The sequence below is a fragment of the Candoia aspera genome, chromosome 4 (genome assembly GCF_035149785.1).
Source record: "Candoia aspera isolate rCanAsp1 chromosome 4, rCanAsp1.hap2, whole genome shotgun sequence".
Taxonomy (NCBI): domain Eukaryota; kingdom Metazoa; phylum Chordata; class Lepidosauria; order Squamata; family Boidae; genus Candoia; species Candoia aspera.
This window is the reverse complement of record NC_086156.1, coordinates 99083118-99227296: the sequence shown is the minus strand read 5'-3', so window position 1 is coordinate 99227296 and position 144179 is coordinate 99083118. Positions and strand designations below refer to the sequence as shown.

Here is a 144179-nt window from a genome sequence, read left to right as displayed (position 1 = left end):
TTGTGGGGTCAAACAGGGGCTTATCAAGGTGTGATGTAGGGACCTGTGAAGTGAGGAAAGGGATGAGAGGAAGTTTGGAGGAATAGCTAAAACAGGGTTAATACTTTGCATTTATTATAGAAGGGGAAAACATCATAATATTTCCACTCCCTAGAGAAAGTTCATCGTTTTCTTCTTTCACTGCCCCAGGTTCTACATCAGCTTTCCATGTCATGTCTGGTCTTCCAAATTCTCAGGATCTTCCTTGATTGATTGATTAATTGATTGAGTCTTCCTCCCACTTGATTGATTGATGCCCTGCCCTCCTGTCTTTTTTCTTGAGGGCTCAGGATTGTGTCTATGGGAATCCCATGCCATTATACCCTAACAGCAACAACCCTTTGAGCTAGCTGGGCTGAAAGAATAATCCAGTGAGCTCCATGATCTAAGGGGGACTTAACCTGGATTTTCCCCATACCTGTCCAATACCTGAATTGCTACATCTGCACCAGCTCTTACTCTGATCGAGGCTGTTTCCCTTCTTGCCTCCCTCTGCTGGGTAGAAACCATGATGCAGTTCACTTGGGTTCCCTTGGAGGAAAGCAGGTCCAAGCAGCTTGTTTTGAGGAAAATGTCTGGATTTTGCAACTTGAATGTTGTGGTAGATGCTGTTTATGGAGCAGATTCTTCTAATTCCTGACAGAGCAGCCCAGACCCTTTCAGAGCAGGTCTGAGCCTGCTTTGGAGGCGGCTCCCAGAATGGGCTTGGCCTGCCAACTTCAACAGGCCAGGCAGAATGGGGTGGGGGGAAATTTTGATTCCGTCCTGCCTGGCATTTGGGGTCCATGGGGTGGTGGTCAATCCCATGAGCTTGAAATAGCTCAGTGAGGTGGCAGGAATCCTTAAGATAAGCAGTGGCATGTGCTGAAGATGGAACGCAAGTCCTGGTTTGACAGGGGTGTTCAGGACAGGGTTGGGAGCTAGTGAGAGGATGACTCAGTCCTGGCGAGAAATATCAGTCCTGTTGCCAAATCCCATATATTGCCACATCCACACACACACACCCCTTCAGGGATCTTCCCTTTGCTATATATTTCCCAACCACTAGCAATCTCCATTAGGGAAGCAGCCATAGAAGGGAATAGGGTAGGGCTGAAGGAAAACCCCAAACTTTGTTATGTGATTCCCCAGCTGTCTAAGCAGTCATGTGGCTCTCCAGAGAAAGTGGAGTCTTGGGCTTCCTTTTCACTGAGTAGGCAAACCAGGTTGTACCACTGTGGACAGCAGGTAAGAGGCCCACAGGAAGATTGGCAACTGGTTGAACAGCCACACCCAACAGATGTTTGTAAATAGTTCTCAATCTTCCTGGAGAATAGTATCACATGGGGTTCGATAGAGCTCCATCTCTGCTCCTCTGCTCTTCAACATTTTTATAAATATCTAGAGGGTGGAATAGATGGAAGCAACGCTTATCAAATTTTCAGATTATTGCCTAAGACTTTAAAGAACAAAATAATTGAACTTGAACATCTTTTTGACCTTGAACATTGTGTCAAATCCAGCAGGATGATGATCAGTGGTGACAAGTGTTAAATCTTCCATCTGAATTGGAAAAACAAAACAAACAAACATAGATACCAGATTAGGGAGACCTGTTTTGGCAGAAGTAAATGTGAGAAGGATCTATCAATGCTAGTGGACCATCAGCTGAATAGGAGCAAGCAGTGAGATGCAGCAGTTAAAAAAGCCAATGCAGACTTTTGTAATGCCAGTGCCTTCACCCAAGCATTGCGTCCAGATAACAGGAAGTAATTGCCCCATTGTACTCTGTGCTGATTAGATTTCATCTGGAGTTGTGGTGGGTTCAGGGCATGGCATTTTAAGAGATACGGAGAAGCTGAAGCAGGTTCAGCGAACTATAACCAGGGTTAAGGGGTCTGGAAATCAAGCCCCATGAGGAACAATGAAGGTACCTGGTCATATTTAGCTTGCAAAGTGAGGATTGGTATGATAGTGACCTACATAACTCTTAAAGGGTGTAGAGGGGATAGCCTGTTGACACTGACAGCCTGACAAGGACCAAGGATTAAAATGAAAAGAATGAAGATTCAGGGTGAATATTAGGAGGAATTTAAACAGTGGCACAATCTTCCAGGAATACTTCTGGCTTGCCCTTTGCTGGAATTTTGCAAATGGAGTCTTGGGTGGCCATCCGTCATGGACCCTTGAATGGATGCTTGCACAAGTGGAGGGTTGGATTATATGCCCTCTAAGCTGTCAGCTCACACATTCTATATACAGTAGACTCTCAGTTAATCGGCACCCGTGGGGATTGGTAGATGCTGGATAAATGTAGTTTCTGGTTGCTTGAGAGTTACTATTAAACCCTAATACCCACTAGATGGCAGCAGAGAGATACAGATTTTTTGCCGGTTGCTTGAGAGTGCCGGTTAACTGAGAGTCTACTGTACATTTCTTCCCTATCTCATCTGACCACAGAAAGTTAAGTATTGAAGATAATTATACTGGTGTAGTCTTCTCCTTAATGTGTCTGTTTTCTATGGAGAGGGATTTTTTTATTATTTGTAGGGAGGAGCATTCAATCATGTAAGCCCCTATGCATATAAGCAGTCCTCACTTAACAACCATTTGTTTAGTGATGGTTCAGGCTTATGGTAGAGCTGAAAAAAACTGACTTACAACCAGTACTCACACTTATGACTGTTGTTCCCATGGTCACATGATCACAATTTGGACACTTGGCAACCAGTTCTCATTTATGACCGTCACAGCATCCCATAGTCACATGATCACCATTTTCAACCTTCCTGGCCAGCTTCTGGCAAGCAAAATCAATGGGGAACTGTGTGATTCGCTTAACATCCACGTGGTTCGCTTAACCCCTGCAGTAATTCACTTAACAATCACTGCAAAAAAGGTCATAAAATCAAGTCAGATTCACTTAATGACCACTTTGCTTAGCAACCGAAATTCCGGTCCCAATTGTGGTTGTTAAGCTAGGACTGGCTGTGCTCCAGAAAGATCCAGGTACAAGTTAGCGGACAGCATCCGGTGCAAAGACATGAATTTTTTCGACATTGCCCTATTGCCAAGCTTGCATCTGCTACTGATGACCTGTTTAGACAAACCACCAATCAAGCACTGAGGCTTTTCCTGGTACCCAGAGCTAGCTATAGAGGGATATAGATTATATTGGGGCAGGGGAGAGGAGAGGAGAGGAGAGGAGAGGAGAGGAGAGGAGAGGAGAGGAGCAGTATCACTGGGGGCTTTTGGTCAAGATGCCCTCCATTAGCTTCCTTTTCAGTGAGCTCTTCTCCTCACCAACATTCCCATTTTCCTTCCACTAGCCATCTCCCTCTGGGATCAGTCTTCACAACTTCCAGCATATCAGTGGTTAAGATGTTAGATCAGGACCAAGAAAACCAGGTTCAGGTCATGGAGCCATCCCTCTGTGAAGCTCATTCAACAACCTTGGGCCAGCCTCCATCTCTTAGCTGAACCTATTGCATTGACCTCAAATGAAGGGAGACTTTCAGGTCCACCTCCTTATGTTCCTACAGAACGGGCAGCATATAAATAAACAAACAAACAAACAAACATACATGTATGTGCTACCTTTTCTTAATCTGTGCAGACCCTGGGGTAGGTGGCTATTCTGTTCTTCATTCTTCTCCCTTTTCACCAGCGGCATCTTGGGATGGATAGATACATTGGCACATAAGCAACATGGAGAAGGATGTGGAAACACAGTGTAGAAGATTGGGAGTTGGCAGTGGGTCCTTTTTAGGGCTACTGTACTAGGCTGCACGATTCCAAACGATCGCTACGGTGCAGCCAAAGCAATTACCTTTTGTTGTATTTTTTGGCTGCCTTCTAGGGGTCATCTGGATTTCTACAGTTCTGATGTGACCCACTTTCTGGCATCTTTAGCAGGTGCACCTTTGCTGAGCCCAGACTCTCCCACTCTGTGTACATGTTTCAGGCAGTGTCAAGCAATTCCATGCTCTCACACAAGGTTTGTGGACCTTTGCACATGTTCTTTTTTTACTATGGACCATAGCCCAGTGTTAGGGCACACATAGGATGGGTCCAGGTTCACTTCAGGTAGAACTGGAATTTTAAAAAAGGATAGTAGACACTAGAATTAGATAGAATGATCTGATGTAGTAGAAGATAGCTTCTTTTTCTTCACAATCTCTATGTCAGCCTTTCTCAACTTTTCCACCCTGGAGGAACCCTTGAAATATTTTTCAGGCCTCAGGGAACCCCTGACCATTCAGGCTCAAATCTAGGCCAGCGGTTACAGAATTATTATATCCGTTTCATGTGTACGCCTGGATATATGCACTAACAGTGTTCTTAAACTGAAAATAAATAATGAAACTTACCTCTTTAATGTGAAGTTGCCTGAATTTGAAATAATTTTTTAAATAAATCATGATCTCCCAGGGAACCCCTGGCGACCTCTCACGGAACCCGATGGTGCCATGGAACCCTGGCTGAGGAACCCTCCTCTACGTTCTATACTAATCTGTTCATTCAGATCTTGTGTTTGCTATGGTCATCATACTTCTCTGTGCAACAAGACCTCAAATGCCTCTGTGCTCCTTCTGTTAATTCCTCTTTTTTCCCCTAGGCCTAAAGCTTTGCTCAGTTGGTCTTTGGAGAACAGTTGTTTTAAGAAGCCAACTCAAGTTGCGTTGCCACAGCCATTGCTCCCTCGAGTTTCCTCTTTGGGCAACAGCTTACAGATGTTCTGGCCCTCCTAGCAAAGTCTGGCTCAGCAATTAAAACCAGTTCTGGCTCTGGCTCTTTAGTTCAACAGTTAAGGCCTAAGACTGCAAGACTCTTTTCTAGATGTGTGTGCCTTGTATAGGCTTTCGCAATACCCTTGACCCACATGCCTCCCTCCCAACCCGCTTAAAGCCTCAGTGCTCATTGCATTCAGCACAACTCCCCGGGGAGCTGCAGCAGCAACAGCAACAGCAGGAACAGCTGTTTTTCAGCGCCTTTGGCTCCAGCCAAGAAGCTTGTGTTTAACCAAAAGCATTTGTAGTGGTTCTGTTTTCATTCTGAAATAGGATCCCGCCAGCTCAGCCCTGACCCCAGAGCGCAGGCAAAAGAATCAGGGGAGGCACACTGTGGGGCCATGTGCTACCCTCCGCCAATCTGCGTGCCCGCTCACTTTCTGGAGCTGTGCTGAATCTTTCCCTGTCCACCACGTAGTTTCTTGCTGGTCATTAATCCTGTCAGAAAATCTACTTCCTGCCCACATAAAATGAACTCATTTTATGTCTTCCTCATCTCCTGCCTGAGCACTTTTATGCATAGCATGTTTAGTTTGCAGTGTGGAAGACTATATTTACTGGCAAATGCTCCCATTAAGTCTCATGAGGAAGGTCATTAGTCAATTTTATAACCAATAAACTGAACCATTCTTGAAAAAAAATTGTGAATGCAGTTCTTTGAGAGATCTAAAGGAATGACCTATTTCTCTTTCTTCCTTTACCAAGATTTGAGAACCAGGGCCCTATAGGTGACAGACTACAACTCCCATCATCTCTGCTTGGTGTTACTGGCTGAAGATGACTGGAACAGGAACTAAATGATATATGTAGGGTCACAAGTTCTCCATCTCTGTTTCTATAGTAGACGGCAAAACTGGTGAGTACACAGACAGGAGTCCCTTAGCTAAAAGGCTACTCGACTGAGCATCTTGAGTTCATCTTCTCTTCGGTGGTACCATCTGGTGCTCATAAGTTGCCCCCATCTTCCCAGGCCAATTTACCCCCACAATCCAAGTGACCTTACTTGGTCTGACCTTGCTTGGTGTGACCTGTATGTGTGGTATGTGGAAAAGACCTTGGGAGATTGCGGGGGGGTGGGTGGGGACAGATGCTGCCTAGGGAAGGATCAGATAAGAGAGGGCATGGCCCGCAGCTGCATAATGGGAGGAGAAAGAGGCTGAGAAAGGATCCTCCCTAACTTCTCAGACTCTAAAAGAGACATCAGGAGATTTGTACTTTCAGACTTGCAAAATTCTGTTAGTGTAGCCTTACAATAAAGTAGGATTAGCTCATCTGGTTGTGTTTCCTGTCTGGTCTACCTGGGAAGGCTGACACTCTGTGACAGTAGCACCCTCTCCCCACTCCCTAATTGCATTCCCACCACTCCACTGCTAAACTGATTGATTCTGGAGTCCAGTTAGGAGAGCGGTCAACCCAGTGGAGCATCCTCCTATTCAGATGATGTGACCTGCTGCACATCTGTTTGATGAGATAGAGGGAGTTCAATTATCATGATAGAGCCATCCCTAATTCCTCTGCAACCCAGAGGGTTATGTTTCATCAGATAAATTAATCTAAAGAAGGGTGAGAGAATGTTTGAAAATCACTAGCAGAATCTTGGTTTGATATTAAACCAGATTTAGCCACTTGGTGAACAGGTTTGAAACTTTTCAGCCCTCGCAATGACAGGTTTGGGAGTAAATTCATATGATTTGCTGAGGAAAAATGCCATATAGATTTGGCTATCTAAATGCAACTAAATGGCTTTTTCTTTAAGTGGTAAGGAAAGTTTCCAAAATTCTTCAGTGGTAGTGTGTCAGCAGCTGGACCCCCCATGGTGAAACAGCTTCCTATAGATCCTATTGAGTTTATGCAGGCTGGAGCTATACAGAGGCCCTTTGGCAAATTTCTAGCCCGATTCACAGTGAATGAATCTGGGGGTGCAGGCTGCAGGGAGGGGAGGTCCCAAGTGTACACAAGATACATGGGGCACTCATCTTTCTCCTTCTATTCAAGAGTTTCTCAACCTTGGCAACTTTCAGATGTGAGGACTTCAACTTCCAGAATTCCACAGCCAGCTATGCTGGCTGTGAAATTCTGGGAGTTGAAGTCCCCACATCTGAAAATTGCCAAGGTTGAAAAACACTGCTCTATTCATTTGGAGCTCTCCTGTGCTGTTTGGAACCTGCAAATAACACTTTCATGGTACCTGTATTATATGTGGAAATGATGGGAACTTGGAGAAGTGCTGATAAAAACACCCATCTTAATAACATGGCTAGAGGGAACAAAGGCTGTTGAGTTGTGCTAGCATGATATTAGCTAAGCTAGTGAGGATTCTACCTACATCGGCTATGGTGAAGAAGATTCAGGTCCCACAACTTCAATGGCATTGTTAGGATGGCTGTTCATAGGAACTGCATCCAAATTGCCCCAGTCCCACTCTTGGCCAGTGGTATCAGTGAAGACAAGCCACAGAAAATGTGTCCAAAATGTAGTTTTGCACATTTGTATCATGGATCCCTAGAGAGATTGATACTGCTGTGTGGAAAGTCCTGAATCTTTTGCCTACTTATTATGGTCAAACTTCATGGAGAAAACTGTGCTATAGGGCTTGGCCGTGCAAAAGGTTATCCGTAGAAAGAGTGTGAATCAGGTCCTGGTTATTTTCAGGGTGGCCTCTCCCAAATCCTTGTGGAATTCTCAGGAATTCCAGACACAAGGAAGCAACAACTATGCTTGCTTGAAAAATAGTGAGAGGGTTGTGTGTGTGTGTGTGTGTGTGTTTTGGCATGTCCTCTACTTCTATAGCATTGTAAGTAATTACAGGAGGATGCTAAATTAGTAACGTAACTAGCAGTTACCGATGACTAGAGCTATCATATCTGGGCTACAAGAATCCAGAGAACCATCGGATGACAGCAAAAAGATACAGAAAATTCAACTTCTTCCTTGCAACCTAGCGGTTATCCAGATTTTTACAGCCCAGAAATGGTAGCCCTATTGGTGACCACTGAAGTCACCTTCAGTAAATATTTAAATTCTTACTATATTGTGAAGAACTGTCTATGTCAAATAAAACCACAAGGGTCTTGTGCGGTTGACATCTATGCCTTGCTGAAACTGAAGATCTGCAACAGCTGTTTGCCTGGTTACCTGGAGTGAATGGAAACCTGCCTCTAAGCAACCATAATACATCTTGCTTAAAGGTGTGGGATATAAAGGGGATAAATAAATAAACAAACAAACCAGGCAGCTTCAGTTGGCTCTTTATTTCTGTATAGTTCATATCTGTATGAGGGATACTGATATCTACAGGCAGCGAAGTTAGTAAACATCCCATACATGGTTCTCCTGGTGTCTCCTCTCCTGTTGTTATTCTCACAGCAACCTTGCAAGGTAGATTAGATCAACACATTTTAAGTTATCCAATGATTCAACCCTAGGCCCTCTCACTCTACCTCTACAGGCTAGTAATGTCTGTAGACCAGTATTCCTCAACTTTGGCAACTTTAAGACACATGGACTTCACCTCCCAGAAATCCCTAGCCAGCCATCCTGGCTGGGGAATTCTGGGAGTTGAAGTCCACTTGTCTTAAAGTTGCCAAGATTGAGAAACACTGCTGTAGACTAATGTTTGTAAGGCTAAACTTACACTTCAGGTGTAAGATTTGTCTTCCTGGGAAATGTGCAAGTACCCTGCAATCAGCATGCAAGTGGTTGTTGGGTGGTTCCTCCAATCTGCCTCATTTGTTCTCTATTTCCTTGAGCACTGAGAAGTTCAGTCTTTTAGCTTCAGCTCTTAGCTCTCCCCAGCTCTCACACAACTTTTCAGACTGGTAGGAGTTCCTGTAAGTCAATTGCCTGCTCTGCACATCTACCTTCAGATTCTCATGTTCTGTCCTCCCACACAGGCCAGGGCCCAGCACAGGAAATCTGCAGCCTTGGGCCCAGCGGGGGAATTAGGAGTGCCTGCAACGCATTTCCTGCCCTCAACTTTGCTTGGAACCAATTGATTTACTGGGGGAAATGAAAGCTTATTCCCTCCCAAGCTCAGCTGACAGTATCTCGACAGAAAATCTACTATTCGCCAAACAAAAAAAATCCATAACTGAATGTTGAGTTTTTCTGGGAAAGAACTGCATCACAGAGAGGTGGAAGATTGCTCAAAGCTAGGGGTCTTATGTTCCCTGCAGTCTCATATGGGTGCAGTAGAAGAAATCAGTAGTTTGATTTTCCTTCTTTCTCTCAGAGGCAAGCTCAGTCTAACACAAAAAATCAGCAGCATGTGATGGCTTTTTGTGGCGAAAAGATTTGCTTGCAGGCTGCTTTGGACACTTACAACCTTAATTCATACTAAAATTCCTGGAGTTTCTCAGCAGCCCTGAGAGGGACCACTTTAAAGGAGATCCCAGCCAAGGAAGAACCACCGAAATGCTGGATAATTTATAGCCAACAACCAAGCAAATAATAGATCTACATTTGATCCATGTAGGACCCATGGTTTATGTCCCTCTATCAGGAAAACTGGTGACTTACTCTTACTCTTTGCTTCATTCAGACAGGAATCTTAATTTGCAGTTGCCTTTCATCCAAGTTATAGAAAATCCAGATTATATGGACGATAGTTGGTAACCTTCATATGCTTTCCTGTCACCACTGGTCTTTCTTCTTGCCACAAAAATACACTGAGGAGGAAAGGGTGCTGTGTTCTTTAACCAGCTGCTAATATTTAAAAGGGCCTTTCCTTTTATAATATTTTCTTCAAAAGCCTTTACAAGGTTCTGGTCAAAAACCTTCTCTAATGTATCCATCAGTTGTGCCTTTTTGACAAATTTTAAAAGAATTCTGGGAGTTGAAGTCCACACATCTTAAAGTTGCCACATTTGAAAACCTCTGCTTTACATAATTGATAATTTATCGTTAAAGCTTTCCACCAACTTCATCACGATAAACTGGCTGACTATAATTTCTTGGACCCTTTCTGGAACAGGAAAGAATTGAGGTCAAAATGTAACTTTTAACTCACTGAAAAAGCAGAGACCATTGTTTCAGAGAGAAAGAGAATCCGTCAATAATCTTGAAAGGAAAGAACTGCGAAACATTTTAATAATAATTAATTGTAAATTCTGAAGTTGGAAAGTCTCTCTCTTCCCTTTTGTCTCACATGTAATTCTAATTAATCTTACCCCACTGACTCTCCTGGGAAGAAGTAATTACTTATATTAATTTGACTCTGAGACAAGTTTTTAATACATTTGGACCTCCACTTTCTTTTCAGCTATATATTTGTTACATGGCAATTGAAGGCCAGTCAATGGAAACTGATTCTCTACCCTTCTTAATGTTAAGGGACTAGCCCGACAGAGGAAAGATAAACTGATGGCCCCAATTATTCTGGGGAATGAAGGCCTGATGACCTTGACATGAATGAGTTATTTACAGATGTAGATTACATATGATTACAATGAAATAGGATTATCATGCTTTATTGAAACTGTTGTGTAAACTTTATATATATATCTATACATGTATGAAAATGCACATGTGTGTGTGTGTGTATAATTTCTGTTGTTTGCTTTTGTTGTTTTATTTTTTCTTTGTTCTGCTTTATTAACTATAAAGGAGAAAATAAATAAAGGGAAAAAAACCCCTCATCAACTCTCTGACTTTCACTGATTCTGAGTTGGAATATTCTTTCAGAGAGAAGCAATGGCCCTCCACAACATACCCCAAATAGTAGGACTTTTAACATTCACATTTCATTTCTGGGATGCCAGCCAATACATTGGCATGGCAATTGCTTAGCCCACAGATCTCTGGAACACTAACCTAGGCAACTCAACATATATGAATGGTTGGGTGTGCAGAAACCACAACGACCCATTTCTTTTCCTCATACGTTAATCACCTCATCATATATAAAGCAGGCTTGGTGAAGTTGTGTCTTACCATTCAGGTCCATTTTCCATTCTTCAGACCCTCTAAGACTATGGGATGCAACTTTTTACGATGGTTGAACAAAACAATTGCAAAAATGCATGATCGCACGCCCTTAGCTTTAATTATCGTATTTTAAAAAGAAGCTCTACAATTTCCCTCTAAGTCAAGATTAGTGATTTTATTCTGCGGTAGAAAAAACACTAAACCATTTTCTGCATATACCCCTCTTTTTAACTTTCTCTAAGGAGAAATTACGATTTATATCCATAGGAGTTTGGAGGAATTAATTCTTCAGAAAAGGTTAAACTTTCCCTATGCTCTCATTCTAATACTGTATATAGTAGGCCCCAAACTCAGTTGCTATTTTTTAAATGGAAAAATTATTTCCAGTATGACCATCTTTGGGAAGGGAGGAGAAGAAGATAAGAAGAAGGGAGGAGAAACAATTGTGAGGAAAAAAGAGGAAGGCTGATGCTTTAGGATGGAAGGGATTGTAAAATGTAGATTTCTGGTTGTAAAGCAGCTGTGATTTCTCCCCTAAACTGCTTTGAAAACTGTGGATTGGCCAAGGATGGAAAAGGTGGCTGACCGCATGCTTACCGAAGGTCTCAGTCCACTTCAAAAGTTCATTTTATCTGCCTGAGGACTCAGGGTAAATATAATCAAGCATTTCAAAAGACTAGCCCGAACACTGCTAAGGATTTGTGTTGGCTCTGGACATGACAAAGTATTTAGTTGAGGGGTGCAATCTTATTGGAAGCTTCTGATCTTAAGGCAACCAATTCTTACAGCAATTTAGGGATGGGGAAATAGTGGGCCTCCAGATGTTACAGAGTTGTAAGCATCCCTCACCATTGGCCATGCTAGCAATAGCTGAAGGACACCGGAATTCCATCGTGTGTAGGCTACATCTTGCCAGTCTGGCTTTGTGCAATGATGGGAGGTGGGTGAGTTGAACCAGGATTTGTTACGAGCACTAGTGGAAGCTTTAATCTGATTTAGTCGTTCAGGCATTATCTTATTCATGTACTTCCATCTGTCAATCAACTTAGCATAATACATGTTATTTCTTTTTCCTATTTTATCTTTTGAGATAACACAAGCAAAAAATGACCCTCCTTACAGCTTATACTTGTTTTTTTACAATAGGGAGGCAAGAAATTCAGTTTAGTTAGGAGCACAGGGGGGGGGGTTGTCTAGCCATTACCATTCTTAATTGACTTTGATTGCTTTAACAAAGTTAGGTTGATTGAATTTATTGAATGGTCACACTAAACCAACTTGGAATCTGGCATAGTTAAATAATGGCCCTAGTGGTATTTATAATGATAACGGGCAAAGGAAACTGGTAAAAGAGCTAACTAACAATTCTCAGCTATTGGAAGACAATATAACCTATAAATATAAATTTAGAAAGCATTCTCCCCTTTTTGTTATTACAGTTTTTAACTGATTTTAACTGGTTTTTAATGGTTGTGTTTGAATTATGTTGCTTAGCTTTGTGTTTTAATTGAGTCTGCCACCCAGAGTCACATGCATGAGATGAGCAGCTCTATAAATTTAATAAATAAATAAATAAATGACCATTAACTCTGGCAATCTGATAAATCACCATTGCCATGCCCATTCAGATTAATGAGTTCAAAAATAATGTTGAATGAGAGAATCAACTAAGAATTTCTAGAGGGTTAATTATGACTGTTACAGTACAGACACAGAATGTCTTCTGGCACCTAAATGTCTGACAGGTCCATAAAGATTAAGTTTTCATCAGATGCATGCAGAAAAGGACGATATCTACGTTTATTGCTGACTGGAAACCCCTTATGGACTTTTTGCGTGAAACAGAAAAAAATGGACTTATGATTTATGGTTTTCATGATTAGACAGGATAGATTATAGAAAGAAGAGAGTTAAGTTGTAGCTATAGAGTAAGAGGTAAATTTATAATTGTACTGTAAAGACGATTGGAAGCTACAGTACTTCTTTTTCTTTCTTTTCTATTTTTCTTTTACTTACCCCCCCCTTCTTGCACTTTTAGCTTTTTCTTCAATTTCTTTTTTTTTACTTTATACAGTATTAGTTTTTATCTTCCTTTAATTTTAAAAAAATAAAATTATATAAAAAGGATGCATACAGAAAAGGTTGCATCTCAATAAAACTGTGAGATTGCACCCTTAGTCTTGGGTTCAGTGGGGCAATAACCCACTGAACTCAGCAGGACTCGACCGTCAGTAAACAAGTCGTATAGGACTGAGTTCAAGATTTTGGTAAAATAGTCTTTTCATGAGATCTGCAAGTTTGATTTTGATCACATTCAAAACCTGATTCAGAGCTGGAAAGGTGCAAAGAAAAAAAAAAGACAACCTTAATAACAAGAAGAGGACAACAGTACTTGAAATGCCAACAATTGGCCAAGAGACTATATATTGGAGGTATATAAAATTATGAGTAGCGTTCTGAAAGGGGATAGGAATTTTATTACTGGCTTTGATAGAATCGAGGGCTCCTACCGAAATTGATTGGATAGCAAATACTCAGGGCAGATAAACAGAGATTAATCTATGGATGTTGTTTTTACAATATGTGGTGATGACCTCTGACAAGAAGAGAGATGACTTCAGTTTCTATTTACCAAGGGAGGGAAGCTGATTTGCATTCATCCCTGGACAAATAGCAATGTTGGAGTGGGGGAAAGGATTATTTCCTTGCTTTGTAAAACAGTCTTGCTTGCAACAATACAGTTTCTCATTTCTTGTTTTAAAAAGGATTAGCAAAAAAAAATATATATATGAAAAATCTATCTAGAGGTTCTAATGTGGAGCTGGTACGAAGAAGAGACCATTATTGCTTCCATGCCTGTTAAACATTTCCTAAAGTTTTCCTGACCAGGTGTCATGGGAGTGAGAAGCACAGAAGGCTGAAGTTGTCCTACTAGAACCTCTCAGTGGTGTTGATATTATGTGACTTGTCCCAACACTGCTAGTCTGTTTTCACTGTGCTTGTAATTGCTGGGAAAAAATCATTCTGCTCTGTAGGTATTACTTTCTGAAAGCTCACTTCAAAGTTCTAGATAATTTTACTAGAAAGACACTGCAGCATTAGTACACAACCATATGCCAACGAAGATGCAGATCATCAAAACAAGCTTGGCTGATGTTAGTATGTAACTTACTGTATTGGTCTGTTTTACAAATACTGTATATTGGCTATTATAAGCATTTTATTATACTGTCCTTATAAACTAGGGTATAATATCGCTCACATGATGGTCATTATACATTTACACATTTAAGTTTAATGTTGTATTTGTATTTTTTCTCATTGCTTACATTATTATAGGGTTAGGGTTATTTCTCAACCTTTTGGGGGCTGTGATTTTATTTTTTGATCCTTTTTTGTTTTGTTTCACAAGAGTCAGGGGCACCCCTCTTTTTGGGCTGCATTCATAGGCAGTGGCTTGCTATGTGCCTGGGTGGGGAAGAATTTTAGAGGAAGGGTGGGCAGGCTAGAGTTTTAAGAGCCCCTGTCTGGACAACCTAATTTCAGAAGCCACAAGTTTAGACCTCTGTGAAGAGCAATCTGCCTCTTCCCTGACAGCTTGTGCATGAAAGAGAAAGGAAAAGCGGATGTCAGAAGCAAAATAAATAAGAGAGAGAAAGAAGAGAACATCAAAAAAGAAAAGAGAGAGAAAAAGAATGAGAAAGGGAAAAGAGATGAAATAGAGAAAAAGAAAACAATGGGAAAGCAAAGAGAAAAAGGAATGAAAAGAGAAAAAGAGAAAAAGAAAAGAATGGAAGAGAAAAAAGAAAAGAATGGGAAAATGAAAAGAGAAAAAAGAAAAAATGGGAGAGAAAAAAGAATAGGAAAGTGAAAAGAGAAAAAATGGGAGAGAAAAAAGAATGGGAAAGTGAAAAAAGAAAAGAACGGAAGAGAAAAAATAAAGAAAAGAATGAGAAAGAGAAAAGAAACAAGAGAAAGAGAAAGAAAGAAAAAGAGAAAAGGGAAAGAATGGGAGAAAAAAATAAAGAATGAGAAAGAATGAGAAAGAGAATGAGAATGAGAAAGAGAAAGAGAAAAAACAAAAATAAAGAGAAAAAGAAAAAGAAAAAGAAAAAGAAAAAGAAAAGAATGGAAAAGAGAAAGAATAAAAACTAAAAGAATGGGAAAGAGAAAGAGAAAGGGGCGGGGGGGAGAGAATGGGAACTCGGCAAAAAGACAGAATGGAAGTCGGCCCCACCCAGCGCCAGCTCCGGTGCTGCCGCGGAGTCCCCAAGAGACTCCCCCTGAAGACGCGGCCTCTCTTCCCCAGCTGGCGCGGCCCCGATTGCTGAGGCCCCTTCCCATCCGCCCCGCGCGCCCGGCCCCGGCCGCGGAGGTCCCCCCGCGAAGGCAGCCGAGGCCGGGCGCGCTCGCCGCAGAAGGGCCGAGCCGGGCCGGGCCGGGCGGGAGCCGGGAGAAGCCGGCGCTTCCCGAGTCATCCCTTCCCCAAAGCTCCCGGAGAACCGCTCCCATTCCGCCCTCGCCGGCCCGGCAAGGGAGCTGGGCGCGAAGCTGCGTTCTGGCCGCCTCTCCGCCTCAGAGCCAGCGGGCAGGGAGTCCCCCGCGCCCTGAAGCCTCGGGTTACCCGCTGGACGCAGGACCTCAGGCCCCGCTCTCCCACGAGCTCGCTCGGCGTTCACAAGCTGGAAAGCAGCAGACGTGGCCAGGCTGTAGCGCACGTGCCCAGAACAGGCTTGCTCTGCTCTGTACGTGCGAAGCCGCCGCCGCCGCCGCCGCTCAGCCAGCCAGCCAGCCAGCCAGCCAGTCGTTTGGTGGCTGCCCACCCGACCCTCGCCCGCGTCTCCGTCCCGCGCTCTCTTGCCCGCTCTGGCCTGGCTCCTAAAGCAGAAGGCACGTGGCCCGGAGAGGGGATCGCGGAGACAGCAACCCACCCCTCTGGAGGGCGCCAGGTTGGGAAAGGCGGCCCCTCCATACCTTCCAGGGTCCTTCTCCTCCGCTCTACAGTATTCCAACGATCCTCCTGCTTTTCCTCCCGCTCCCCCCCCCCTTCCATCTGGAACTAATTAATTCTCTCTGGGAAAGAAACTTTCAGGAAATTCCATCCTCGGGCTGGGTAAGCCTTGGAGCGGGGGGGCGGGATGAAGCGAGAGTCCCTTTTCCAGCAATGCACTTTCTCTTCTGCCTCCCCTTCCTCTTCCTCCTCCTCCTTTCCAAGATCTACAGTCTTCTTCTGGGTCTCCTGGAAAGGCATTTCTCTCCCCACAACCCCCTCTCCATTTTCGGGCCGTTTGTTTGTTCAGCGTCCCGAGCGCCTGCAATTATTCCCCGAATCGCGGCCCGAGGCTGCCCCTTTAAGAAAAAGACAGCTAGGGCAACAACCCCGGGGAAGTGGGCGCGGCTTGCGGGACACACCCCCTCCCTTTTAACTGCTGGCTTGAAGGGAATAGCTGGATCAGAGGCAGAGAGTGATGTTCCAGGTAAGAGCGCGTCGCCGGTATAAAAGACCGGGATTGTTGCTCCGGTTTGGGCGGGGGGACGACGAAAAGAGAATGATAAGGGGCAGAGCGGGGGGCCAGAAGTCCTGGTCTCTGAAGGAAAAGCTTCTTGAGATCGCGCCAGATTAGCAGGATCCTTGGGTTCGTGTCGCCTAGTGGGTTAGAAACGGGGGGGGGGGGGGATCGCGTCAAGGTGATTGCAGATGGGAGCGGCACAGCTTGAAGGATCCCTTCGTGGGGGGCAGCGTGGACGAGTGGGTTGGAGCCGAACAAAAGGGAGCGCGCGTGTGGGGTTCGTTGCGGAAGGGAGCGGAGCTCGAGCGGGCAAGTGAAATTGCGGTTTTTCGCAGGAAAGGCGTTGCTGTGGAGGAATCCCTGGGCTTCGCCGCTCTCGCTGCGTCCACCTCAGAGAGGTGGGTCTGGGTGGGGCGGCCTGGAGAAATGTGGCACGGAAATATGTGGGGTGAGGAACCGTGAGCCAGTGGATGCGAGGAGATGAATCCAACCATCCCGAAACAAATGACCGAAGGCGGGCAATAACGGCGAAACAAAGGATGGAGGGCGTAGAATTGCGGGGCCGCCCGAGCCTTTGCTCTTCCTCCGGTTGCCATCAGCCCTCCCTTTCCTTGTGCGTTCTAAAGGTGTGACAGCTCGGATCGTCTTGGTTCTGCAGGACCCTGGCCATGCGGAGTGAGGAGGATGGAAGCTGTAGTCCACCTGGGCTGGAGGGCACTGGGTTAAGAAGTGATGGTGTTGGTGATGGAGGCATTCTGGAAGATCTTGGGCGAAGACTCCCCTTTGTCCAAGAACTTGCGCGTCAGACAATATTGTTTTTCTGGTGGCATTTGGCAGAGGCAGGGCTGCGTGGAAGCGCCGACAGACCGTGCGTTGGAGAAATAAGCTGGGGAGAAATGAATTGGTGCCCGGAGCAGCAGTGATTATTTTATGTAAAAGTTGGGGAAGTTTATTTCTGTATTTATTTCATTTATAGGGCTGCCAATAGACTAGGGACTCAGGGTGGCTGGGCCGTTGGGCTGACGCTGCTATTGGAGTGCAGAATTGCGGATTTTCCTCTGAACTTTCGTAATGATGTCTGTCGGTGAGCTGCACTGAGCAAACGCAGCCTATTCCCGCAGGCAAAACCCGCCCTATTTGGGCTGAGGTCTGTCCTCCCAGCCACACCTTTGAGGATCACACGGTAGGAGTCGTGTTTGAAGCATGTTCCCGATCTTCGTGGGGGGGGGGGGGATGCCATGGATCTTCTGCTTGTTATATAATTTGGGTTTCTTTATTGAATGGCACCATGTGACCAGTTTTTTCCCCTTCTTGCGTAAGTGATTGATTTTTCTCTCTCGCTGTTTTAATGTTGTGAAGTTAGGTTTGCAATCTTAGGCATACCAGTCTTGTTCTCTGCAAAACTGCCAGTCTTGCTTTTCAGCCTCTATTTTTGCCCCGGCCTGACCTACCTCACAGGGTTGTTGTGGGAAAAAGTAGAAGGAAACAGCACTGTGTAGGAGCACCTTTTGCTCCTGAAGGGAAGGTGGGATATCAGTCTGAGATATAAATGAATAAATACCTTGTTGAATTGTTACATTAGGCCTCCTGCTTTCAGCAGCCAGCCTGTCAGATGCCTGAGGAAGCCCATAGGCAGATCTGGTCACAGAGGCAACAGTTTATCACTAGCTGGGGAATTCTGGGAGTTGAAGTCCACACATCTTTAAGTTGCTAAGGTTGAGGAACACTGGTGTAGGCAGAACATTATAGAAGAAAATCTGTAGCCAACCCAAATTCAGCGTTTAGCTTTTAATTAGAGGTGCCGAACCACTTTGAGAAGTGTTGCTATTTAACATCCTAGCAAGGAAAGAGAAGCTAGACACCCAGCTTCTACATGAACTCATTCCTTGACTATTTGCAACCAACAGCAATAAAACTTGAAAATCTCCTTATCACTTCACTTGCCAGAGCAAAGGGTTCCTCTGGTGTATGGTGGATAACATCTGTCACCTTGAAAGAAATGCTGGCTGGGGTGTGGTGGATTAACTGCAGTGGCCTATAAGAAAATGGTTCTGTATTCTCACTTCTGTCTGACATTATCCAATCCCAGGATCTCCTGGATGAAATTCTGCACCTGATCTTGCAGGGCAATGTTGCTGTTTCTGTGTACTGTGTGCACAATCACTTTGGTGTATGACTATCCAACATTCAGATATCTGTGATCTCGTGTGTGTATGTAGGTGGAAACTAGAGTGCCCTGTAGCTTTCCTGCAGATCTATATGGACAGGTAGAGCTCCTGTTGATTTCAAATTCCTATTATCCCGTATTTGGTTGGGTTTTTTTAGATTGTTTTATCCCACCTTTCTTATTTTTATAAATAACTCAAGGCGGGGAACATACCTAATACTCCTTCCTCCTCCTATTTTCCCCACAACAACCAACCTGTGAGGTGAGTTGGGCGAAGAGAGAGGGACTGGCCCAAGGTGACCCAGCCGGCTCTCATGCCTAAGGCGGGACTAGAACTCTCATACCACGCCTGATTGGCTCTTGGGCTGAGAGGGAGGGACTGGCCCAAGGTGACCCAGCCGACTCTCATGCCTAAGGCGGAACTAGAACTCTCATACCACGCCTGATTGGCTCTTGGGCTGAGAGGGAGGGACTGGCCCAAGGTCCCCCAGCATGCCTAAGGTGGGACTAGAACTCTCAGTCTCCTGGTTCCTAGCCTGTTGCCTTAACCACTAGACCAGACTGGCTCTCTTGGAACTGAGCTGCAGTTTTGGAACTGCAACTGAATAAAATCTTAAGTTCATAATGACCATGCACCCCAAAAAGAGCTGTATTACAAAGCTCTTGAATGGGAGTGGCTGCTATGCCAAATAAGTAAGATTCAGCTTCTGCATCTGCAAAGGCATTATAGATACAGGGTTTGGATGCTCTGTTACACAAAAGTAACATCTTCGTAAGACGTCAACGAAGCGGTCTTGAGTTTCCATAGACCAGATTCTGTTCCAAAGAATCCAGGGCTCCTTGCTCAACCACTGGGGGACCAAATTTGACTTCCCTATTTATGGACAGAGCTTTGAAACTTCTGTCTTATTGGCCCATGCCTGGGACCTCATTACACCAGCCTTGCCCAGCCTGGTATTCTCTGGACCACAACACCCATCACCCAGGTTTGCTAGAAGGGATTTGTAGTTCTGCAATCTGGAATGCCCCAGATTGGGGAGGCCTGTCCAGTTTTACTCTGGTTAAAGGTCAGTCAACGAATCCCACTGCACTGTGTGTGGCTGATGCATCTCTCTTGGTGTGGGGATAGTACATAAACTTTTCACGTGACAGCACAATCAAAACTAAGATTCTGATAAGCAGCAGCACGTGTGGGAACAAATCCTGATGGCTTTATGAAAGGAGAACCAAATGTCATGAGTACGGATGGTGAGCAGGAGGAGGCCCCTCTCCAGGGGGAAAAACGCATGTGTAGTTTAGAGGCTTTGAGCAGCCATTCAAAGAAACCCAGAATAGACCCGCCTTGAGTTTTGGGGTTTATCTGTCTGGGTTTTCCCACGCTTCTTCAGTTGGGTAGGATTTTCTGTCTACAATAGCAGTTAGTAAAACACTAGAGACTTTCTCCTCGTCTCGGTGTGGTCTTTGCTTAGTCAGGACACCAAAGAGGATTTTTAGCATACCATTGAACAGGGATTTTATTTCTGTTTTGGGGCAGATGAGCTGTTTTTAATTGAGGGTAGGCAACCTGGAGTTCTCTGGATGTTTTGGTTGTATGTCCTCAATACCTGGCTTTTGGCTGGCCAAGGCTGGTGGATCTTAAACTCCAGAATATCTAGAGGACACCGATTTGCCAGTGCCTAAAGTCACAGAAAAGTAGAGACATGTTTCCAGTAAACAAAAACATTTCTGTAATCATATTGTCGATCCCCTTGTATAGTTAATAAATCTATACTCTACTCCCCCCCCAAAAGGTCCCATATTTTGCTTATATTTAAATATGCTCATATTTACTCCATGGTAGTTGCTTCTGCTCTTGACTTGAGACGTATTTCACATTTTTAATATTTTATTTATTTATAAATTTATTCACCTCCCATGTCTCCACAACAGGGGGACTCTGGGCGGCTTACAATAAATATGTATACATTATATCATAACAGTATAATATGATATACTGTTACTATCAAGCTTCGATGAGAAAACTCCTAATTCTTTCTTTAGTCTAATTAGAACAGTACAGAACTCCAAGAAAATAGCTGATGCATTTAATCTAAATTCACAATTATGTTTCTTGAGTCCAAAATTAATCCCAGGAGGCTGAATTAAGGACCATCACACTATGGTTTGTATGCGACCATAATGGGGGGGGGGCAACCTGAGACTGAGTTTAGGGGTCTCTGAACTACAGTTCCCAGCATCCCTTGCTGCACAGGTGATACTCACTGGGATTTGAAGTTAGGTGGTGGTGATTTGCTAAAGGCTGCCTTGCTCATCTCTGCATGCTTATTTTTTGATGGCTTTTTGAAAAGATTTTTGAGCCTATGGGATAGGATGCCCTTGCAGAAAGAGGGTTTTCTTGCTCACAAAATGGGTACCATCCTAGGCATGGGCAATCATAAGACATTTTTCCCAAAGAGAAATTGTTTTGGTTTTTATCTCACTAACCCTTCCAAGATGTCCTATCCCGCTTCAGTTTCTTCTCTTCTTCTTTTGAGCAGGTGGTGCATTTCAAAACAACCAACCGGGGTTTCAACTGTATTCTCTGCAGAGACATTTGGAGCCCAGGGCCTTCTTACAAAGAAAGGGAATGTTAAAAGCAGAATGCTCGCTCTACAGCACGCCGTTTCCTTTGCTTAAAATGAAAGGAAACTTGGGGTAGGTGGATCAGGGAGCCTCCAAGGTCCCATAGGAGGTATCCCAAGGCAATATGTTTATTTCCTACCCCTGCATTAAGCTAACCGTAGTCTCTTATGTCAGGTTTCCCCTCTCCCAATTGCATGATGGAATCCATCTTTATAGGGCTAAAATAGGAAGACAAAGTTACAATTTAACACGTAATAAAACAGGAAGGATTGAGATCAAATATCCCAGTTCAGATGACCAGTGGGCTAATGTTCCCCCTCTCGTTGCAAGAACTTCTTGAAAGAAGCCAACTTGAGCATGAAGAAATGAGGACGCTCCCCAACCCTTTTCCCTGAAAAGGTATAATTAAATGAAGACCAAGAAAGATGCTGAGATGGGGAAGACGTGGTAGAAGGGGCTGCAGGCAGTCATTGCTGCTCTTACTCACCCTTTGATCTCTTTACCAGTTTCTTGTTTTGTCCACTCTGAAATATAAGCTTTGAACCTGATGCTCATAAGCAGAGATAAAAAGTCCTTGACTCTGAGATTTATTGCTGTCTGCACTAAACTCCTTCACCTTTGTGTTCCACATACCAACACAGATCTATCTTCCCAGTTTTATTTTAAGGAAAACATAACGAATCTTGAGGGCAATCAGTCTTCCCCACTTGAACCATTCATCTTTTTAGTCTTTGTTCCTTCCCCTAATCTCACCCTCTTTCCCTACATCAATCCACTGGAACGCAGGGACTGTATCACCGCCATGTTCTCAACCCTGGTTTCAGCCCATTGCTCCATTTTTTTTAAAAAAATGGGGAGGGATTCCTGGAATCAAGGCTGATTCAAGAGCCCCTTCCTTAATCCCTATTGTGATACTCATTTATTACAAAGGAAACATTTATCTCTGGGTCTCTTCACCCATTCTCCAAAAGGAGAAGATGAGCTTCTTGGTGAAAGTTAAGATACAGTTGGCAGAAATTTTTGGATTTGGACTTTATTTCTGTACTACTGTTCAATTCAAGGATTATATCGGGTAATGAGGAGATATGTGCGGGACACACTGCATTACACAGTAACTGCTGTTGCATTAACCCATGTATATGCCTGTTAGATTTCTTAGCCCATCTTTCTACTATAAGTACCGATTCAGGCAGCTTATAATGAGATAATAAGGAAGCTATAGTAAAAACCTGGATACAAGCAATCTTTTAAAAAAAGAGCTGGTGTATTAGAAGGAAATGCTCTGATGCAGCTTTTCTTGCTGATGTAGATTTTTATTGATGAAGGGTTTTACATTGAAAGTTGAGGACTGGTAACTATCTCTATCTTCTTTCCTTCTCTCATTACTCACCAGTTATTATGTTTTTTAAAATGTGTATGAGATGCTAAAAAAGCAAGAATTACGTTTTGTGCTGATCAACAGAATGCGTCCTGCTTGCCAAAACAGGTTTTAAACCAGGATGTATTTTAAATGCTGATCTATACTGCATCTGATGTATTGTTATTAATGTGTTTATTGCATTGTACTGGAATGGTACATCAATTATAACTCTTTTGTTTAAGTGTCTCTGTGCACTTATGTATAAATACATGCACATGTGCATTAATACATGCATTCTTCTTTTTTTTTAAAAAACTGACTTGAAGCTTTTGTTACTACTTTTAAAAGACTTCAAAACGCTTTGGAAGATATTCTTAAATTAAGGTATATTTTAAATATGTATGCTTAGAGTATGTTTCTTGCCAAAATTGCTGCTCCTGCCACCATACAGAAGAGCTGAAATGATCTGGGAAAGATGCAGAACATAGGATGAGGAGAATTTTGCATGGTCGTATCTTCAGAACCAACCCTAAGGACTAGAAAGCTGGGGGTGGGGGTTTCGAAGTGGAGGTTTGTGCTATGTGCTTGTCTGTTTCAGTCGTGGAGGACTAGGGAACTTGGCTCAGCCTGTAAGGGAATGTGCCCTCAGCCAGCCACTTCTTACATTTCTGACTATCTGTATTGGTGGTTCCATTTTGCTGATCCCCTTCAGGGATGTAACTGTAGTTCAAAGTAAGGCAGTTCTAAAACTGTTTCATGTGTCTGGCCCTCTTCCCCCCCCCCCCCCCATTTGACTGCCTGGTTTCTTTGGCAAAGGGTGAAAACAGCTCTGCCATCCTTGTCTTTAACTGGTCTGGGTGTGTGTCTGTTTGTGCGTGCCACTTCACTTTCAAAGCCTGACATTTAGCGGCGCTCCCTTCAGATCCCCGCATTGTCCACCACTCAGCCCCTAGCCTGTCCTTAGCTCGGTTTCCGTATGCCAGCCAAACTCCGGAATTCAGGAATGTGCTGAACTTTATACAAAGTTGGAGGGGGTTATTTTTCCCCCTAATGTGTGGGTATGTGTTTAAATTTCCTTCCCCGGGATAATATTTGTTTTGGCTCCCGGTTCCCGGTCTCGCTCTGTCACATTAGGGGCTTGTATCCTCTGTGGCGCAGTTTGGATTTTGTGGGCGTTTCTGACAACCACGATTTCTTCTTTTTTGTTCAGGTATAACTAAATCGTTTTCTGGGCCACCACCCAAGAGGGGTGGAGTGAAGGCTGGTGAAGAAAAAGCTGGGAGGAAAAGAACAGGGGAGGGCACGAGAGGTGGACAAATGAAAGGGGGAAAAAAGAAGTTTTCCGGGGATTTCTGAGAACTCTAAGCCAACTTCCCGGACGCTGCAGGACAAAAGTGGAACAGGATCCAACTCAGAACACTGGGAGGATATAGAGCTTCTTTGTGGCTTGGGTTGCTCTGGCACTGCCCCTTGGCGGAGGCAGCGGACTGGGACGACTACAAAAGCAGGAAGGGAGAGGGACGTTCCTGTGAGTCACTTGAGGTGTGGGGAAAAGGCAGCTGGCGTCTTCCTTTCAGCAAAGGTGAGTTTGCTAATTTAATGACTTTTTTTTCCTCTTCTTTCGGTGCCTGGCAGCTCTGGGTGGGCAGCTGGAGAAAGACATGTGTTGAATCATCTGACAGCTCTCCTGGCTACATGCGGGGGGGTGTGGGTCAGGCGGGGTTGGGGCGTGTGGGGGGGGTACTGTGACCGTAGCTTAGGCTGTTGTAAAAGAGGAGGGAAGCCAGCCAGGAAGTGGGCTCGTGGGTTTCCTGCTGCTGCGTGAGATTTAGCACGGCTAGCCGGTGGGCTGAAACTAGGGTGCCAGCTTCTCTACCAAAGGATCGCGGTTTCAGAATGAGACCCAGGAGTCCGGAGAGCAGATAAAGAGTGCAAAGGGAGCTTCCGAGTTCTCCTGGAGAGGAGATCACCCTAAGAAGTTGGGCAGCACGTGCACTGGGAAAGGACGGTGTCTGCAGGAGGGGAATGCATGGGGTGAGGCGACCTTTAATCTTTTACAAGGATTAAAAAGAAACTTGGGGGCGTGGTAGCAAAAAGTCCTCTCCGTGTGCATGTGTCTGGAGGGGGAGGAATAAGTGAGGGGCGATAAATCAAGCAGCAGCCAGGTCTTGAAAGCAAGACACAGAGTGGGGGCTGTGGCTAAACCAAATAATTCCCCAGCCACAGATGTCTGCCTGGACTTCTTGGGATGTTTTCCCTGGCACAGCAAAACCACCTTCCAGCTTCTCCCGTGCTGTTTTTAGGTTCTCCTCTTGCAGAACCTGGCTCTTGATATAAAAACTTCTTGCTGTAAAACTTCTCTTTCCTTCTAGCTCTCCACTAACTCCTTCCTGCTGTGGCTCCCCAGATTTTTCTCCTGGTCAACCAACCAACACCTTGAAATCCCTACTCTGTGTTTTGCCCAGTAGCCCATTAGGTGTCATTCTTTCTGTAGTATCCCAGGATACATGCTTCCAGCAATTTCTCTACCTCCTGCTTGCTGGTTTTAGGGTCTTTTCCAGAGAAACCCGGAGTATGGGCCTCTTCTCCACACAGGCTCAGTTGCTCTGCTCTGTCACGAGCTGAGCTAGACAGTTCCCCTGGACCCCACCCCTGCCCAGTGCCCAACTGTTTCCTTAGTCCCAGCTGCACACAAGCATTTCCAAAGCCTTCGTGTCAATTTTTGCAGGAAATTCCGTCATTGTCCTCTGGGGCCAGTAACCATATCTGTCATCCGCAGCAAGGGGAAGGATGGAGGGGAAAGGAATAGATATACAGTATTTTCCCAAGAGGCTGTAGAGTAAGCCTGCCTGGAACCACACCAAGATGGTGTCAGATCCAGTGGTTCTGATTCTCAGCTGCTCCCTGTCCCAGGCATTTCTGCATGCAGCCTTGGTGTGTTTTTGTGGTGTACAGCCAAGGTGCCATTGCCGAAGGCTAGGATTCTGCTGAAAAGCATTTTTAAAACCACACAAAATAAAAGTCTCTCGTCCACAAGTTCTGCAGCTCTTCTCTCCACACAGCCCTCAAGTGGTGATTTGGAGCCTCAAGCAAAAGGCCTTGATGGAAAATACACTCATTTGATACAAGCCCTGTTTGATCAGAGGAATAGCTGAGGGCAATCCATTCTCAAAGGCAATTGTCTATCCTGCGGTATGTGTATGTGATGCTTCCCACAAATACATGCATAAGGCTTCCTCAAGATAGTCCCCCCACCCCACCCCACCCCACCCCACCCCACCCAACTGCTTTGTAAATGCCTGGACTTTGACCCTCTCTCCCATCCCCTCTAGGTCTTCTCAATACTAGAGCACTTTCCCATCAAAACCAGCTAATTCATTTGTGTTCTTAAAGGGTAGCCAGCCTTCTCGAGCTCTTTGACATTTTGATTTAAACTTCATCTCAGAAGAGAAACACACGCCTGGCTCCCTCCCCTTCTCCCTCTTTGCTCCTTCCATCAATAAGAAGTAGCATCACTGATGGTTCAGACCCATCATAAGTGGGCAGTTATGCCACTTGGTGGCCAACTGTCCCCTAAATTAGTAGTCAAGGAATCTGACATTGAAAGGATTGCACTTAAGCACCCCCTTCCAAATATGCGTCATCGTGGGATAAGTACCATAAATTTCAATAGAAATCAAGCAAGCTTGGACCCCTTCCTTGGCCTGCATAGGAGACTACTTGACAGTCCCATTAATGCTGGCTTGTTCCATTAGAGCTCTAATAATGTTTGTAGAAGTCTATCATGCCTTCAAGAATAATACTGGCAGTGACACCAGGTTTATGTTTCAAGGACTCTACAAAGGGAGGTGATGTATGGGAGAAAGGAAGAGTAGCAGGGCATGAACCAAGGAAGATAGGATGATGGTGCTTCTTGTGGAAGGGTTGACGAGGTCTGTCCATTTAGGCAGATCTGAGACAGTTTTCCGATCATTGCAGGCTGTGTCACAGGTCTTCCGGCTGTGCACACTTTGGATGTAATTCCAAAAAGTTCTTTGAAGTAATTGCATCTTTTGTGTGGCTGCCCTCCATAGCCACACTGCAATCTTGAGCAAAAATGTTGGTGCTTTGGATAGGTGGGATGTTTGGGTCCCTGCATGTTCTGAAATACCATTTTGGAACTGACTGAGGGGAATTGGGGAGAATTGGCTTTATTTCTACCAAACAGTTAGTGGCAGCCACTAACAGGTAGATCTGTTTGGTAGAACAGCCGAAAGCAGTGTTGTGCAGATGCAATGCAAGCTCCCCCTTTATACGCATGTCACGATGCTGCTTCTGTGTGTGAAAGGGAAGGAGCTTGTGGGGTGATGCTGGAATGCTGCTGTCGTCATTTTGCAAAAGTGGTGGATCCCATGGACACCTAGGGTACGGTCCTAAACAGATTAACCATGAGGAAATGACACTCTTGAAGTGCCGGGGGGATTGTCCCTCCTACCACCTCTGGAGACTGTTAGGCTATTGGCTTTTTCCTTGTGTGCTTCTAATACTTTCTTCAGTAAAAAGGAATGATGTCCTTTATTCCTCATCCCTTCTCAGCCACGAAGGAAAAGGCCCTCATCCTTCCTCTCCCAACTCCTGAAACTGGCATTGGCATCAAAGTGGTTCATAGACAAGTGGGAGATTAGTAGCTAACTTTTCTTCCTGGATATCAAGGAAAAGGAGCAATGCTTAGGAGCTTAGAAGAGGCTAGGAATCAGGACTCCTGGGTTCTTTCCCTGCCTCCTGATACGCTGGGTCTATTTACCACCCACAGCTGACTCAACTTTTAGGCTGTTTTCCACTTCTGTCAGCGCTTTCTGATCTCAGGAGAGAAAGAGAAGCTTTGCCTGTCCCTCCTCTGCCTCCCCAGTCTAGCACTTGCCCAGACGACGTCTCTCTTCCACCCCCAGTGCAGCTCCATTGTTCCCAGTCAACATGAATCATCTCTCACCATTAGATCATCACACCTCAGACAAGAACACTGCAATGTTGGGCAGGTACAAGGAGAGGCAGGAAACGCCAGCGTCTGTTTGCCTCGTCCATCTTGTGTGTAGGGTGGCCACTGTGCCATCAGGACAAGACTTGGGGGCAAGCATCCAAAAAATTGGAGAAGGTTGGTCTCCTTTGCAGTCTGACTTTCTGTTTTTGAGTCAAGGGAAGGAAAGCTCATTCCCATTTCCTTCCACACCTCAAATTCCATACCAAATTATCTAACAATACTTCTGATTTGATTACCATGAGTGTCCACAGCATTGTATAGAAAGGAACTCCCTGTTTCTTGGATAATGCATCCATTCCATGGGCAGACTTTGTTTGGATTCATACAACAAGCTACACCAGCCTTTCTCAACCTCTTGACCCTGGAGGAACCCTTGAAATATTTTTCAGGCCTCAGGGAACCCCTGCGCATTCAGGCTGAAATATAGGCCAGAAGTTACAAAATTATTATATTCGTTTCATGTGTAGGCCCGTACATATGCATTAACAGTGTTCTTAAACTAAAAATAAAGAATGAATCTTACCTCTTTAATGTGAAGTTGCCTGAATTTGAAATACTTTTTTCAAATAAATCATGATCTCCCAGGGAACCCCTAGTGACCTCTCGCAGAACCCTGGTTGAGAAACCCTTTACACCATCATAGCTTACTGTGCTGAGGGAATCCAGCTATTGTGGTTTCCTAACCATGGGTTGATGTGTTTGAACTGGGCAACTGTGGGTTGTTTAATAAACCATAATTAAGTAAATAATGCCTTGGTGTCTTATGTAAATTCAGGCATAGATCCTATTGAAGAGCAGTGACATCCTGAATATATTATATTCTGCCATGAATGCAGCTAAATCCTGCTTCTGTTGCAGAAATAACCAAAGATTTCTAGTTCTGGTCTCCCCTTTTAGGCTTCCAAAGTTCTCCTTAGGATTATCTTCCATCCTCCAGATCTTGCTCCTCTTCTTAAGGAACTTGAGTGTCCCAGAGCAGCCTAAGTGTTCCTCATTCAAAGAACTGGTTGGACAAGTTGTTATGTGGGCGGTCAGTGGGTGAAAAAAATCCTAAGCTGGGTCAGGATAGAGCAGGTATTCCTGCAACTCTTTCACTTATCCCAGACTCTGCCACAAAATCTAAAATCTTTACCCCCTCAGACTGAAAGGAAGGAAAGGCTAGATTGGCCCCTGCACGGCTCTTGCATCAATCTTGTGAGCTTTGGTACATCTTAGGTGAGTTTGGTAGGATGAGCCAAACTAAGAGAGAGCCTTGGAGTAACTGCTTCTCTCTTTTGCCTACTCTACCTCAGAGGAGCTAAAATAGGATAGCTCCATGTTCACCACACTCAGCAACTTGGAAGGAAATGGATTCAAACAGGGTAGCTGTCTTTGAAAGCTGTCTTCTGAGATTACTGTTCTTTTATATCATAGATTCCTGGGCTAAATCTCTTTGAAGAAAGCCACAACTGTCTTCTGGCTGTCTTCAAGATGAACTAATTTATTATGGCAGACTATTTCATGGTGAATCATGTGCCGTTACTCTAAGTTGCAGATAAACTCATGTGAAAGGTGAAAGGTGAAAGGTCCCCTGTGCAAGCACCGAGTCACGTCTGACCCTTTGGGGGATGCCGCTTTCGCGACGTTCTCTTGGCAGACTATAGGGCAGGGTGGTTTGCCATTGCCTTCCCCAGTCGTCACCTTCCCCAGCAAGCTGGGTGCTCATTTTACCAACCTCAGAAGGAAGGATGGAAGGCTGAGTTGAGCTGAGCTGGCTACCCGAGGGAGAATCCAGCTTCCACTGGGATTGAACTGGGGTCGTGGGGAGAGTTTCGGTTGCAGTACTGCCACCTACCACTCTGCACCACACAAGGCTCTTAGATAAACTCATAATTGGCTAGAAAGGAGGCACAGTAGATATGAAGTCAAAGAAAATGCAAGATCTGTAAAGACAAGGACTGCTACAATGGAGAGCTATCACAAAGTGACATCAGTAATAAAAGCAAACATCCTGCTGTTGGTAAAATAATTAACTTGTGATTAAAAATGCATTACGTTCATTTAGGCCAAAAAGGATAGACTTAATTCAAATAGCTTATGCTTTGGTTTCATGCTTTGGACTCCTAACTTGCAACGGGACATGCAGCCCTCTCCTTATCCTCACTACAGCATTTTGGTCCCATGGGCTATGCATGAGTGTCAGTGGGTGATTTTGTGGCAGACTTTAGGAAAGTAATTGAACTTGCAGGCTGTGCTGGTTCCAGTGGGAATGCTTTGGACCCTCATCTCTTCTCTCTCTTTTCAGATGCCCATCCTCAAGCAGTCCCCAGTTTCTCATTCCAAGAAGAGGCCCCGCCTGGATCGAGCCATGATTAGCGCCCCTTTGGGGGACTTTCGACATACGATGCACATTGGCCGTGGGGGTGATGCTTTTGGCGATACATCTTTCCTCAGCAACCATGGGGGCTCCAAGACCAATGGGTTGCCTCATGATGTGGCAGTGTCTCCTGGGTCCCTCTGTTCTCCTGGAGATGTTTCTGGTTGCTTTGAACTGCTGTCTCCTCCTGGTAGCGGGAATGGCGTAGTCCAGAGTCCGGCAACCTCGACCCCTGATGGCAGCTTTGTGGTACTGCAGAGCCCAGAGAAGGCTGACTGGAAGCCACAAAAGCCCCCTAATGGAGAAGGTTGGGACCTGCAACAGAAGTTCTCCTTGGAGAGTCCCACACTGGAACATGCTGAATCCCTTCTCTCTTTCCAGCTGGACTTGGGGCCTTCCATCTTGGAGGATGTGCTTGGAGTGATGGATAAAGACTGGGACAGTATTAAAGGGCAAGAGCAGGAAGCACTGAGGGGTGAGAGCTCAAGCCCACTGGGGTACTCCCAGCAGGGGGATGAAAAAGAAGAGGAAGAAGAAGAGGAGGAAGAGGAAGGGCAGGGCTACAGTTTTGAAGATGAACAGGATGAAGAAATTGGGTTATAGGAGGAGGAACATCCTGGCTTTGCCCTTTCTTTTCCCCACGCCTAAAATTTCTGCCAGCCCTCTCTTGCAGAGTTTTTCAGCCTCTACTGCAATAGTCTGCAACTGGCAGCCCTTTGGTCAAATATGGCCAGCAAATGACTATTAGCTAATCCACCAACGTATCCCTGCCCCTCCCCATACAGAAGCATTATACCTTCAGATTTCTTATTGTTGAGTTCAGACAGGAAAACGCCAATCAGAATCTCATGGCAAGGTCCTTGATGCTACTTTTGAAAAATAACTTCCAGAAGGTGCTTATAATCCTTGTTCTCTCTCCACTTCCCAATGTCTTGTATTCCTTCCAAGGCCTGGGGCAGTGCGACTTCCTTGTACTGGAAAAATACATCTTGGCTTCAGCCCATCTTCTCTGTCTGGAATCAAAGTGACATACCACCGAGTCTGTTACGAAACTTTCTGTCCATCGACTGCTCTTGTGTTTATCATTTTTACTTAACCATCTTGAATTCCAGCTCTCTTGCCCACTGTTGGTTTCTCTCTATGAACTTGGAATATACTTTGAGGAAAGGCCACCTCAGCGAACAGACTGAGAGAATTTGAGGACACAGTCATAACCAACAGGCACATTGTTGGAAGAACAAACAAAGACAGAATGATACAGTTTTGGAAACTCTGTCTAATCATCTCCCATTATGTAGCCAGTCTCTTCTGCCAACATGTATGCTGTTGTGACATTCAAAGGTATGAAGTCTTCATCTGTCCACCAGTCCCTTTCCAACTGATGAACACGAAGTAGCCCAACAGCTTCCATTTCAGAATTCATTCACTGATCCATTCTTGCTATTACACCTGTGGATCTGTATATCCAAAGCAGTACTGTGTCCGTTGTGAGATTTCTTAAGAGATGATCTTGTGTTAAGACAAGAACTTGGTTAGAGGGAGAACAGAAGGGCTTCTTCATGTTTTCTTGAATGAAGAATGAAAATGAAAAGGAGATGGCAGGAAGAATGAAGAAAAGGTGTTTGGTCATAATTAGAAGAGACTGTTGAGTGAGCTGCAAATAGCCACACACCTAGTTGCCTATGAAGAGGGACAGAATTTTCTCCCCGTGGCCCACCTCAATTTTTTTTTGCACCCTGTATAAAAGAGGCATCTGTTTTTAACAATCCACTCATGTACAAAAAAGGACAAAATTTTCAACAGACATGGTAGCTGGAACAATTCGTGTGTTATTTTTCTTTCTCTTTTGGCTAGTCACTTTTTAAATGGATTTATTTATGAAGGACAAAACTTGGAATGCTCGTGTGGAAAAAATATGCATCTGTTGTTTTTTTTCTTCATTAAAGCTGTGATGGGGTCGGGCGGCAAGGCAGGGTTATGTCCATAGACAGCATCTCCATCCAGTGTGAACTGGATACCCTTTTAAATAAGGTGCTCTTAAGCTGAATACAGCTCAGTGGGTGAGAAGCGGCAATAACTGGAGAGGGATTTACACTGGCCAATGTGTTTTTGAACAGCCCTTCTGTAATCCCAGATCCTGATCCATCAAATTAATAACTTGTCCTTTTGCCCATCAGATAGTTCTTTTGCATTCTTTTTAAAAGGAGACTCTGTTACAACTATCTTGGCTTCCCTGAACTGGCCTGCGGGAACATTGTCAAATCTGGGATAAATCATTTTTGGAAGGTTAATGGTAAACAGTTGGGAAACAAATCTGTCTAAATATGAAGAAGTGGTGGTACAGCTGTAGATTTATTTGTTTGTGCTAAATGTAAGAATGCTTATATAGGGATAATGCCTCCCCCTTACATTATCCCTCTGTTCTGCCCCATAGCCTTTATCCATCCTCCTGTTCCTAGGCTGAGATCTGAGTATCGAGTAACCAGGATCACATTGCTTTGGCAAGCTGTTTCAGGAAATAGAAAACAACTTTATCTAGTCTACACATGAGTGTTTCTCAACCTTGGCAACTTGAAGGCGTGTGGACTTCCAACTCCCAGAATTCCCCAGCCAGCATAGCTGAAGTCCACACATCTTCAAGCTGCCAAGGCTGAGAAATATCGCTATACGTTCTTGATTCCACCGTGTTTCTGCTTCGGGTTCTTACTCCTGATTCATTTATCGTAATGGAAAAGGTATATAGGACTGTAATGTATTATGGCCTTTCTGAAATATCGACCTGCTACAAAAAAGAAAAGTTGTTTTCATCGCCAGAGTGAGGGTTACCACCTCCTGTCTCTCTGCATAAATGGGACAAGATTTAAATATGTCAGTATTAAGGTGGAATAAGGGTGCTTTGTACAGTCCTACAGCTGGCATTGCTACAAGGTAAGGTATGTGTAACCTGTGGCCCCCGGAAGCTATGGATGCAGTTCTGTGAGCTTTGCCAATAGTTGCTACTGAATTGTAATCTTTAATATAAGGGAGGGGGAAGAAATAATCATACCAACTCTGTTTCATTTAAAATTCAATGTTGTTTTTGTCTGGTTTTGGGAGCGCATACCATTTAAAAAAACAGACGCATCCCTCTGATTATAAAGAGCTAAACACATTTATAGTGGATCTCAGTTACTTACCACCTATCCTCTAGGACAGTGTTTCTCAACCTTGGCAACTTCAAGCTGTGTGGACTTCAACTCCCAGAGTTCCCCACCCAGCCAGCCAGCTTGAAGTTGCCAAGGTTGAGAAACACTGCTCTAATATAACTCTGGACGTATTTTATTAATCTCTGCTCTTTTGCAAATGAGAAAGGTGAGTGGGGATGGGGGAGCGGGAAAGATTTTTTAAGATTGTGACCATGCTTATGTGTCACATCTCCTTTCTTAGAAAGCTGTCTTGGCTTTGTGGTGGGAAACATGCTTTCTAATTTTGTTTTGCTGGGTTGCATGTCCCAGCAAGCAATTTCAAGGCCGGAAGTGAATATGGTGGTACTGGTGTTTCTTAGCTGAAGAATGTAAGTTTGGGCAGGGGGTATCAGAGAAGCTTAAGGAAATGGAGGTTCTCCATCATTTGGGATTCTCCATGTGAGGTCTAAAAAGAGTTTTAATGTATTAGGGCAGATTGGTTGCGTTTTCTAGGAAGTACAGTATAGACAGTTACAAGAGAAGCTGGGGTCCCATAAATTAATGTTGGTCTTCAGCTCAAGGCTCAGATTTATTATGGGTGGAGGTATCTCCCAACTGCAGCCAACTACAAACAGGAGCTTAGCTGAAGAGTGTTCCATCAGATAATCACAATATACAACCAGTTATTGCTCCAGATAGTCAACGCAACAGCTCTAATTTATGGTGGGAGACTGCTCTAGAATTCTGATTTTCAGCAAGGGACTCCCCCAAAGTGACAAGATGATAGAAGTGTGATGCTGTTCATGAAGGAGACAAATAAAAATATTGGACGACAAAGAGGTGATTGGAGGGTGGGAGGAAGAGAATAAAGATATGGGTGTGTCCCCTGCAAACTTACAATTCCATTATTTTATTCTTCTTTGCTGGGTAACTCTACCCACCCAACATAAGCTACATTTCTTAAAGCAGTATGTCTGCAATGTGAATATACTCCAAAAGAGGAGTACGTTTCTAATTTATATATTAAAAAAATGAAAACTGGGTCCCATGTATCAGGTTGGAGTTAAAAGTGGGTCCTGAGTTTAGAAGTGGTGACGATTACAGCATTCAAAATTCTCCATCCTGTGAGCATGACAGGTGTTGCAGCCCAAGCACATCTGGAGGGGCCTGGTAATGTATATTGTAACCCCAAACTGCCCTTCACTAGACTCTTTATCTCCATGTTAAAATAGGGAAATCTGGACACTTTTTTCCCTGTGGTGAGTGTGTTTTATCTTTGTGGTATGATTTTAAAGCTGTTCCATTAATGAGGTTTGGTTACTGACTGCAAATGAGATTGAGGCTGGCCTCTGATCGGTAAAACCACAGATCGTTATTCTCCAATATTTGTGTGCATTTCCGAACTTCTCACCCTCCCACCCAAGATTTAATTCTGAAACCTACTTCTTAAGATCCGCACAGATCCTTAGATCTTTTTATTTTTAAATAATTCTTGCAATCAATGTAGCAAGATGGCTCTATGTATACATTTATCATTTTATAATAGCTCATTTTATGGGATTGCTATGTAAGAGAATGTCTATACAGCCCCCACTCGATGTGTTTAACTACCAACCTACTATCAGCCTACTATTTGTACAGTGACCAAAAAGTGTTTGATATTTCTTGTAATTAAAAGCAAATTAGTTTCGGATGCTTTTCTTCTGTAAGTGAAACTCCCTATTCCCACCATGCTCTGTGCTATTTAGTGGCTGGTTCATGCAAGGAGTTTTGGATCTGTTCAAGGGTGGGTTTTTTTGCCATTGAAGAAGAGCTATAATGGTATTCCAAGTCAAGGTGCATCATACCCAAAGCAAGCCAAGACATTTTGGAATCTTGTTCAGAATTCTACAGTTCTTCCTGACTTTAGTTTGCTTTTCTCTTCGTTCTCTTTCTCTCACACATATGCATACCAGTAATCATTATACTATCCTTCCATGTTACCCAAACTCAGCCCTTGGAGGCACTGAATTATCTTTCTGGAACTGTCCGTCTTTATGGAAATTGCACCAGTTGCGGCTCATCCATGTGACCTTGAACGACCAATGAGGTTCCTCCCAATGGGCATCTCCTCACAATGGCGGTAGATCTTGTCATCTCCCACGTTTCCATTTTAAGTGATTTATTTATTTATTTATGTCTCAAATTTGTACTACCGCCCATCTCCCCCCAAGGAGGGACTCTGAGCGGTTCACTTGGTTTGAGTGATCAAAACAGCAACACTGAGATTTCTCTGTATGCCCTGTTAGAAGTGCGACTTGCCATTAAAAAAAACTAAATAGTGTAGCTTCAATTGTCTGCAGAAATCAGTTCCTTTTCACCTAGTGAACATAACTTAAACTGAGTAGGACAAGAAGTCTCTGTCCAGCCCTTTAACACTTTCTCTATTGGCTCTGTAAGTCACAGGATAGGTGGGTTACTTTTTGATGAGGAATGTGAATGATTGAAATAGTCATCTTCAGATCTTCTGTCACTGAATCACTGTGGTTCCTAGTACTATGATGGGATTTTTGCCAGGAACTCTGTCTAAACATGGCCAGGCATTGGCTGTTGAATGGATTTATTTTATGACAAAAATACCCAACAACCCTGGGTGGGGAGTGTGTGGAGACGAGAAGCAGACAGGCAGCTGTCCTTCTCTGAAGACTGCTTACAGTGATGTCAGGTGATCCACCTGTGCCAGTGGCAGAGGGCAGCGCTCAACGTGTATGGCAGATCAGTTGATGACATTGTACTGGTGTTTCTAGTGTTTGGAACTTGTAGCCCCAAAGAAGCCGGCAGGCACAAGGTAGGGGAAGGCCAATTTTGGCTAATGTTAGATGATCTAGATCACGGTTGTCTGCCCTGATAGCTAGTAGTTATTCTGGCTATCAGCCATGTTCTTTTTATTGCCTGCTGTCCAACCCTATCAAAATGCCAGCTGGAGATACCAGGAACCAGACCTCCAGCCATATCACAGTGCCATACCTTTTCTTCAGCTATGGTTTTGTATTTACTTAAACGTGCACACAAATGCACTGATTGCCCTTGAAAGATCTTTGCAACATATGGGAACTTTCTGCCTCACCTGATTGGCCCTGCAATATGGACCTTCTAACCATGCCTGGACTAACGCTCAGGCTGGTGTCATGCGCCCAATCTTGAGGCCGCATACTTCCTGTAGCTGTGCCCGACCCTCTCTGCTGCTCTGCTTGTCATTTGCTAAGCATTTCCTTAGTTTCTGATGGTTGGACTCCGAATGCCAACATGTGGGTGGTAAGCAATAAGTGAGGAGGAATGCAAGGAGTTGCAGAGCAGAAGTCTTAGGGGGGATGAACAGTACTTTTTGGGGTTCAGCTGAATATTGGGAGTGGAGGGCATATGGAAGAAAACAGAGGAAAGGAAAATAGGACAAAGTGGCTAGAATCTTGACAGGAAATACCCACAATGCACTGTTTTGTGGATCTCTCTGTTCTCTTGCCCTGCACGAGGCTGAGTGGGAAGCCCCTGGTTGAAGAGGATCTCTCGTGGCCCTGGTGGGCGCTTTAATATGTGGCTTCTTTTACTGAGCTTGCATCGGCTGAATCCAGCCATAACGATTAGCCACGATGGCTGTAGATTACTGCCAGAATCAAATGTTAGTTTTCAGGAGCACAAGCAGGAAGTAGCAATTACATCCACATCCCAGCTTTATTTCGTCAGCCGCTGTGGGAACCAAGTGCTGAACTAGAATGGCTATGCTTTGACCCAGCAGGATGTTGCTTGAATTCTTCAACAAAGCTTCCCTTCCCAATAGGAGAATGAGAGAGGTGACTATTCATGGATGTGGTCAAAAAAAGTCAAGATGGCAGTCCCAGTGGTATAATTGAAACTCTGCCTGTTTTTTATGTGTGTTGCACATACAAAGGAACTACAGTGGCCACCACCTTGATGTTCTGACTTTTGACTACACCCTTTTTGACTCTGATGGCCACACTCGTCAGACACCCCTGGTGTAAGAGCTTTGAGAAGCAGACTGTATGACAGGAGGAGGAGAAGGGATTTCACCTGAGTTTCAGCATTTGCCACCGATCAAGGCTTGGATTTCTCCCCTGCCCCCCATCCCCCAACAACAGGGATCAAACCAGAAGGAAAAAAATGTTTGCTGATTGGGCTGCCTGCCGCATCTCCAGCTGCAACGTGTCTCTGGAGCCTTATCTGGGGTTCTGGTGCCTCTGTTTGCTGGTCAATTCCAGCTGTGAATTTCCTGTCGGAGGATTAACAGGGCAGCTGGGGGGGGGGGGGCGGGGAGGCGGGAGGGCTCCCTGACAGAGGCCAGGCCTGACAGGATGAAGGAAACTGTTGCAGAGGCAACCTGTGAAACACACCATCTGTGAGTTGGCTTAAGGGAGACAAGTCCTCTCCCATTCCAATAATGAAGCGTCCAAGCCTTGATTCCCAACATTTGCAGCCTCCTCTCCAGAAAAGCAACCCTTTTTATTCACTGGTGAGCTTTCCAAAAAGTTGGTGGTGAAGGATGCCGCCATCTACAGACCACCGTGTGGGGAGGACTCGTGACTCAGCTGGCCCTGTGGCGACCCCTCCCCTGCCTTCGTTCAACGGTTCAATAGCCCACAATTTCAAGGAAGGCTGAAGAAAGTTATGAAGATGGGTGGGGGCATCTCAGATGTTTTCTGTGGCCAAACACAACATTGCTAGCTGCGGCTGCTTCCTGCTTGTACTTGCTGTAAGAGAGCCACGTTATGGTAGCAAAAAATCAGGAAGAGTCTAGTAGCACCTTTTCCAGCTAACACATTTTATTAAAAGGCATAAGCTTTCGTGAGCTGAAGCTGCATTGAGTGGCTAGACAGAGTTCCTCAACCTTGGCAACTTTAAGACGGGTAGACTTCAACTCCCAGAATTACCCAGCCAGCCAGCATATGCTGGCTGGGTAATTCTGGGAGTTGAAGTCCACCCGTCTTAAAGTTGCCAAGGTTGAGAAACACTGGGCTAAACTGAGGCAGGATTTGTAGACATCGCTCTAGCCTTTCCATACATCTCCCTAAAGCAAGCTGCAGTTCGCAAAAGCTTATGCCTTTAATAAAACATGTTAGTTGGAAAAGGTGCTACCAGACTTTGGGGTTTTTTTATTTTTATTTTTTTGTATGCATGTATTTTCTTGTTTTAGCCACTGAATTTCTGGGCTCTACTTGGATGCTGTGAACAATTAATTTATAGTGGTGTAGCACCTTCCAGGTAGTTCTCTTAACCCGTACCTGCAGGGAATCTCTTCTCAACCAAGACATGAGAAATACGGAAAATTGGCCATATACTCTGTGGAACACACAGAGCCAATGCAGTGGTCCTGAGTCCCAATCTCTGTATCTCCTCATCCTAATATTCAAATGCATTGGGTTCTTTTCAGAGACCAAACAGAAGCAGTGGAGACCCATCCCTTTTGGGGCGTGACTCTGGATATGCAAGCACTCAAATGAGGCACCCTAATGCAGCTCCAGTTGTGCCTTGAAAATGAAGGGATTCCACCAATCTTCTCTCTCCCAGCCAATAGTATTGAAATTGGGAGGGCTAATCCAGGTCAAAAGGAAACAACGGAAGGTTGAGGAGGTAGGAAAAGAAAGTTCTAGATTTGCCTTCCCCAACCTAGTGCCCTCCAGAGGGATGGGCCATTGTCACAATCTCACGACCAGGTAGCTAGGAGATTATGGAAGCTGCAATCTAATGCATCATGGCAGGCATACGGTAGGGAAGATGGTACTGGTTAATCAAGAGAAAATGAGAGGATGACCACATTTCTCCTCCTGTTCTAGAAGCACAATGGTAAAAGTTTCTTTGTCTTCTTCACTGTCTCTGAAATCACAGCCAGCAGATACCTGAAATTCCAAGGGAAGAGAGTAATCGTTCTGACACCCATCTTGGTGAATTTCCTGAATGCACCCAGCTGGCCACCATGTGACTCCAATTCTCAGACTCTATAAGTGGTTATCCTGATCCTTCCTCAGGCCCTTCTTATGTTCCTAGTTCATTTAGGTTATCCCCGTTTCTTTCTGATCATACTTCCTTTCCTGGTCTTACACAAACCATTGTGTAAAAAGAGTAAATCCCCTGTATGACACAAGAAGGAAGAGATTCAATTAGGAAAATTTTCCAAGGAAGGTGATTTCCTCCACCTACTCTAAGATTTGACTTTCAGGAAACCCCTGGAAAGTGGTGGTACAAGGGAGTCTACAAAGTATGGTAAAAAAAAATCAAGTTGGCAGCCCCAATGGTGCAAGCAAAACTCTGCCTGTTTTTTCTGTGAGTCACACACAAAGAAATTATGGATTTCTTTGAAAGAAGGTGGACCCAAGGCTTAAAACAGCCTGGGAAAGACATGCCTGTTTTTCAGACCTTTCTCTTTAATGGTCAAAGTGTGGGAATTGGCAGTGATCATTCAGTGGTGAAGAAAGGACACTTGGCCCATTATTTGAGGAACCTTGCTTTTTAAAATTATCGTGTCCCTTGAGGCAAGATTAGACCCCAACACAAATTAAACTGGGGTGAGAGGTTCTGTGTAACGTTATAGCTGAACCATAGAGGCATGAGATCCTACTGTTGCAACTATTATAAAGCCCAGGGCAAAAAATTGGTAGGGAAAACAGCTGATACATCTTTAGCAGGATGAGAAAAATATTGACCCCTTTGAACTTTGGTATCAGAGAAGACTCCTGAGAAAACCAAGAACAACCAAGAAAACGAACTGATGAATTAGAACAAATAAACCCAGAGTTCATTATTGGTGACTGGAAGCCTCTTATGGACTTTTTGCATAAAAATGAAAAAAAAACACTGAACTTGTGATTTATGGTTTTGATGATTAGATAGGAGAGATTATAGAAAGAAGAGTAATATGATATATTGTCAGAGAGAGAGGTTAAAATATATTGTATGTATAACTTCTGTGAAGAATATCAGAAGCTGCTTCCTTATATGTTTTTCTTTTCTATTTTTCTTTAACTGTTTTTCTTTCCATGCAGTTCCTGCCTTTTCTTTGATTTCCTTCTCTTCCTCTTTTCTTTCTCACTTTCTCACTTTATATTAGTGTTCGTTTTTAATCTTCTTGTTTAAAAGGTTTAATAAAAATTATTTAAAAAAAAAACAAATCAGCCTAGAGTTCTCACTGGGGGCACCAATGACCAGGTTCCAATTATCCTACTTCGGACACATTATGCGAAGACCCAGCTGTCCGGAAGAGGCTCTAATGCCGGGAAAGGTGGAAGGGAAGAGAAGAGGACGGCCAGCGGCAAGGTGGAGGGACTCAGTTACAGCGTGGTGATGGGTGCACCATTGGGAGACTTGAAAGAACAGGTTGGGGACAGATCATGATGGAGGAAATCTATGTGGTCGCTAGGAGCCAACACTGACTTGATGGCACATAATATCAATCAATCAATCTCTTTAGAAGGAAACAGCAAGGAAACAGCTCTCAGGGCAGAACTGCCTGCCCCTAAAGCTTTTTTCCTTTGCTTTGGGGCGCGCTCCTCCTCTTTCTGATGTTGGAACCCCCCGCCCAATACAGCAATCGATTGCAAATACAGTCTACGATAAGCTCCGCGGCGTTTGACCGCTTCGAGGGAAAAGAAACCGGAGCATCCCTGCCCTCTGCTGGCCTTGGCGTGAAAATGGGCGCAACGCGCGAATATCCCACAATGCTTTTCTGCTGTTTGCACATTCCTTCGCTTCCGGCTGCCCGCAAACGGGGCGCGGGGGTGGGAGTGGTCGCTTCTGGGCGCAGGGAACGGGTGTCGCCGAAACTCAGACCGGGAAGCGGCGGTGAGAGACTGGGGAAAGGTAGGTGATTTCTCCCCTAACACGACCCACCTTCTCTTTCCCCCTCGTCTTTTTCCCTCCCCGCTGGTTTTGATTTTAAAAAGTGCGAGGAGCTAAATTAATCCAGGCGTCCAGTTCCTCCGTATCGGTATTTACATGTGCGTGTGTGGGTGAGAGGGAAGGGGGGGGGGGATAGCGAGGAAGAAACGTTAGCTGGTGAAAAGAGAAAAAGGACAGCCCCACCTCCCGTGGCTGAGGCTACCGGAGATTTTCAGAGTGGCTAAGCGTGATAGGCATTGTAGTCCAACATGCGGACAGCAGCAGCTTGCGAGGGGCGGACTCCTTAGTACATCGCGACCGCAAAGTGACTTAAAAAGTGAGTTGAACCATTGGCATTACTCATGCCTTCAGTTTCCTCATATAACAACAATTTATTAAACTTGTATGCTGCCGTCTCTCAAGGAGAGGGTGTTTCACAAGCAAAGAAATTTATTTATTCATTCATTCATTCAATTGTCCCACCTTTATTATTTTTATAAATAACTCAAGGCAGCGAACATACCTAATACTCCTTCCTCCTCCTATTTTTCCCACAACAACCCTGTGAGGTGGGTTGGGCTGAGAGTGACTGGCCCAAGGTCATCCAGCCGGCTTTCATGCCGAAGGCGGGACTAGAACTCAGAGTCTCCTGGCTTCTAGCCCGTTGCGTTAACCACTAGACCAAACTGGCTCTCCTTTTGCAATAAAACATTAAAAAATTGCATTAAAGCATAAAAAATAAAAGAAGGCAAGTGTGATGAAGTACAGGAATGGTGGAGAGTTTACTTTTGTCAAAATCAATTAATTTTGGTTTAGGAATTTGTTCTGTTACTTGAATTCTGGTGCCCTGTATTCTGTCTAAGGCAGTGTTTCTCACTCAGCTATTTTAAAATGTATGGACTTCAACTCCCAGAATCCCATGCTGGCCAGGGAATTCTGGGAGTTGAAGTCCACACAGCTTAAAGTGGCTAAGGGTGAGAAACACTGGTCTAAGGGGAAAACTGACTGTTAAACTTACTTAATTTGCAGTGTCTTTATACAAACGTTGTGAAATAGGATTGAATTTCATCATGGTGGGTGGAAGGTTGTGGTGTACAGATACAGTACAGGTTGCAAGTTAATGGTTTGGTTTCTGGATCTCTGTAAACCCAGCATCCTCAACAAAGAAGAGTGCCTTGAACCAACATCTTGGGGGGCTCCAACCAGAGACATCAACAGGGTGGAATAATCCACTGATGCCCATTACTGTTAGCCTATACAGTAAGAGTCTCCATGCGAGAAGATTGGTAAATGCCTGAACTTGGGTTTTATGTCAGACTTCCTGGTGCAGTGTAATTCCTCATCACACTGCCTTGGCTGGAGCCCTTACCTTTGCCCTTAATGCGAGTTTCTCAGCTCAACGAACCCCCACATCCCATAATTTCTCTAGCATCATCTGCTATAAACTGTCCCTGGGCCAGCAAGTGAAACTGGATGTGAGCAGCCTTTGTTCTTCTGATTTTAATGTTCTTCCTCCCATAGTGATGGATGAATTGGCTCTCTCCTCTGGAAAGGACCTCACTGACCGCTGTTCTGATCGTCTTCTGGAACCATCAGCACATCCAGATTCATCATTGATCGATCATTCGTCTCCCAAGATCAACCCTCCCTGTCGTTTTTTCTTGGAAGGACGCTGCCATTTTGGTGCCCGCTGCCAAAACCACCATCCTGGTGATGCTGGAGATGTTCGTCATTTAGATGATCCTGGACCTGTCCATGATCCTTCCTTGCAGCTCACAGAAGGGAAGAAACCTCCCATGAAAACAGCAGAGGATGTCATTTCCCGACTCCTCTGGGATACACAGGTACCTGCTGAAGAGTTCTGTATTGGCTACCTTGACCGGTTCTTGGGCATCTTGGAGGAATCTTTTACTTCTTTCTCATGGGAGGATCTAGCCTCTGTTGGTCCTGGCGTACTGGCTATCCCTAAACATAGGATCCAGTATTTTAAATACAGAGACCGTGTGGTTTGGGACAAAGTCAGTCGCACAGACGATGTTTTTGGGTCCACAGGAAGTGGAAAAACCATCTTAGAAGTGATGGAGGAAGAAGACACGCGGGCCATGAAGGAAGCGTCTGGTCTTCCAAATAGACTCCAAGCTGAACAAGAAGAGGCTGATGGTCATTCAGCCAAGGAGAAAGAGCTGAACAGGACAGCTAGTGGACAGGAGTCCGTGATGGATAATTTGGAGTTGGTTGGAGACACATTCACCAACCAAGGAGGAAACGTGGTGAGCAAAGACAAGGAAAGAGAGGCAGTCAGCTCAGTTAAAAGGGAAGAATTCAAACATGCTTGCGCTGTCAAAATAGAACACGAACCAGTGATGGTGAAAACAGAAAACGTGGATTTGGAAAGCAGGGCAGGGAGGCGCTTCTCTTATCCCAAGGAGCGCCCCACCCATTTCATAGCTATCCCGATCACCAGCCCAGAGATCCGGGAAGCTGTGAAACATTTCCAAGAGGCCTTATGTGCCGTCAGCTCAGACTTCACTCCCTTCTGTGTGCCCAGAGCGACACTGCACATCACACTCTGCCTGCTGCACTTGGACACCCCTGAAGAAATCCACAAAGCTATCATGGCTCTCGAAGAACTGCAGGCTGACTTCCAGCGACTGCTGCCCCCAGCCTTGCTTCTCACCTTCCGGAACTTGGAGTCTTTTAATTCACGGGTCCTTTACTTGGCCCCAGTCCCTGTACCCCAGCTGGGGGTCCTGGCTCAAGGTTTGGAAGACGCCTTCGCTGAGAAGGGCCTGACTGTGATTAGTCCTCCAGCCAAAGGGAAGTTCCACTTGACTGTTGCGAAGATTCCTCCGAGGAAATCAATGCCACAGCTGCCATCAGGTTTGACTTGGGCTCCTACAGTAGAGGATCTAGGCATCCAGGCAGTAGAGGCCATATGTCTGTATGAGGTAGGAAAAGGCAAAAGAACTGATAATTTGTATGTCAGCATACTGAAATTGGATTTATATGGAGGACGTGGAATATAAGCAAACTTCTCCTCTTTAGAAAAGGCAGCGCATAGGCCTGGGTGGTGCTCTAGACCTGTTTCTCAACCTTGGCCACTTGAAGCTGTGTGGACTTCAACTCCCAGAATTCCCTAGCAGCATCAGTTTGGAGCACTTTAGCTAAAGCTCCATTGGCAAAATTGACCAAAACGAAAACAAAAAGACAACAATGCCACAGAAACACAGATGATGCTTTTTACCTTACCTGGTTTAAGTTGCTTAATGGTGCACAACAAAGGCATAATGGTTTTTTAAATAGCTTCATAGTTCCCAGATACTTTAATTAAATAGGATTGTGTGTGTTTTGCATCTTTATAGGCTCCTTTGTATTGTTAATAAATGAAGGAGAGGGCTACATCTTTTCCTGGAATTGTGCAGTTGCTGCCCACAGATGACAGATGATCCTAGGAAAGGGCATGTCTGCTTTAAGGTGCTGCAGACAAATGCCAAGTTTGCATGCTCCAAGGCTGCTTCTGAATTAAATCCAGTGTGCTACCCAGCCCTGAAAGAAAAGGAAGCCTTTATATCAATGTGTCTCAACCTTGGCACTTTAAGAATTCTGGGAGTTGAAGTCCAGACATCTTAAAGTCGCCAAGGCTGAGAAACTGCTTTGTACATACACGTTGTAAAAGGTGCTGTAAACAGGAAAGTTAGTTTGGCGCCACTGCTGCCCCCAGCCTCCGCTAAGCCTTGAACATCACCATGCTGAAGCAGACGGCACTGTTTTTAAAAACTGACTTTAATCAAATGGGAAAAAATTCAGGTTTCTGAAAAGGAAAAAGGAATCTTTGAAAAATCCAGCCCAAGCCAAAACATCCCAAAATTACACATGTTCAAAAACAAAAAGAAAGAGGAGTTAGAGCAAAGGAGAACAGAGGGGAAGAAGGGATTATGAGAAGCTAAAGAGACTAGGGGGGAGGAAAGGAGGGGGGGAGAAAGAAAACAACAGAAAAAACTGTTGGACAATCTTTCAAAACTTTAAAACAAAATTGAAACAATGTGACGAGAGAAAGTGAAAATGGGTGGTGCATTTTCAAGTTTACCTGTAAAGAACTGAGGACAGAGGGAGAAAAAAATAAATTAAAAAAAAACTTAGCATGACAACTCCAGAACACAATAGAAGGAGATTGTGAAGATCATCTTGTGTGTCGATCTGATTTCACAGCGGCCCGCCATGCCTTCGCTGGATTTGCTTCGGTTGTCGCTGCCACATCCTTGCGGGGTTTTGTTACAAAGAAGTCTTTCACATTCTCCTTTGCTCAGGAAAAAGTCTTTGAACTGGTAGGAAATATGTGAAGACAGATTTTGCTTTGCTCTTTCCCCCTCAGGCTGGTTTTTTTGTTCGACCGGAGAGGTGGCATCTCTCAAGCTTTTTCATAGGCAGGCCGTAGCTCGGAAGAGGAAAAAACTGAGACAGTGTTAGTTTTTGAGGAGCATAATAAAGAACACAAAACGTGCATGCAAAACCTGAATTTTTCATCTTCAGAGAAAACCACCTGTTAAACTCATCATTATAAAAGTAGAAAAACATGGATTTTTTTCCTCTTAGAAACAAGAGTTTGCCTACTATTATTTACAACTTGTAGCTTCTGTACAAAACCATATTTCACATATTCACATAGAGCCGTAACGTGCTCATGTACCGGTGCCCTTTTAAGATCTGTCAAGTGGAATAAAACAGCGCCTGGTGAGATTTTACCAAAAAGTTAAAAATAAATTAGAGGGATTGCTCTGTGGATTAGGGAGAAAATCTTCTAGCTTCCTGAATCCTTATGACAATGAAGAGATGGTAACACAAGGCAGCAATTTCCATCATCTCCCATAATTAATCCACAGATTCCAACTTTTTATCCTGGCAATTTCTGACCATGGGGGGAGAGAGAGAGACAGGGGCACTGCAACCAGCGTCTCATGCATCTTGACATGAGAGGAGGGCGGGGAGCAGATGATTGTAAACTGGTGCAAAACTAGTCTTCCCTGAAACCTCCTTTCCCTGTTGCTGGCAAACCCCAAGAATCGTTAGACCGAACTCTCTGCTCTTCTGCTTCCGGCAGTCTCAGATGCCATCCGACGTCCGTGGATCTTACCCTCTTCTATCCGTGTGCGTGGTGGACAGCGGCAGAGGTGGTAGAGCAGGGCCCCAGCTTGCCCATGGCAGCCAACTGTATCTGATTTTATATACATATATACACACACAAACACAGACATATATATCTCTCTATATATGTACATGTTAAGACAGGCTAGAACAGGGCAGTGGGTTTCCTGCTCTCAGAAATTGGCCAGGACCGCCAAGCTCTGCTTGCAGTCAATCTTGGTGGCGTCGGGGCTACTGTACACAAGGGACAGAGCTGCAAGGAAAGCTTGGCACTCCTCCTCGCTCTCGAAGGCCAGCTCTGACACAACGTAGGAGACGGGAAGCACCGGGCGGAAACTGAGGGAGATAAAAAGAGACACTGGTGAATGGGAAAGGGCAGCACATCAGAAACTACAACAAGCAGAATCCTGCTAATGGGTAGCTATTTACCTTTGGTTACCCTGACAACACGAAGAAACAAACTCAACCCTCATTCAAGACTTTCATTCCAGTATTTGAACTGATCTTGGAATTTCATCAGTTAGAATATTCATATTGGAAGATGCTACTGCTGGCTGGCTTGCTATAGATACTGGTTGGTCCCTGGGGGGAAAAGTGCTAGACCAGACAGACTTCTGGTAGAGTTCAGTAGTTCCCTTATGTTGAAAATGGAAGAAACAGGACTATGGGTCTAGAGTTTTCATGGCGGGGCAAGAATTCAGACTTGGGGTACACTCATTCACAGCCCAATTACAAAGGCCAGTTGCAAGGGCTGTGTCTTGTTACAGAAGCCTGCAAATTCTTTCAGGTTAGTAACTGTCAAAGCACAATCAAAGATGCTTTGAGTGTCACCACCACCACAAAAATGACAGATTGCCGAGTTTAAACTGCCTTCTACCTTTTAATGGAGTGGTTCAGAAACATGAACCAAAGAAAAAGAGAAAGTACTCCTTAGAAACTACTAAAGATGAACAGAGTGGGGTGCTGAAGAATAGAAGCTAATAGCCTTTTCCTGCAATCTCGAGCAGAGATCGTTTTCAAAAGAGAGTGTGCTAAGATTTTTCTTAGTGTTTGCTGATCATGCTGCCAGCATAATACATCAGTATGGCGTGCTTTTCTTTGTAACTGATTAGCCAAACCAGAGAAAATGCTGTAAGGGGTGAGCCATGAAGCAGAAGCTTCCTCTAACTCTTCAGGGCAGAGCAGGAAAGACTCGGACAGAAAAAGGAAATGATGTCTCTTCTCAGTGACAGGGACAGCTTTATAAAAATAAATACAGTTGTGCCTCCCAAGCAAGCAGAGAAATAACCCTCCTCCAATGCTGCAGAATTACTTTCTATGGTGCTCTTGTTGGTGACCAAGACTAATTTTTTGGAAAGAAGCAGGACAGAGAATGTTACATGTGTACACAAGCATACTGCTTGAGCAACTAATGCTTACACTTCTTATTTAGGGCAAACACAACTCCTCTTGCCTCCCTGTTCACGAACTATTCACTACTAGACACAAGCATAACAAAATACTAGGTTTATCCTTTCAATCATTCACCCAGCATTTGCTCTCATGTCCTGGCCACTTCTTGCTCCTGCTCCAGAGTTCCTGTCTGCACTGACCCTGCCTTGATCGAACCACCACGGGGCTTGGATGGTCTCTACTGCAGGGCCATGCATTGGTAGAGCATCTGGGCATCACTGTCCCCCTATTTCATCTGCATGCTGGGCCCCAAAATGTGGCAGGAAAGGGAAAGAATGAGAAAGGGCCAAAAAGGAGAGCTATAAATGGAGAGGTTCCATCCCAACCGAAAAGCCTGTGAGGGAACCAGGATGAACATCCAAAGCGTGAGGCTATCTATTCAGCATGCCCTGCTTCTGCTAGGCTGAGCCTGTCCTTTCAGGTATAGAATTTAAAAAAAGAGAAGAGCAAAACGTAAACTATGAAGACAATCCCAGGTCTACTCTGCCTCTTCCCATGACCCCACATTTTCAGTTGGGCTTTGCTTTGACCAATGGCTTATTTTACTATTTGATTTATACCTCACCTTTAATTGCGCAACTCAAGCCAGCATATGCAATGCTCCCACCCACTATTTTCCCCACAAGCACAACCCACTGAGGGGGGTTGGGCTGGGAGACTCACCCAGCCAGCTGCCATGCCTAAGGGAGGACTAGAACTCATCGCAATCTCCCAGTTTCTAGCCCAGCACCTAAACCACCACTGTCAGGTACCCAAATAAAACGGCAACCACTTCTCAAATGAAGGTGACTTCTAGATCAACATTTCAGAGTCAAAGATTTCTGCAAAAGAATTCATTTTCTGTCTAAGCGAATCAAAAAGGTTCCAGTGAACCTACCATCTGGTTGTGAGGGACAGCCAAGCCACTATTTGTAATCAAGCATCATGGATGCTTGCCTTAGTAGACTGCAGTTATCATACTTACCTGCCCCGGGCACAGCAACCTCCCTTAAAGTTGCAGAAAAGAGAACCCACTTGGCCCACCTCTACTGGATACTAATCTGCCCCTTTGCCAGCCACTGCAACGAAGGTGGTGCAGGAGGGAAGTGTGCAGTGCAAGGCATCTCCCCGCCCCCCCCACTTCAACCCAAGGTCTGGTTCAGCTCCACATACGTTTTGATCATGGCTTTGAGGGCCGTTTTTCTCTCTCGTTCAGCAAACTTGTCAATGAGGTAGCCGGACATGCAAGGGGCCTGGCGGTACAGGCAGAAGAAACGGTGGTAATTCGAGAGGGCCCAGGCGGCTCGCAAGGCAAGGGCGTGTGCCACGCAAGGATCTGTTTTCAACTCTTTTGTCAGGTATGCCAGCTCGGTTGTGATGTCTGCAGGCGGGAGACAGGCCAGTCACCCAAACAGAGTCTCACAAAGTAAGCCCTGTTTCTCACTCACTTTCACCACGCACAGACTTAGGCAAAAACATTTACTATTCCTTGCTCTACACTTGATTGGGTTTGGCCTGCTCTATTAAATCAACCTTAATCTTTAAAATTATCTTCTCCAGAAGCTTCTCAAGTATTCTAAGAACAAAGTTTCCCAAAGTGACTGACACTGGCTATTATGGGGAAAAAATGCTTTAAAAAAAGAGATACAGAGCCTGTACAACCTCTTGGGTTAAATAAGCAGAGAGCAAAACATGGCCAAAAGGGTTATTAAGACAGTGTTTGTACAGAAACTCTCCAAAACAGCAAGGATTCCCAGGTGTTGGAATAAACTCTACAAAGATTAGCCCCCAAAGTCCATCTCCCAACAGCCCCGCCACATACCTCCTGAGTTCTTGGTGAAAATGTAATAGAGGATGCGGTAAGCAGTGAATTCTCCAACATTCCCAGGAAGATTCTCTGCATAAAGAAACTTCAACTGTGTCTGGCATTGGTTGAACTCCTCATGGTCACCCTGGAAAAGATAACCCATCATCATGGAAAAAATTTAAGCTGTCATACACCAGAACCTTTACTAGAGTAAGAAAGCAAATTTAGCAATTCTGCAAAGACTTGGCTCTCTGCAGAACTCCATTATGCTGGGAAAGGCAGAAGGACAGAGAAGAGGAGGACCACCAGCAACAAGGACTCAATTGCAGTGGTGATGGATGCCCCTCTGGAGGAACTGAAGGATCAGGTTGGGGACAGATCATCGTGGAGAAAATCTATCTATGTGGTTGCCAAGAGTTTATGGTATATAATCAGTAATTCAGTCAAAATCAGAGCCAGCCAAATAAGCTCTCTTAGATTGCTACAGAGTTATGAGTAAATCATAAAAAGACAAATTTACACTTCTTATGCCCTGCCAAGTACAGAAAGGGCTGCAGTCTTTATGTGCCAAAGGTCAAGTTTCTCTTATATTACACTATATCCATGCTGCCTCACCTAAAAGGAACACATTCAGCATGAAATAAAATCAAATGCTTTCCTCCAATCCTTAAAAGAATATAAATTGTCCAAATATTTAGGGTACTAGGAAGGTGTGCATAGTACAAAAATGACAAAATGGTTGAACAGGACTTCCAAGTGCTACCTCTAGTCCAGGGTTTTCCAACCGTGGCAACTTTAAGATGCGTGGACCCCAACTCCCAGAATTCCTGGGTTGGCTGGGGAATTCTGGGAATTGGAGCCCATGCGTCTTAAAAGTTGCCAAGGTTGAAAAATCTTGCTCTAGTCATCTTCCTGGTTTGGAATCTGTGCAGTAAATTAACAGCATATTTTCAAAATTTGCCCAAGAAAACTGATTTCTTTCCCTAAGAACAAAGGGGAAAATGAGCCCCTACCTGATCAGATTTATGCTGTGTGGAAGTACTGCAGGACATAAAATGACTGCTTCAGTACATTTATACTGTTAGTGGTGTTAAATTATTTCAAAGTCAAAACACGGTGTCTCAAATTCAAAATGGTTCAGATTAAAACATTTTGCACACTGCTATATTCTTTCCTCCAGCACAGATATCTAGTATTTTATGTTAATAAGTCAGATAACAGAAAGATAGCAATTGATGAGCATGGAGTTAAACCTGGATCTATGGAGCATTATTTTAACTACTAGGTTATGCTAGGTCTTACCTTCTCCAGAGCTATTCTGGCATGGGTTTCATACACTTCCACCGTGAATTCTGTACGGATTCCTTGAACCTAAAAAGAACGAGAGAGAGTTGCCAAGAATTACAATAACCTAGAGCAGTGTTCCTCAACTTTGGCTACTTTAAGCTGCATGGACTTCAACTCCCAGAATTCTCTACCCAGCGTGCTGGCTGGGGAATTCTGGGGGTTGAAGTCCACGCAGTTTAAAGTAGCCGAGGTTGAGAAACACTGGCCTAGAGCTTCATGTATTAGCTTGGATGACTTGAAATCTCTGCATATGTTTGTACAACAGAAGAAAGGGGTTGGAATATAGACAGTCAAACAAAGCACAAGGCAAATTCAAAAGTTGAGTTCTAGCCACCAGAAAGGGTGGAGAAATTCTGCAGGGCAGTGACCCAAGTGGAAGAACTATTTCACCAAAACTGAATTCAGAGAGGAAGGCTGAAAGTTCAAATTCTTTAGACGCCCCCCCTGCCGCCACCCCAGTCCAAACAACATAGATTATAATTTCTGCCAAAACCAGGCGGTAGACAGAAATTCTTTCATAATGTTAAGCTCCCATGTTAAAAATAGGAAATGTTTCACCCTCGATTCAGGCTCAAAATAGTGCTTCAGGAACAGTTCATTTTAGGAAATTATAGATTTCATTTTTATAGGATATGGAAACCTGAGCAGTAAACTCTCTCCCCTGGGAACTGGTGTTTAATACATTTTACACAGTCATGTTTTGGCTTGTCTCTTTCTGATCCCATTAACCTAAATCAAGGACCTTGGAAAAACTGCACGTCTTTAAAACAAACAAACAAACAAACAAACAAACAAACAGGCTTCTTCTTTAACTCCATGTGCCTTGCGGAAGCTCCAAAAGTGATGAGGGGCCACCGATGCAGTCAATCCTCCAATGATCTCCACCAGGTATAAATCAAGGGGCAGACTATGAATATCTCCTCCAGGAGAGCTTCCAACTCCTATTTCTAAAGTCTATTTGTCTTTAACATTAGCAACAGAAGGCAACAGTTGGCAATGGATTGTAGGCAAAAGGAATGAGTTTTAAGTTACTGCCCCACTCATTCATGTCAAAGCTATTCTATTCACAAACTGAAATGCTGGCAGTCTACAATGGGCCAGGTTTACCAAACTAGCTACCAGAGAGAGAACCAGAGGTCATTCTAACATTAAAAAATACTGGGGTTGTAGGTAATTCTCCTTTTATGGAATTTGGGTTAAAATCACAAACTTCATTAAGGATGTACATCAAAGTCTATATAATTAAAAATGATTGGAATAAGGTATTCAGCTTCTGAACCCAGCTAGCAGCTAGTCTTAAATCTTGTCCTGGCTTGAGAAATGCTAATCTCCTAACTTCTGGTTGCTGATAATTTAGAACAGGATTTGTCAGCCTGTGCTCTGCAGAACCCCAAGGTTTTGTAAAGACTTGATGGAGCTTCATGGGATGGGGGGTGGGGAGAACTTCACTCAAACACAGCCAATGAAGTAACAGGTTCTGTGGCCTGAAAAAGTCTGAAAATGTCCAATTTAGAAATCTTAATGTCAAGACATTTTCAGAACTAAAAAAAAAGGGGGGGGGAGCCCTCCAGAATGCCAAATTTTGCTTCTCTACCAAAAATACTCAACTATGTGTACAAAGCCCTACTTTAACCTGAACACCCAATTCTAATGCTAGAGCAGCTAAAGTACTTCTAACTTCTCCACCTAAAAAACGGCAATTAGCAACCAAATATATTAAGATACATTCTTAGTGCCACTCTCACAGCGATGGCCAGCTTCATACTATGCTGCTGTCTAATTTTGTTTTCCTTAATTATGACTTTGAATGATGTAGGAAGTTAGCCACATGTGGCTTATTTAACAAATCATGGTTAGAAAATTGTAGCTTAGCATGCAAACTGTGAACTGAGCCATGACTTTCTGCCCCCACCAAGGCCTGAATTGGCTTACTGTAAGGTCCTGCCGGATAGATTTCATCTGCTCGCAAGCATAGGCATAATCCTGCTTCTCTTTCCAGTGGGATTTCACTGCAGTTAAAGATTTTTTAAGTACCTGGGAGAAAGAGAGAAGTGCAGTTTAAAGATATCTGGCAAACATTAACTAACAACAGCTCTGAAACAAGACTGGACATAGCCCAGGAAAAATATCCTTCAAAAAGGGACAAACAAAATATTGTGTACAAACAAACACGAACTGCTGATGGAGGAATGATGACCACTGCCAAGATTGCAGGGTGACTGGCATAACTGTTCTCCTAGATTAGCCTGCACTTGCTGTCCAAGGAATATCAAGACAACTAACAGAATTTGTATTTAACAATTCTCCACCTCCCCACAAGAAGACACACCCAGCTTGTCATTTCCTGCCTTCTAATAAAAAAAATACGTCAGTCTGCCATTCAGCAGCCCAAACTGTGAAAGTCCAGCCATCCGACTAGCTCATAAAGCATGAATACTGGATAAAGCAACACTGTACAGAAGTGGAGTGGATGTTTGTTATGCACAGGATAGGACTAACGGGACATAGGTCTTTTTTGTACCACTTCACCCTGTCTAGCACGCTGTCTCTTTTCCTGTATACCTGGCTGGGCAAATCTGTTATTTCTTCATCTTCCCTTTTTCCTTTAAATTTTTTGCATCCTATCAGTGCCTATTTCCTAGAAACCAGCCCAGAACTGTAAAAAGAACAGGTCAAAATAGCAAGGGGACATGAAGCAAAAAGATACTAGGCAGGCTCTTCAAAAAGACTTCTTACTTTCCCCTTGGTGGTTACTCACTGAGAGGGGCCGGACAGTAGAGGGATCTGGTGCACAAGTGAGGCGTAGATAATGCTTTGTGATCTCCTGGCAGGTGCCTACAATCTTCAGCTCATTCCAGTCAAGGCCATCAGAGCCAATAGTGTCAAGGGTATTGATCTGCAGGATTAGGGGCTCCAGACGCAGCTTTTTGGAATGGGCCCCATGCTGGAAGCGTGCTGCCCGCCGTTCCTTCTTGAACTCCTTTTCAGGATCTTCATAATCCATGGTGTTGCGTTTCCGATTGCGCTTGGGAGGACCTTGGTCATGCCTAGGGAGGGAGGGAGGGAGGGATGAACCAGATCCTTTGAAGTGTTGTTACGTAAGACCCTTATATAATCATCCACACAATACTTGTTAGTGTTTGCGTATCTGTTTTATATTAATTTCTGTAATCATATATCTTTAATTATCATTACTGCTGTAATACCTTTATTCACTGATTACAATTTAGCACAACATAAGCATTTTAGAGCACGAATGGAAGACAAGTGGGAAAACACTGCAGGAAGCAGAAAAATGGGCAAACGTGGAGTCAAAAAGCTACAAACAAAGGAACTGTGTCAAGAAGTGGGATGAGCTGGAAAACTGAAAATTACAGCTGATGCCAAGAAGATAACAGGAACTTTTGAGGTCTTCAGGAGAATGATTTGTTATCTGCAAGCTAAAGAAAGACCAGGAATATAAAGAGAAGCTGGAGAAATCCCAAGAGAGCTAAGCTGACCAACATCAGGAAAGACTTTTTAAGATCGTGAATGTACTGCCAAAACAGACTTCTGAAGGTATCTGTCATACCCCAAAGAAAAGCCACATCTGCTATATGAATAATCACGTGTGTCAGTAATAATCTCTTTAATAAAATTGTACCAAACCTGGGTTGGATCTCACACTTGGATCGCTCAAAATCCCAAAGTATATTGCAGAGCAGGACTGGCATGTACCGAGGAAGTGGTTAAATAGAACTGGGCCCTAACTTTGTGCAGAACAGTTCTGTGTACAGCACTGCTGCTTACATGATTCCATTCCTCTGAGGGGCAGACAAAGGCTAAAAATTTCCTACAATCGCCCCTGCAAGTCCCTCACTACTTCCAAATCACCAGCCAGCAGCCACGCCGAAGCCCCTCTCCCCGTGCAACTTGCCTTTTTCCTCGCTGTGCTCTCATCCGCCCTCTGTCCATGTGGCCCCCACGCCCTCGGTTTTTCTGAGTGTTCCTGCGGCCACCCAAGCGACACTCATTTCCCGAATAGGAGCTGTCTGAGTCTGAATCACTATATAAGATGAAGAAAAGATTTATCGTTAGCTGTTACGTTAAATTCAAGGCCTGGGATTGTTGTAATCAGCCAAAAACAAACAAACAAACAAAAGCTCAATAAAATGAACAGTATCACTGGAGCTGTAAAGGAACATCTGCTTTACTTGGTCATGCTTTGAGACTGCTGCTGCCAATCAGAATCACAGGATATGGGCAGGTTTTCCACGAGGTTTGCAACGGTGATGGAACGTGAGGGTGAGCTTGGAAGACGGGGGGAGTGATGCCGCCGAGGGAACGATCACATAAAAGGGAAAGGAGCCCGCAACAGAGTAACAGCCAGAGAAAGAAACTTAGGAAGGACCTGTCCCACCTACTCACAGGAAGGGCGGGTCCTTCCTAAGTTTCCTTCTCTGGCTGTTACTCTGTTGCGGGCTCCTTTCCCTTTTGTCTGATCGTTCCCCAGGTGGCATCTCCTGCCCGTCTTCCAAGGTCACCCTCACATCCCATCATGGTAGCTTCCTTTTTCTTTCTTCAAAAAGTGAAGCTTCTAGTTCTAGCATAAAAGGCTTGTCGATATCAGACAGATGAAGCTTTCCTCACTGCTGCTGTGCACACATGCAAGGTATGAAGTGGTACCTCCAATATAGAACCGACGGAACTGCGCAGACCCAAGAGAACTGCCCCCAAACTATTCTATTCTTTGACCCCCGTTGTTTACCTCCTTCGGAAGTGGCGACTAGGAGATCGTGAAGACGACCTTGACCTAGAACGTGAATCAACGCTTGAGGACGAGCTGTTTTCCTTCATGAAAACATTCCGGTTTCCAAATTTGGTGGGGAAGCCATTCCCACGAGCCCGGCCAGTCCCAGCAACTCCACTACCTCCCCCTCGCTGGGGCTGAGGATTGCCCCCACCACTCCTTTGCTGCTGTTGGGCGAGACTTGACTGCATGGAGGCACGCGGCGAGTGGAGAGAAGGCATCTCCCAGCGCTGCTGTTTTTTCTTGGGGCTTCCGGCCAAGTTGTCTCGGCCCAAGCTGTAGAAAGAGTAACAGATCCGCTAAATCTTGGGAAATGGTTTTGTGAATGAGCAAGCTACTCACCACGGCAACTAGATCATCCTTTACACGCACTCTAACCTCTAAACATACACACCACCGAAAAAAGCTGGGGATGTGTGTGAAATCCACCAGATACAATCAAGTCTACTAGCATTATTTGCCCTTAAGGAAAATGCATCCTTAAAAAAGGAACAGAAATCTTGGTCCTCCAAGCATTCTCCCCTTCCTAGTTCATTAGATATTGGTAAGAAAATTATTCAAATCTCCAGTCAGTGACGATGTCCATCACTCTCTAGCTCAGTGTTTCTCAACCTTGGCAACTTTAAGCTGTGTGGACTTCAACTCCCAGAATTCCCCAGCCAGCCATGGGAGTTGAATTCTGGGAGTTGAAGTCCACATAGCTTAAAGTTGCCAAGGTTGAGAAACACTGCTCTAGCTAATCACTACCTTTTTGCCTCTTCTTATCTTAAAGGAATATTGCCAGAATAAAATGGGAGGGAAATATGTACAATGCACTAAGCTTATTTGGGGGGATTATCTGTGCAGTAATAAAAAAGATCAATGCTCCCCAAAATCCCATCTCCATCCTCTGCCCCAAAAGCTACTCACCCAGGCAATGGTTCCCTGCTCCAGTCAATTGTGTAGGCAGTGCCATCCTGCAGCCTGGCCTGCAGGACCTCCTTAAGGAGCTTCTCTGTGCGGTCTTTGTCCTCCTCTGACTCACAGGCTGTGAAGCAGCGCTGGACATACTCCTTCATGTCCTGTGGCCAATCTTCAGGCTTACCTGTTGAAGAACTGTATGGGAAAAAATAGTATTAAAATAGCAAGGCTCCACTAACACATTTATTTAACCTCAATGCATGCTTTAGTCGAAAGGAAGCTAACGGGTTGGCAAAGCTTCCACTGCTGGAAGCTCAGCCGTCTCATTGTGCAACTTGTTCCATTACAGCTCATTTTAAAATTCAATATGCTCCATTATTTAAACATTTGCGTCCTATCTCATTAGCCCAATTGCTCGAGTTGTATTTTCACATGACAATTCACACGCAGACTGGCTGAGATTCAGCCGCCAAGCTGAATAACCCTCCCAGTGCCTTACAAGGTGATATTCCATAAGCAATGAACACAATGGTCGTGAAGCCTTCCCATTTAGCACCCGAACGTGTGGGCCCAAAAGCAGCACTGAGCTCTGATTTACCTGCCTCTGTCCTCTTGACATCATTGCCTCCCTCCTAGTGCATCGTAACCTATGCAAGAGGCTGCTCCCACATTCTCACAGCATTCCCACTGGACATGAGGAGCGCTCTTTTACAATTTGCAAGCATCCTCACAGAAACTCATATGACTTTATTCTGTGCAGGTAACCTGCTGGTATCAACTGTGACCCCCACACTCCATAAAACACTGGAAAAGGCACTGCTTCTTAAGCTCCCTAAATAAGAATGCCTAATTCTCATAGCATGTTCACCATGTTGGAAGTACCACCACTTCATGTGAAGTAGGTTTCGGCTTCTCACCCAAAACATGCCACAAAATCAGCCAGCTGAGAAGACTCAAGGATGGGCTACTGAAGCAGAAGCCAACATGTTACGATAACCAAAGAAAAAGCACCAGTGTTTTGAGGCTTCCCCCCACCTGGCTGGTACACTTTCTGATGCAGGAGGCGGCCAGGCATGGTTCTTAGGCTGGCAATCCCTAGCACAGATTTAGTAAATACCAAGCGAAAAGAATCCAATCTATTTTATTTCTATATGCAAAATACCTATTGCTATGCAGAATCTAAAAGCTCTGGGATGAGAAGTAGCAAGAGGCTGCTTCCCGTAAGTCCTATTACAGTACAAAGTTTTTCCCCCACCTGGGATTTGCCAGCACCTCTTCTGAATCTCGGTAACCTTACTAAACATGATAACCACTCTCTACTCAAAAATCAAAAGACAAAAACTGAGGAAAGTTTTTAGTACATTCATATTATGTTCACCCATGAAATTATTAAGTTTTTGTCCTCTTTCCTGATTTTATCATTGCTTTAATCCTATGATGTAAGCTGCCCAGTTACCTTGGTGATTTGGGCTGCATATAAACAAAATATAAGATGAAATGGAAGTTGCAAACCTGTGACGTTTCTCTGAATTCTGCTGGGAACCAAAGTTTCCATGTTGCTGTTGCTCCAAAGGGCTGAAGTTCTGATTTGTTATTACAAAGGGACGCTTTGGAAGGTTGAATTTTAGACCACCAGACCCGGGTGCTTCTGTTTAAAAATAAAAAGAGGATTCATATGTATGTGTGTGCATGCACATGTCATGTTCGCTGTTTCAATGTGCGCTGTACATCGTAACGTTTCACATGCCATGGCGCTGATGCGCGTTTCTGTTGGGAGGGAGCTGCTGTGAAACCTTGTGCCAAGCTCTGTATGTGAAATCAGTACAATGGAATGTGTTTGGGTTATGTTCTCTGTTCAAGGCCGTTTCCCGCAGACCACCAGAAGCCGTTAGGAGCACCTGGGATTGTGAGCCTGGGAGGATTCTACGGGGGGAGGGATCTCATCTGCACCGAGGGTTTTTAGTTTGCATTTGGTGCGCTTTTTCCATTCTCAGCTTTCTTTGTGAACCTGCACACTATTCTTTAATAAATCAGGTATCTTTGTGATCCTGCTTATGAGTCTGATGGTGTTTAGAATAGGCAATCATTACAGCACACTTTTCAAAAAAAATCTGCTGCAGATTTAGTAGCCTATGCATCTCTCTAAACCCTCCTTGCAAGAGAAGCACAGAAACCAAGGATTATTTTCACTGATTTTGATATAAACAATACTCCCCAAATTTGAGACTGCATATGTGAGGCAGAAGCCTTATGCATTCACGAATGCTCTTACTGTAGTATCAAGAGTATTTTCATAAATACTATGGGATGGATGTGGGCTACAGTTTTCATTTAAATCAGTAAGACTTAAGCCATGCATATATAGCTCTTGCCAAAACTGTTGAGACAAGTGCAAGAACTTACTTTGACTCCAACATAATGGATTGAATCCACATAGCTTCTAATGTGAATGTAAGGTTTTCCACTTGCCCACAAGGACCCATAAATTAATACATAACTCCTACACTATTTTATCCTCCTGTATCAATTCATGCATCAGCCTGCTTCCATTTCCACCCTTAATGCTGAACTAACAAAAGAATAACAATGCCAGAATCTGGCCATTTTGCTGCTTGAATTTGACAACACATTCTTGAGATAGGCTAGGATACTCAAGGCCACCTGTGGCCTGCATAATATCCACCCTATTCTGAGGGGACTAAAATGTCAGCAGCAGGGAAGCCCCAATGCATGATGGTGCCTCCCTAAGCCCAAGCAAGATTTCCAAGTTCAGTAAAGTGGGAAGCTTTCACACCCACTGCCCAACAGAGATGAGAGGGGGCAGCGTGCACAGTAACAACAATTCCTTTTCTTTTAATCCTTGACAGAAACTTGATGTCAATCAAAAGTAGTTTAAAAGCCTTCCTGAACTGTCAGTAGCTCTTTAAAAACTGGATACTCTCCCGTGGGGAGCTGATAAAGTGGCAGCTTTTTCGGGCTCAGGCAGATTTTTCCTGAAGCCTAGGAGCGTTTTTCCAGAAAAAGGAAAACATCTGGAATCACCCCATCTGTCCTCTGGACAGCTCCTTGAAGCCAGAAGATAGCAAACAGTGTTCGCGTTCAACTGGTAAGAGCAGCCGGAGGGCTGGGACGTCACCATTTTCCAAGCCACGCTGTAGCCTTAAAGGGACACTAAGACCGGCCACCCATTTCTAAATCACCCAATTTATACTTAAGTACGCATACGCTAAGAGAGGCTTTCTACAGCAAGGAGAAGTGGGTTCTCTTTGTGCTTATCATTATTTTTGGGATCAATTTTTTTAAAAAATTCTTTTTAAATTTTGGACTTTGTTTTCCATCCAAATATTAAGGAGGATTGAGAGTAAATAATTGTCTCCCTGTTATTATTTTTGTACTAAATTTGAAGATATTAGCATTTTCCTACACGCTGAATTGGCTGTTCTGAGCTTTCAGTTTTCTGCTTCTACTTTCCCTGGGGAACTGTCTGCATATCTCACTTTCACATGTGTAAACACATTCTGGAATTCTTTCATATCTTCAACTTTCGCTGGTCAAACTCCTGGGGGCACCATAATCTACTGCCTGAGACATGGAGGAGTTTAAGCAGACTTTCTCTGACTTTCACTGAGATTTTAAACAGATTCTTCCTGATTCCTACCAAGTTTTTATGCAAGGCATTCAGAACATTGTGGAAAATATGAGGTCTAAAATGTGTCATCTTGTTGGGGATGTAACTGAGGAATTTAACAGCAACAGAAATGTCTCTTCAACTTCTCTTAAAATGCCGGATGAAGATTGGATAGTCAAACTGAAGAAATTAAAGGGAGAGATCAGGTTGCAAGCCACAGGTGAAACTGATCTTCTGATGGAACGCCATGGAAAAGAAGGGGTTATTATGTATGGGGGTCTCCTGAAGAGAAGTCAGAGTTTTTGAGGAGGGCAGTTGGGCTGTTTGATTTTTTTAAAGAAAAATGGTCTGTGCGCAAGGTGGGGATATGTACATGCTCTGGTTTATTTTGAAGTGGGATGAGGGCTTAAGAATATTTATCTGGATTGCTTTTAAGGTTTGGCTGACTTCATTTATCTTTAACGATTTCGATTAACATTATTAAGGCATAATAAAAAAATAATGTCTGGTTTGGGGTTTAATATGATTAAGATTATTAAAATTGTTGTATTAAGTACAATAACAGACGATTTATGTGTGTTTTAGTTTGAACTTTATTATAGTAGACAGGAATGTATAGAGTAGTAGTAGGAAGGAAATAATTAAATAAATGTTATCAGGGGGAAGTTGCTTAGGAGATATCTATCTATCTATCTATCTTTTAATATAAGGGGAGGGAGCAACTATATTTAGTGATTTTTATCCTGTGCCAATGGAATTATTTATAGAAATAATGTGATTTTGGTTTAATATAGAGTAAGGGATTGATTATGGAAAATTGTTGTATATCCTTGCTGTTAAAAGTCGGAAGTCACCTCTTTTTGTAATTTTGAAAAAATTTCTCTTGTGTTTCCACACTTTGTTTTTTTTTCTTTGTAGTTTTTTGTTTTTCTGTAGCTTTTATCTTTGCTTGAAACTTAATAAAATTCTTATTAAAAAAACTGGATACTGTTTATCCTACATTAGAGAACATTCTTGATTTGCCAGCAGAGTTAAATTTGTTCCTAATGCCCCGGCAACTCTTTTTTGGAGACTAAGTAAACCAAATGAATTAAAACCATTTTTGAGTACTACACAGGAAACGAAGCATTTCAGAGATAATTTCCTTTTCTCTTTCCCATCTTTATATAGACTAATAAACTTCAAAGCAGAAGTGAGTTCATTAAAGCAAAAGCTTTAAATTACACCAGAGAGAACGGCAAGTGGTTCTTAAACCAATCTCTTTTTTTCTCGTTGTGTATGTGTAGCCTGAGCAAGCCCCTTAGCATATTTTGATTTAATATTGTCTTTTAGCCAAAATTATGTACTTTTCCTAATTATCCTGATATTGTCAATTTAGTTTTGGATACTTGAATACCAATTTCCTTGTGCTGGTTAATGACCGCAATAAAGTTATTATTATTATAGACCAACTCTTTGTCAATAATGCATCAGAAGCCAGGAACAAAGCTTCCTCCAGCTACTGCCAACTCCCTTTCCCAGGAGCCAAGGCCCTGAAGGTGCTTTATCTCCCTTTTCCAAGGAGACCGAAGGCCCACTCCAGCCCCTCCACCTCTAGCTCCCAGAAGCTCACGTTTCATGCGGTTCCACAGCTGCTGTCCTTTCTTGGGCTTGGCTGCTTCCTGGTACGAGTGCTGCTGCTGGCTATAGGAGGCACTTGACTGGTTTGGCTGAGAGTGCAACCCTCCAGGAGGACCACCCTGCTGCTGCTGCCCCCCAGGGCCCATGGGTAGGTTGCTATGCTGTGAAGGGTGGTTAGGATGTTGCATAGGGGACTGCGGCGGGTTTGGGATTTGCATTTGCTGAGGTTGGCTTGGGTATGACATCCCTCCATCTTCCATGCCTGGGACTGGAGGCTAGAGAAAGGAGATTTGTGCCATTACCACCTTTGCCAGCCTCACTTTTAAAAACAGTTAAAAGCAGACAGCTTACACCTCTGGTGTAAGGATGGACAACTTCTAATTTTCCACATTGTTACCCTAAATCCCCCATCTTCTGTGACCACCGACTACAGTGGCTGGGGCCAACACAAATACAGTACAATGCCCTGAGGACCAGAAGTTGCTCAACCTGTTTACTCAAAGAGCTTCACTTCTCTCTCTGAAAACTGAGATTCCAAACTTTCTGCTTTCTGCCATCAGTGCAAGAAGAAACCAGAAACCTGTATTGCTTGTTTAGCCTCTGGACTCACAAGCTTATTTTTATGTGCCGTAGTTACTTTCCATTACACTTCCGTCATTAACTACTGAACCATCACTGGATGCTGCTAAAGCAACAAATTTCAGAAGCCAAGAAAGCATGTTGTACCCCCATACTGTACAGTACAAGATACAATTGTCTGTGCTCATCAACTGCATACACTGAGCTGGCAATACAGCCAGAAAACTTTAGGAAAGTATCAGAAAAATCAAATCATCTCCCTACTCAGCCATCACTTTTTAACAAATTGTAAGCTACTACTGCGAGTTTTTGAGATGAATTTTCAATCTTTTGTGATTGTATTTGTGCATTTATATTTCCCCCCATCTCATTTAAAATAGAAGAAAAACAATACTTGAATAAAGTAAAATATATTACCTGGCTCATGCTCCCTTGGTGCGACCCAGGAACTGGGGGTTGTTGGGGTGTTGTTGGGGAGTAAGAGCCTGGGACACCATATTGCCCGGGAGAACCATACCCAGGGTAGACATTTTGCTGGGAAGGCAAATCACAGATTCAGATCAGTGAAGAGGTACTTTACACAATAGGCAGTATACAATTTTTATATAAAAGCAGAAGCAAATTACCTGGGTTTCCACTCAAGGTCTTCTCTTGCCTCAAGACTACTGGATCCCATTTAGTGGATTTCTGGCATTCTGAAATCCTAAACTCTCTTTTTTCAACTTTATGAAACTCTGTGTTTATCTTATATGTAATAGGTATGCACAGTAGAGTCCTGTGGCTGACCCATTCCCCACCCCACCCCCCAGAGCGATTGCTTAAACAATCTCTTCCTGAGCAGCTTTTCTCACAAGTTAACAAGCTGTTCTGTGGCCTTAATTAGTTGATTAGCACCCTGGCCCCCTTGCACTGCTGCCTGAAATTGACAAGACCTGAATCAGTTACACACTGAAGGCTTTTGCCTCCTAAGCGCCTGCTAGGCAAACAGCAGGGGCTAGCAGTCCTCTCAATGTGTATTCCCCATTGTGTGCCTCTTTACTCACTCGTAATCCCTTCCTCTCCAATGAATGTAAATACATATATTAATTTCCTTCTTGCTAATCGCCCTAGCAACTGGGTGAGCATTCCAAGGGGCAGGGGAAGGGGGAAAAGGGCTGTAAGTTTTGCCCCACAAACCCAGCTTCCTTGTGAGTCAAATCCTGGAGACCGTCCTTGCCGTTTGGGCTCACCCAGCAGATCAAAGAGGGACCCCCTGGCACTGTGAATACATTTGGGGACAATTTCTTAATAAACATTCTCTAAGAAGTTTGTTGCCATCCTGGTGTCTACCTTGGTGTTCTCATTCTTTGGTATCTGTCCTGCAAATCCTAAATTAAGCATCTATGCACAAATTAAGGGCAACAAGGAACTATTTGATTCCATCCCACAAATTGGCCACAGTTGGGATCATTCTATTAAACTGTGTGGGCTTGGAGGGCATAGATAAAGCTCAACTGATGTGGAAAATTCTGCCTTGCCTTATTCATTCTGCAGTATGATACTCTGCTTTTACAAGATTGAGTCCCCCTCCAACATCCTAGTTAAGACATTCTAAAGGGACCTTATGAGGTTAGCCAAATGCTGTTACTTACCATAGGATAATAGTAATTATAGGGGTAGAGATAGCTGTATTGTTGATACCACTGGTAGTACTGCTGCTGCTGCTGCTGCTGCTGCTGCAGGGATTCTCCTTGCTGTGCTGTGTACTGTGAAAAGCAGCAGAAGAAGTGTGTCATACGATGATCAAAATGTTTACACTCGCTACGACCAAAATGAAAATAAGACTACTTGTCTAAAAAGCTCAAGTCTTTTCCTCCAATTATTTCACGATGACAGGTTTCAGGATGTGTGGCAGTCCAATGCTTAAGAATCCCAATAATGCCGACCCTAAAGCCATACCAGAATACAGAGGTTCCTCTTTCTCCCCCTTTTACAAACTCAACAACAACAACAAAAAGTGTGTCCCAGTTTCTCCAAGGCATACATCAACAGAATACTGTCAGCTAATTTCATTCATTTCCAGCTTCCACACTTAAGAGTCCTGTGAGCTTGTAGAAAACCTTCCTCAGAATACTGGTTTTGAACAGAGTTTTGAGTTCTTGTTGATTCTGAATTCCCAAGACTGAAATCCCAAGTTAGCAACAAACAAAACGAAGTAAATCTTAGACTCAGTCTTAGACAAGCAAGGCTGGATACAAATAATTGTATACGTTTTCAAATTATTATTTAAAACACACACAGCGATGCAAGGGCCACTGGATCCTTCTGGATCCTTCTCACCTGTGCGTTAGCTTGACCATTGGTGGCACCTTTACTGTTGCTAGAAGCAGCCGCAGCATTGGCCTTGCTAATATTAGCCAGTGCTTGACGGGCCTTCTCCCATTCGGGGTTCTCATGCATTGGGCCTTCCATCCCGTTTTCTCTGACATTTGCAGTACCCAGGCTGTACTGTGAAGCCCTAAAAGACAGAAGGGAAAGTGAATGAATTCCAGTCCCGGTTGTTACAGGGACTTTTATTCCCATGTATCACTGGTACAGTCTTGAAATCACACAGTATCCCCAACTTTTAGAGGTGCTTGTCTTCAGTTTACAGGACTTACTGCTCAAGATGGCTAACAAGAAAATCTGGGTAGGTTTAATTTGAACTCAGGTTCAGTCTAATTGAGCACTATTATCCAGCCCCTGAGTCATCACAGAAAATTCATCTCCATATATGCCAGCTAATATGACTTTAGAGCTTGTTAAAGAATAGTTTCAACAGAAAATAGGGAAAAAAGACAGTGGCACTGGACGAGTTTCTGTTTCATTAGCTTCACATGATTAAAATTAAGAGTAAAATTATCAGAAGTCCTGTGCTCCTCTACTCATGGACCTCAGCCAATATATATTGCTAATTTCAATTATACCAGTCAATCCAGAATCTTTGTTTTACTTCATTTTTTATGCCAGTTCCTAATTCAGCCTTGAAATAAGGTTAGCAAGCTCATACATCTATGCTGGCTATTTGCTGCCCACCCATTCAAAACATTTAACCTTTATAGCCCCTTTGTTCTCCAGAGAGAACATTTCAAATTAACTGACTGTGAAACCAGCTTTCAGCAAATTTCTCAATTCAAGAGACAAAACAACAATCAATCATACAAAAGAATACTTCCTAGTGCCTGCTGTGTAGATGTTGGAATCTCTGGTAACCCCAAGATAGGCAGTACTACCCTCACTGCTGCTTCTCACTATAAACAGTATCTAGATATAGGTAGCTTGGTTTCATGGGCATGGACTACAACAAAACAATCAATGGACATTTGACAGGTCAATTACCAATTCTAGTAACCATGGAAGTTGTTAGAAGTAAACCTATACATTATCAGACTGTTTTTGCCCCAAACTATCATCACCCTTTTCATGTAGAGTAGGAATAGGCAACATCTGGCGCCATGATTTTAGACTGAAACTCCCCATATCACTCACCATGCTGACCAGTAGTGGTGAAACCTGGGAAACACTGGAGAGCCATACACTGCCCACTTGTGATTTAAAAACTTTACGGTGAAAAATGACATACCGTATATTCCCTTCTACCTGATTTTTATGGTACGCATTTCTCAGATACGTCAGGATAAAGAATTTAAATTTTAAAAGAGGTAGCAATTGCTAGAACACGATGCTTCCATATTCTGCCAGTCCAGAATTCTTAGATCTTTACCTCGTCTTAAATGAGCAACATGCTTTTCCTGCCAGCAAGAATGGAAATGCCTTCTGTGCTGTTTAGTATTATGCAATGAGAAATTTGGCTTCTCCTCTCCTAGCAAAATGTGTTTAGTCACTCCACCTGGCAAGCATAAGCAGTTTTGCTCAACTAATATTTTGACATACTTTTCTTAATTTCACAATTGTCCCCCCTCACAATTATGCCGTAATAAATCCGTAATATCTGTGTTTTTCAAGAATCAGAATTTCTATTCATGTGTGTGAACAGTGTCCTAACAATTCAGTTTCACATTTAATATTAAGAATCTGAGAAAGTTTTTCCTATCTTTCCCCTTCCTTTGGTTTATAGGTTTGAGAGCAGGGCCTGCCCTCTTATTATATTCTGGTGATATGAATAACTTTAAGACAGTGTTTGTGCCTCACTGCCTTATAACCAAATTCTCAGGACAGCTTACAATAAAAATAAGAACAAATTAAAGCTGCCTACATACAACAAAACATGTAAAAATAAAATTTGTTGTCAATATCCAGGCAAATTTTATCAGGACAAAATGACAACAAAATTTAAAATTATTTGCCTGGGAATACATTTATTATTGAGTAATAAATGAGCCAAAGCCAACACTCACCCACACCTGGTGGCTGAACTAGTTATGTTGAATTGGAGAGTGCTACCTCGCCTATCCTTCTACCAGTAGGTCTTGATGGTCATCTATGTAAGACCTATAAGCCTGTGATATCATCAGCATTATGATGTCATCAGCAGAATGTCAATTTCAACTTGAATCAAGTCTAAGAGGTTTAGCTTTGAATTTTCTTGCTACAAAATACTGCTTTTTAAATGGTATGCTTCACTCTTCTTTGTTAAAATTCAAATTCCCCCCCTGGTCTAACTGGTGGCAAGTATTTAGCTAATACTGTCTGTAACAAATAGACCTTTTGTATACAATACATCAAATTATTACCGAAATAGCTTGGACAAGCACAATAATACAAACACATTTTTTTTCAATTACTTGTCAAAAAACTCAGCAGAATCGGAGAATGTGATTTCTCACAAATCCTCATTCTTTGAAGCTATGAACATCTTTGGCTAAGACTTAAAGACTACATTCACTCAGAAAGCTGTTCTAATTACAAATCTTTATTGATGTGAGATTCTTCCACTCTATATTAAGGCCTCTTATTTCCAATACCTAATTTATAAAGTCCTAAAATATTTTTATCTAACCTCATTTTATTATTTTACTTATTCAAAAAATACATATTAACCAACCCAAATCCTGGAAAGTGTATTAGTTATAAGGTCTTTTATAGCAGAAACCAAAGCATTTTAGTCATCTTCAGGTAGTAAGTATATATTATTCAACAGAAGTTCTTTATCCTTTCACATGCAAAAGGCAGTTAACTCTAGTGGAGATGGTGCTATAGCCTAGAAAAGCTGGATCAGTCATACAGTAACTAAAATATAAGGATGGGTAAACTAAGAACAAAAATGCAAATGCAAAACCAATTACTGAAATTATTAGATTTGAAAAGTACTATTTTATAAACTTTATAAAGAATTCTGAAAGCAAAACTCAAATCTTATTTTTAAAAAAAAACTGTAAATGGAAACACAAAAAATCCAAAACACTAATCATTCCTGATTACATAACAATGCATATATGAGACATTCCAAAGATTCTGCAATAATTATGAATCCTATTCCTCAAACCTCCCTCCCTTCGTAATTTCACAGGAGTCCCCATCAAAAAGGTAAACATGTCACAATTCAGTAGCCTTGACTTCCCATTTATAAGTGCAAAGGAATGCAGTTGCTTCTTCCCTCCTCCTCAGTTTTAAGTTTGATTGTGATATTATCAGCTGTAGGTTGCAATCCTCAGCTTAGAGATACAGGAGAAAAAAATCCAGTAGATGGTCTCTTTCAATTCAGAAGTGGACAATTTGTATCTCAAAAGATGTTGCTGGACCAGTAGCCATTAGAGCAGATGGGAGTTGGTCCATCAACATCTAGAATGCTACATGTTACCTATCCTTAATTACAATATGGAAAGGTTAATTTGCTTATAAAAACAAACTCCTACTTAAAAAATAGCTAGGACTCACTTCACATAAACAATTCCAAGTAATAAGGTTTTGCTAGTCAACATGCATTTCAAACCAGCCCAAGCCTACCCGACCCTTAATTCCCCAGCTGATGAGCTGAAGTAAAATAAACTTTTGCATTCACCATTCCGAAGAATGCTGGTCTCCTATATTGGCAGCCATCATCTAATTTGTAGAACAGGCAACTGTAGATATCAAATGGCTGCCAATCCACAGCCTGGCAACGTCTCTTGACACAAATCTCTTTTCTTTTTTCTTCTTCCACAGGTAGAGGTCAAGCAAAGGAAGTTAACCAGGAAACAGGCACATCTCAAGCTTGTGGATACACCTCTTTAGCACTCTCAGATAAACTTCCTTATGCCCTTTTCATCACAGGGCAAGAGCCAAGGGAATTTAAAATTTCACAACCAGGAGGCAACACTAGTCAAGGGATCCCTGCCCAAACGTCTTCCAACAAAGCGAGATGCTATGTAGTCCTATCACCCCACGTTTCTTTCTGGGGCCTTATATTCTTTTCGCCCCGTTTTTAACTATATCACACGTGAGGCCCTTTTGTAGTGTAACATACTTTCCCTTGCTTCAGGTGCACCAAAGACTAAGGTCCCCCACCCTCGGGCACAAGAACTTCACCCACAACTCTCTTCCTTGGCAGCGGAGCCCCGGCCCACCCTTCCCTGCCTTCCCCTCTCAGCACCCCGAAAAAGACTCCCACCAAAAATTACTCGGGGCCGCCGCTCGCTCGCCGCCTGCCTACCACAGGTTTCCCCGCGCGGCCCTTACTCCGGGCCGTCTCGTTGCCCTCGCCCACCCACTCCCGAGTTTTTCCTTCTCCTGCCCGCAGCCTAACGGAAGGAGCGGCGAGCCACTCGCTCAGCCCCAACCGCGACGCCGCCCGTGGCGAAACGAGGCCACTTTCTGGCGCCACAGTCCGAAGCAGGCCGCGGGTTTCGTCGGCTCGAGTGCGGAGCAGATGAACCCTACGGCCTCCCAAAATGGCGCCCGCTGACTCTTCCCTTCCTCTACCCGTCTCGGCTGCCAGACTCCTTCCTTCCGGTTGCCCCGAAGGAAGCGGTGCGCGCGAGGGCGGAGAAAGAGAGCACGTCGATGTGCGCGGTGGCGTCACGCAGGCGACGTCACCGCGGAGCTTCGTCACGTGGTTTGTTCTGTGGACTGGGAGGTCTGCTTATCGGTCGAGATGCGTAGGACTACAACTCCCATCACCCTGCAGGTTTCTTTAAGCTCAACCTGATAGGATCCACACAGGATGTTATCCCAGGACATGGGAGCTGCAGGTTGTAGCTTCCATCCAGCTCGGTTTCTTTGAATCGTTCGTTTTCTTTCATCCTAACCTAACTTGAGAGCCAAAGCCAGCTGGGTGACCTTGGGCCAGTCACTCTCTCTCAGCCCTAGGAAGGAGGCAATGGGAAAGCACTTCTGTAAAACCTTGCCAAGAAAACCACAAGGACTTGTCCAGTTAGTCTCAGAGAATCGGACACGATTGAACGGATTAAAAAAAAACACCCTACCTTATGGAATTGTTGTGAGGAGACAGAAGGGGTGAAGGAGACTCAAGAGACCCTGCCTTGAAGATCCAGAGGAAAAGCAGAACACACATGAAACCAAGAAGGAAAGTTTCTCCCCCCCTTCTCTTTTACCTGCTAAAGAACTCCAGTAGCTGGGCAAAAGAATTTTGACAGCTGGGCTTGCTTTTCCATTAATACAAAGATAAATTTTTGGTTTGTGCAGCCTGTCAGGCAAGGATGAAAGGTTGCGCTATTGCAGATGCCATTTCCCAGATATAAAGAGAACTCTGCCCTTTTGGAAAATATTCCCCTTCCCTTCTTAGCCCCCCCCCCTTTTTTTTTTTCCTTTTACAATTTTGCCAACCAAAAAACCCCAGTCACTTCAAAGCATGACCAACTTGTCCTGGGGAGCTTGGACAGAACACTGAACAAATCAATGGACATCTGTGTGAACTGGCCCCTGTACCATCTACCGGCCTCTGGATTCAACTGCAGCACTTCATGCTGCATCTCTAATATAGGGGAAGTCTGAAACCTGGACTAACTCATTAGGTACAGGGACTGAAAAGGTTGTTCCATATATTGCTCAAATGGACCTGTGATACTATACCTGCGTGTGCATTTGTTATAACTGGAAACCATTCTTGGAGCAAAAATGGGCTGAATTGTGGGATTTAAATGTAATGCAAGAAGTGCTTCAGCATGGCTGCCCAGGGCTGCTCACCTGAGTCTTCTGTTCCTCCTTGCAATGGCCACCCACTCATCCTGTGCACTTGCCTACTTTCTTCTTCTAGCAGTGTTTCTCAGCTGTGGCAACTTTAAGATGTGTGGACTTCAACTCCCAGAATTCCCCAACTAGCATGCTGGCTGGGGAATTCTGAGAGTTGAAGTCCACACATCTTAAAGTTGCCAAGGTTGAGAAACACTGCTCTAGCAAGTGATCTAAATCAGGTTCAAAGAGAGTAGACAATGGTGAAATGGATAGACTTCCTGAGGAAGTTTTATTTTACCCCCCATCACACTGATCTCTAAACCCATAATGGTCAGGATTGGCATTAGATTTTGGTATCCGTGGACGCTTGTCCCAGCATTCTGTTGGGCTCATCTCCCCTTGCTAATGCCTGCACCATTTAAAAATACCTGATCTGGCACTCCAAGCAATGCCAGATGGTTAAACCTACCCTCACCCCACCCCCCACCTTCAAGGTCCAAAACCTAACTGTGCTCTTGGTTGGCTGGCTTTTCAATTTCCTTTTTTAAAGATTACTTCACTTTTAGAGAAAAAGAGAGTGGGCATGCTACTGCAAAGTGAAGCACCAGCCTCCAGAATCTTTTTTTATGAGCCGGAGTTCCTTGGATTCCATATAAAAGGGCTACAAAAAACTGAATGACCACCAGAAGACAGCAAAGAGGTACAGAATACTAGCTGCTGAGAACTGGTCTTTCTAGTACAAAGGCAAAATGGCTGCTGCTCAGTGTTTCCCATTCCAGATAAAAGACAAAAGTTAAAGTGGGGTGGAGGGGGTTTGATAGTGAATTATCCTGAGGAGGGAGCTGTAGTGAGAGTGGCAGGAAATAACACCACCAGGTTACTTTCGAGTTTTCTCAACCACTGTGGTAGTCATTTTATGAATGAGCTAGCCCCCCATGAGAGCCCTTTTCTTTATTTACTCTGAACATGTCAAATGGGGTCCCAATTGGTTGAGACAACTTGTTCAACAGCACTGTAAGAACAGGTGACCTGACCCTAACAGTTTAACTGTGGTTGGGGGAACTGTCACTATAATCAGATAAACTTGCAGTTTGCTGTGGCAGAAGGGGACTTCCGCAGGGGCTCTTCAAACTTGGAAAAAGCCTTGTTTATGCTGCTTATGTTGGATAAACTCTAAATGACATTGGAAGAAGAAAGGAACGAAAGTCATTTGTGACTAGGTAAATCAATGTCCTCCAGATATTTTAAAACTAAATGGGGATGAAATTTGTTGTGCAAAACTATGCACATGAACAGAAGGACTAAATCCAGGATCCGTTTTTCCAAATGCAAGGGCTGAGATGACACAATGCCACATATGTTCTCTCCACTGGGAAAGAAGGAACTATTATCACAGCAGGTGCAGTGCTAAGAGAAAGCACATCTTCACACTATATTTAGCCCAACTGAATCACTGGAGGAGAAGAGAGAGAAGAGTAGCTGGCACCAAGATGCTCAAGAGTTCAAAAACAGTTGTAGATACAACAATGCTTATGAAGAGCTTGATCAAGAGAGGGAATAGTGGGTATCTTTGCAGTTCAAATACTTGATTTCTGAATCTAAATTTCAACGATCTGAATTATGTGTGTTTTGAATTTACAATACATAATGTGTTTTGTTACATTTCCTCTAACAGTGACCTTGGGTGGTGAATGCAGATAGAAATGAATAAGGGGGCTACTCAGAAGAAGGGTGTGTTTGTGTGCTCAGAACTCCTTTTCAGATGCAGGATTACAAAGTAACAGCATACACCTTCTCTGAAACTTCAACTCATACAGATCGAGCATGTTCAGTGTTCATGGAATGTCAGTACAAAACTGGTGAAGGAACACTGCAGTATTATATTGCGGTTTGCAATTATTAATGCTCTAGTTTTTGATGTTAAGACTTGAATTACCCAATCCAACTATTATTTGACTGACAGGTGCCATCAAGTCACTATCTTGCTGAACACAGATTTTTTCCAGGACAGTCTGTCCCCAGCCTGGTCCTTCGAGTCTTCCAAAGGTAACCCATTGCTACTATAATTGAGTCCATCCACCTTGCTACTGGTCATCCTCTCTCTTTCCATCTTTCCCAGCCTATCACTTTATATTGTCTATCCATGTAGATTTTTAATGAAATACTCAAGTGATGTACCTTCTCCTGTGCATTATGGAACGATACCTTTGCCTTTGTCACTAACGTGATCCATCTGCCCCCAGCATCTTCCTATATATATTCCCCCATGTGGGGGGGATGGGCAGTGATACAAATCTGATAAATAAAATAAATAAAACAAATATTGCTGCTGTCCTATATACAGTACTGTAGGTGCCTGCTTGTTTTAGTTGGGCAGCAGGGTGACCTTCACATCTTGTGTGACCCTGCTGCAAATATATACGCTTGACATACACTCCCCACATTCTTCACTCATCCCTCCCAGGAACATCCCCCACCCCCACCCCGCCATGATGTGGCAGCGTAGCAGTATGTCGAAATATCCCATGACTGCATATTCTCTCACACAAGTGTGTGTGTGCAAAATCAAAGATGAACACCATGTAAAATAAAGTTTCCCTTTTATTTTAAACGGGGCAAGTTCCAAATGTTTGTTAGTGTTAGGGGTTCTAATTAGGAGCAAGGAGGCTGATAGGGAGCAAGGGTAGCTCTGGGCCCCTAATGGACTCCCCAGTTCCCTCAACAGTATTTCTCAACCTTGGCCACTTCAAGCTGTGTGGACTTCAATTCCCAGAATTCCCTAGCCAGCATGGTTGGCTAGGGAATTCTGGGAGTTGAAGTCCACACAGCTTGAGGTGGCCAAGGTTGAGAAACACTGCCCTCAAATCTCTTTGTGGGACCCAGTGGTGTCCTCCACTTTTCTGGCATGCCCACTGTCAGAGCAGGGAGCAGAGATGAGTCTCTAGCTGGATGGCTTTTGCTGTTTTGTCTCCATTGTCCATATACTCTTTTCCGTCTATCATTTCTGCACTCGTACAGGTTTTTTTTATTGTTTATCCATTCATTGGTGCTTGCACACACCTTTTTTGTATTTAAATTTCCATTTGTTACTTCTATTTGGAAATTTGTTCTGTTACCAGTTATTTTCTGCCATTTACCCTTTCACATGTCTCACGCTTGTCCTGCCTCTCAACCGTGTCTCTCTTTATTTACATTCTTTTTTCCCGATCTCCTGCCCTTGTTTGCACTCCTCACCCCTGCCACTGAATGTCTCCCAGCCTGAGGGATGTGGTCTTTCTCCCTCCCCCTTCCCTTTCCTTTCCTTCCCTTTCCTTTCCTAGAGAAGGTAGGCTGATGAGAGTCAAGTGAAGGAGCAGGGGGCACCTGGTGACAAAGGCTCACTGGTTGTATTCTAGTAAATGACTGGGTTGGGGTCTCTCTGTGTTAGTTGGGTGGTGTGGATCTGGGTTGGGGTCTTCTGGGCTGCATCTAAGACAGGAATCCGGTCTGGCAGGGAAGGTCCACTTCTTCGCTAGCACCGACATAAGACACTCGCATGCTGGGAGAATACTGTGAGATGACACAAAGAGAGGAGCAGGGAAGTTAACACCCAAGCAATATTGTAACAGTGGTTAGAATGTTCTTGTTCTGCCTTTCCAACCTGGTGCTTTCCAGATGGGTTGGGACTGCCATTGCCAAATCTCCAGCCAACATCCTGGCTGAGAATTCCGGTAGTTCTGTTCGTAGCACAGCGGGTGGGGTGGGGGTATCAAGCTGGGAAAAGCAGTTTTATTTCATCACCCTTTGTCCACTGGAAGTGCACTCTGAGCTAAGTAACACTTGGGGCAAGAATAAAAGAAGAGGCTTTATAGAAGTCCTGCTTCAGATATCAGTTAGATGTGCTGCCCCAACTACGTAGATCCATTCTCTCTGGCTCACTTGGCACCGACTATGGAATATAACTTTTCTTCAATTCAGCCTTCTATAATTCAGAATAGCATTCAGTTTCTATGCTTACTTTAAAAACTCCGCTTTCCTCACAACTGGAAAGTATTGTCCTTTTAAATGATCGGTTTGAAAAATGACAATGAAACAAAGCAACTGAAATATAATCCTGTGCCTTTTGTCCCTGTGCCTGTATTATTTTTGGGTGACATTTATTTTTTTATCTGATTTGTATGGCTGCCCTAAGTGAAATGGATGAAATTCTGTCCAGCGGGCCATCCTGATTCTGCTCTTGATTCTAAAGCAGTTCTGCATTGTTCACAAGGGCAGAAACACTGTCCGAGCTCTGAACGTCCAGAGTGCAAAAAGCACACTGTTGGAATTCGTAACCATTTACGGTAGCCCTTCCCACTTGGTGCTTTTCAGGGGTGTTGGACTGCAACTCCCGTTATCCAGTCAGTTTGGCCAGTGCTAGCTGCTGGGGATTATTGAAATTATGGTCCACCATGGCTGAGGATCATTGGGGTGAAGGAAGCTGATCTAGTAAAAAAAAAAACAACTTTCAGTAGTTTGCTGGCCTCTATATTAGTTGTCTCAGTATTTCTGTATAAAGTTCAGAATTTTTTAAATTAAAACCAGCAGCAGTGTTCACCTTAGCCTGAATGCAGTGTGTCTCACACTTTTGCATTAAGTGATGTTGTTGGACTCAGATCTAGCACAACTGTCCTACAGTGCCACACAACATAGGAGGGATTATGTATGCATGTGTGTGTACCTCTTCCATACTGACAGGTTTACTAAACCAAGAAAACCAGGATATGCGGTGGCAGAGCTGTATGCCTGTGTTGGCTGTAGGAAATTTTCTGACAACCACAAGGTGCACTTCTTCATCATACGTGAGGGGGGCCCCCTCTCTCGGCCTTCTGGAAAGGGATGAAGACCTGGCTCTGCCATCTTACGTGGGGTGTGGGGAGGGGTAACCAATCATGGGAGTGGTTAGTACCCTGAAGATTCTCCCGTGAATTAAATTAAGAACTTTTTAGCATCTACGCCTTGGACTATTTTTAACTAGTATTTATTCTTGTTTTTATTGTAAACCACCCAGAGTTGCTCTGTGAGTGAGATGGGTGGTGACTAAATTTGAAATACAAATAAATAAATAAATAAAATACACTAAAGCAGAATTAGATAACCCAGGGACTGCTTGTGGCTCCAACTCTTTTCTTTTATGGCCCCTGGAGATACCCCCAAATCACCACCATCCTCCCTTCTAAAATCAGGAATTAAATAGATATGGCTAAACACACCTATGTTACTAAATTAACAAAATACACAAGAAATCCTGAAAACCCTGGCCTTCTGCTTCTGGTGTCAGCAGCACCTGCAAACCCCTTCAGAACCCACCCCCCAAACAAAAAAAAGTTTGGAAGAAGTGCAACCTGTGGCTAAAAAAAGGTTGCCTTCCCCCACGTCAAAGAACTGATTTGGCCCATTTTCTCTGAGGCCAAAGGAGTGAAAAGAAACCTTTCTTATTAGTTATTTTGCTACCTAAGTGCATTATTAAGTTAAGGTGGATTATTACTACTACTACTACTACTACTATTATTATTATTATTATTTTGACAATCCTGTGCATCAGACATATATTCACCAGGTTTTGAATCTGATCCCCTGCAACTCACTGGGATCACAAAACCAAAGCAATTTGTTGTGTAGCTGCTGTGTCACAGCCTATACCTGATGTGTTGCATTTGGTCACTACATATGGAGGAGTCCGTACCTCTGACTTACCGAAGGGGGTGGGGAATGACGGTCAATGAGGGGGATGCTCTCAAATTGAGGACTGCCACTGTACGAAGCGCTTTGACTCCTGCAAGTGACACCAAGAAAGATACTGATAACAAATCCTGCCCTCTCCAAGCCACTACTCCAGCTCTGGAAGGCCAGACCATTGCCAGACCTCTCCAGAAATACTAGGAACTTCAGCTGTGTTGGACATTTGCAACTTTCTGGAGGACCTCTACAGAAATTCCCATGTGGCAGTTGATGTGAAGGTTCTTGGTTTATTTAGATCACGTGACAATAAACCATAGCCTGGATTATGGATCCTAGGTTCATCAAGGCCTACTTGATCAGCTGACTTAGTTTATGGATCCTCTTTATTTGGAGGAGTAGATACATACCCCATCTCACCATAGTCTTGATATACTATAACATGAGAACTCCAAGAAGAGAGCATTTTTGTATAATCCTTCATTTCCTCCCCCCCCCCCAAAAAGAAGGAAGGAGAAGATCAAGGATATCAAGACTTGCGTATTTATCTCTCTGCGGAGAGTATATCTATGTATGAAGGGGCAATACCTGTTTCTCCACTATATAAATAGAAGTTGCAGCCCAAATAACTTAATCGGCTAGGCTTAATTTCCCTGAATATGCATTTGATCTGAATTGCACACCAGAAGCTGGGGTGTGAAGAACAGAGTGAAAAGTTTGAGGATTGAGGAGAATAAAATAATGTCAATCAGTTTTGCCTAATACAGAAATCAATGTAGAAAACCTGGAGTAAGAAAATGATCAGTCATTGGGAACATATTAGAGGTAGTGAAAGGACTACAGTGGTATTTCCAGAAGAGCATTTTGATAAATGTGTTGTCTTGGGGGAGATGTGCTTGGACCAGGAATGAAAAGTGATACAAACCAATGGTTGGCACACCGTTATGGGAACAAGGTGGAAGACAGAGAGAAAACAGGTGAAAAAAACAAAAGGATGAATTATTTATCTCTGTGGGAAACTGCTTTAGTGGGATCACTACTGGTAGTAGTAAAAGAAATCTAAAATGGTGCTTAATGGATACCAGCGAAGTGGAACAGACTGCATCTGTAGGCAGTAAATGTGCTGGAGGTGTTTAAACAGGCTGGATGGTACCATAGATTCTTGTACTGGCCAGGGAGTCAGACTACATGATCAACAAGACCTGTTCAAACCCTGTATTCTATGGAACTAAGGATAAGAAGAATTAAGTATGCTGCCTAGATGTTTTTGAAGGAAGCAGGGGATGATAAGCATAATATATAAAATAAACATTCCTTATCTCACTTTGCTGATCAAGACAGTGGGAAATAGTCAAGTTTTTCCTCCTGCCACCAAAATCAACCATTTCTCTCCATTCCTTAAACTTCAAAATTGCTACACAATGTTCACCATCACATCTGCCCTTCTCTTTCTTTGATTAGAGAGCTCAGCTCATGTGGTCTTCTTTCCCTGAAACTTCAGATAGCTAGAGCAGCACTGGGGAAGGAGAATGAATGGGATGAGGAAAATGCCAGGGAAGGAGCAAGGGGCGGGAGGTGGGAGAGGAAAGGAGCGGGGAAACTGTAGAGGGAACAGTCAGTTCCTGATTTGGGGGAGTCTGTCCTTCCTTCCCCCTCCCACTCACGCACTCAGATCGGGGCCACTGCAGGCCACTCCAAGCCCCTCCCGCCTTGCAGGGGGAGTTATGACCAAGCGCGTGGGGAGGGGGTTGGGAGGTGTGGTGTGGGGGTTACTCACATGTACTGTGAGACGGGGGCGTTGGAAATGGGGGGGGCTGAAAGGCGCAGGCTGCCCCGGCTGCCCCAGCTTGAACAGTGGCCAAAGGAGCTGGGCAGGCTGGGCCCAGCCCCCCCTGTGCGCACTGTCGGCGGTCTACGTGCCTGGGGCGTGAAAGGGTCGTCATCCTCCATGTCGTCATAGTCCGAGTCCCTACACAGGAATTCAGGAGAAAAGAGGGGGGGGGAAAGGTCATAGGGCATCTATCCAGAAAACAAGAGTTTGTTCCAAACCAAGCATCTAGGTTTTTCTTACTTTTCTTGCATTAGGCTGCTGTCCCTTCAGGGTGTAAACTTGGAACAGGAAGATAAGACTATCCGGTCCAAGCTTCTGAGCTAGTTCACAAATTCTACCTTTGCCTTCTCAAAGCAGACATGCTCCAGCTTTGCTGGGATTCCCAATCCCAGAATTCTCAACACACTTTTTGTTTAGGGACATGAAGTGGGCTAATCAAAGCTAATGAATAGAATGTCTTACTCTGGATCAGATCATCTTGCTCTGTATTGTCCATACCAGGGGTGCGCAACATTTTTGGCCTATGGGTGGCATACTGAGGACGCATTCCAAAAAATAGGCAGGGTTTGGATGAAAGCAAGATTTTATTAATTTACCATTTAAAATTAAATTAAATTAAAATTAAAATTTATATTCTTTAATTAAATACATATAGTAATGATTGCTAGCTGCCTATTTCATAGTTCCTTCCTCTGGTTATATTAAAAGCTACAATTTGGTGACCACTTTTGAAAGGCCCTAGGGCTCCATTCAAGGCTTGGGCATTTATATGCACCTTGAAGGCTGTGGTTATATACCTCTCATCTATAGCAACCACCTCCCAAAGTAATTGAGCAGGATATGTATATGTATATGTATATGTATATGTATATGTATATGTATATGTATATGTATATGTATAAAAGTCCCTTCTCACCCCTATGGATGGTATGTGTCTTCTTCAACCTCGGGTCCTCTACCAGAGGCCTGGGAGTTTGAGGGTTCTGCGCAGTCTCTTAGCTATTCCTAGCACTGCACTCTTCTGGACAGAGAGCTCTGATGTTGTTCCTGGGATCTGTTGGAGCCACTCTCCCTACCACCACTGGGACCACTTTGGCCTTCACTCTCCACATCCTCTCTAGTTCCTCCTTCAGGCCCTGGTACTTCTCCAGCTTCTCATACTCCTTCTTCCTGATGTTGCTGTCACTTGGCACTGCTACATCTATCACCACTGCTGTCTTCTGGTCCTTGTCTACTACCACGATGTCTGGTTGATTGGCCAGTACCTGCCTGTCCATGTGGGTATATATATTTGCCTTATCTGGAGGTGGTGAGGACTCTGCATGTATACAACTGATGCTCAGGATTCTCATATACCAGATGTTAACACTCACCTGTTCTGGAACCTCTTCCAGGCTCGGGGCAGACTACAGACTGCTGTGGTGAAGGAAAGGGCAGAGAGGAAGGAGAAGAGGAGGAGGAAAAGCAACCCCTCCATGCCATCATAGCACAACCCTTTCAGGCCATCCACATAGTCCTAGGAGACAGAAAGCGACACAGAGGTAGCTTCCAGATAGAAGTTTTAAGGTCCATTGGCAATGGTTCATTGTTATGGTAATTTGACAGGTTATCCAGATGGGACATCATTATTTTTTAGTCATCCACCCATCCTTTCTATCTCTTTCACTGCTTTTTCTTTTAATGGGAATTATTCACTTAGTCAGAAATATCCGGATGAGAAGTACAGCTCTGTAAAGTTACGGGTATGCCACAGCTCTTTACTCCCCTAGATTTGGGGAAGAGGCTTTGATATTTGGACTGATACTTGTCAACCCTCTGCTGTTCACTCTCATGAATACCATGTTTGTTGTGAACAATCATACAGATGTTTCAAATCCATGTGTGCAAACTGATTGTAAAATTACAGAATACTGTAAGTTTGCCATGCTGAAGATTGTTCCATTTTGCTTTGAATGGAAAATTGCTCATATGAAAAGGAACACACTCCAATACGTATAGAGTGGGTCATCTCTCTGCACACGGTCAAAGAACTTGGGTTCCCCAGATGTTCCATCTACAGGTTCCACAATTCACTGCTATTGGCCTGGGGACAGGAACCCATGCCTTCCCAATAGCATGGAAGCAGCCCCATTCAGCTTAGGATGATGGTGAGGGATCCTGGGAGATGCAGTTAGCAATATCTGGAGGACCATTGTTTTCTACCCTTTCCCATGACTGGGCATGCTGGTGGTGATGGAAATGGAAATCTAAAATATTTGGAGAGCACCACGTTCTAGATGATGATATGGTAATATGCATGCATACCCATTGTATCATAAGGAAGTAAGGGAAAAGCCAGGATCTTAAAATGTATCAGGAAATATTAGGCAGAATGGCTGGAGAGGGTCCATAAAATGACAGACAAGAGTGGTAGAGGTACCTTATGAAGTCCCCGGCAGTTAAGGAGAGCTACAAGATGATGGAAATTACTCTCTGTGATGTTCAAAGTATTCTGGATGGATACGATGCTCTTCTGCAGTATACAAATGGCATCAATGAGAACCTAGTTGCCCAAATTTGCAGTTTCCCCTTCCCTCGTGCTAGCCCACCCTAATTTTTTCCAGTCCAAGAGAATTGTGAGTTGATGCACACCCAGCATCCCTTTCTCGCTGAGCATTACCACTGACCTCAGCTGCTGGGAAGTGGGGGATGGCTTCCCTCTCCAATCCGTATAGCTGGGAATGTATGTTGGATAGTGCCCTCTGGCACACTGTGAGTCTCTGCAGAGTTGGCAGGAAAGGAATGGGAGAAAAACACAAAGCATTTGGGGTTAGCAAACTTCCAGCAGAAGGAATCCCGAGGTTGGGACGCCTCGCCTCCCCCAAGTAAGAGCCTAAATTCGATCCTGTTCTGCACAAAACCAGGGGATTTATATCACAAGACCATCTCCAAATCAATAAATGAAAACAACAAAGCAAAAGTTCAGCTTTAATTATTTTCTTTCACCTGCTGTTCTGTTGGAGGAGAGCTGAACTAGCAATTTGTTTAATCAGAATGATCTACAGACATAACTATTCTGCAATTTTACAACTTGCCAAGATAACACCCTGGGAGAGGTGCATAAAATGGGCAAAGGATTGGAATGCGAAGAACACCAGATTTCGTCTATCACAGAAATGGCATTATTTTTTAAGAAGTCCAAATGTTATGAAAGTAGGGTTGAAAACATATGGGCAATGCTTAAAGGAATAGCAGTGCTTGGATTTAGTTTTGCATGGCTGAGAATTCAGGATACCATCCTCAGACTTCTATCACATGCACATATGTAACACATTATTTTAATGGAAAAGAGGGGATACTTACCTGCTGAAAAGGGTTGAAGATATCTTGGCTGCAGGTTAAGTAGTACTGTAGGATTTCTACAGGGATTAAAAGAAAAGAAGAAAGGGCATCAAGCCACTGGGTCCACCTAGACACCAGGTCTTTTTAACCCCTTATTAGATCCCCTGAGTTTGTTTATCTAAGAAGGGCTGTACATGTTCAGAAGAGGTGGAGAAAGAAAAACATGCACGCACACACACACACACACACACACAGAAGCAGCACTGAAAAAAATGAGAGACCAGTTACCAAAATAAAGTGTATTAAATAGCTATACCCTGGGAACTGTTGGAAGAAGTTGGAATACAGGTAGTCCTCGGTTAATGATCACAATTAGGACTGGAATTTTGGTTGCTAAGCAAAGCAGTCATTAAGCAAATCTGACCTGATTCTACAACCTTTTTTGCAGCAGTCATTAAGCAAATCACTGCAAATGTTAAGTGAACCAAGAGGTTGTTAAGCAAATCACATGGTTCCCCATTGATTTTGCTTGCCAGAAGCTGGCCAGGAAGGTCAAAAATGGTGATCACGTGACCATGGGACACTGTGACAGTCATAAATGCAAACCGGTTGCCAAGTGCCCAAACCATGATCACATGACCGCAGGGACACTGCAATGGTTGACCAGTTGTAACCCGGGTTTTTCAGCACCATTGTAAGTCCGAACTGTCACTAAACAAATGGTTGTTAAGTGAGGACTACCTGTAACCACCTTTGACCTTGGCCATATGCTGGTTGAGAATGCTGGAAATTGCAGCCTTGATGCATGTGCAGGGCTGGATTACTACCCCTGGCCCCCAAAAGAGACTCTTGATACCTTCATGAGAGGCCAACCTTTCAGCAGGCAAAACAAATCACATTGCTGTAAGACATTAGATGTGCATCATTTAAGTGTGATGGTTTATTTTTAGTAGACAAGGTGGTGAGGCTTGTTATTAGGACTGTGGTGTGAAGTGAGGAGAGAGTTACTCCTTTCCTATCTGATCACAATCAAGGCCAATGTGTTCTCCACATTTCCCCACATTGACTGCTAATCCTGGAAAATTACTCTTCTTATTAAAGCTGCTCTGTTTTGAGTTGCCTTTTGAAGCTGGGAAGTTTGAAATAGCTGCCTTTTTTTTTATGGAATAGCAGCCTCTTTGGAGTCTACAGGGGTCACCATTATAACAACAGCAATGTTTTATATATATATAAAATATAAAATCAGAACTTTTTTCCCTCCTAAAAAACCAAAGATGCTTTATTTCCAAACAGAATTTTTTAAAAAAATCAAATTGAGCATTTGGGGGAAAAGGAATAATAGATTATTAGCATAATGTATGTATTATGTCTCCTTAGAAATAAGCTCCCCTGAATCCTTCCCACAACCCCTTAGTGTTCCCTTCTACTTTCCCCAGCAAAAACCCTGTGAGCAGTCTGGATTCAGAAATTATCAAGACATCAGAATTAACCCTTTTCCTCCTATAACCACTGCAAAGAAAATTGCATCCCACTCCAAAGTGGACAACTACTTACTATCGCTTTCCTCTTGCCTGGGTTAAAGCAACTTTCCCAAACCTGGTGCTGACGTTCAGCTCTTACATATAATCCCCAGACTAGGCTTTATGGTCTTTGAAAAGCAATGCACATGGGTGATACCCATGCAGAAAGTGCACAACTGTTTTCAGAATTCACCAAGAAGCAGATTCTGTCCTCAGGCCCTGAATTTTAATTCTCCTTTGGATCATTTTTAGATGTGATTTTCTTAAACAAGCCCAGCGCAGATTTGTCAAAGGCCCTACAGTCCAGCTACCAGGTAAATTGAATTTAAAGCTAGGTCCCTTAAGTAAACTTGCCAAGTGATAAGGGAAAGAAAAGGGTTTCGTTTCCTCTGGAGCCTATAACACAATTACTGCTAAAGTTTGCACGTTGCATTCCTGTTAGGAAGGTGCAGCTTCACAGCCTCTACTCCCTGGGTGCAAATCCAGCATTTGTATCCTTTAAGATGCAGCAGATCTCATCCTACCTGGGCTTAGTCCAGTCCTGGCCTGGGTTGTGTTCATCACATAACCATCTGGCTCAAAGCAGAAATCACTCAGTCCCTGAAGAGGACAAAAACAAAAGTCTCTTTTACTGCAGTGCATTCAATTGCTGTCGACATCCTTGAAGAAATGTGCACTACAGAAGGTGGTGTCTCGGGCAGCAGTGGGTCACTTTGATAGACATCAGAGCGTACTAAGCACAAATTGGGGGAGAGCTGCTTAGATCTGTAAGGCATGAGTGAACCTGAAGATTCAAAAGGAGATCTTTAAAAGATCTGTAGCTGTGGGAGGACAGGAAGAGAAATATAGCAGGAGTGGACATCCTGGGGCCTTCTACACCTGTTGAGCCTTAGCTCCCATTAGACCTGACCACCAAGGCCACTAGCAAAGGATTTGGGGAGCTACAGTTCAAACATCTATAGGAACACAGCCTGATAAAATCTCTATCAAGCATGCAGATGGAGCACACCAAAACAAAAATTGCTCCAAAGCTTGCTTTTGATTTCCTGGAACATGAAAAGAGTCCTGCAGTCTGGGTGGTGTGGAGAGGAGGCTTGGCAGCTCTCAAAAGGGGACATTTATGGTCACGGGCCTTCGGACCACACAAGTCGCTACAACTAAGTTGGGAAAAAGAGTATTGGAGCCAAAGGGGCACAGGTTTGGGATGGTTGTAGTAAGTTACAAATGGTGAGGAGGAATGAGTTGTAAAATGTAAGGAAAGTCATAGAGTCTGGAAGAAGCATTCCCCCTTGTTGGGAGAAGTGGAAAAGGGGTGATATTGCCTGGATTTGCACAACACATTTACTAGTTAGCCACATTTAAGCCCGAAGTGTTGTGCAAACAGTGTGCTTGATTTATGGGTCAGTGTCTTATGCAAACTCAGAAAATTGAGCTAAAGGGGTAAACTGTGGTTAAGGCAATCATCTGTAAATGTGTTGTGCAAACACAACCATTAGAGAATAAGATGAAGTGAAAATACATTTAATGTGCTAGGCTGTTCTGACAATCTGATGGTAGAAAAGACACACATACAGAGGTCCATAAAGAAAGAAACAGTTGATGCTTTGGAGGAATGGGGTACAAGGCTGATATAATAGGCAAGGACGTTTAATTGGAATGTGGCAACTGAAGACATGGCTGAGTTGGGGATTCCTGAATCTTTGCTTCCTTACAAAGGAATGGGGAACCAGCTGTGAAGAAAGGTTTAAATATGTCTATTCCATGCTCTGCCTTCCTCCTAAAAGTCCTCCACTCAACTTGCTGCTTTGATTAAAAGAAAGAAAAATGGAATAAAAAGCCTTGCAAATCACTGCCAGCTGATCATTAGGGAAGGGTTATCTGCTCCAATGAAGAACTGCTACTCATTTGCTCAGGCACCTTCTCCCTCTGCTTATCCTTCCTTTAACTGGGAAGAGAGGGAAAGCAGGATTATCCTTTAACCAGCTGAGCCTTATGGGTCTCTAACTTTAGGACTGAATATTGCTCCAGTTTGCTTGCTTTCCTCTTCTCTCTTTCCTTTCCTGCCATCTCTTTTTAGACCAGTGTTTCTCAACCTTGGCCGCTTCAAGCTGTGTGGACTTCACCTCTTTTTCTGGGAGTTGAAGTTGAAGTTGAAGTCCACACAGCTTAAAGCGGCCAAGGTTGAGAAACACTGCTTTACAGTAGACTGTAAGCTTGTTGGTTGTCTTCAGCTGAAGAGCAGGGTCAAAATGATTTGAACAAATCAATCAACAAAGGCTACGATCATGCTGTTGCAGCAGAGCTTTCCTTTAAGGCCAGGATGGTCAACTGACAATGTGCAGGGAGTCTACAATTTCCCCTTTTGCGTTTGCAGACCCAGATCCCAGCCATCCACAAAGATTATGCAGTCAAAATTCATTGACAAATCACCCAATGTTGACAGCACAATTTTCCTGCCAACATTTGGTGGGGAAACAAAGTATGCTAAGTTTTTGGATTGGCTTAGTGCATCTAAAATTGGGACTCCTGCTCCTGTTTTACTTCTTAGGAGAAAAAAAGTAACCTTGCCCACTCAGGGGACATCATAATGTAATTGCCCTGACTCTTATGGTTCTGTTACCAAAAAACGTTTATTAAAACAAGTGCCTCCCCCAGTGCAGTGCAGATATGTGGCCTCAAGATCATGCTGCTTCAACTCAGCCTCCTTGAGAATGCATTGAGAAATGCAACGAAGTTATGGGACGTTTATAACAGAGCTGGTAGGCACCAGACTGGAGAAGGCCAGATTAGAAAAGGAGGACTTCCAGGTCTGTAGTGGAGTTACATCCATCTTAATGAGAGGCAGCCCCAGATGAGAGAGAGGCATAACTGGCATAAGAGAAACGCTGGATTCGGAATAGCATGGTATGGGCTCAGCTGCGCTAATGGGGAAGAGGTGCAGTTTGGCATGGAGACAACTCGGGAGGGGTTGCATACTGATGAGAGAAGCACTCACACCACTCATTCGCAGAAGGGCAGAACCGAGAGGGTTTACTGAGGCAGATGGAAAATGCAGAGCTCTCCCTTCTTCCTTCTCCCAGGGACTCTGAATAACGCCTACTAATTAAAAGCATCAGTAAGAGGAAAGTGTAGGCATGTGTGTGCATCTATGTGTGTTGTGTAAGAATATGTATCAAGAGAGTGAGATGGTGAGAAAATCCCTTCATCGCCACCACCATTCTCCCCTGCCCCTCCTCCAAATACCACCACTCCTCTGGCTGAAAATGCCAGCAATTAAATTATTGTGCTCCAGAGAACAGAAGACAGTTTCCCAGGCAAGGCCACCAGCCAGCTTGGTTGGCGGCTGTCCCTCTGATTTCAGAAAGTAGCCACTGTGCCCGGGCAGGAGGGGCAGGAGCTCAAAGTGCCTGCTTGTGGGACAAAAACTGTACCAGTTCCTTTACATGCAGTGGCAAGAAATACAACTGATTTTTTATTTTTCTTACAGTGGTGCCTCTACATTAGAGGCAAAATGTCTAGCCCAGGAGTCTCATGGGGCCTACCAGAATTCACATTTTTGGACCCAGATCTCCTCCAGGATGCATGGGGCCAAACTTTTTTTTTTTTTTTTTTTTGCATTTTTCCTTTCATTTTTGCAGGGTTTTAGACACCCATTTCACTCCCTGAAGTCTCCTCCTCCTAAATTGGGTTCTAGTCCTGCTAGCTTTTGGATTGTGCCTTTAACATTCCACGCAAAGCATGAGGTGGTCCTTGAGAGGATGCAACTTATCACACCCAGACTTAGGAGTTTTATGGTAACTTTTAGATGGTAATGAAATTCCCACTTGTTACAGAATGCAGTAGTAGCTTTGCTTCATTTTTGGATCCTCCTCCTGAGTGGGGTCCTGGACTTCTGCCCCCCCTCCTACGCTGATAGCATTATTGCTAAAAAATCTATGCTTTGAAATAAATAAAATATGATACCTTGCAATTATATGACTGCCCCAGGGCTAGCTCAAGGTTTGCTGAACTTCCCTAGACAGCCTATCTCTGTGTATCCAGAGAATATGAAGCACAGTCTCCGCAGGAGAATACAGCTCTTCTGTATTTGCACTGTACCTAAAAATACTGTAAGGACAGCCCTAATTTTATTATCTTCCCTTTCTAAATTACTGACCCTATTAGTGTGTTTGTGGTGGGGAAGGCTGCTTTGTTTAAAAAAGGAAAGTAAAATGTCCATTATAAGTCTTGATGTTCACCGGTTTCAGTCTCTTTCCAGAATGGGGAACAGAAGCTTTTTGTTTCTGCTGATGCATGGAAATGCTTGCATACAGATAGTAACATACTATATTCTGTACAAGCTGCCTGCTCTTTTTATATCCTGTAGTTGCTGAGAGTATTCTGGGTCATGATACTGTTGGGCAGTCCTTCTGCCTTAATACACCTCAAAGAACACATACTACATAGGTTGTAAATGGTTACAGGATAGCCTCTTGCAGAATTTGTGAAAATAGTGTAAAACAGTAGAACAGCCTCCCACCCCTCAACCTAGTACTCTCTCCAGATGTGTTGGAGTTCAATTTCCATAATTCCCAGCTAGTGAGCCATGCAGAATGGAGTTACAGCACTGAAAGACCAGTACTATACCAGTGGTGGTAGACGTCTTAGCAGTGGTACCCGAAGCAAATGTTCAGTAATGTTTGATATTATCATGGGGGTCTTACAAATGTGCCACTATTTTTATTTATGAAATGTGGAATATATTAGCTCATGAAGAGCTGGCCATATCAAGTGGCTTCCCCTTCTGTTTTGCTGTAGGTTGCTACACAGTTTGCTAATATTGCTAGGTTAACCCTAATTGCCTCCTCTCCCCGCTGGCATCCTCCCATTCTCCCAAAATGCTGCTCATTGTGTCTTTAACCTTGACAAACACCACGCTTAAACACTACCTACCCATGGCCCCATCACTCACCACAGCTGCTGCTGTCTCCAACCCCATGGAGCCCCAGCTCAGGATGAGGACCAGGAAACTCATAACAGTCATTCTATTAGCACAAAAAGAAAAATGCTATTCAGATGAGCATGGAGGTCAAGATGGGTCGGTTGTGTCATCTTTCTTTCTGATAGCATTCCATACCATAAAAAGCTGCATGGAGAGCAAAAATGGTTTATCTTCATGGCTAATCATGGCACAAAAATGCCCTTGTAATCATTTTTAGAAAGACTGTCTTCATAACACAGTCTTCATCTCACCCTAGTCCAGCCCAACAACTGCCTAAATTTACCCTTAGCTGTTCCAGTGCAAAGTAGTGTTTTCCATCTTTTCTCAGTACAAGTCTTGTTATGTGAACAATCTGTGGTGCCCCATTCATGAACCTGATGATAGGTTGCAGTCAGTCCTGTTGGTTGGATAGGTCTGCTGAAGCCCATTTTGGGCTTGGGCTTCAGAAGGGATTGGATACCTGGTTTATGCAGACGCATCTGACTCACACTTTCCAAAGCACCATTCAGGCATTACATGGGCTCACTATATGTATTGGGATGTTGGCCTTCTAGAAGTCCAATAAACATGTTATTAAAATGTGTCAAACAGTCTTTCAGAAGACCTGGAAACTTTATTGATGTACTGTGCAAGCTTCTTCCTGCCTCTTACCCTCCTCCCAGACTTTTTTGGGATGTAGCCTGCTGGTCACTAAAAGACCCATAGACCCCTGCTCAGAAATAGCTCTAGTGGTGGATTACTGGAACGAAGCACCTCCATACCAGTAACTTGTCACTTGGGCAACTTCAAAGTTAAGTTCTCCATCCCAGGCATCTACCCACCCTCACACATGCCTCCCCATCACACTTTTAAGATAGTGATTGGTGGTGGTTTTTCCCACTGGTTGATGACATGGGGCAGGGACAGAAATGAAGCTAAGGGGACCTACAAATAGCTGTCCTTAAATTGTCCTGGAGTAAAGCTTTAAGGATAAGACTGCTTGCCGGCCTTGTTATGGTGCAAATTAGCGCTCATCTGTCAGGGGAGAGAGAATATTTTGCTCTCCCCAGCATACTTTTCTGCTAACTCAAGGACCGAAGGAATGCACATTAACATAGCCAGGAGGAGGAGTCTCCCAGCCCCCCAATTACTGGAAGTTCATGCTGCAGTCAAGATTCGGCTTGAATTTAAAAACAGCTTTTGAACTGAAAGGCAGTTACTCTGGATCCAAGGAGAGCTTTTGTACAATCTGCTGTGAAATTGATATGATTTCTGTAACTGAGCTGATCAAGAAGGTTTTCCGAGTGATGCCTGACTAAGACTAGACAAATGTTAACAGTCCCAATGAATGTGGGTGATGCTTTGCATAGCAACAAGCCTGCAAGAGTGGGACTGAGTACCAAAGAGTGCTTATATGCAAGGCCATATCAGTATTGCCAAACAGTGTATTCCAGGGCTTTTCCCACTTGAATCTACTTATGAGACAAACATGCCTTAGCAACCTCATTTTTTTTCTTTGTTATGTCCCTCTGATGTTGCCTTTGCCTCATCCCCAATCCACACCTGAGGCAGCCTTAAGTCATCCTGCTCTTGTCTTAAAGTAGCATTGTTGTCTGAGGCAGTTTTAAGCTGGGTACAATCTGACATGCTTCACCAACTGTTCTGTTAATGGTGTGGGCAAGTGACTGCTAGGAGATGGGATCAACCTGGCATTGATTGGGCAGGTCAGGCTGGTACAGGCATGCCCCTTTCCCTCTGGTTCCTAGACCAGTGTTTCTCAACCTTAGCAATTTCAAGACGTGTGGACTGCAACTCCCAGAATTCCCCAGCCAGCATGGCTAACTGAGGAATTCTGGGAGTTGAAATCTACACATCTTAAAGTTGCTAAAGTTGAGAAACCCTGTTAGACACTGCCTGCTAGGGCCATTCTGGTTTTGCAGCAGGAGAGTCCAGGTCTTTCAAAATAGGCTCTCCTTCTTTACCTGCCAGGACTCTGATTCCCAGTTCAGAGATCTGGCAGCTGGTGGGAGCCAGCTGGTTGTTTTTAAAGTTAGTTGTTTTTAAGCATCTCGCAATTAGGCAGCAGCTAGTTGCTCTCTTCGGGTGTTAAGTAAGGTTGGGAGCTGTCTGGGTGCTTGAAAACCAGCTCAGCTAACAGCTGTCAAGGGGATGGGGTGGCACACAGTGAAGTTCTCCTGCTTCATCTTGCAGCCTCCCCATTCTGTCCGTCAGCCAGGCCTGTTTTGAAAGCACTCATCAAAACATGCAAAACCAGGAGTGAGTTTTCACAGATGGCTAAACCCACCATTCTAGTCATCTGTCAAAACTCACCTCCTTCCTAAGCCCAGCCCCATGTTAATGAAAGTGATTGGAAGAAGCTGTTTCACTGGCTAATGATGTGGGGTGGGAGGAGAACAAAGCCTGTCTATAGAAGCAGATAGGATTGGCTGTGGGGACAGCAAGTTTTATACTGTATCGGTTTCTGCTAACTCATAAATAAAACTTTAACTGAGCAGTGGAGAATGGTCCTCTAGCTAAATCCATTTCCTCACAAGTGATTTACAACATCATCCTACCGTCATTGTGCTGAGATAACAGCACTGAGGACAGGCTTTATAAGAGGCTGGGTTATATATACAAGACGCTGCAGATCACTAGGAAGGAATGGCTGTAGTTTAAAAAAAATGGCACTGATACAGAATGCAATGAGAAAAAAAATTAAGGAAGGGAGAACAGGAGTCAATGTCTTTGATATTTGTAGGATATCAGATTGAAGAAGCCAGCTATCAACCAAAGCTGGAAACTACATACCCCTGGACCAAGACTTTTGGTCTCAGTAGCATGGCATACTAACCTCTGATTAACTAAACTGAATTAACTTAATAACACTGAAGCCTAAACCACTCAGAAAAGGTTTGCATGATACATCGAGCGACAGATGTGGTGCAAGCCCAGTGAATATGAGGTACCTTGGAGCACATGGTCCGGAAGGTAACAAATCTGAAGAGTCACTGGGATTGTAAATTTAACAAATTATTATTATTATTATTATTATTATTATTATTATTATTATTATTATTATTATTAAATCTGCCATCTTGTGGGAGGATCCCTCTGCCTCCATTTATGCCCTGTGGTACAGCTGTGAATAAACTGAATATTGCAAAGTTATCTCTCCCTCATTTGTAGAACATTAAGTTTATCAGTGTGACTCTCTGAAACTGACTATTTATCACCTCTGGATACCTTTATAATTAATATCATTAACTGTGGTTACATTTGATATCAAGCATCTCCTCTGTCTACCAAAACTCCCAGGGTATTGGCTATCTTTAAGAGAATATGATGTATTCTTCTGGAGCAATAAGTGGGATGGATGATAGAAGAAGATCAGTCTAAAGCTCTTGTAAGTTTGCTCCTGCTTGGCATCCCTCGATTTCTGTGCCCAAATGTGCCCACCAGGTGGTGCACTCACACGATTACCAGCCACTTGACCTGCTTCGCCAGCCCCAGCAAGGTGAACAGACAGATGATGAGGTCCAATAGCAGCAGTAAGATGTAGGCCAACCACCTGAGGGAGTCAGAGAGCAACAGAGTCAGGAAAAAATGAAGCAGCTGAGATCTTTCACCTATTTTGGCCGGTGGTGGCACCTTTCCTGCCAAAAGAGTTGCTGCCTCATTTCCAATACTATCCTCTCTGCTGTTCCATTTCCCTAGGTCCCAATCACTGTATTTTTACTACCTGCAGCAAAAAACAAGATGGGATGCCTCCTGTTCCATGGACCAAAAATGATTGGACTGATGTTGAATTTTTCTACAGGCATGGAGACGAGGCAGCATTTCTCCACTGAACCTGAAGGAGTCAGGCTACTTTATGGACACAAAGTTATGCAGCATACAACCCTGGTTTCTAATACCCAGTCCCTGGTTCCATCAACTACCCACTGCAGCAGCTGCCTGCCTCTGCCAGATGGTAGGGCCAGCCCTAGTTTCTGCAGCAATCCCGCCTTTCAGTGGGTTCCTATGCTACTGTCAGGCTTATGTTCATTAAATCATAGCCTCTCCAGGCCCTCAGATCTTACCTGTAGTCTTCCAAATAGCCAACTTGTTCTGCTAGGATGCTGGCCCCTCCATGGGCGTCTCTCCAGAAGGGGATGCCATCCAAGGTCTGTGCTACTGCCTCAGCCTGGCGTCGTGTGTTCCGGACCACAGCCACTAGTTCCGTCCTCTGGGACAGCGTCTCCTCAAGCTGTGTCAGTTCCCCCCGTACTGTGGCTGAAAGGAGCGCCACGGTTTCAGAGACCTACATGGGTGCAAGAAGGGGATCACGATGAGGCGCACCAGGAGGAGGAGAGCGATGCGTATTATATGGTGTTGTGAGACATTAATGGCCTTGGCAGCAATCTGTAGACCAGATGCTCATGACAGAGTACATCATATGCCAGATGTTCCTGCTTCACCAGATAGCTCACAGCCAAGCTGCATCTCAAGAATACAGTGTTTTTCCCCGGCCGTCCAATGACTTAAAAGCAGGGCAACCGCTGTAGTGACTCCTTTTTTTCTGATATTGCCATACCCATCACTCTACACAATCCAAATTCTGATTTATGCAGGTAAAGCATATTTGCTAAGACATACTCATTTGGATTAAGTACCCTTACTATTTCTTCCAGGAAAAGCGAGGAGGTTTTTAGAATTTAGAGGTTCACTAATGGTCATTAACCATCATATCTAGAAATTCCTGATTATCATCAGAGCAAAAATCTTCTTTTTAAAAAAAAAAAAGTTTCATAGAATTTATTTTTAGAGCTATGTAGGAGACCTATCTCCCTGAAAGATATCCTGGTAAACTCCTGTTTGACTTTTAAGACCTCAGTAATTATTGCTCAATATTTTCAATATCCTTTCCATAGTAGTCATATAGTCTAAAACAACTTGCCTTCCAGTTGTGTTGGTCTTCAGTTCCCATGATTCCCATAATTTGACCTGGATAGATTCCAACATATGTGGAGGGTACCAGGTTGAAGAAGCCAATAGTATTGACTAGCTAAAAATACTTGAATTCCATTATCGAAAATTATAATTGTTCTGTCAGTTCAGTACCATTTTGTCCAATATTCACACTAGCTAAAGAACAGTGAAACTGGGTCCTCAATGTAGTTATCAAATAGTGTCTGGGGTCCCTCAGGTAAAATATTGATAGCCAACTGTGGTCCTTCAAATTGAAGTAGGTGAGTATGAATAACATGGGGTTTTTTTGGCTAAGGTACCCAAGCATTGTCTCAGTAGTGGCAGCATTTGGGTGACCTTAACTCCCCAGGCTCAAAAGCTAAGCAAGGTCAATCTTGATTAGTAGCTGAATGGGAAATCAGGAGGGAATTCCAGGGCAGTAGGCCAGATTATGTAGTTGAAAAATTAATACCAGAAGAAGGCAATGGCCAACTATTTCCTTGCTATTGCCACAAAAACTAAATGGACGTATCCATGTAGTTACCAGGAGTCGAGCTTGCATCTTTATCTTATCACAAGAGGTGGCAACACCTAACTACTTTCTTGCTGTTGCCACCAACTATATGATATCCAAACCTGGTTTGGATTTGGAAACCGAGGGTTGGTTTTGGTTGGTACTTTAATGGATGATAACTCAGGAAATCCTGGGACTGTAGGCTACATGGGGAAGTCAAAAACACAGAAGAAGGCAGTAGCCAATCACTTTCATAGTGTTGCCAAGAAAACTGTATGATGTCCATGGTCACCAGGAGTCAATGGTCACTCAAGGGAGTCTTTATTTTACCGGAACACTGCACTTTCCTTCCAAGGAGTATCCTTCTGAATTCTTCCATCTTCAAGATGAAGCAGATGGAACATGCATGATAGTGTCCTTTTGGTTTGCTACCCTGGCATTAGCATTCCCTTCTCTGTCTTGCCTTGGACTCTTTTCCTTCTAGCTTACTTGAGGATTGTTTTGTTTTGTGGGGTAGAGTAGAGGCTTAAGATTGTATTGCTGCATTCTCTAGGCTGTTCAGTATTTCATTCTGTCAGCTGCTCTTGCTTTATGAATGTTTTTAACCAAATTTGATTGTTGTATGTTTTTTTTGTTCTTAAGTCTTGGGGGGGGTAGCAGAAAGGTTGTAAATACTTTAAAATAAACAACCAAAAAAATTGCAAATGGATTTCCAATGGGATATCATTACTCACCTTTCCTGCAGTATATGACTGCAAGAGAATGTTCCATACCTATCACACTCTGTGTTCATATAGGGAATCATGAAATCCAAATGGTTTAGCAGGCTTCGGTGGGAAGTGGTTATACCACACAATGTGCCCCAGAATCCTTTGCAACGTGCAAAGTACTGTAGTGGGGTTTGCTCAGCAGACGAGTGAATATGGAAAAGAGATTTACTTTAGCTGGAAAACATGAAACCCAAATGAAATACAAGCTTAAATTACTTCTCTATCTAGGGATCTTTGCATAGCTGATGGTTCACAGGTTAGGCAACTGCTTTTGGATTCTACTTATGAATTAGCCCAATGGTACAGACATGTACGGGACGCGGTGGCACTGTGGGTTAAACCGCTGAGCTGCCAATCGGAAGGTCGGCGGTTCGAAACCGCGCAGCGGGGTGAGCTCCCGTTGCTAGTCCCAGCTCCTGCTCACCTAGCAGTTCGAAAACATGCAAATGTGAGTAGATCAATAGGTGCCGCTTCGGCGGGAAGGTAACGGTGTTCCGTGTCATCATGCTGGCCACATGACCCGGAAGTGTCTGTGGACAACGCCGGTTCTAACGGCTTAGAAACGGAGATGAGCACCGCCCCCTAGAGTCGGACACGACTGGACTTTACGTCAAGGGAAACCTTTACCTTTACCTTACAGACACGTTAGGCTTCTGGGGACACCTGCAAGAGGTCACATATCAGTAGGACATGCCTTCAGTAGGACTTACAGGTAGGATATGCCTTCTGTCATGCCCATAGAAGAGGACTATGCTGTCGACCTCATGCTGTACTGCTTTTGCTGTATTCACCTGCACACCAATACTTGTAAAAGAATAATAACCTTCTAGTAGCCATAAGGCATCACATTAGCTGTCCTTGCAACACATGCTAAGAGATATGCTATCAGATTCACACTGGCCACACATCCCTGAAAGAAAAAGACACAAGTCGGGAGTCACTAATCTTGTCCAGGCTTCTTGACAACTAATTTCAACCTCTGATTCATTTCTGGGATGTAGATGTAAATGTGTTTCCAGGTTTTATCTGCGGACCAGGGGTTACATGAAACATCCAGAGGTGTCTCCTTTATTCCCCACCCCCACCCCCCACCATTTGTTCACTTACCAGGCTGTCAATGGAGCTGAGCGTGTGGTTGGCATTGAACAACGAGTATGTGACCTGGTACACTCCATCATTGGTCTCACTGTTCCCATAGAAACCGATGCCGATCCCAGCGCTGTGATGGGTTGGGGTAGGCAGAGAAAAAGAATGATAAGCATATGAACATAAGGAATTAGAAACCTTTTAGCCCTGTTCCTTAACTATGGATATGTGCTTTTCTAAAAATGTTCACAATCCTGGTTTTTTCCGGCATAACTGTCTCTTTATGCTAGTAGGATATAATACCTGGATAAGGTAGACAGTATATGTGCTATACCACTTCAAGCTGTACAATGGGACACATCTGATTTAATGTCCCTCCCTTCAAAAACATTTTCCCTATGTAATAAGATACATAGTCAATGGCACTTTGAGGCAGGATGAGGTAACTGCCTCAGGGAAGATGTTCAGAAGCAGCACAAAGGTGACAGAGCAGTGTTTTTCAAACTTGGCAACTTTAAGAGGTGTGGACTTCAACTCCTGGAATCCCCCAGCCAGCATGTGTGGACAACTCCCAGAATTCCCAAGCCAGCATGTGTGGACTTCAACTCCCAGAATCCAGCCAGCATGCTGGCTGAGGAATTCTGGGAGCTGAAGTCCACAGGTCTTAAAGCAGCCAAGTTTGAAAAACACTGTGATACAGGGAAGTGCTCTATCAGGTGTGATAGAGATTGCGGTCTCATCATAATTATTGAGGAAAGATTCCATTACAAATCCATTACAAGTTCTAGCCTAGCTTTCCACTGACACACTAGTTTTCTACCTGATGGGGTTTGTTTGTTTCTGCACCATGAAACAACCCCCCTCCAGATAGGACTCTAAATTGGTACATCAGAAGCATAAGTTGATTAATTGCAAGTCCTCATGTAAATATGAATGCTTGGCAATTCTGCTTCGCTTGTAAAATCTGAAAGTAAGCTGACCTGATTCATAGATCTTCATCAAATATGCAGATTGGATGTAATTATCCTTTCTATTCCATATTTTTCAAATCTTGCAAGGCTACACTTGCCCCCCTCAAACGTTCTGTGATAAAAAGTGCATACACCAGCCTATTCTATTACAAAACATGTATACATGTATGTGAGGGATGCGGTGGTGCTGCAGGTTAAACCGCTGAGCTGCTGAGCTTGCCGATCGGAAGGTCGGCGGTTCGAATCTGCGTGACGGGGTGAGCTCCCGTTGCTAGTCCCAGCTCCTGCCAAGCTAGCAGTTCGAAAACATGCAAATGTGAATAGATTAATAGGTACCGCTTCGGCGGGCAGGTAACGGCGTTCCGTTTAGTCATGCCGGCCACATGACCACGGAAGGGTCTATGGACAAACGCCGGCTCTTCGGCTTTGAAACGGAGATGAGCACCGCCCCCTAGAGTCGGACACAACTGGACTTAATGTCAAGGGAAACCTTTACCTTTACCTATACATGTATGTGTTCTATAAAAATGTGTGTGTGTGTGTGTGTGTGTATGCGTGCATGCATGGATACAAAGTCAAAGTTGCCCCTACACCATCTGATGGTGTTTCACAAAATGGTGAGAACAGTCTTCTTCAGAAGGGTGTTTGGATTTAGTAATAGTTTTTATGAATTATATTTATTGCTTGTTAATTGGTTTGGTTGTATGAGTACGTTATAGATGTTTTATTGAGTTCATTGTAAACCACCAAGAATTAAGGTAACCTTTCTTAGAAACTGATTGATAGAATGGCACTCTCACATGGCCAATCATCAGGTGGTGAAATCCCTCTGGATTAGCTAAACCTTAATTTAAATATGAGGACTTGGAAAGCCAGGTCTTGGTCTGTTGATTAATATAACAAATATCCTCCTCCGAGATTCCATGTGCTCCTTTCCTTCTTAAGGATACCCCAGCCTCATCTTGCTTCTTCCTATCTTACGGGCTACCAAACCATCATTAAAAAATAAGTGCCTGTGACCATGCTACGGATTTCTTACATAAAATATGCTGCTTGCGATAACAGTTTCTCCAGGAGCTGATAGGGCAGCACTCTGACAGCGTAAATCACCTTCTGATCCCTCTCTGTGAGCACGTTTGGCTTCTGAGAGGAAATGCAGCATAATTCTTTCAGATGGCGAAGAAGGAAAGGACTCTCGTATTTTCTGCCCAACCACACGCTAATTATATATTTATTGTTCTGGAAGTTTTTTTATTTACATATTTGCAAACAGCACCTGTTTCTTTCCACTCAGATCATTAATGAGGAGAAAAGTGGTTAGGCTTCCTTAGCAGAACCTCTCTTAGCCTCAGTCATACCTCGGTTTTGCATTTTGCTCAGCCCTCTACCCAGGAATATTCCTGGCTGAGTCGGAGAATCATTGCAATAAAAATGGACTATAAATAAAGGTACCTCTAGTACGTTTCTTGGTAATCTACAGTGTGGACGTTTATGGCCATGCTTTCTCCTTTCTGTCTGCAAGGGTAAAACTGGAGTTTCTTTCTTTGGAAAGTAGAACATTTGAGGAGGGCCTTGCAATATCCATGAAGACCACTGTTCCAGACCCCGAACAGATCAGTAATACTGAAGCCAAAATGAGGGCAGAGGGGGGACAGAATGGATGCCTTCAGTTTTCTTCTTTCCCAGTTTTGACAGCTTGCCCAAGTGTGAAAACCACCCAGGACAATAAAAACTCATCTACATTACAAGCATCTCTCTTCCCCTGGACTCTGCCTACCTCTTACATCTCCCACAATGGAAAGAGAGATGCCTGAGGAATTTGATCACTGACACAAGCTGATCTTATGCACACACTCCAAGGCAAATATGCTGTCATTCGCCAGTCTCTGAATTTTGCCATCAATTCTCTGTTCAAAGAAATATCAACATTTACTTTAAATGTACATTTTATGATATGCTGTGTTTAGAAATAAGTAACTTACTTTTTAAAGTAAAAAAAATACATTTAACAGACATGTTTAAATGTGTCTTTAAATGTGAATTTTATGGAAGCTTTTTTTATAGTTATAGAGTAATACAGAAATGGGAATAATGAACATGCATGAAAATGAGATCATCTGGAAATTCAACCATCCCTTTTTTGAAGTTTCCCTCTATTTTTTTTCTTTCAGTAATCTCAAGCTAAGTCCAATAAAGCTTTGGCTCTACTTATACTGCACATAGGTTTTATGCCTTCAAACAGCTTCCACCTGGGAATAATAGCCTAGTTAAGATGTCCTGATTCTTTGCGAACAGCATCAAGGAGGTGTAGTGTAGAATATGCCCTTGAAAATAGCCTCTTGCTGATCATAATAGGTTCCCACACTCCTATTCAGTGATTATGCACTGAACTATTTGGTCTGTTGAATCTCCACCCCCTTTGCTCGTCCCACCACTGTCGTCTGTGATTAGGATGGGCAAAGAAGGGCAGATACTTCTGGTGGACTTAACGTGCATGGGGTTCAGATACATGTTGGAAGCAACCATTCGTACTGTTTCCAAACTACAGCATCACCATGCCCTGAAAAACCTGGACAAGAACAAGGAGGGTTCCTCCACTTGGAAGTGTGGAAGGAGTAGGGATGGCTTACCAGGAATCACATCAGAGGAAATAGTGCAGGTGGGGAGAGAGGTCAGCAAAGGAAAGGAGGGAAGACCACAAATATGCCTGAAGCAAAGAGGAGGTGCCCCCACAACTACAGTCAGGGAAAACTGTCTAAGCTCCTTATGGCAGCTGGCAGGGATTGGGAAGGGATTTGGGGTGGGAGGGGGGAGAGAGAGAGACCAAACCAGTATGAGAGGCACAGTGTACAGGAAAGACCCAGCACCTTCTCATCCATCCCTTTCTATCATTTTGGATTGGTCCCGACAACCTGCGCTTGCTCACCCACCCACAGCTTGTTTCTTAACTGTAATTAGGAAGCATGCGGTTGGGTAATTATAGCCTTTCTCGTAATGACACAAACATGCAGGAAACAGCTGCAACTGAAAGTATAGCGATTAACTCAAGAGGGACCAAAATACCAACCATCTTTTCTTCAGTCCATCTTGGCTGCCCCCCTCTCCATCTCTGCATCCCTCCACTAAGGCCGACCCTTTCAGGTTCAGTTCATATATAGTGTTGCATGCTAGCAATTTCTATAGTGCAGGCGTGTATTTTACACGGGTTTTCCCGCTCCTGGAGAAGTTCCACTATAAATGCTCTCTTCCATACATTCACCCAATAAAAGGGCTTATCCATTAGTATAACGTGGACTTAGTTACATGCTAGTGCTTCATTATGAGCAAGAAGAAAGGCAACCTATAATCAAATCCAGAAGTGTCACTTCTTGACTACTCCAGCTTGGGCCAAAGGATGATTTCCTGTGACTTAGAAAGAGCAGCCAAGACAACCATCAGAATATTAAACAAAGGGAAGGAATCGCCTCCCCCACCCCTTCTCCCAGTCCTTTCCCCATTAAGCTAATATTGAGTTACCATTTGTGTGGGAAAACCACCCTTTTCTTTCTCAATTTAGGAAAGATTGCACTGCCACATGTTGAATAACTTTCCAACCAGCCATCCGTCCCTAGTCAGCTCCGAAGAGAAGCAATTTGGGGCATTTGGAGCAGGACCAAGATTAGCAACTGGTGACCGAGCCACTCATTCCATTTTTCCAAAGGCACCTGAGGAAGCTTGTCTGAAAAAGGACTTTGTCACTTAGCCTACTCACGGGAGTACTCTGGGAGCTGGCATTCTTTTCATGGATCCACCTGCTCAGCCTTCACCCTCCAACCACTTCATTCACTACATATCAATTCCAGCCATTCTCCCTTTCTCTCGCTCTCTCTTGCTCCTTCCATTCACTTATTTACCCTGCTTCCTCCCAGGTCTTTGCCCCCCATCCCTGTCTTTGAATCTTTCAGTCACACCAGGCCCTCTTTTTCTCTTTCTCCCTAAATCTTGTTTCTATGACAACCACCTCCCTCATCCTCCTCCTTTCACAGCCAGGCAGGGCGGGAGAGAAGCAGTGTCATTCTCATGATAATCAAGCTTTTTTCTTTAGACTGGAGGCAGTTCCCAGACTCAGGGGTGGGGGGATAAAAAGCTTTTTTTGAGGGGGGGGGGAGATCCCTGGCTTCCATCCTACGCACTTTCTATCTTTCAGTCTCTTCCCAAAGAAATCAGGAATCTTGGTTCCCATCCCACCCTCCCACCAACTCCCTGGATTTCATTCCAGCATGGCTGAATGATCAGTTTGGAATCATCTCCCAGAGCCTCTGGACTTGTTCAGAAATCTGAGGTGAGCAGGGAAAACTGTGACCTCTGCTCCCTTTCATCTCCCACTTTCTCACACAGCAGCACCAAACTCCATCCCACCTCAGGAAGCTTCAGATGAACAGGTGGTGGAAGAGAGAAGAAGAGATCCCAGCGTGTTTTCCCTCACAGTTAATAGATGGCAGAAATGGGTGCAAAGTCCTCTCCTCCCCCATTGCCTCTTTTGCAAAATGCACAACCACAAAAGGCCCTCACTTTGTTCTGCGTTTCTAAAGATCCCACCTGTGGAGAGTAAGGAGGATGACCTTGATGGAGATAAGCAGGAGCTGTTACTTAGGCAAAAGGGGTTAAAGCATTTTTAAGTCCAGAACAGCCAGATAACATTCAGAAGTGGCTTAGACAGATGCCTCCCTAGTTCAGAGGAGGAGGAGGAGGAGGATCAGACTTACAAGATTGTAATAAGCCAATTTCAATAAAGTAGTTTTAGCTTTCTTGTGGAGGTGATTCCTTGGTCTGGTCCATCTAGTGGGGCTGACACCACCAGAGGATGGAAGCAGCTTCACTCTGCTTGCACAAATTGGGATGGATAGATGCTAAACTGTCTTTATATATGAATGCAAAAGATCTTGGCTGCAGATTCTTTATTCCTAGGGATGTATAAGATAATTCCATTTGGAATAATGGATTGCACTAGTTCCTTTTGATCTCATACATATACAGGTAGTCCTCAAGTTACAACTGCAATTGGAACCGAGATTGCCATCGCTAGGCGATGTGGTTGTAAAGTGCAACGTCACATGACTGCATTGCTTAGCGACGGCAATCCAGGCAGTCCCTGTTGTTGTCATAATCTAAGAAGCACGGGTCATTAAGCAGGAAGCAGAAGGAGTCCCAGGTAGAGCACGGGGGCGCTGCAGGGGGGTGGGGGAGGCCCTGGGAGGCCATGTGCAGGCTGTGCATGAGTTGGACGAGGGAGTGCTTGTTGCAGTGCGAGCTCTCAGAAAGGCCGGGGAATGAGGGTGCAGGGTGCATGCGATCGCAGGGAGGCCAGGGAAATAGGGCATGGGGTGCTTGTGTGCATGTGCAGGGAAGCTGAGGAAAGAGGGTGTGGGGTGGGTGTGATCACAGGAAGGCTGTGGGAAAAGCGTGCGGGGTACATGCATGTGTACATGTGATTGAAGGGAGGCTGAGGAAAGAGGGCGCACAGTGCATGCAATTGCAGGAAGGCTGTGGAAAAAGGGTACGGGGTACATGCATGCAATCATAGGGAGGCCCTGGAAAAAGGGCACAGGGGTGTGTGTGTGCGAGCGAAGGGGGGAAAGAGGGTGCAGTGCATGTGAGCAAAGAAAGGCTGGGGGGGAGACTCACCCCAGTGACTTGTGACCTTGACAGCTTCCCATTGACTTTGCTTGGGGAAAGCTGGCAGGCGCAAATGGCGATCACATGACCACAGGACGCTGCAACTGGTTGTAAGTTCAAGCTGCTTGCCAGGCACCCAAATTTTGTTCACATGACCGTAGGGGCACTGCAATGGCCAGAATTTCAAGTACCGGTCATAAGACCTTTGTTCAGCACTGTCATAACTTTGAATAGTCGATGAACGAATGGTCGTAACTCGAGGACTACCTGTATGTGATCCTTTGGTTCAGCCTCAACCAGATGTTCTTTTATGTGTTGGAACAGGCCCGCAACTAGGGTCTGTGTCACCCGGGGCAAATATGGATTCCGCGCTCATTTTGGCACCTCCCCAGTGCGGCGCCCGGGGCACATGCCCCGCTTGCCCCCCCCAGTTGCGGCCCTGTGTTGGAGAACAACTTCCATGTATCTGAAAGGGATTTACTGGTGCCTTATGCTGTTCCTTGCATTCATAGATCCATTCCTGAGAAAACATCTCTTGACTCCTAATCCTAATTCACCAAACTTCTCTACCAATTCAGAGAACCAAGGAACTCTGGTCCTTCAGTTTGAGCCAGTGTTGTTCAGACTAATGAACAAGTAATCGTTCATGGCTCCAGGATGATTTCTGCACTGCAGTGGGTGGCATCTGGCTGATGAACTATCTCTGACCATCTGGCTATTTCTCCCTGGGCTAAATGAATAAAGGTCTTTATGCTAAATATATTTCCTAGCCACCTGGCCTTTTGGTACAATGCACTCCAAAGAGCAAGGGAATTGTATAGCTCGTCCACCCAGACAGAGGGGACTAGAGTAAGACTTCTATGAACAGGGGTCTTAGTATATCAGTGTCAGGACTGGCTATTGCAAAGATACACATTTTAGGATATAGCTATGCTACAACCTTAAAGGTGGAACTTCAGGGTGGAATGTGCTACATGTCTTTCAAGGGTTGCTTTTTCAAGAGGGGTAAAATTGGTGTCTTAAAGTTTGCCAATTCACTCCCCAAATGGGCCAGACATTTTGGCTCTACCTGCTTCAGGGTTGCTCTGGAGAAGGATTGGGGGGTGGGTTGTTTGTCCTATTTGGTCTGGAACTAAGATGACCACTCAAGACTAGCAGGAGAAAGAGGGAAAATGCCTTCACTCATCTTCAAGTGGGGGAATCAGTCACTGCTTGGGCAGCTGGAGAAGCAAGCTGAGGGGACACAAATGATGAAGTATGCGTTGTGACATTGTGCTCCTTTCATATTTGCATGGAACATCACGACACAAGTATGTTGTTGTTGTTTATTCGTTTAGTCGCTTCCGACTCTTCGTGACTTCATGGACCAGCCCACGCCAGAGCTTCCTGTCGGTCGTCAACACCCCCAGCTCCCCCAGGGACGAGTCCGTCACCTCTAGAATATCATCCATCCATCTTGCCCTTGGTCGACCCCTCTTCCTTTTGCCTTCGACTCTCCCTAGCATCAGCATCTTCTCCAGGGTGTCCTGTCTTCTCATTATGTGGCCAAAGTATTTCAGTTTTGCCTTTAATATCATTCCCTCAAGTGAGCAGTCTGGCTTTATTTCCTGGAGGATGGACTGGTTGGATCTTCTTGCAGTCCAAGGCACTCTCAGAATTTTCCTCCAACACCACAGTTCAAAAGCATCGATCTTCCTTCGCTCAGCCTTCCTTATGGTCCAGCTCTCGCAGCCATATGTTACTACAGGGAACACCATTGCTTTAACTATGCGGGCCTTTGTTGTCAGTGTGATGTCTCTGCTCTTAACTATTTTATCGAGATTTGTCATTGCTCTTCTCCCAAGGATTAAGCGTCTTCTGATTTCCTGACTGCAGTCAGCATCTGCAGTAATCTTTGCACCTAGGAATACAAAGTCTTTCACTGCTTCTACATTTTCTCCCTCTATTTGCCAGTTATCAATCAAGCTGGTTGCCATAATCTTGGTTTTTTTGAGGTTTAGCTGCAAACCAGCTTTTGCACTTTCTTCTTTCACCTTCATCATAAGGCTCCTCAGTTCCTCTTCACTTTCAGCCATCAAAGTGGTATCATCTGCATATCTGAGATTGTTAATGTTTCTTCCAGAGATTTTAACTCCAGCCTTGGATTCCTCAAGGCCAGCTTGTCGCATGATGTGTTCTGCATACAAGTTGAATAGGTAGGGTGAGAGTATACAGCCCTGCCGTACTCCTTTCCCAATCTTAAACCAGTCTGTTGTTCCATGGTCTGTTCTTACTGTTGCTACTTGGTCGTTATACAGATTCTTCAGGAGGCATACAAGATGACTTGGTATCCCCATACCACTAAGAACTTGCCACAATTTGTTATGGTCCACACAGTCAAAGGCTTTAGAATAGTCAATAAAACAGAAATAGATGTTTTTCTGAAACTCCCTGGCTTTTTCCATTATCCAGCGGATATTGGCAATTTGGTCTCTAGTTCCTCTGCCTTTTCTAAACCCAGCTTGTACATCTGGCAATTCTCGCTCCATGAACTGCTGAAGTCTACCTTGCAGGATCTTGAGCATTACCTTACTGGCATGTGAAATGAGTGCCACTGTTCGATAGTTTGAACATTCTTTAGTGTTCCCCTTTTTTGGTATGGGGATATAAGTTGATTTTTTCCAGTCTGATGGCCATTCTTGTGTTTTCCAAATTTGCTGGCATATAGCATGCATTACCTTGACAGCATCATCTTGCAAGATTTTGAACAGTTCAGCTGGGATGCCGTCGTCTCCTGTTGCCTTGTTATTAGCAATGCTTCTTAAGGCCCACTCAACCTCACTCTTCAGGATGTCTGGCTCTAGCTCACCGACCACACCGTCAAAGCTATCCCCGATATTGTTATCCTTCCTATACAGGTTTTCTGTATATTCTTGCCACCTTTTCTTGATCTCTTCTTCTTCTGTTAGGTCCTTGCCATCTTTGTTTTTGATCATACCCATTTTTGCCTGGAATTTACCTCCAATGTTTCTAATTTTCTGGAAGAGGTCTCTTGTCCTTCCTATTCTATTGTCTTCTTCCACTTCCGCGCATTGCTTGTTTAAAAATAATTCCTTATCTCTTCTGGCTAACCTCTGGAATTTTGTATTTAATTGGGCATATCTCCCCCTATCACTGTTGCCTTTTGCTTTCCTTCTTTCTTGGGCTACTTCTAGTGTCTCAGCAGACAGCCATTTTGCCTTCTTGGTTTTCTCTTTCTTTGGGATGTATTTTGTTGCCGCCTCCTGAACAATGCTGCCAACTTCTGTCCAGAGTTCTTCCGGGACCCTATCTACTAAGTCCAGTCCCTTAAATCGATTCTTCACCTCCACTGCATATTCCTTAGGAATATTAGTGAGCTCATATCTAGCTGATCTGTGGGTCTTCCCTAATCTCTTGAGTCTGATCCTAAATTGTGCAAGAAGAAGTTCGTGATCTGAACTACAGTCAGCTCCAGGCCTTGTTTTTACCGACTGTACAGATGTCCGCCACCTTTGGCTGCAAAGGATGTAATCAATCTGATTTCGGTGTTGTCCATCTGGTGAAGTCCATGTATAAAGCCGTCTCTTAGGTTGTTGGAAGAGAGTGTTTGTTATGCAGAGTGAATTGTCTTGGCAAAATTCTATCAGCCTGTGTCCTGCTTCGTTTTGTTCTCCCAGGCCATACTTACCTGTAGTTCGAGGTGTCATTTGACTGCCCACCTTAGCATTCCAGTCTCCTGTGATGAAAATAACATCTCTTTTAGGCGTGTTGTCCAGTAGGTGCTGCAGATCCTCATAGAACTGCTCTACTTCAGCTTCTTCAGCATTTGTGGTTGGGGCGTATATTTGGATCACTGTGATGTTAGATGGCTTGCCCTGAATTCGAATTGAGATCATTCTGTCGTTTTTTGGGTTGTATCCAAGCACTGCTTTAGCCACTTTACTATTAATTATGAAGGCTACTCCATTTCTTCTGTGGTCCTCTTGTCCGCAGTAGTAGATCTGGTGGTCATTTAATGTGAAGTGGCCCATTCCAGTCCATTTCAGTTCACTGACGCCCAGAATGTCTATCTTTAATCTTGACATCTCACCAATAACCACATCCAATTTGCCCTGGCTCATAGATCTTACATTCCAGGTTCCAATGGTGTGTTGATGCTTAGAACATCGGATTCGCCGTTCACCACCAGCACCGTCGGCCGCTAGCCGTCCTTTCGGCTTTGAGCTAGCTGCGTCATCACGTCTGGGGCTAGTTGAGCTCATCCTCTGTTCCTCCCCAGTAGCATTTTGACCATCTTCCGACCTGGGGGTCTCATCTTCCGATGGTATACCGACATATCTCTGGTTGTACTGATCCATTTAGTTTTCACGGCAAGAATACTGAGGTGGGTTGCCATTACCTTCCCCAGGGATCGCATTTAGTCTGACCTCTCTGTCATGACCTTCCCGTCTTGGGTGGCCCTTCACGGTTTAGCTCATGGCATCATTGAGGTGCTCAAGCTCCAGCACCACGACAAGGTAACGATCCTTTGCTGAAGACGACACAAGTATAGGCAGGCAGAATTTGTGTTGTGACATCGTAACGTGCATTTTGTCATTCTGGCATCATCGTCACAGTTTGTACCAGACATCAGTGGGTCAATGGTAATGCAGGTCCTGGATGCGATCTTCATGTTGGTTTGAAAATATCCTGCCTGAGAGTTGGAGAGCTGCTGTTAATCAGTGGGGATATTACTAGACAAGGATCTAATTGCTTTGTTTTAAAAATTAAAAACAAAAACGAATATCACAAAACATGATGTTCTCCAGAAACAGTTAGTGCTCGCCCAAGAAACTTCGGCTTCTGAAATGTACCTGCTCCTGACCCAGCTGAAATTTTAAAAATGTCCCTCCGCCCTTCAGATACGCACCTTTGCCTTTACTGTTTTCTGTACCCCAAGGCGAAACCCTAAGCTGATTACTTATGGAAGGCCTAACATCTTCACTGAATTATAGCAGGATGGCCAACGGCAGGGAAACAAAAGTAATCTTGCAGTGTGAACAGATGACGAGGAGAGGAAAATACAATACGTAGATGTTACTTGCAGGAAAAAATCCACTTACTGAATGCTCCTCTTTTACACCACCGTTAAAGATCAGGAGGAGTCTGGCAGCACCTTTTCAGACTACCACATTTTATTAAAAGACTCAGTTGCATCTGATGAATGAGCTACAGCTCACAAAATCTTAGATTAATAAAATGTGTTAGTTTGAAAAGGTGCTACCAGACTCCTCCTGATTTTTGGCTATCATAGACTAACACTGCTCTCCCCCTACTGCGATCATTATTAAAGGCGCAGAAAACTCATCTTATTTTGCTCCAGGACAACTTACATTAAAATCCTCAAGAGCCTTTCTATGAAGTTTTGGATAAAACAGATACACATTTGTATTATCATCTGAGATAGCTCCATAGAAAATGCCAGGAAGGATAATCTAATAATGAAGGGGATATCAAAATGTTGGAATCTTTAGTATCATTCTAGCAACAGAGACTTTGAATTGTTTCAGACATTGTGCTAAACTGGGTTTATTTTTATTAAGCTTTGATGAGAAAATAACACTTGGCTGGACCCATATAGCATGCCAAACCACAAATCATGGTTTAGAAAGTGTGATGGCTAGGTTCACGCAGTATGTCACACCAAGCAAATTTCACTTGCTTTGCATGATGTATAAATCTAGGTCTGGCTGGATTCTTACATCAGACTACCCGAGATGTGTTATGTGAATTCAGCCACTGTGGTTCATACAATAATTGTTAGCCTCGTAACAAAATGTGTGTTGCTGGCTATTGATGTGGGAACCATATTCTAGCACGTAACAATGCACTAATATGGTGACAGTGAGGATTGCAGAGGGCTAAAATTCTAACATCGCCTTCTATATATGAGAAAATTGTTATAGCTTTATCAAATGGAACCAGCAGTTGTTTCAATAAGAGGCCAGTTATAATTCAGTCACACGGCACTAGCAAAAAACAGATAATGCTGCATTAAAAGAGAAGTACCAAAGGAGTACTTAGGCTCCTGGTACTCCTTTAGTAATTAAGGACTATTAATAATGATTCAAGGTATCATGCTAAGCAAGTTATAATAGAAAGGACCTCCAAGGCTGGTAAAATAGGAAAAGGTCGGCAGCCTTTAAGGAGGCGCTGGTGCACCCCCTCCTCAGGAAACCATCACTGGACCCTACTATACTGGATAATTTTCGTCCAGTCTCCCACCTCCCCTTCATGGGGAAGGTGGTTGAGAAGGTGGTGGCATTGCAGCTCCAGAGGGTCCTGGAGGAAACGGATTATCTGGACCCCTTTCAGTCAGGTTTCAGGCCCGGATATGGAACGGAAACTGCATTGGTCGCACTTATGGATGATCTCTGGCGGGAGCGGGATGGAGGCAGTACACCCATCCTTGCTCTCCTTGACCTCTCAGCGGCTTTCGATACCATCGTCCATGATATCCTTTTGGGAGAGCTCAGGGAGTTGCGGGTGGGTGGCATAGTTCTGCGCTGGTTCACCTCCTTCCTCCAGGGCTGGTCCCAGTCGGTGGTGATAGGAGAGGAGAGATCCGACCCTCAACTCCTCCATTGTGGGGTGCTGCAGGGTTCGGTTCTCTCTCCTCTCTTATTTAACATCTACATGAAACCACTGGGTGATATCCTCCATCACCATGGGATGAGGTACCATCAGTATGCCGATGATACTCAGTTATACATCTCCATCCTGGGGGAAGTAAGTGATGCTGTGGCTGCCCTTTCCAGGTGCCTGGGGGCTGTTGGGGTCTGGATGGGGAACAACAGGCTTCAGCTGAACCCTGGTAAGATGGAGTGGCTGTGGGTTAACGGCCCCTCAGCTCCTAGGAATTTGCCATCTTTAGTCCTGGATGGGGTTGCACTGCCCCAGACAGACTCAGTGTGTAACTTGGAGGTCCTCTTGGATTCACGACTCCTGCTCAAAGAGCAGGTGGCAGTCGTGGCCAGAAGGGCCTTTGCGCAACTTCGTGTTGTGTGCCAGTTATGCCCCTGTCATGACCTCGTTGCAAGGCACAAAGAGCCTCACAACATAGATCATGATCATTAAGAAATAGAGGAAGGAGATAATTAAACCAGGGATTAACACAAGCACCCAAAAGCACCCACATCCATGGACCCATAGACAGCTGAAAAGAAGGACGTCGGAAGAACGGAAATAAGCTGCACCTGGTGCCCTGGAGGACACAACCAAATCCGGGGGACAAAGGGAGACACCGGGAAAACGCCCAGGCAGCCATCAAGGGTCCCATCAAGAGGGATCGGGACAATGCAGGGTGGAGGAGCCCGGGGCACTACAAGAGGGTATAAAAGGGGCACCTCCACACCACCACCCCCGTTCCCGTTTTTCGTTCTGTCAGCCATCATTCCAATAAACCAGAAATCCTTAATACCCATTAAGTGAGTCTGTGTCTTATTGCGAAGCGAGACTGACCCTGACAGCCCCTTCCTGGAGCAAGAGGCCCTTCGAACGGTCACTCACGCCCTGGTCATCTCCCATATAGACTACTGCAATGCGCTCTACATGGGGCTACCCTTGAAGAGTATCTGGAAGCTACAGCTGGTCCAAAATGCAGCTGTGCGGGCAATTTTGGGTGCTCCAAGATCAGCACATATAACCCCGTTGCTGTGCAAGCTGCACTGGGTGCCAGTTTGCTTCTGGGTCCAATTCAAGGTGTTGGTTATCACCTTTAAAGCCCTACATGGCACGGGTCCAGGTTACCTGAGGGACCGTCTCAACCCCATCACATCAACCCGTCCCACCCAATCGTGCAGAGAGGGCATGTTGCGGACCCCGTCTGTAAGAGAATTCCATCTGGCGGGGTCCAGGAGGCGGGCCTTCTCTGCAACAGCTCCTGCCCTTTGGAATATCCTTCCCCTGGAAATACAGTTGGCCCCCTCTCTTCTGGACTTAGGAAACAGCTGAAGACCTGGTTTTGTTGCCTTGTCTGGAATAGGGAGGGGAAGAGCCATTCTTGGGACTGGTTGATTACCTAGTTCTGCGGGGACCGTTTTTATCCAGTTATGGTTTGAATTAGATCCGCCGTGGCTTGGACTTCGTTGCATTTTATGCTGACTGATTATTGGTTTTATTTATGATTTTATTGAAATTTTAAATTGTTTTTATTGTGAACCGCCCAGGGTCCCCTGTGTGGGGGAGATGGGTGGTGATAAAAAATTGATAGATAGATAGATAGATAGATAGATAGATAGATAGATAGATAGATAGATAGATAGATAGATAAAATAACAGTTATCTAAAGAAGTATTGAATTGTCCTAGTTAGTACTAGATATAAATATACATGCTATCCACATGACATTTACTCATGATTAACTGAGCCATGGTTTACTCAATTAACACTATTGCCTGTTTGCAGGATACCCCAATCATAACTAACCACAAGGGCTAGGTTCACACAATATAGTAGGTTAAAATGTGGCTGGTTATAGTAGTGCATTGAATACAGTTTGATAAAGCAAATAATGAAAAAGTTTCTATTACAAACATCAAGCAATTCTTTGAGAATTATCAGAGAATATTGCAGTGGAAGTGTGTTTCTTCTATTCCTCTTAGGCATTAAGTGTTCATCCTAAAGGATCTGGTAAGCAATCAACTAAAATATGGGAATTAATAATGTTCTGGTAATAAAACGAAATACTGGCTGAGCTCATTCAGTATATATATTCATGGTTAGCCTGTCTTATGCTTTATTGAACTAACCCAATTACCAGTTCATATAGCACAATGAACCTTAAAATAAGCGTTATGGCTGGGGCCGTGCTGCGTTGAACAACAAATTAGCCAATTACTCTTTTGCCTATTATGTCGTGCTAACACAGCCTGCATGCTGGAAGAGAGATTATTATATTGTTTATACAGCTTATCATACTGCCAACCACTAAGGTTTCTCAGCAGTTTAGAAGAAAACATTAACCTAAAATCAAAATCTGAGATATTAAAAATGATCTAAAGCAACAGTTTAAAACAATTAAAATTAGCCAATAAAATCAACTATTAAAAAGCCTGCTTACAAATATGTGGTTTCAGGATTTTTAATTAGGACCTCCATCTCAGCCGGACATGCATTTCAAGCAACTAGGGTAGCTATAGAGAAGGCTGCACCCTATGTTGTCACAAAATAAGAATCTGATAGCCAGAGGCAAATCTCAGATTCTCTCAAGTCTTAAGGAGTTTAGACCCAAGTTCTATTCTGTAGGTCTTTGAAGATAATAAAGTAGCACTTTACGTTTCACCCAGAACAGATCTGCAACTACTACAGCACTTGAAGCACTGATGTAACATAGTTTTGAGCTCTTCCAGGACCAACTTGGCCATTGAGTTCTAATGGCAGATGAAGACATGAGTGACGAACTCATTTCTCCTTGGTGCTTTAATAATATATAAGAGCAAGGGTCATTTTGGATGCAAATTTAATTTAGTTCATCATATTTTGTGTGTTTGAATATTGCACACTGGGGCATATTCATATGAATATGAACTTAGCTTAACTTAGTTAATTTACCTTACAGTTTGGCATCAGATGATCAAATACTCTGAGGACTGCTCCGATTATAACTGGTGGAGGCATTTTGGTTGGTAACCAGCTATCTTTGCTGCTGTCCCTTCCTGCTATTACTTTCAAACAATCCATACTGTCCCAAGCCATCTATTTTCTTTCTTTTCCTTTTTTCATCTCTATTGGCATATGCATAAATAAGAGAAAGGAAGGAAAGAAAATTGTACAGAGGAGGAGTTTCATTTTAGATGCTGCTCAATCTCCATGTCTCAAGATCCAGAAGATGGAAGTGACCATTAACTTCAAAGCAGCTATCCTTGATCAAAAGAGGGAATCCAGGATAAGGTTTTGGGGTACAGTGTGATTAAGGTATTTCATGTTTACCACATTTTGCTCTAGTCTTTGGGTCTAAACAATGTACTGGCTGGGTTGCTGTACTACACTAATGACATTTTATTAAAACACAGCAATTGTGTTCATGTAGCATGCGATGCCCCAAACAAACCATGTAATACAATGACCTGGTTCACATAACATGTTCAGACAACAGATGATTCCCTAAAACATGCTGACCCACCAATTGCCCAGTTCTACTTTAGCCTAGTCCAGTGTGATGCACCATTTGATCCAGTAAATCTTTAAATTATATAACATCGTAGGTCATGCAAATACATCTAGTGTATTGCTCACAAATCTGAGCAAAATATATTGTTTTCCCAATGCCTTATGTAATATTGTGTCCGCTTGTCAATTTCTTAACTCCTTGGCTTCAGTCAGCTTATTCAGAGTCTCTGCTACCATTGGAATCTACACGTATTGGAAGAGAAATGAACAGGTGGACAGATGTAGCAATATTCTTCAACCTGGTAACCTCCAGGCATTTGGAATGCAACTTCCAATGTCCCATCACAATAAGCCAGCTGTCAATGAATATTGAATACTGAAAAAGGAATATTGTAGCTGAATGTATTTGGGAGAACCAGTTTGGGAAAAGATATTTTGTGACCTTCCAGGTTCACTGGATCTTCTGCTCCTGCCTAGATGCACCCAATGTTTGATGTTGCATCTATACCATAGATTAGTGTTTCTCAACCTTGGCCACTTTCAGATGTGTGGACTTAAACAAGGCTGGCTGGGGAATTCTGGGAGTTGAAGTCCACACATCTGAAAGTGACCAAGGCTGAGAAACATTGCCATAGATAAACAATTTATTACATTAGGATTGTAAAGGTATTCATTTGGCTGTGGCAAATTCCAATCAACTTAAAAAGCAAGAAGAAAAAAAACTGTGTGTATGAATGGTTTTAGGATGAAACATGTAGCTGGTATTTCCAGACACCTACTTAATTCTACTAGCAGGATGTCCTAAGATAACCTCTGAACTCACGACAACCTCAAGCTCATTCTCCTGTTCAAGAGAATCAGATTCTGAAATAAATGGGGGGTGGGGGTGGATACAACTTCAACAACCTCAGACACATACAGGCATCTTGATGCTAAAAATGAAAAGCAGCTATGGAAAACCGTTTGTTCGAATAGAGGAATATGAAGGGATCTCTTCCTCCCTCTCTTTTTCCAGTTAAAATATCCCTTCCCCCAACTGTTATTTCTCTTCTCTACAGCAGTAGAAAAAACAGCTGCTGGGATAGAGATTTTATATGGAAACAGAACTTCAGACTCAAAGATTAGGATTACTGAAAAAGCCTCTTCCTCCCTCTGTTCTTCAGCTTCAAGGCTGTTTGCATTTTTAAAAAATGCTCGGGGGAAGTATTTCACTCTTCTCCTCATCGAATGTCTGCCTTGTGGTACTCAATCTTATTTCTGAGCTAGTCATGGATAACTGAATTTTTCCAGGGTGTAATTTCTGAATGGCTGAGAAAGCATCCTTCCAGGATCACCCATAACACTAAGCTAAGACTTTTTTATAACCATGATTTGTTGATCGAGTCATAGTAGACAGAGTCACACAGAACGTCCAGCCATTAAGTGTGGTTTATAAACTGCAAGCCAGACAAAACCAAACCATATTATGGAGTAGTGTGGATTGTGCAGCCATTCAAGAACTCTTAAGTTGCTCACACAGATAGATAGAGATAGATAATAGAGGTAGATAGATAGATAGATGATAGATAATAGATAATAGATTGATGATAGAGATAGATGATAGATGATAGATGATAGATAAAGACAGATAATAGATGATAGATAAAGACAGATAATAGATAATAGATGAGATAGATGAGATAGATGATAGATAATAGATAATAGATGATATAGATGATAGATAATAGATAGATAATAGATGATATAGATGATAGATAGATAATAGATAGATGATAGACGATAGATGATAGATAGATAAGAGAGAGAGAGAGAGAGATATGACAGAGATAGATGATAATGATAGAAATAGATGATAGATAGATAGATAGACAGACAGACAGACAGACAGATAGATATTCCTTTCTCTTTGTTTTTACTGTTGTGGTTTCTTCTATCAAAATGGAAAGAGCTGCTTTGGCTGAAATTCTTCTCTTTGCACATCTCTTACAGAACTTAGAAGACCTCTCTTGTTACTAGGCTGCCAGTAGTAAATATCCTTGCTCGCCCCACCTTGAACCAGGACCACAGGCTGCCATTCATGAGAGCAACTAGCAAACAACCTTATCGGCAAGGTGAAGGTAACAAATGCTATTAACATAAACCGGGCAGACTGTATGTAAAAGGCCTGGCCCATAAGGCCAAAGTGGGCTCTTAGGAAGCCCCTAGCAACAGCTTTTGTTCCTCGCTCCATGGGCTGATCCTGCCTCCATTGTCAAGGCTCTTTACTGTGGGAAGGATTTGGAAGGATTGTGTGGTGGGGCAGAATGTCTTTAAGCGAATGTCTTTAAGCAGTCCGTCCCCATACACCCTTAGCCTACCCCAACTGGGACCAAGGAAATAGACAGAGGCCCCATTGTTCCAGCCATGAATGGACCCAGCCTCATCATGAATGGGTGCCTTATTTTTATGGTTGCTGGGCTTGTTCCCAAAAGCGGCTGGGAATGGACCCCAATACGACCCTTGTCAAATCAGGACAGGGATGGGGTGTTGAGGGGGATGGGGGAGTGGAGGACAGAAGCTAGACTTTTTTTTTTCTATTAAAGAAATTGTTTGGTTTTTTAAAAAAACGTTCACTCCAGGAATGGAGTGGAGGGGAATGAGAATTGAAGGAAAAGATGGTGGGTTAGGTGATGGAATTGGGGGTTAGTTCTCTCTCTCTCTTTTTGCACTTCTCTGATTTGCAGGGGGAGGAGGGGAAGAGTGCCTGCCAAGATTTTTCTGGGGACCATTTGGGCCGAACTGTTGAGGGAAGTACTGTGATACCACACAACCATTCTCAGCTTGTACCCACCAACTATGCAGGATTCTGCCTCCCACAGCTGGTTGGCTGTTACAGGATGTAACGGCCCAGACTTCTAAAGAGTCGCAGATTGGGGAAGACTCACCTAATAGCCAAAGGGAAGTTCTTAACAAAGGTTGCTCCCTCCAGACCAAAGACATTTTTCCCTCTCTGCCCATTTAGTTTGGTTGTCCTACATGTTGCCATGGTTTCCAAAATTTTGCAGAGGGAAAAGGAGGAAGAAGTTGGTGGCAATGAATGATCTGAAAAATGTAGGCTCAGTGATCTTCTGTTGTTTCACCCTTATGCATTATTGCCTTTTGCTTCAGTATGGCTTGGTGAGTTCTAAATTAGTTTTGGATTTTTTTTTAATGTGGTGTTAGCCACTCAGAATCACAATGGTGAAAAGGGCAGTCATATAAATCAAATACATACATACATGTCAGAATTGATAGCTTCTCTGTATTACCAGATGCTTGATGTTTATTTCTAAGCAAGAAATCCAGGCATTATAGGGACCCTTTGTTGATTTCTGTTATCTGTATGAATCCAGGCTGGAAGACTGTCTACCTTCTTTTACTTGCCTTAAACCCTCCCTCAACCTTTTGACTTTTACATGTACTGGAAGTACAATTTCCAGATTTTCTAGCACAGGAATTTCTAACACATCTGGTTGGGGAAGGTTGCCATATTGGGAAATGAAAAAGTTACAGTCAACAAGGCTGGGAAAGGTATCTGGCAGCCTTGAAAAGGGGTAGAAATCTAAGAACTAAGACTCACAGGTTCTTTGGCATATGCAAAAGTTCCTTGTTTGATGGTTTGGGAAGACAGCAGCCTCCTAAAATAAAGGTTAGGAAGGGAGGGCGAGGAGCCAGGATTCTATAGCAGGGCTCACACATCGCAATTTATCAAATAAACTACAGTTGGCTTTCACATAATACAGTAAACCAAATTCAACAAATGAGATATGGTTAAGTGGTCTATGTGGCTCAGTCAGAAAGTTCCTAGGAACAGATTTATACGTGGAAGAGAAAGGCATATACTGTATTGTCCTCCATTGCCTGAAATTCAGCATTGGGTTTTGTGTATCACATGCAGATTAACTTTAATTTATTTGGCTGTACCAGAATCCAGCCCTATCTCTGTCTCTGGCAACACACTTCCTTATCTTGTATCTGTGCCCTCTATTGGAAAGATGATCAGGATCTGTTTTAATATTGCTTATTTTGCTGACTTCAGCATCCTCCTGATGACTGAAGGAGTGGGGGAATGGAAGAATCTTGACTTCTAGTCCAAAAGCTTATAAATATATTACAAGTTGGCTATAAAACAACACCATGCTGCTTCCCTTCTGCCTGCTAATGTCTGTTCAGTGAACGTGGCTGAATGTGTTTTGCATTGTTACTATTTTGTAATAAGTACAACATGATCCATTTGGAGCTTAAACATTCTGTTAAGACATCCGTCAGCTTTTCAAAAGCGAAGCTGTTATGACCCCTTTACTAGCACACTCTGCTTGGGAAAACTGTGCAGAACAAGCTGCAGAGTAAATGAATGAATGAATGACAGAGCGATGGCAAGAAGGAACTTTTAAGGAGTCATCTTTTGTATGAGAACAAACAAAGTGTTAAAACAGGAATTGTAACAGATCCCCAACCCCTGTGGTGGGACCTTCCTTTCAGTCATCAGTCTTGATCTTTGGCCATGTTTTGTGTCAGCTGGACACCCTTAATTCTTTTAAAGAGGATGCATATACAGGTATTGTTATTCACTTAAAGCATTCGCTGACTTGTTTTAAAGCACAGGGAGTTTATAAAGACCATGCTATTTATAGCCAGCTACAATGGTGCAAAAATGACAAGTGCAGAAGGATGTTGTGACACAAATCCTGTCTTTAGGAATTTGCATCCCAATGCCTGGCACAAAGGTGTAAGTTAAACATCAAGATGCATGTTCAATCACCTGTCCCTCCTTGTCCCACCCGTGGACATCCCAGATTTACAGAGTTGCAAAGGTGTACAAGGACTGTGGGAAAGAAAAGCCACAGGCTCAGCCAGATAACTGAGACTCACTGCAGAAAGAAGACAGCCAGTGGTCTTCTCCTGCTGTTCTGCTATTCCTGTTGTCCGTTCCTGACCTACCTGTTACAGATATACAACTACTACAAATACAGACATCTCCTTTTCATCTTTCCGGCTCTGTAGAGCAGAGTTTTGATGTAGAAACAATCAAACAAGCATCCTGATGTGGGTTTCAAACCCTTTGCCTCACCGCACAGCTAAGCTCTGTTTGTGTGTGTGTGTGTGTGTGTGTGTGAGAGAGAGAGAGAGAGAGAGGGAGAGAGAGGGGCCTGGTGAGAATGTGATGGAATAGAGAGAATGGGACACAATTTCTTATTCTGAGTGGAACAAGAGGCTTATTGTGGCTTCATTTCAGGAAAAAAAGGGGGTGGAGATGATGGGCGATGAATGAGAGATTGGAGAGAACCACCAGACGCTTGAAAGAAACAGAGAAACCAATAATATTCTAGACAGTTAATGTCTGGAGGGGGTGGAGATGGAGGAGCTAGGCTTTGTAGCTTCTCTCTTATAAAGGATACCATAGAATTCACATGAAAGCCAGTTTTCCTGTGAATCAGCTGCAAGTTGATACATACACCTTGCATCTGCTTGGTTTCTGCTAGCCTGAGCTGCTAAATTAACCAGCAATTTAATCTTACCCTATTGACTGAACCAAGGTGATTGAACTGCTGCTTTATAAACCAAAAGAAAATCTTGTTTTGCATGGCTGGCTTGTAAAGGATGCGAGAATCCAAGAAGCTGAGCTTGGCTAAGTGTTGTAGATTTATGTATGGATTTAGGAGCATTGTCATGTGCATGACCCTTATTTGTGAAATCATTACCTTGGCAAAGGATTAGTGTGTCCTTCCTTCGTCTAAAGTCAAGACTCCTTTTCCAGTGGAGCTCAGCTCCTGGTGACTTCATGGCCATTCCCATGTAGCTCTCTTGACAGCAGGATGGAAATGGTGTCACTGCCCTCTTCCAACAAGCATTTTTTAACTTTCCAGTCTAGACTACAGCCCTGAGATTCTCTGGAGAACTCCCTTTCAAATACTAACTAGATCTGAGCCCAGACAAGATTGACCAGGTGTTGCCAGCTGGCTGATCCCCAGTCTAATACTCTCCAGTGTTTTGGGCCATTGCTTCCATTTTCTTCGATGGCTGTCCTTAATGATTGTCTGAAACTAAGAGATGATTTAAAAATTAGGGCATTTCAGACAGAGAAATGGCATCTTTGATAACGCTTGGAGCAACTATTTCAGTATTCCTGTACATGTAATGCCACCCTCTGGATATTGTTATATGGGAGAACAAGTGTATGTATACTCACAGGGTAGCTGAGTTCATCAGATAATCAACTGTCATAATAGTCATGGAACTGAGCTGATAATCTTCCATATGCCATTCCCCTTTCTGACAACTATTGGGTGGTTGGTTTAGAGCAGTGTTTCTTAGCCTTGAAGATGGGGGGACGTCAGCTCCCAGAATTCCCCAGCCAGCATGGCTGGCTGGGGGATTCTGGGAGCTGACGTCCCCCCATCTTCAAGTTGCTAAGTCTGAGAAACACTGGTTAAGAGCAACCTTCCCTAAACTCATGCCCTTTAGATGTGTTGGGAATGCAACTCCCAGAATTCCCCAGGCTATATGTCTTTGCTTGTGCTAGTTAGGAATTATAGGAAGTGCAGTCCTGAAACATCTGGAGCCATTAGTTTGGAGAAGGCTGTTTTAGACACTGGAAAATGGGATATAGGACCTTCCTATCAGGAAACAGGCAAGATGGCTGTCCAACAGGTGAGGCAGGGCTACCAAGTAACATAATACTTCTATGCATGCCCCAAGACTGAGAGAGAAAGCAGGCTGGAGGCAGTAGTGATATGTGGCCTCCAGATGGGACCTTACCAGCTCCTCAAGACACTTGATCCAGAGGTCTGAAGGCTGCAGTATATCTCCTTACCATCTGCCAGAAATTATTTTAAAGCAGAATCAAGCTGGGCACTACAAACTATCTTGAGAATTAAACCATCTTGGTTTTCCTGCCACCAAACCTGAGTCAAGATCCCTGGTACCTTATTTGCCTCTGAATCCCTCTTTCATAGGGAATAACAGCATGAAATGTCATAGCAGTCATAGCCTAGAAATGACTGCTTTTACGGAATGGAGTCTTCCTTTACCAGCAGATGATAACAGCCGCAACACAGCTCCAGGTGACACAGCAAACCCTTTGCGTCTTGGTGTCCTCATCATCTTCGTTAGTGCAGCAGCAAAAGCGGATCAGGTAGACGCAGATGAGAACTAGACTGATGGCAAAGCACAAACCCGAGACGCTGGCCAGAAACAGAAGTGCCTGGAGAATGAATAGAGATGTTTTTAAAAACACATATAAAGCAGGCAGAAGTTTTCAGCCCATAGGTTACGGTGAGAAAAAATGTGCAACATTATACAGCCATGCTCCCCTTATCAAACATGAACTCCTTATGCCTCCTTTCTTTCTCTGTCAAGTTCCTAGTTGCAATGAATAAGGAGATTGGTTTGATAGTATGTAGGCAGGATCCTTTGCTAAGACCATTTCCTCATTAGCATTATCTTAGCTGTTTTTGAGGTTTCTCCTCATTACTCTTACAGTGGCACAACAATGATTGAATTTTTTTTTATATAATTGAGTCGTGTCCGATTCTCAGATACTGCCTGGACAAGTCCCTGCAGTTTTCTTGGCAAGGTTTTTCAGAAGTGGTTTGCCATTGCCTCCTTCCTAGGGCTGAGAGAGAATGACTGGCCCAAGGTCACCCAGCTGGTTTTATGCCTAAGGTGGGACTAGAACTCCCGGTCTCCCGGTTTCTAGCCTGGTGCCTTAACCACTACACCAAACTGACTGTTCCATGACTCTATATGACACTGTAAACCACTGATAAGGAAACAGGCTTAGGGTGCTTCTAGGTGGAAGCTGCCTAGCATTGCTTCTGAAAAGACATTGTGTAGCTACCCTGTTTTTCCCTCCTTAATTTTTTTTTTAATACAGTTAAAAATAAAAAACAGAATAAGCAGTGAGAAAACATGGTTGATTTGAAAGGAAGACAATATTCCCCATAAAATTCTGAGAGGTTGGGCAGATGATTGTACAACTGGAAGCATAAGGAGATAGCTGTGGGCAGCTTTCAAAGTATTTGTATGAGCCTGGAGAAAGTGCAGCTGCTGTAATGTTTCAAAGGGAGAAGCTCTTGTGCTTCTGAAGCATCTCTTGAAAGGACTTGCACAGACCTATTGTACCATGGAAGTTTTATCTGGGAGCAACGTTGTCAACCTGGCACCCTCATGATGTAGTCTTCATCTACATGTCTCACTTGCACATATTCATTAGGACTTCCCATCTCTGTGCTTCATTCCCTCCATGAAACTGCTTGGACCAGTGTTTTCCTCTTTTTGATATAGAGAAGGGGGAAAAAAAGCAGAGGCTAATTCATATCCAATATGCCTTTGCTATGCTACTAGCATTTCTAAATAACAACCCAGAGCAGCGTTTCTTAACTCTGGCGGCTTGAAGATGTGTGGACTTCAACTCCCAGAATTCCCCAGCCAGCCACGGAAGTTGAAGTCCACACATCTTCAAGTCGCCCAGGCTGAGAAACACTGATCCAGAGAAATGAAGGGGAAGCTCACTCTGCATTTTTATTACGATGTATGGCTTTTATTGCTTGTTTAAAACAGATTCTATAGTATACTTATTCTGCTGATGTTGTCTAGTTTTAATTTCAAAATGAAAGATGACTCATAAAAATGCATACCTTGGCCTGAGCACCCAATCTTTCAGAAAGCATGAAAGATTTCATAGAAACATTTGACAAATAGTTTCAAAACCATAGTTTCCTGCTGATCTTCATTGCTTTATGGACATTGGAGAAGTTAATGAGAATCAGCTTCTCGTTCATTATTTTTTTAGCCTCAAAAACATTCTCTCTATGTTGAGCCATTTAGCACAAATATAATATTACCCCTTCAATCCTACCGCCATTTTCTTTCCCTTTCCTTATAAGTGGCTGGCACATGCCATGATCCTCATGCATGTGATGTCACTTGCCACTCTTTCTGCCCTGGGAGATGCCCATGACTGCTTTTATTGTCTTCCTCCATTGTTAAATGCCCCTTGGAATTTGGTTCTTTCCGGCATAGATTTTGCATTCTGTAAAGCAGTGGGATGCCTGTAGTGCTTAACTTCCCTGGCCAGCAGCCCTACTAGTAAGATCAGGGGTGAGGAACACTGGAAACGAGTTCAGCAAAACTGAAGGGTCACAGCCCCCCACACATGACAATCACTAATAGGATACAATAGAATAATAGTACTAGTAACAACAGAACCCATTGGAATCTAAAGCTTCAGTCCCATTTTCCCTTTCTTGACAATAAGCCAGATAAAACAGAATTAGGCTTCTTTCTTAGTAAACACACACTGTGTGCTTGCTTTTTATTTGAGCCCAGAATTTGAGGGTTTGGAAACACAAAGGCTTGAATATTTTAAAGTAGTACAGAATACAAACAGTCCTGCATTGTTTAGATGTTAGTCCTGGCTGTAGGAACTTATCATCTGAATACCAGAAAGCCATCCTCTGTGAATATCCTTCAAGGTTCTGGGTCACTTTATGATTTCTACGCATGTATCCTCCTATCCTTGAAGTTTGGAGAAGGTGCTTAAAAACCCTGTAGACCAGGGCTCCTCAACCTTGGCAACTCTAAGCTGTGCGGACTTCAACTCCCAGAATTCCCCAGCCAGCTTTGCTGGCTGGGGAATTCTGGGAGTTGAAGTCCGCACAGTTTAGAGTTGCCAAGGTTGAAGAACCCTGCTGTAGACCATATAAATATTCCTTTTTTTTTTTCATATTTTTCTTCCTATTCCCTTTCCATCCAGGGTAATTTGACAGTTTTTTCAGCTGATCTCAAGACTCAGAATACAGCAAGTTCCAAGCGCCTTCCTGATGGCTCATCCTGCCTGAGGCCATAAGATTTGTGCATGGGTAAGAGTATTTATTTGCTTCATGCGCCCTCTCTCTTTACCTCTCCCTCTGACAAACAGATTACAGGCAATCTGACCATTTGCCTACGCTGAGACACTACAATCTGTGCCCACAGCAGCTGGCACAGTCAGAGAGTGGCTGGTGGTGAAATCTGCTACTGGCCTTTCAAGCCTGAAAGCATTTTTGGTCACAAGGACACTCCATGCATCTATTCAAGGCTCTCAGGGGCCCATGCGGTCAACCCTTTTTGCCCGAGCTGCTCTACCACCTCACACAAAGGCATTTACCATCTTGCCTCCCTGCAGATCCTGTTTATTCAAAGTGCATTAGCCTTTGCCTACCCGCTAACTTGTGATCACCCTATTCACAAAACAGACTTCCCATCTCAAATTCGCGCTGTTCATTGTCTGATAATTCCTCCTTTCACCCTAGAATCTTTCATTCCTAGCTCCTACCTATCTAGCCAACATCTAAAAGCCAAAGTACACCAAGTGCATCAACTTTAGCACTTAAACAGGGCAAAGAGGTTTATATTCTATAGGCCAAAAATCCCAATTAAAAATAGCAGGGGTTGGATATTGTCTTGAGGACCTAGATACGAAAGAAATGCATTATATCTCACTACTGTGAGTGTTGTGATCTGGCTATTAGTTAACACTACTAATCCAGAATTAGTAGTGTTTAAAGTAGAACCATTTTCCTGAGTGTGGTGCTCTACGTATATGTAGGATTTCAGCTTCCCCACAGAAAATTGCCCGGTGTGTAATGGGCTTAAAATCCAATACATCTGGAAGGCAAGAGGATGGGGAAAGTCTATTTTTTAGGTGATGTCTCTTAAGTTGTGTCCATGCAGTCTTGTTCTTCCTCATTAGTCTACATTGTTCTGCCCCTGAAAGATCACCTCATAAGAACACAAGAAGAGCCTTGCTGGATCAAAACATGTCTTGTTTCTCACGGAAACCAGGCAGATGCTGATGGAAACTTCTCAAGCAGGACATGAGCTATAGGACTGTCTTTTTGTGTTCCCCAGCAACTGGAATTCAGAGGCTGCAACTACTACTGGATGTAATATGTAGCCATCGAGTTTAATAGCTTCTGGCAGCATTATCCTCCGTGCATTTGTTGACAAGTACCTGCCCATCACTTAAGATCTTCCTTCTCTTGAAACATTAATAACGGAGAGTCTTCTGATGAAGTGGAATGCCACAAGCACTTACATCATAATAAATTTGTTAGCTCTGAAGATGTCACAAGCCCTTTTTATTGCTTATGCTGCAACATTTGGAATACAGCTACCATTCTGGAAATTCCTCTAAAGCATGTTCACCTTTTACAAAACATATTTTAAGTGCCAAATGAAGTCCATTCAGGGCTTCCAGGCATTTCTTTGCTTATTCATTAGATTCTATTGAACATGCCACTGCCCCCTTCAATCCCCCCACTCACAACTATCCTGTGAGATAGATTTGATTGACAGAATGCCAAATTTCTTTGGAATATGTTTGGCTTCATTTTAAATGATAGCTGAAAACTACTGCATTGACTAGAGTTTATTAGAAATTTTAACACTGAGTAATTTGTTTGCAGTTTTAAACAATTGTAATTGGCTGTGTTTTGAACTGGCTTTATTCTAAAGTTTGTTTTAAAGAAAGATCATTTCTTTACACTTCAGTTTGATAAAAAGCAGGATAAAGAACTCGTACAAACAAATTCCAACCTTCGCTTCCCTTTCATCCAAACAGTGGTGCTGAATTAAACCAAATGGAGCCATTTCCAAATCTGGTAAGCAATCATTGAAAAATCACTGGGTAACATGGAGTCAGCCCATATCTTTCAACTTATTCATCTTCACAGGGCTGTGACAATTAGACAGAAAGAAGTGCATTATTCTAAATTCTTGAAGGAAGGAGAATAGTGTAGTAATCATATGGGGATATGGTGGGGCTACTCGGTATCTAGGTGGCAAACCTTGGACAACCTTTAGATGGCAGCAAAGAGATACTGAACACAATAATATTTGCTGCCAATTTGCAGTCATCTGGATATCTGCAGATATAATAGCTCTAGACAAGATGGAGAGGAACAGAAGATGTTAGGGGGCAGCTCGATTAAAATGGAGGCGAATGGATGACTCTTGAGAAGGATAGGTCAAGGTTGGGTGGGTCAGGATTCAGCTTTATGGCTTGCTCTTAATGCCAGGCAATCCTGCTGCAACATGGAAAATCCTCAGTATGGGACAAAGGCATCCTGTGAATGCATAGAATGGTTTCTCCTTAGCATGGAGTACGCAGAAACAGCCTCCTTCTATCTGGAGCTAGGAAGAAGGGCATTCAGTACAGTATGAATTCAGGGCTAAGATGTTAGGAGGAGCAGGTAGCTACAGAAAGGAATCTATGGGTCCTCCCCCCTGTCATCTGAGTCTCACTCATCTCTCTCATATACTGGCACACATCCTCAGCAAATTGGATCAGCTGCAGCTGTGAGGCTTGGCCTGACCTACATATCAGAGTGAGCATGCTCACCTCCTTGCTATCTCTGTAAGGGAAACCACTCCCACAGACGTCCTCCTCCTCCTCACTCACTCACAGACTGCAATGGTGGTGTGCAATCTTAGAATTACCCACAACTTCCCCCTGGCAGCTGAACAAGAGAGGATTCTCCAAACTTCTGCTATTTCCCATGGCTTTGTCTTCAACTGTCTTTGCCCTTTACGGTATCACACAATATTTATATTAAGAGCACCTCCCTGTATCACAGTGTTTCTCAACCTTGGCAATTTTAAGATGGGTGGACTTCAACTCCCAGAATTCCCTAGCCAGCATAGCTGGCTGGGAAATTCTGGGAGTTGAAGTCCACCCATCTTAAAGTTGCCAAGGTTGAGAAACACTGCTCTAACCAGATGGTCAGAGAAGCATGTCAGTTTGCACCGAGAGCAAGATTGCCATGGCTTGTTCCCTGCTTAAAGGTGGCGGGGAGAGCTATATTACTACCAGAACAACTAAGGACAACTTTAAGCTGCCTCAGGGATGGGTTGGGGTGAGATTAAGCCACATCATGGTAGAAAAAAGAGTTGTCAAGCAGCGTCTATGGCATGAACAGATGCAAGGGAAAGGCCCTGAGCCAAAGAGAAATAAACCAACTGATGCTCGTCCTATTTTGAACGCTGTGCCTCTCCCACTCCCATCCTAGCTGAATATGCAGTTCTTCTGATGTCGAGCTAGTTGATTTGATCTGATTGCCTTGAAAAGCATAGTCAATATTCGAATCTCCTAATCCTAAAATCTAATCTCTCCAGTTGTGTGAACTAGCTTTTGTGGTCAGTCCCCAGATGATGTGCTCTCCATCTTACATGGATGTTGTATTCGCCCAAGACAGAATGGGGCAAGTTAGATTCAAGGAGCAAAGACCCTTTGAAGCATGCAGGGGTGTCGCTCTAACACCTGTTGGCCACTCTTCCCCTAGGTTGGCTACATTTTTTCCTAGGGTCATGCTGCCACCCTTGGCAGCTATGGCCCAATCCATGCTTGGTTCAAAGAGCTGCTGAAATGTGCTATGTGAGCACTCCTATGTCTCTAAACCACTCTTACACCTTCAGGCCCAACGTGTTGTCCACTTGTACCCCCAGGCTCCCAGAGTGAAACCTTTAAACCCTGCAGATGCTTCAGGCATCCATTTCACCCTTCCAAACATCTGAACTCCCCTTCCAAAAGCAGCAGTAACCGCTGCCACTTCCAAAGTGTGGCCCTTAACACGTCTCCCAATGTCCAGAAGGTAGCCCTTAGCTCCAAGGATGCAAGGATCAGTCTCCCTTTTGGGGAGTTTCATGCTACTACAGCAACGAGACATTTTGCCAGCACTGGGAATCTCAAGTCTGTGTGTTAAACTGCAAAGCTTTTTGAAAACGCAGGAAGATTTTTATAGGCGATTTCTGCTAATGCTCTCCTACTTTCAAACTTCTCTCTTGAGAATCTACGCACGATGCAATTGTCTGAGAATTTGTACTGTATGAAGTACCTAGTACTATGACGAACTTGCGTCACATATGGGCACACTTGGTCCTCCTGCAACCAGTACTCCCTGCCTAATGAATAATCTCAGTCCCTGATCATGTATATTTAATACTGGCTTTTTCAAACTATACCTTTTCTGCTCACCAGTCCCTTGGGGGAAGCAGAAATTGGAGACGTTCCTTCCTCCCATCATTTTCGGGACATTTGGATGGTTCTCTGGACAGTTTTACATCTGATCCTGATTTGTCTATTTCACAATAGAGATAGAAAATTCCTTGAGTTGGTTTTCCCTTATGCCTACAGCACACACCTTCCCTTAGCAGCATCCACTAAATAAAACGGATAATACCACGATTCTGAGACAAATTGAACCGAGGAGCACTCAGAAGACAACATGGTCTAAAAGATGCATCATAAAAGCAACCCAGGGTGGGGGGACTTGTTATGTGGGAAAACAGCCTCACAGGTTAGAGCAGGTATCACGTACTCCATGAATGAGTCAGTTATCACCCTGGCTGAATAGACCATCTGGATTTCTCTGCCCTGGTCAGGTCAAGACCCATCTCATACAGCATTCTTTCTAACAAGCCTATCAAACAGCAAATAGAATGGAATCCACAAACTTGGCCAGTGATTAACACTTGACTACAATCTCCTTCCCTTAGCCCCTGTTCTATATGCATATTTTTAGAATCAGCATACTAAGTATAATCTTCAGCAAAACAATCAGTTCTAGGCTAGGAACAAGTAGATTAAGGGTTGGCAGGGGAATATGAATGAGATATGCTCACCTGGTGCCAACCTGTTACTCTAGGCTTGAAAGGGTCTCATAGGTTCCTCCTACATCTATGCCATCCCATGAGCCCAGATAGGCTTCCTGACCAGTGGCAACAATATTCCCAAGCAATACTGTACTGGGCTTCCTGAGAGCCACCATTTCAACGTTGTGAGAGTTTCAATGGGAAGTTATATATAAATGTTTCAAATGTCCTCTAAAAACCAAGGGTGTCTAGGATGTAGGCCTGGCTGACACATCACACTACACCACAATGCAGGGGTTGCCTGTTTCTGGCATGCTAATTGAATCCAACCAGTGTGATTTCTAAACCATGATCCATGGCTTAGCATACTGCATTAATTGTGGTTAATTCAATAAACCATGGTTAAGTAAACCATGGCTTAGTGCAATAGATGAATACAGGCGAAGAGTCACTCAGCTGTATTATGTGAAATATAAATGACAGGCTTCGCTGGGGCAACCTTTTAAATTATCCACAATGCCATGATGGAGACTACATTGTGGACAATTTGGCATTGTACAAATTTAATTGGCGAGGCAAGAACTGCCACGAAGAGGGGGCAGACAGAGCAGGTGGGCAGTTGGATCTCCTTGAGGCCACCTAGTAGCATCCAGGACTTCTGCAGCCCCAATATGGTACCCCAAATATTGAGAGCTTAGTGGAAGATTGAAAAACAATCCCACCTGGAGCCACAAGGCGGTATCAATTAAAGTTCTGTGCAAATGAGGCGTAAAATAGCCAGAAGGTGTAAAGAGAGCTGTGAAGAGGTGCCAGGTGAAAAGCTATATCTAGGATATTTTAAAGAGCTGTAAAAAAGACTCGTGGCATGGAAGAAGAAAAGGAGTTTTGTTTAGATCTCTCCATTCAGTGCCTCCAAAAGAAAGTTAGAAAAGGACCTCCTACATTCTACATGATCAGAAATCTCAATTCTTTAAACTGAATTACCCAACATTGATCTGAATATGCTCACCTAGCAGCCCGCACATTTCTTATCTGTTTCAAATACCATATGCAAGTTTCTGGTATCCACAATGCCTTTAAAGCAAAGAGGAGGCAAGGGAAAACCAAGCCCAAACAGGATTCTAGTAATGGGACTTGGATTCTGTGGTGGAACTCAATGTCGTATCTGTCTGGATGGTCGAAATTCAGGTTACAACTCTAAAACACAAAGTCACAAGAACTAGAATTGAGGGAATCAGCTCATCCCTTACATTGTTACTACATGAATGTAGTGAGCTTCTTCAGTTCGGTGTCCTCCAGATGTGTTGGATTTTAATTACTATAATGACTACCCACCATGGCTATTCTGGGAACTCTAATGTAGGGATTTTTTTTAATACAAGGAAAAGTGTCTTAAATGTGAACTTTGACTCCTCTGAAGTCTGAACAGTCCAAACTTTGAACATTTTGGAGACCAATCCCTGCTAAGCACACTTCCTGGGGGGAAGAAGAATGGCTTCTACCCCTTGAATCTATCAATCAGTGGGATTAGTGCTGCTTTTCTTAAAAGAGCATTACTGGAGGAAGGATGCCAATGAATTGTGCTTTTATTATTATAGAATTATATTTCATTCTTGGATTTGCCTCACATACTTGATTTTGACCAAAGCCACATCATGACCTCACACCACAAGCTCTGCATCTTTTGGGCAGGCCTGCAACACGCAATGCATGTAGAAAAGGGCAGGGGCCTGCATTGTGACACCAGGACAATATGACCCTGCTTACATCGCTCTGTCCCCTTTTGCCCGCCCCCCCCAACACCACTAGATTGGTTAATCAATATAGTAAATAAATAAGGAAAACTTTCACACAGATTGAAAACCAGCACAATAGGAAAATAACAGAGATAAAAAGTTCTCGCTCTACTGTCCACTAATCTTTTGCCAGATGAGAACTCAAAGACACACACATGCCAGATGTTGTTTTCATAAGGCGGTGCATTCCAAGCCAGGGACTACAGCATAACCACCTGATTCTGCTGTGTGTATAAGAGCTGGCATGATTGAATGGAAATGTGTCTGCCTCTATTTCTTCCTTCTAGGTAATGCTGCGATCTGCATTCAACTTCAATCTCATAGTGGCTGAGAATTTTGGGAGTTCAAGTCTACCATATCTTGAAAACCACAGGTTGAAGGAGTTTGTGATGGGCAGGAAGTGGCCTCCAGCAGCATCTGCAGGATTTTGCTATTTCATCAGAATGACAAAAGCAGCATGGTGGTGTCATGCCACAAGCTCCACCTCTTTTGGACATGTGTGTGACATCATAATGCACGTAGAAAAGGGTGGGGCTTGCATCGCAACACTGCTTTCATCATTCTGAACCCTCTTGCCCACTCCACAGACACCCCACTGGTTTGCTGAACCAACCACAATCCACCCTTGAAGTTTTTCAGATAATTTCCTTTCCTTTCAAGATTAGTTAGCAATCACTTCCCCAACACTTGTAGCATTCTCAGCTTTGTGCACTGAAGTGGGAAGAACTATTTCATTCAGTTTTTTTTTCTTAGCTTCTGCTGCCTAGAAAACCTTTATAAAGTACATGTACATTAATAAATACACTGTATAGCAAAGCAGATTAGTGACAGCATCTCATTTCCTTGCTGAATACCTGTGTCTGCAAAGGCTTTCAAAAATTCTATGAAGAAGTTTATTTTCACTGAATGACAGTTTGCTGTATTTGCCCTACCTACTTAACTAGGTAATAGCTAAGCTGATGTATTTCCACATGCCTTTGCAGATGCATGTTAAGCTTGATTTATGTTAACTCTGGTTGGTTTTTTTAACTCAGCATCTTGTGCAAACTCAGCCCATTTGGTTAGTTTATAGTTCAGTGGACTGTGCAAAGCCAGCAAATGAGTTAATTCAGCAACCAGGTTAAATAGGCTGCAGTCTACTGCTATCACATTTGAACACAACCTTGAGGAATTCCAGCACAAAGCTAGTCTATCACTTCATTCATTCATTCATTCATTCATTCATTCATTCATCACATTTACGTAGCCACTCATCTCAAGTCAAGTGATTCTGGGCGGTCTATGAAAAAGTTAAAAACAATATATACAAATTAATATTAATATTATGAACACTAAAAACTTTAAAATTATAAAAAGCATAAAACTAAAGCAGAATAAAAAACAGATTGGACAAAGAGCAGGTGTTTATATTAGTCCCTCCCCACCCCTACAATGCTCCATGCCCAATCTAGAATGTAATTCTTTTAAAGACAGGATGGGGGAAGGAGGGGCTAAATCCCATGGGAAGTAGCTATCTCGCTTGTTGGATCTCCAATAGTGTTGCCTCTCCCAATAACAACTATTTCAACTTCAACCTGGTTGGGAGAAAATGGAATTTAAACTCCAAGAAATCTGCTGTGCACAAGGTTGACAAAGCTGGATCAGATCCTACCAGGTCCAGATTTTAATCATGGATTCAGAACATCAATGGCTGTTGTTTAAAGCGTAGAGAAGGAATAGGAGGTATCACCAGCTTAGTATAGGCCTAACCCAATGGAATTGAGAATAAACGGTGGTTTATTCAACCATTTCCCATTTTATAATTTAAAAACGTCTATTAAAAGTTCCCAGTGAAGAAATGAAGCTGGCTAAAAGGACCATTGAAGTATTCCATACTCAGCCCGCCAGTTCAGAAACGTTGTGAAGACCCTCAGAAAAGCTGATCATTTTCATAAAGGCTTTTTGTTACATTTTTCTACCCTATTTATAGATACCAAGTATTATAGCTGTGGAGATTCTACTCATCCAGGAGGGAGAAAGAGATCTTGCACCATCCAACTCACGTGCTGAATAGTTCCATAGGAAACAGTTCAACAAAACTTTTAAAATCAATGGATGTATTGTTCACACTGTTTTTAGTATACTTTATGCCCAAATTCCCCTTTGGTAAATTTCAGGAAATAGCTCTCTACCAGTTGGTTTAACACTGAGCACATTCTTGTCCTGAATCCAAGGAGAATATCTATCTGCCTTTTACTCTCACAATTTCCTAGTAAGAGACTTGCAGAGATGATTGAAGGGGAGGTATGGTTTACAGAAAAAAACCCAAAGAAGACATTGGGGCAGGATAATTTTACTTTTAATTAAATCTAAGGCTGGAATGGAGACCACAGATCACATCACAAACAGCATACTTTGGGAGCACAGGGTTCCAAATTTCATCCATGGCATTTGTATTTAAAGGCTGTCTAATGGCGGATCATGAAAACAACTGAGATTTTGGGGGGCAGCTACTGTCATTCCAGCAGTTAAAGCTATACTAAAGAGCCTGGAGTTAGATGAGTTGTTGATTTTTCATTTTTGGACATCTAAAGTTAAAGCATGTTTAATAGAGATGCCGTTATAATTTCAGATCATGCTTCTGTGAGGTTTGTTGCTCAAACTGATAAGTGATCTTTGAATGTATTTTTGCTGAATTACAAATGTTTTGTTAAGCAAAAACATTATTGCATGTGTGTCATAGAAAAAGAAGCATGAATTGGCTACAGCTACATTTTAAAAGAAGAAACCTAAAAAATTGTTCTTGATTTATGCATCCCATCCATATCTGGATCTGTATAAACCTTTGGCCTCTGTAAAATACAAACTTAAACAAGTTTTACCAGAAGCGATCATAGGGGGGATGTCAAAAAAGTCAAGATGGCAGCAACAACCATGCAATGAAAACCCTTTCCCTTTTTTATGTGCATTGACGAACATAAAAAAGGGACACGGCTTTGATCACAGGGCTGTGGCCACCAACCTTTTGACCCGCTCCTTGCAGACACCCCTCAGCCTTATACTTCTAAAAGAGATTCATTTTAGAAAAGCACATAGCAGATAGCAACAATTTTGCAAAATTGAGAGAAATGTAGTAAATATTGCACCATCTACTTGGGATATAAATGGGAAGGTATATAGGGATTCCATTCATTAATCAACATTTTTAAAAATTCTGTTCTAAATTATACCATTCAACTTGTTCATCAGTGGTTGTTTTTAGTTTAGCTGTTTTGTTTTGTTTATGCTTTTAATTGCTTTAATTTAATATTACACTTCATAAGCAGCCCAGAATCTGCTGCAGTGGGCTGCTATAATAAATTTCAGACGATTAGATTCCATTTTTGCATCACAGGACCAGCTTATTCATCTTACTTTGTAAAATTGTCACTTCGCTTAAATCTATGAAATTGGGAAGACTGATAATTTTCCAACTGATTGGTATAAAAAGCTTACTGGGTTTCTGTCCCCCATAGAAGGTCCACAATTAAGATTTTTCAAATAAAAACCCTGCCTTTTAGTTTTGATGAGGCAACTATCATCATTCCAAAGCTGGGCAAAATCTCTACTATCTGTTCTCACTATAGACCTCATTTTTTGATAAAAACAGATGCTAAGAAGCTAGCAACTAAGTTGGCCCATATGTTATAGGCTGTTCTTCCAACTACAGCTCAAGCTGGATTTACACTGGGCTGTGCTATTTCTTACAATACCAGATTTTTAACTGATGTTCTTGCTTCAACTCAAAACAGACAAAATAGACAAGACCCAGCAGGTCTCATTTCTTCAATGCTAAGAAAGGTTTTGCAAAAGTTTCATATTGTGAATTGACATGATTTATTCAACTCTTAAATTAGGGATAATTATTAATAGTGTGCCTTCTGCTCGTTAAACATATGTTGAAGTATATATCAGGGATGTCCTCTTTAATTTACCTTTAGAACCCTTTGTCAACATAAGTAGAAATTCTGAAAATATAAATTAAATTGCCTGGGGGAGAAACATACGATTTTATATTATGTTGATAACGTGCTTTATTAGAAGACCAGAAATGTCTGTTTCTAATCTTATTTCATTAGCAGATGAGTTTGGAATCACATCTGGTTGCTTTCTGAACTGGTGTCAAGCCCACTTGATGGCACTGGTCACCTTCTGACCCCTTTGCTTATCTTGGCAGCAAAAGATTTCTCAGCTGGTAAACTTGAATTCATCCAGTGCTTTGATGTCAGTAAAAGATCTAGACAGATGGTTTAAAACTCTCCTGTGTATTTGAAGTCAGATAAATGGGATTAAAATGAATAAAACTCAAGGCTTGATTGCTATTTTGAGGGGCTTTCCCATATATTTCCATCACATTATTTTAAATAAATATACAACGCAATGGATAAATTTCTTGGCAAGGACATCCTACATTTTTCCAGCATTTTCACTGTATATTATAGCTATCCATTAAGAAAGGTGGTTTGAAGGTCCCCCCTCTCCCCATTCATCACTGAGTGTTTAATGCTGCAAGACATATATGGGAAATATTGAGTTGCAGACATAACTTTGGCTGTTTATCCATGAGATGCTTATGTTTATGGAAACTCTAAGTTATCTAAATGACTAGCATCTGATACTGTCTTTTGGGTAAACTGGTCCTCTTATAACGTCATCCTGGATCAACTCAGCTCTGAGGAAAACTTTGAAAAACTTTTGCAGAACTAAAAAAAAAATTCATTTGCCTCAGAGGGTTTCTTAGCAATATATACAGCTTAAGTATTTGTTATCTGGTTTATCTGATCCAGAAGTAATTACCACTCCTTAGCTACTACTGAGGTTAGAAGTTTAGGAACACTCATCTGTGGCTCCTATGTCAATAACCTCTTTCTTTGAAGGGAGTAGATGGAATTGATTTTATTTATTTATTACGATTTACAGGTAGTCCTCGTTTAGCGACCACAATTGGGACCAGCAATTAGGTCATCATGTGAAGCAGTCACTAAGTGAAAAATCACATGACTGTGACTGTGCTTATGATTTTACACAGGACAACCCATACTAACTGACTGTAATGGTGAACTCATGACTGAGAGAGAGAGAGAGATGCTGCAAAGGTCATAAATGCAGGCATTGGTCGCAAAGTTACTTTTTCGGCACCGTCGTAATTGCAAACGGTCGCTGTCTGAGTCAGTTGCTAAGAGAGGATGACCTGTATATGGCTGCCCATCTCGAATTCATGACTCTGGATGGCTAACAACAGTTAAAAACATCATATAACACCACATAATAATAACAATGCATCCATAATCATCAGGTGAGGTAACACACACACACACACCAGCAACAAATTAACACAACCATTGCACAGGCTCTGTCACATCTGGATCCCTAAGCATGTCTTTAAGGCCTTGTGGAAGGCCAACAGGTTGGGACTAATCTAATCTCCAGGAGGAGGATGTTCCAAAGGGCAGGTACCATGACAGAAAAGGCTTTCTTCCTGGGTCTTACCAGATGACACTCTCTGATAGATGGGACTTGGAGCATGGCTCTCCTGCTGGACCTAATGGCATGGGTAGGCCCATGCCATGCAGGGGTTTACAGGTAATTACCAGCACCCCAAATTGAACCTGGAAGCATACTGACAACTAGTGCAGCTCGCAGAGGGGCACTGATCAAGGAGTGCACATTCTGTACCTGCTGCAGCGTCCAGATGTTCTTCAAGGGCAGCCCCCTGTAAAGCTCATTGCAGTACTCTAGTCATTTATGCGACTTTTGAAATTGATTATGTGACATGAACTCAGAGTAGACTCTTTGCGACCAAATAGATAGAAATACTCAGAATAAAAGATTGTACTAAACAACATGAAATTAGTTCACTATGACCTTAAAAAGAAGTGAATACATCAACAATAGAATTGTTTTGTAGATCCTGGACATTTCAGAAAATGTTTAGTAAGGATTGGTTAAAATTACCATGGTGTTTTTAAGAAACCAATGTCAATTCACACTGCAACAGTAATAGATCAAGACCAAATCATGTGAGTTAATGTTCCAGCTCATCATCTCTATGTAATTCAAGAGCTGGAACATGATTTGGTCTTGACCTTTTACTGTTGCAATGTGAGTTGACATTGATTTCTTAATATAATTCTGGATTAATAGTGGTATTTTAAGGAGGCATATGTTCTTGGCTACATGCCCAGGATTTAGTATCTACCAAGGTATCAAGAACTGTGGATTTTTTCAGGCATGGGTTTACATAAAAGAATTATTGTATAACATTGGAAGGAGAAATTTACACCTGATTTTCAGAAATGGATTGATATATGTTTGTCAACACTTAAATTAGTTTTTTTTCCTGACAAAGAGACAAAAAAGAACTTTTGAAAAATATGGTAGATCTTTTTGGAACTGTTTTGTTTATAATATAATTTCTAGGCCTCTTTCTTCTTTTTCTTTCCCCCTTTTTTCCTATGATTCATGCTGTTATATGCATTTGTATTTTTTATCAGTTTGCATAATACAATTATTTTAAAACTAAGCACTTTTTAATGGGCAAATACCTACTCATTCCCAGTAAGTAGTTTTCCAAGTTCCTTAAGTCATGTTTGTGCTGATAAAAAGAAGAAAAAGATTGAGAAATAAAACGTTGGATTGTGACTAGTTAAATGGAAAAACACAGATGAGCACTTGTAGTTTTGTGCCCACCAGTCCTGCTAAACCATGATTTGCTTTAAACCACAGCTTGTTGAAAAAGCTACAAGTGCTTGTGTCACTCTTACTGCTACCTCATAAATCACGGTTTACAAAGCAGAGTGGCTGAGTTCACACAACATATCAAGACAAAAACTCATCACATGATGGCTTGTGATCACCCAGGTTGAAAGTTGGTTCAGACAATATGGCTGCCATGTATTCTCAGTCACACTAGATATGGCTGCATTCAAGCAAAGAGAGATGTCACTTGTGAACCGACCAAACATAGCAATGGTTGGCATCTAGTTCCACAACCTGTGCAGCATTTTTTCTCAGTGACACAACTGTTGGATTGCTGCCAGTTATATCCATCCTCTCTTGATTCATCTGAACAAGTCTTTCTTTGGGACCTTCTCTAGACCAGTCTGTCTATGGAACACAAGTCCTAGGCGACCCCACAAAGCAGTCTCCCATAATTTTGCACCTTCCCGGTGTGTTTGGTCTGTGACTTTCAGGATTCCCACCAGCATGGCCAAAGCAAAGGAATTCCGGGAGTCGACATTCCGACACATCTGGAGGGCACCAGGTCGAAAAAGGATGCCATCGATGCACTCTAGGCTAGTAAAGACCACTGAGTGTCCTCAAACATCAGAGGGCTACCCAAAATTCAGTGCACTGTCAGACTCCCTTAAGAGAAGAATCTTCTTGCATGACTGTAACCTCAAGGGACCCCAAGCTCTTTGAGACCATCGATGCACCTCAAAACTCCTCTGCTGCTCCTTCCTGCTGACCCCCTCCCTCATCCTTACTTCTTTTACTCTGACCCCTTCCATTTCCGTTTCCATTTCATCTCCATCTCTCCCCTACTCTCTTCCCTACCCCTAACTTCAGATCTGGTCCTCCATCTTTCCCAGGGCTCGTCTCCCTCCGGACGTCTCCCAAGCTTTCGCTCCTCCCTCCCGCTCCCCCGCCCGGGTGCTTCACTCCATCCTCCCCATCCCAATCCCAATCCCAATCCTCCCCAGGACCAGGCTGGCTCGCCCTTCCCTCCCTCCTTCCCTCCCTTCGAGTCGCACCTTTTCCTCGGTCCCCGAGGCTTCCCTCCCTCCCTCTGCCCCACGCTTCCCCTCCTGCCCCATCCTATTTCGAGAGTCCCACTTCTCCACCCATCTCTCCCCGCCCCTCCGTCCTTCTGCCTCCCTTGCCTTTCTCTGCCCCTCGGTTTAGCTGATCGCCCCCTCCCTCCTCCCCTCCCTTCCAGCAAGATTTCTCGGGGCTGCGCTGCAGTTGGGTTCGCGTTACTCAAGTCCCCCACCAACACTTTTCCCCCCCATATTTCTCGCGCGCTCTCTCCCCGGCTCCGTCCATCCGCCCCCTTCCCCTGCCTCCCGCCTCTCTCTTCTCCCCTCCCCTCCCCTCGCCTCGCCTCTCTTCCCGGCTGCCTTGCCCGCCAGCTGTCCCCTTCTGCCCTCGCGAGCCCCAGTCCCACCTCTTTTCACTTCATGCCCTCGATGCCCACGTTCCCACGGCGGGGGGCGGGTAGGACTCACCTGCTGGTAGCCCAAATCCTCTGGAGCAAATTCGCTCCCCGCTGCCTCGAACTGGAAGTTGATATGCGGCGCCTGGTGCAGAAGGAAAGTCCACCACGAAGCTCGGTACCCCTGGGGGGACCCCATCCTTTCGACCCGGGGCGCCCAGAAGCCCGGCGCTGCTCACCGTGCTGGACGTAGCCCTCCCATGCTGGCGCAGGGATGGATTTGGGGAACGGAGTGAAGAGAGGCTCTGCAAAACATCAGGGCTTATCCGCGCGGGATATTGGGGGGAGGGAGGGGGATTGTGGGGAAATAAGGGGGGAGCTGGGGGGAGAGGATTGAGAAAGGCGGAGAGCCACCTAGCGGAAGCGTCTGTGAAATCGCCAAATTCTTGCCTGCCCTTCCGGAGACTGATAGCTGGGCTCCCCCCGGTGGGCTTAGCCTTCTGTGCAGTAAAGACCAGCCCCTCTTAGCAGAGCAGTTGCAGCAGCAGCAGGCCTTTGCTTTTGCCCCAGATGAGGTCCTCATCATGAGGAACAGGACTTTCCCTAGTGGTCAGCCAGCATGGCCTTTTGGGGGTAGGGAGTTGTTAGGATTAGAGTTCAGGCATCTCAAGGGCACCAGGTCATGGAAGGCTGGGTTAGCAGAGCCACCACGAAAGATTTGTACTTTCAGACTTGCAAGATTCTGTTAATGGAGCCTTACAATAAAGTAGAATTAGCTGTCTGGTCTATCTGGAAAGGCTGGCAGGATATGTAATGAGTAAAAAAGTAGATCTATAGGATTAAAAAAAATGTTTGGATGAGGGATTCATCACCAGCCGATTGCTTCAGTAATTCTAACAGCTTTTGTTGCATAGTTTCTGGAACTGGAGGGAGAGCAATTAGTAAGTAGGGGTGGCTATTTTTCCATAATAGGGAAGAACACATTTTCTCCCCTTAATATGTAAATCCGGTTCTGGTGTGGCTCTTGTATGAAATTTGGCATCATGGAGCCATTGGCTATTGGTGGTGATGTCATCACTGGTGGGTGACAGTGCTCCATCAGGTTTGGCCATTTTAGGAACTTTTATTTGTATTATTTTGTCAATGAATGTCTCTAGCTGGTGTTCCACCCCCATCTCAAACGAGCCGCAAGCTAATTACATGGTGTCCCGACTTTCACTGTACAATCAGCTCTCCAGCAGTTCTCCAGCCTCCCTGACTTCTCACGCATCCAAGGGAGACATCCTGAAGGAACTTGTCCAGCTGGGCTTGAAAAAGCCTGGGAAGTATGAGCAAGGCAGGGAGGCTTCGGAGCAGTGAAAAGATGTGCAGTGGAAAACCACACCAGCTATAGCAGCCTCTGCTACCTCCAGCAATAATACATTTTTTGGAAAGCACAAAAACTCCAAGAGGAAATTGAAAGAAATTCTCATGCACCCTGACAGTCTGATAGAAAAATGGAGACTTTCTTTATAGGGAATGCAAATGTTGAGAAACTGCGAAGCAAAATCTGCATGGATGGACCTGTACTATTGAATTTCACTGCAGGTAGTTCTCACTTAAAAACCACAATTCGGACCAGAATTTTGCTTGCTAAGCGAAGGGGTCATTAAGTGAACTGACTCGATTTTACTACCATTTTTGTGGTGGTTGTTAAGCGAATCACCATGGGTGTTAAGTGAACCATGTGGTTGTTAAATGAATCGCACAGTTTCCCATTGATTTTGCTTGCCAGAAGCTGGCCAGGAAGGTAAAAAATGGTGATCACATGACCACGGGCTACTGCAATGGTCATAAATGCAAACCGGTTGCCAAGTGCCCAAATCGTGATCATGTGAGTGGGGGGGGATGATGTGATGGTCGTAAGTATGAGGACTGGTCGTAAGTCGGGTTTTCCAGCACTGTCGTAAGTCCAAACAATCACTAAACGAATGGTCATTAAACAAGGACTACCTGTACTTTGAATTAAAAGTACGGGTTTCACCTGACCTTTTCAAATACTGAATCCCATATTGGATGGGCCTACTCCATGTTGGGGACAGAAAGCAATAGCTCTGTCCCTAGTGTTGAGGCTGCCATCAGTGGCCCTGTGAGCCCCCAATTCCCCCCACAATGCCTTTGTTTCAACCCAGCTCCACCATGCTGAAGCCTTATTTCAGTGCCAGTGCAGGAGGAGGAGAAGCAGCTTAAAAAGCAAAGAAAAGAACACTGCTTCTGCTTGTCTCCTGCCAAGCCATTCTCATTCAGCTCAGATGTTTCTTCCACTTTCATGCATTAAAAAAAGTGTATTTTTACAATGTGCATGGTTATCCTGCTGTCCTTCCTTTTCTGATGGAGCTGAAAGCACGCTGCTTGAATTCCTCTGTTTGAAGAGAAATGAAAGCTAAATATACATCCAAGGTGTGACTCCAAAAGAAACTCCTGTTAAAAATCCTTCCATAGGTGTGCGTAGCAAAGATAAGGTGTACTTCCCCCCATTTTTTCCCATCATTGGCAGTCAGCCTCCGACTGGTGTGTCTTATGCATCAGATGACAAATGCTATTTTTATAAACTAAGTTGAGGATTTGGGGAAGGGGGGAAACTAATAATAGGTGGGTGGGCATCCAGTATTGATCAGGTTCACAGCAGGCAGAAAAGCAAGGCTTGTCTCTTTCATCCTGGCTTCGCTGTCCATGAGAACTGCACCCTTGGGCTGTAGATATCAATGCACTTTCCGAGACTAACACGAATTCCAGGGAGGTGGGTCGAATTCTGATCTGTGTGATGGCTCGGGAGGAAGGGTTAGGGTTCTCCCTGCAGGTTGTGGAACTGGTCAAAAGAAATCTGACTTATTATTAAAATGTCAACCTTGTTCCAGTGGTGTCTTTAGCCACAGTAACCTCATCCCCCAGAGGGGATTCAGAACTTGTGTATCAAAGGAAAGCAGATGCCAGAGTAGGAAAGAGCCTGGCATTAAGGGAGCTTTCAAAAATCTTTTGTAACCTTTAAAACTAGAGCAACAATTACTGCTTTCCAGCCTCCATGCTGCACAGTGCCATCCCTGCTTGAACTACTCGATTCCTTTGCTGAGTTGGAGGTTGCAACCCCAAGGCTGGTTGTCTTAGGAGACTCAAACCTGCCCTCTTGTAACATTAAGATGGGAGCAACTCAAAGAGTTTGTGGTCAACATACCAACCACAGACCTATCTCAAGTCATCAAGGGCCTGATGCACACAAAAGGCCACACCTTAGATCTGACTTTTGTCTTGGGGGAGTTGTGATGTGACCTGAAGATGCTGGAGATGGTGGACATTACCATCAGTCCTTTGTCACAGTCAGATCACACTCTGGTTGCTTTTAGACTTAACTGGGGCTGCTGTCCCCACCTTGCAGGAGGTAGGATCTATTGGATCAGCCCATCTTAGGCACCTAATGGACCTGGAAGGGTTCCAGAGGGAGTTTAGAAGTTCCCTGAGGATCTGGTGGGTAGTTTGACCAAGGTCTTAGTCATAGCCTGGAATGCAATTAGGGATTACATGGTGGCAATAAGTACAGCAGAACATTCACCATTTAATCCCCAATTTATTTCTCCACCCTTTCCATGTCTGCAGATAGCTGTTTAAAATGTCCTTGTGAGTCCTGAGAAATTGAACAGGATCCTAAACTCTATCAATCTGACCTTCTTTTTAATAGATCCAAGCCCCTCCTGGTTGATTAAGATTTGCAGGAAGGTGGTGTATGTTTGGGTCCATGTGGTGGTGAATGCTCCTTTGTGTGAAGGGATGGTGCCATCCGCCCTGAATAAGGTGGCAAAAGGAGCTCTCCTAAAGAAGGCATTGATGGACCCAAGAGTCCTGGACAATTTTTGTTCAGTCTCCAACCTTCACTTCCTTAGGAAGGTTGTTGAGAAGATGGTTGGGTTGCAGCTGCAGAGAGCTCTGGATGAAGTAGATTGTCCGGATTCTTTCCAGTCAGGTTTCAGGCCAGGACATACTGCACTTGTGAATGACCTCTGACAGCCACCAGATGGGAGTGGTGCAACAGTCCAGACTCTTCTTGGCCTTCTGGTAATTTTTGATACTATTGACCATGGTATATTTCTCTGCTGGCTACAGGATTAAGAGTGGGAGGCATGGTGTTGAATGGTTCTCCTTTCTCTCAGGCGGGTCCTAATCAGTGTCGGCAGGGGAAGCGGGGAGAGGTCAAGCCTTTGCCTCCATCTGAAGGGTGCCTCAGGGCTTGATACTTTCGTGTCTCCTATTTAACACTGTCAGCCTCCCAGGTAGGCCAGACAGGAAACACAACAAGATGAGCTAATTCTACTTTATTGTAAGGCTCCATTAACAGAATCTTGCAGGTCTGAAAGTGCAAATCTCCCGTTGTCTCTTTTTACAGCCTGATAAGTTAGGGTGGATCCTTTCCTAAGTTTCTTTCTGGGCCTGTTATGCAGCTGCGAGCTCCTCCCTCTTTTATCTGACCATTTCCTAGGCAGCATCTCTTCCCCTCACCTCTCAGGGTCATTCCCACATACCATTATAAACACCTACTTAAAACACAGGGTGAGCTCCTTCACTGATATGGGGTCCAATATCATCAGTATGCTGATGATGCTCAGTTGTACATCTCAACCCCAGATCAACCAATCAGTGCTATCATGGCCAGGTCACAGTGCCTGGAGGCAGTGAAGATCTGGATGAGGAGGAACAGGCTTAAACTCTACCCTGACAAGTCAGAGGGGCTGCGGGTCCTCAGGTCTTCCAGTTTCAGAGATTTGCCATCTTTAGTTCTCAGTAAGATTACAACTTCCCAAAACAGAACTAGCGTGCAATTTGGGGATCCTTCTGGACTCACAGTTCCTGCTCAAGAAGCATGTGGTAGCTGTGGCCAGGGGGTGGGTGGCTGGGTTGCCCAGATTCATCTGGTGCAACAATTGCACCCTTTCCTGGACCAGGACTTCCTCCTCACAATCTCTCATGCTTTAATCACATCACATTTGGACTATTGTAACATGCTCTACTTGAGGTTGTCCCTGAAGATGACCTGGAAGTTGCAACTGGTCCAAAATGCAGCCACATGGACAATTATGGGCATGCCTCAGACTGCCCATGAGATACTATTTCTGCATACGCTACAGTGGTTGCTGGTGTGCAATACAAGTACGGGTTGTAATCTATAAAGCCCTGCATGGCACAGGGCCTGGTTACTTGAGGGGCCATCTTTCTCCCATTGTTTCTGCCTACCCTGAACGATCCAGCAGAATGGGTGCACTATGGTTCCCATCCTTGAAACAATGGCACCTGACGGATCCAAGGAAGCATGCCTCCTGTACTGGGGCACCTGCCCTCTGGAACGGCACCCCTCCAGCAGTGTGCATTGTCCCAACCCTCGGTCCTTTAAGTGAGCCTTGAATACTGGGCTTTTCTGCAGTTGCCGGGATATCTTTTTATGCAGGCCTGGCTCCTTTTTTGGGTTTTGTTGTTTTTATTTGGTCTTGCTCTCTTATTTGTTTTTTTGCGGGGTAGGTGGGCAGTTACTGGCTGTTTTTAACTGCAATACTCCCAGTTGGTTGAACTGGGTAGCTCTATAAATTTGGTTAAACAAAGAACAAACAAAAACAAACAAACAAACATTGAAATTAGAGCAATTTGCTCTGGTTCCTTTTATTTATTGTTTATTGTCAGTAGCTTCCTTGGTGAGTTGTAGAGTCACATGCCTGAATTTTTCTGGACTAGGGAAGGTAGAAAACCAACAGGGATTTATTTGATCCAGTTCTTTAAAGGAAATTTCAGAATCCATTGTTGGTAACATATTGTGTGGAACATTTAAAAGGGCCATTTTAGTTGGCCTAGATAGAAAAGTGTATCAGTGACTACTGGGGACGGTAGAAAAATGCCAGTTACCTGCTGAAATCCTCTCTGTTATTACAAAGAAATAAATGCCCAGAGAAGGAAGGAAGGAAGGAAGGAAGGAAGGAAGGAAGGAAGGAAGGAAGGAAGGAAGGAAGGAAGGAAGGAAGGAAGGAGGGAGGGAGGGAGGGAGGGAGGGAGGGAGGGAGGGAGGGAGGGAAGGAAGGAAGGAAGGAGGGAAGGAAGGAAGGAGGGAGGGAGGGAGGGAGGAAGGAAGGTTGGTTTCTACCAAGAAGAGATTTATTTTATGGGAGATAAGCTAATATCACCTCTTTCTGAGGTGTGTGTATGTGTAAATATGGGGGACATGCTGATGATGTATTTGATAGAAATATGGGCTTGTGATGTCTTTGTAATCCAGAGGGTGGCACGGACATAAAGACTGTGGATTTCTCCTGTCATGTAGATAGTGCAAGAGAAGAAGTAGTGTTCACCTAAGAGGCCAGCACTAATAGTATTGGAGAATGTCATGCAATGTGATTTCAAAGTTTTTTAAAAATGCCAGGTAGGATGTAGAATCCAGGATCCTCAAATTACCATTTTCCAAAATGCTTCCTGTCCCATTCGCAGATGCCTGACATTCAAGGGGTACGAGGTGTCCCAGTGTCTCCTTAAAGGCAGGCCAGGCAAGAGGCTAAACTGCTACTCCTCCATTCCTTTTTCTGGTTCCTGCCCTGATGACAATAGTGTTGCCCAAGAAGGAAGAGGGGCCAACCAAGGGCAAGATGGATGGATGATATTCTAGAGGTGACGGACTCATCCCTGGGGGAGCTGGGGGTGGTGACGACCGAAAGGAAGCTCTGGTGTGGGCTGGTCCATGAAGTCACGAAGAGTCGGAAGCGACTGAACGAATGAACAACAACAACTTCCAGCCAGCCTGTCTGCAAGCATCACTCCAAATGGGACTTCAAAGCAATATATTGTGAGGTGGCTGTAGCATCTGATCACACAAGCAGATACAGTGCTTCTCAGTTGTTGCTGTAAGGCCCACCTCAGAAAGTCATCTATAGGCCAACTTGATGGAACAACAGGTTGCTTTGGTGCATTGCAAGACTTGCTTGCGATGAAGTGCTTGCTCCAAGTAGGTGGCTGGGAGGGCAGCAATGAGGAACTTGACCGCGAGGGTTGCCCATTCCATCTGCCGCTTGAAGTGGCTGCTTCCTTTTGCCTAATTACAGGGCTGACCCTAATTAGGGTGAATTGGGTGGCTTTCGGTATCTTGGACCTGGAGAATGTTAGGACATAAGCCAAGCCTATGCAAAACAGAGAAGCTTCACTGGACTGAAATAAAGCTAAATTAAGCTCAGTTTTGAAAAGAAGCATTTCAAGCCCATAAATGTAAGGAACTATTCAATTCAAAACGACTCAACCTCTCAGCTTGACGGTGACCAAACCAACCATGGTATGGTTTGCCACAATTTGTGAAACCAGATTCCCATAATGTGTGGCTCGGGAGTCTTCCTCAAATTAATGGATATACCCACGTAGGAAGTTTTAGCAATTACAGCGGGGGTTCTCTGTGGCTTTCCTCGGTGGAGGTTTTTTGAGTTCCCTGTCTTGACTATGTCCCTGGTATTTTCCAATGATCTCCTATCCGAGTATGAACCAGATCCAACTTTGCTTAGCTTTCTGGGATTAAGCAAGGCTGCCTACATGCCACCTACCTGAGTCTGGCTAAACTTTGTGACAGGAGGGGGATTTTGAAATTACTTGAGAAAAATTCCACTTAAGTTTTTGCAGAACTGTAACTACCACTGTGACTACCACAACCTCTCCTTTGCCTGACCCTTTCCCATTGTCAGTGCAATCACATTGCTTTCGATATGTAAAACAGCAAACAGCTTACTCTGTTGAAATTTCTTTCTCTCCAATCTCTCTGCTCCGTGAGGGGGGGAGAGAAAAAAGCAAGCAATTTCTGTAGGCAAACTCTCCTTTGCCTGACCCTCCCCCCCACTTTCAAGAGAGTACTGTAAGCTGTTTGCGTAGCACACCTGTGGCTCCCAGCCCTGGGTTGCCAGCATGACTGCATTGCTTTTGATGTGCAGAAGGGCAAACAGCTTACTCTTTTGCAATCCCTTTCTCT

The 144179-nt window shown here is 43.7% G+C and overlaps 4 protein-coding genes across 5 annotated transcripts; 2 read left to right on the top strand and 2 right to left on the bottom strand.

The window, feature by feature from the left end:
- Positions 1-16123: 16123 nt before the first annotated feature.
- On the top strand, positions 16124-34622 carry CDC42EP5 (CDC42 effector protein 5). The gene is made up of 3 exons (XM_063301190.1): positions 16124-16210; positions 23603-23974; positions 29694-34622. The coding sequence occupies exon 3, from the start codon at positions 29694-29696 to the stop codon at positions 30366-30368; it is 675 nt and encodes a 224-aa protein (XP_063157260.1). The 5' UTR covers positions 16124-16210; positions 23603-23974; the 3' UTR covers positions 30369-34622.
- A 7405-nt stretch (positions 34623-42027) lies between these two features.
- LENG9 (leukocyte receptor cluster member 9) lies at positions 42028-43841 on the top strand. Its single transcript, XM_063301189.1, has one exon. It carries the CDS (start codon positions 42316-42318, stop codon positions 43816-43818), a length of 1503 nt encoding a protein of 500 aa, XP_063157259.1. The 5' UTR covers positions 42028-42315; the 3' UTR covers positions 43819-43841.
- Positions 43842-44554: 713 nt separating this feature from the next.
- LENG8 (leukocyte receptor cluster member 8) lies at positions 44555-68924 on the bottom strand. Its single transcript, XM_063301188.1, has 15 exons — positions 68016-68924; positions 64355-64532; positions 63667-63780; positions 62453-62569; positions 61449-61731; positions 57721-57856; positions 56218-56403; positions 55267-55584; positions 54436-54564; positions 53278-53566; positions 52452-52553; positions 50475-50543; positions 49188-49317; positions 48539-48746; positions 44555-46270 (listed from the first exon to the last, which is right to left on the bottom strand). The coding sequence occupies exons 1-15, from the start codon at positions 68054-68056 to the stop codon at positions 46108-46110; spliced, it is 2463 nt and encodes an 820-aa protein (XP_063157258.1). The 5' UTR covers positions 68057-68924; the 3' UTR covers positions 44555-46107.
- A 4539-nt stretch (positions 68925-73463) lies between these two features.
- TTYH1 (tweety family member 1) lies at positions 73464-136499 on the bottom strand. 2 transcript variants are annotated; one of them, XM_063301186.1, is made up of 14 exons: positions 136245-136499; positions 118600-118772; positions 94797-94908; positions 91538-91758; positions 90931-91026; positions 87447-87519; positions 83020-83095; positions 80997-81052; positions 80321-80413; positions 80074-80166; positions 79028-79170; positions 77601-77792; positions 75842-75920; positions 73464-73675 (listed from the first exon to the last, which is right to left on the bottom strand). In XM_063301186.1, exons 1-14 carry the CDS (start codon positions 136368-136370, stop codon positions 73595-73597), a joined length of 1614 nt encoding a protein of 537 aa, XP_063157256.1. In that variant the 5' UTR covers positions 136371-136499; the 3' UTR covers positions 73464-73594. The 2 variants fall into 2 exon arrangements, with proteins under 2 accessions (XP_063157256.1, XP_063157257.1); XM_063301187.1 differs by having other exon boundaries at positions 77744-77792.
- Between the last annotated feature and the right edge of the window lie 7680 nt (positions 136500-144179).

Excerpts from the sequence above, each read along its gene's own strand:
- TTYH1 (XM_063301186.1), bottom strand. The coding sequence starts at position 136,370 with ATGGGGTCCCCCCAGGGGTACCGAGCTTCGTGGTGGACTTTCCTTCTG. Across the intron at positions 94,909-118,599 it reads GCGGCTGTTATCATCTGCTG|CGCTGGGATCGGCATCGGTT; the intron begins GTAAAGGAAGAC and ends AACCCATCACAG. Across the intron at positions 81,053-83,019 it reads CAGGACTGGACTAAGCCCAG|AAATCCTACAGTACTACTTA; the intron begins GTAGGATGAGAT and ends TAATCCCTGTAG.
- LENG8 (XM_063301188.1), bottom strand. The coding sequence starts at position 68,056 with ATGATGGCTGCCAATATAGGAGACCAGCATTCTTCGGAATG. Across the intron at positions 56,404-57,720 it reads AATTCAGAGAAACGTCACAG|TTCTTCAACAGGTAAGCCTG; the intron begins GTTTGCAACTTC and ends TTTCCCATACAG. Across the intron at positions 55,585-56,217 it reads AGCAGGGAACCATTGCCTGG|CTTGGGCCGAGACAACTTGG; the intron begins GTGAGTAGCTTT and ends CTCTTTCTACAG.
- CDC42EP5 (XM_063301190.1), top strand. The coding sequence starts at position 29,694 with ATGCCCATCCTCAAGCAGTCCCCAGTTTCTCATTCCAAGAAGAGGCCC.
- LENG9 (XM_063301189.1), top strand. The coding sequence starts at position 42,316 with ATGGATGAATTGGCTCTCTCCTCTGGAAAGGACCTCACTGACCGCTGT.